At 40.0% G+C, this 144179-nt stretch overlaps 3 protein-coding genes and 1 long non-coding RNA gene across 9 annotated transcripts; 2 read left to right on the forward strand and 2 right to left on the reverse strand.

The window, feature by feature from the left end:
- The first annotated feature begins 596 nt into the window (after positions 1–596).
- On the forward strand, positions 597–47208 carry TMCO1 (transmembrane and coiled-coil domains 1). 3 transcript variants are annotated; one of them, XM_004282049.4, is made up of 7 exons: positions 597–867; positions 1275–1352; positions 10592–10651; positions 22259–22305; positions 23662–23729; positions 33577–33721; positions 46623–47208. In XM_004282049.4, the coding sequence occupies exons 1-7, from the start codon at positions 798–800 to the stop codon at positions 46719–46721; spliced, it is 567 nt and encodes a 188-aa protein (XP_004282097.1). In that variant the 5' UTR covers positions 597–797; the 3' UTR covers positions 46722–47208. The 3 variants fall into 3 exon arrangements, with proteins under 3 accessions (XP_004282097.1, XP_033265670.1, XP_049561506.1); XM_033409779.2 differs by lacking the exon at positions 1275–1352 and having other exon boundaries at positions 655–867; XM_049705549.1 differs by lacking the exons at positions 597–867; positions 1275–1352 and adding an exon at positions 1399–1572.
- Positions 47209–57599: 10391 nt separating this feature from the next.
- Positions 57600–85996, forward strand: ALDH9A1 (aldehyde dehydrogenase 9 family member A1). Of its 3 annotated transcripts, XM_033409743.2 has the most exons (12): positions 57600–57815; positions 59623–59768; positions 67753–67882; positions 68651–68785; positions 70059–70255; positions 70927–71067; positions 76188–76376; positions 76602–76689; positions 80447–80588; positions 83551–83663; positions 83858–83934; positions 85242–85996. In XM_033409743.2, exons 1-11 carry the CDS (start codon positions 57635–57637, stop codon positions 83914–83916), a joined length of 1521 nt encoding a protein of 506 aa, XP_033265634.1. In that variant the 5' UTR covers positions 57600–57634; the 3' UTR covers positions 83917–83934; positions 85242–85996. The 3 variants fall into 3 exon arrangements, with proteins under 3 accessions (XP_033265634.1, XP_004282095.1, XP_033265635.1); XM_004282047.4 differs by lacking the exon at positions 83858–83934 and having other exon boundaries at positions 57602–57815; XM_033409744.2 differs by lacking the exons at positions 57600–57815; positions 59623–59768; positions 83858–83934 and adding an exon at positions 57959–58103.
- LOC117197529 (uncharacterized) lies at positions 81403–100805 on the reverse strand. Its single transcript, XR_004478185.2, has 2 exons — positions 86391–100805; positions 81403–86277 (listed from the first exon to the last, which is right to left on the reverse strand). It is a non-coding gene; the product is annotated as an uncharacterized LOC117197529 (long non-coding RNA).
- Positions 100806–103100: 2295 nt separating this feature from the next.
- Positions 103101–121424, reverse strand: MGST3 (microsomal glutathione S-transferase 3). Of its 2 annotated transcripts, none has more exons than XM_004282046.4 (6): positions 121240–121424; positions 108481–108604; positions 107288–107361; positions 106377–106434; positions 104056–104128; positions 103101–103346 (listed from the first exon to the last, which is right to left on the reverse strand). In XM_004282046.4, the coding sequence occupies exons 2-6, from the start codon at positions 108595–108597 to the stop codon at positions 103210–103212; spliced, it is 459 nt and encodes a 152-aa protein (XP_004282094.1). In that variant the 5' UTR covers positions 108598–108604; positions 121240–121424; the 3' UTR covers positions 103101–103209. The 2 variants fall into 2 exon arrangements, with proteins under 2 accessions (XP_004282094.1, XP_033265645.1); XM_033409754.2 differs by having other exon boundaries at positions 121109–121249.
- Between the last annotated feature and the right edge of the window lie 22755 nt (positions 121425–144179).

Below are 144179 nucleotides of genomic sequence, written 5' to 3' on the forward strand. Positions count from 1 at the left end.
TCAAGACAAACCGCTCACTGCTCTATTACACACCGGGTATTTTCAAGCACCGTGTCTCTGCCTGGAAAGACTTTGCTTTCTACAAAAGCACTCAGACTTCTCTAAGCGACTGCTTCAATTCCTTCTACTAGCTTTCTCTGACCATCCCCTCAACCGGGTCACCGCAGCATTCTGGTCATACCTCTATTAAAACCCCAATCACACCGTACGTACAAGTTTTTCTCTTTTACTAGGATGTGAGTGCCTGGAAGCCAGCGGCCCACGATTCATTGACGTTCGCGCCCCAAATCCGTGGCCCGGCATCTAAACACAGGCATTCGCTACGTGTGTGCGGAAGTCAATCTCCCCACCTTACGCAAACCTAGGCTAAACTACCTACTCGACCTTAGATGTGGGACTGAGACAGCAACGCAGACGAGTCAAAACAAGTGGACTCTGGGCGAGAAGAAAGCACACTCCAGCACCACGGCGAGCAAACGCTACCGGACGGGGTTCCGCCTCCGTAACTCCGTTTCAGCGGCTCCAGTTCCAACTCTCGCGAGATTCGGCCTGAGCGCCAGCCCATAAGCCCCAGAGACACGCAGCTCGGTTTCCGCGGGATTCTCGCGGTAGCGCGACACGCCAGGAGGAGCACTTCCGGCGCTGCGCCCAGGAAGCGGAAGTGAGGCTTCCAGGCTGAGAGTGTCGGTGTGTTCCTCGGCTGTCCTGAAATCTAGGAAAGTCGTTTTCGTTTCACTTTCCCTGGCTTTCGAGCGCTTCCCCCCTGGCGGGTGGGAGTGCAGAGACTGAAGCGCAAGATGAGCACCATGTTCGCAGACACGCTGCTCATCGTGTTTATCTCCGTGTGTACGGCTCTGCTCGCCGAGGGTGAGAGCGGCTGCTTCTCTGACGTTTGATCAGTCCCCGAGGGAAGGATCCTAGGCCGTGGGTCCCTCGAGCCTAGGGAGAGGTCGCGAGCCTTGGCGGGGGTGGGAGTGTGTTTCATCTCCATTCCAAGGAATCTACCTCCAGGAGCGGGAGGGGTAGTGTGGAATCGATTGCCGAGGTTTCTTCGGTCTAGGGGAGGTTTCACTTGCGTGTTTGTGAAGACACCTTCGTATCGTGTCACAGTTTTGGTTGAAAATTCAGTTGTCTTAACGTTTGAAAAAAGTTAACTGTTGGTGAATACAAAGCAAAAAATTGAAATCCATTCTTATCCAACGGTAACCACTAATAAAGGCTGTTGTGACCGTTCCAAACATTTCACTATTAGCATGCTGCTTTTAATGTTTTAGGTATAACCTGGGTCCTGGTTTACAGGACAGACAAGTACAAGAGACTGAAGGCAGAAGTGGAAAAACAGAGTAAAAAATGTGAGTATGGGGCTTCCCTGGTGGCGCAGTGGTTGAGAGTCCGCCTGCCGATGCAGGGGACACGGGTTCGTGCCCCGGTCTGGGAAGATCCCACATGCCGCGGAGCGGCTGGGCCCGTGAGCCATGGCCGCTGGGCCTGCACGTCCGGAGCCTGTGCTCCGCTACGGGAGAGGCCACAACAGTGAGAGACCCGCGTACCGCAAAGAAAAAAAAAAAAAATGTGAGTATGGCAACATCCTTTAAAAACAGTTTCAATACATCAGGCTCACTGAGTGCATGTTCACAGTACATATTTTAGGAGCATCAACTGATGTAAAAACTTCATAGGAATACAAAGGTGAATCTGACTAGAATTGAAGTCTGTTTAGAAATATAAGATTTTCTTTTTTTTAAAGAAAACTTTTAAAAATAAATTTATTTATTTATTTTATTTTTGGCTGCATTGGGTCTTCGTTGCTGCGTGCAGGCTTTCTCTAGTTGCGGTGAGCGGGGACTACTCTTCGTTGCGGTGTGTAGGCTTCTCATTGTGGTGGCTTCTTGTTGTGGAGCACGGGCTCTAGGCACACAGGCTTCAGTAGCTGTGGCACGCAGGCTCAGTAGTTGTGGCTTGCGGGCTCTAGAGCACAGGCTCAGTAGTTGTGGCACACGGGCTTAGTTGCTCTGCGGCATGTGGGATCTTCCCGGACCAGGGCTTGAACCCGTGTCCCCTGCATTGGCAGGTGGAGTTTTAACCACTGCGCCACCAGGGAAGTCCCCAAATATAAGACTTTTATGCAGAATACGTAATACAAACCTCAGTGGAGTAACTGACAAGAGAGGTACTTATTATGTGCTGTGGTGGTTCTAAAGAAGAGACCCCATTCAGTTGTGAGGGGCCATGGAAGCCTTTGTGATGCAAATAGCCTTGCAGTCCTTCATGCGTAGTTAGAATTTGGACAGAGGATGAGATGAGGAAGGAGTTCCAGACAAAGGAAATAGCATATGTGCAAAAAGGGAAATTTTAACTAGTAAGGTGTGTTTGGAGAACAGCAGGTCATAATGATTGGTGTCAAGGTAAGTGGTGTCTTCAGGGATAAGCCAACTTTCATTTGGGTCTGATGGTTGAAGGAGTATTTGAGGAAAAGTTTAAGAACAAGTTGAGTTTGTTGTTTTTGAAATAAGACAAGAATTCCACAGGATACAGCTGAGGGAGCTGCTATAGGTATAATGTGAATGGTTCCTTACAAGCTTGATTTGGTTTTCAGTCTCCTTTTCTGCCTTATAAAGATTAACTCTAACTTTCACATCTTAAAATTCTTGTGACTTTCTGTATTCTATGACTTTTCTGTATGTCTTCATAAGAGTTTGAAGTTTTCTTTTTTACAACATCCCATTTCTAATATCCACATAGTAACAATTTGTGGTCAGTTGTGTAAAATTATTCTCCTTTTCTAGAAAAGGAGATTGAGACTCAGAAAGGTTAAATGATGTATTAATGTCTCAGAGCAAACAAAGAATTAGAAACCAAATTCAGGCCTTTTAAATTACGGTTTACTGTTCCTTCATTTATTCAGTGTTGTTAATGCACCTCAACATATTTAAAACCAAACTCATTATCTTTACCTTCACACATGTGATCCTTTTCCAGTATTACCCTATTCGGTGAATGGTACTTCCTTGCTTCCAATGGTGCAAGCCAGAAACCTTACTATACTTTCTTCATTTGGCTTTCAGGACACCACACTCTCTTGGGTTTGCACTTACCTTGTCAATTGGTCGTTCTTTTGCAGTTTCCTTTTTGGTTCCTCTTCTTGACCTCCTGTTGTTGGGAGTGACTCAAAATTTATTTTTTTTCCTCTATACTCCCTTAATGAACTCATTTATGTGCTCTATTTGCCAGTGACCCCCAAATTTATATCCTTAGCCCTCTCTACTAATGCAAGATTCAGATATCCAACTATCAACTTGTTAATTCCACTGGAATGTCTAATGTATATCTCAAACCCAACCTGTCCAAATTGAACACTGTTTCTCACTTCCAAGCCTGCTACATTAGTAGCCGTCACAGTGTCTTGGTCAGTGGTAATCCTGTCCTTGTGTAGGACATAAGGACATAATCCTTGTGTAGTTATCTTTGACTCTTCTCTCACAGCCCACATCCAGTACTGTTGGGCTGCCTTCAAATATATCCAGAATCTGCCCACTTTACATCACCTCCACTGCTAACTACCATAGTCCAAACCACCATCATCCTTTGCATGAATTATTGTGATAGCCTCCAGTAAGTGGTCTTGTTTCCCTGTAACCTGTTCCCAAGATAGCAGCCAGAATAATCTTTTTAAAAGTATATCGGGGCTCCCCTGGTGGCGCAGTGGTTGAGAGTCCGCCTGCCAATGCAGGGGACACGGGTTCGTGCCCCGGTCCGGGAAGATCCCACATGCCGCAGAGCAGCTGGGCCCGTGAGCCATGGCCGCTGAGCCTGCGTGTCCAGAGCCTGTGCTCCGCAACGGGAGAGGCCACAACAGTGAGAGGCCTGCATACCGCAAAAAAAAAAAAAAAAAAAAGTATATCAGATCATGTCCCTTCTCTGCTCATAACTCTTTGATGGTGTCCCATTTTGATTTGGAGGAAAAGCTAAAGTTTTTACAGTGGCCTACAGGGGTCCCCTGTTATGGCTCTGATCTTCTTTCCCTCTCATTCACTCTGCTCCACCCTCACTGACCTGTTTGCTGGTCAGCCTCGCTCCTGTGCTGGGACCTATCTAATGGCTGTTCCCTCTGCCTAGAATGTTCTTCTCTGTGATATCTGTCTACCTAACCCTTGTATCTTCTTCAAATCTTTGTTCACAGCTCACCTCAGTGAGTCTTAACTTGACCACCCTATTTAAAACTGCAGTCAGCCTACCTCCTGTACCACTGCCGCTCCTCATCTTCCTTATCCTGCTGTTTTGTTTTGTTTTCATTCATCTGCTACAATGAACACTTCACTAGGGCAGGGCTCTTTTTTTTTTTTTATCATTGTTGTTTACTGATGTATCCCATGCACCTAGAAAAGTGGCTGGCACATGGGAAATGTCTAATAAATATTTGTTGATTCAAATACTTCCTTCTGTCACCCTGTATGTGCAGTCCACTCTCAACCCCTGATCCTGTTGTCCTGAAGAGTTTTCAGTCTTTCCACATCTCTTCATTTCCACCACCATCACTTAGCCTAAACTTCTATCACATTTCATTTGATTTACTGTGATAGACGCCTCATTGCTCCACCTGCAGCCACTCAAATTTATTCTGTTCAGTAACACCTGGAGTAGTTTTTCAAAACACAAATCTGATTGTGTTATTTGCCCTTCTTAAAACACTCAATTTCTTCCCATTGCTTTGAGGACAAAGGTGTGTCCTACAAGGTCTAGCGTGGTCGGGTACCTCCCTCTCTCCCTCTCCGACCACATCTGCGTCATGTTTTTCCCTCCTTTCTATTCTCTAGCCATCCTCTGAACCAATCTTGCTTTTTCCTACTATGGAGCTGGGCTTTTGTATCTACTTTTTCCTCTGTCTGGAATAATTTTCCCTTCTCATTTGTCTAATAAACTCCTAGTCATTCTTCAGATCTCAAAGCCTTATTTAGTCTCCCCAGCAGGATCAAATCTTTGGATCATGGACCTTAATTTATCCAGATACTTCTCCTTAGAGAACTTATCATAATTACAATTTTTTCTATGTATGATTATTATTCAAATAATGTCCTCTCCCCAACTGAACTGTAATTTCTATGAGGGCAAAGGCCCTTGTGTCTCTAGCACTTAACACAGGTCCTGGCACAGATTCACTACTTGATAAAAGCATGTTGAAAAGCTTAAAGAATAAATGATCTCTATAACATAACATCACATGTATTCTTTGTGAGGAATTGTTCTGCTATGATCATAAACTAGTTAGCCAGCATGCAGAGGCATCCAAAGACAAATTTCTTCATATCACATGTATCATGGAGTAGTCTTATGAAATACAAAACACCTTTAGTTTCGAATTTGTTTTGATTAATATTCTCATACCTTAAATACTTACATGAATTTGCTCTGTAGATTTTGGGCTTCCTTAGTATCCACAACTAATTGCCTTGTCTCTAGTTATCTGTATTATAGAAGTTAAGTCTCCTTCACCTGACACCTAAATTCAAAGTAATAGTTGCCAGGCAAAGCTTCCATGGTTGTATTTTTTAATATAATTGACTAATGTGCTTGCTTTGAAGATAAGTATGAGGTAGGTTGGTGATGATTGGAATGTCTCATGGCATTTCTTATGGTCTTAAGTCCTCTATTTCAGGTAATCTATCAAAACTCAGTGAACATACACAGACATAGAAAACAGATTTATGATTATCAAAAGGGAAGGGTCGGGGAGGGATAAATTAGGAGTTTGGGATTAGAAGATACAAACTACTATACATAAAATACATAAACAGCGAGGTACTACTGTATAGCACAGGGAACTATATTCAATAGCTTGTAGTAAACTATAATGGAGAAGAATCTGCAAACGAACTTATGTATATATGTATAACTGAATCACTTTGCTGTACACCAGAAATTCACACAACATTGTAAATCAACTATACTTCAATTAAAAAAAAAAACCACAAGAACTCAGTGAGCATGTATTATTTTCATTTATATGATCAGTTGACACGTATGATTGCTTGCTCGCTGTAGAGGTCACCATGATGAGTGCAGTACGCAACGAACGGGCATAGATACTGTCTTCTAGATATTTGTAATCAAATGGATAACTATTATTTAGCATGGGATATTTAATAGGAAGAAATAAGGTAAATTCCCTCTTTGAACAAACGTCTTAATTGCAAACATAATCCCTTCTGACATTCTGTGTTCAAAATTTCGTATGGATCCAGGCAAGAAAAGTTTGTAGGGACCAAATTTATAGATGGCCCATGGGAATTCCCTGGTGGTCCAGTGGTTAGGACTCCACGCTTCCACTGCAGGGGGCACGGGTTCAATCCCTGGTTGGGGAGCTAAGATCCCGCAAGCTGTGCAGTGTGACCAAAGAAAAAAACAAAAAAAAAAAAAAGAGAGAGAGATGGCCCAGGCATAGAACTTGTACATAACTATGATTAACATGTTAAAGGATCTAGTGGAAAATGTAGACAATATGCATGAACAGATGGGGATTTTCAGAAGACGGAAACTATAAAAAAGTGTCACGTGGAAATGACAGAAATAAAAACATATCAGACATAAAGGATCCTTTGAGGAAATTATCCGATATGCAAGGCCTTAAAAAATTTTATCTCAGCCAACTATTGGAAAATACACTACACCAAGACAAATGAGTAAACCAAAAAAAAAAGGAAGATATGAACTCCAGGAAACAAGAGCTCCAACACAGGACTCAGGTGAAGGGAATCGCCCGGACGATGATGAAGGCAGATTTAGATCTGACATTCTTAGGAATGTCAGCTGTGCACCAGGCTGAGCTTGTAAGAGGGTGCTAGGAGAAACTTCTTCAGGAAAATCTATAATGCCTAATGATCTGACTTTGTACAGGAAAGATTTAGACAGCTAACTAAGAATTTGGGGCTGAATTAGTGATAAGTACGGAGACGACCAAACAAATTTTAAAATGCCATAAATCTAGGAAAAACTTGCAGGAAGTTAAATAGTTTGCTACATAAATTACCTGTGAACAGTATTTTCGTGATCATAATTTTGTAAATGTTGAACTCACATTTAACCAAAATTACAACTATAACAATGGATTTTATGATGTAACTAGCTTATTTCAAGATATAGGGGTTAAAAGAAAAAAAAAAAAACTTTATGGGAGTTCCTTGGTGGTCTAGTGGTTAGGATTCGGTGCTTTCACTGTCATGGCCTGGGTTCAGTCCCTGGTCGGGTAACTGAGATCCCACAAGCCACCGGTGCTACCAAAAAAAAAAGGATATAGGGGTAAATATCAAAATAATCAGCTAAAAGAGGTAAAAGTGGTTGCTCTTTGAAATGAAGGAAATAGGGAGTGGGGGTAAGCATAAGACCATCGCTTATCTTTAAAACTGACTCTTTAAAATAAATGAGTGTTTTACTTTGGTTATTTTTTTTTTTAACTATTTTGTATTGGAGTATAGTTGATTAACAACATTATGTTACTTTCAGGTGTACAGCAAAGTGTTTCAGTCATACATATACACGTATCTGTTCTTTAACATGTTTTCCAGTGACAACTCTCATTGGATGATCACCAACTTGTAGACTATTAAAATAGTTACTACCTGATATTTTAAACTTATATAAAAGTCTAATCTATTCACAACTTCAGGCAAACAAAAATTCTTTATGAGTATAAATAAGCAGGCAGCCGCAGTTGAAAAAGTAGAAATTTTCTGTCTATTGAAACAATTTTGAATCAATCAGTACATTTTGGACTTTGATAGCTAATAATGAATTTAAGGTGACTAAAGTGTATTTTCACACATTTCAGTGAACAAACCAATCAATAGTAATAAACCAAACTGAAAGGAAGCCTTGCTATTTCATCTACTCTTTGTTCTGTAATAAAGCGATGGGAAGCACAGGCTCAAAATGTAAAAGAATAAAATGAAATGAAAAAATTAAAATAATTAAAACCTCAAAAAAATTTGTAGGGTTTTTGAGGAATACAAAGAAATATAAATATATTTGAATCAGAATTAGGTGTAGATTTCGTATCTTGAGCAGATCTGATCAGAGGCATTATTTGGAGAATACTGGTGTTACCTACAAAGCTGTCCTATTGTGGTGGGGCCTTTGACAAAAGATGCTTTCATAAAGGTACCAAGCTGTTTGATTTAGGTGGTCACTAGACTTATGAGTGTGCTCTAAATGTCAGTAAGTCTTTTTTCGTTGTGTCACTTTAATAATGTAGACCAATGAAAGAACACTTCAGTAAATGAGAAAGATTTAAAGTACTATATGTAATTGGATTCTTGTAACAAAATTATTTATTTGAGAACATTTATTAAGTACAAATTATTGTAAAATATGAAGTATTTCTTTAGCTTACAGTGCAACAGGATAAAGCTTTTAGAGTAATTTATAAACTGTTTGACAACTCTAATTCAGAACGCAGCAATACCAGGTCATGGGCAAAAAATATGTTTCATAGTAGACGTCTTTTATTTTTGTCAACTCCGATATCTCCATTTCTTTTCTTTCTTTTTCTTTTTTAGAGGAGGATCTCCCTTTATTTTTTAAAATAAATTAATTAATTAATTTATTTTTGGCTGCCTTGGGTCTTCATTGCTGTGTGCGGGCTTTCTCTAGTTGCTGCGAGCAGGGGCTACTCTTAGTTGCGGTGCGCGTGCTTCTCATTGCGGTGGCTTCTCTTGTTGCAGAGCACGGGCTCTAGGTATGTGGGCTTCAGTAGTTGTGGCACGTGGGCTCAGTAGTTGTGGCTCGCGGGCTCTAGAGCGCAGTCTCGGTGGTTGTGGCGCACGGGCTTAGTTGCCCTGCAGCATGTGGGATCTTCCCGGACCAGGGCTCGAACCCATGTCCCCTGCATTGGCAGGCGGATTCTTAACCACTGCGCCACCAGGGAAGTCCAGTATCTCCATTTCTTGTTATGGGGTGAGGTTCTGGTGAATAAATATCAGCAAAAAGAGTTTCTTTGCAACTTCATGAGGTTAAAAAACCATTAGGTTAATTTATATTATCCCTAGAAAAGATTTATCTAGTCTTAATCCAGTGTGCTAGAAGATCAGGTTAATGTTCATTGTATTATCTTATGTTTCTATTCTCTAGCCTTCTGACTTTTTTTTTCCCCCCTTGTTTTTTATTCAGTCATGGTTAAATGCCAAGTAGCTGTGTTATAGTCCTTCTGAGGTGGGAAAGATATTTTTTGTTTCTTTGGTTAATAATAATGATAAAGAATAAAGCATCAATGTTTCTGTCCATTTTGTCTTTTAAAATGTTATTTCTGTAACATCTTGTAGAATTTGACTTAATTTCCTTTTATGATCTCATACCAGTAGTTCATTCTAAATCTCTGTCTTGGGACTTCCCTGGTGGTCCAGTGGTTAAGACTCCAAGCTCCCACTGCAGGGCACATGGGTTAGATCCCTGATCAGGGAACTATGATCCTACATGCCACCTGGTGCGGCCAAACAAACAAAAAAATCCCTCTTTTTTCCCCCTATATATGTCATGTTTTATCTTTTTATCTACCTAGAACAGTACCTGTCGCTTAGACACCCAATTCACACACACACATTTTATTATAGTCAGAACTTTACCATTTTATTTTAGTCAGAACTTTACCATTTTATTTGTAATAGTGGAGTTAAATTGAATTTTATATCTCTTTGATAAAGGAGTAACACCAATTTTCCTTTTAGAATTCAGCGTACTTAATATACTAAGGGAAAGATTCCTACCTGCTAATTCTCTTTAATGCAGCTTTTAGAAATAATACATGTACTGTACTATTTGCTAGTAAAGGAAGTATACTAAGATAATATAAGAAACAGATAATGTAAATAGAGTAAAGGTAATTTTTGGTGTATCTATTGCTAGTCCATTCATAGGTGATTAAAGATAGTAAATATTAAATATAAATACATTAACACTATTCTTCTTCAAAAGCTTACTGTTACTTTATTGTCATATTAATTGAAAAGCCTCAAAAAAATTTAGTCGTAGCTTTTTTGGCTCTCCTGATCTTCCTACCCTGTGCATGTGTTGCCATTTTTCTATACTATAATTGTTACTTGATTATGTGCCCTCACTAAATTGCTTTTTAGAGGGCAAGGATCATGTTTATCTTTTTATTTACCTAGAATGGTGCCTGTTAACTTAGGCAGCCAATAACTGAATGAATGAATGCCCACCTTCTATGGTGAATATGAGAATGGCACTACAATTAATCACCTGAGAGCAGAATTTTAAAATTGTGCTTAGACTCTACCTAAGGCAATCACCCACAGCTAATGGTCTGAAAATCATCTCAGTTTTGATTATGACTTTGTGTTTATAAAGTCCTTTATGGGTATTTAATTAATGATGCTTACAATATTGCTGTTTTATTTTTAGAATATTGTGTCTACCTTTTACTGTCAGCAGGTGTGGGAGCATACCAGTTAACCATGACCGTAATCAAAGGCAGCATGTAACTTTCTTGTAAGCTTCTTTCATTGGTTCAGCTGTGATAAAACATCCTTTGTTTCTTTTGTGTAATGCATAATTAATTTTTACTGTGTTACTATGTTGTTTACAGTGGAAAAGAAGAAGGAAACAATAACGGAGTCAGCTGGTCGACAACAAAAAAAGAAAATAGGTAAGATGAGTTATTGGTATACAAAATATTGAAGTTTCTTGGAAGAAATAAATTCTTAGATAATGAAAATGTAATAAAGTATTTAGTAGTGGTAACTTATGTTTGTATAGTTTTATGGTCTACAAAGCACTTGCATATGTTATCTTACTTGATTCTCTCTCTTGTTTTTGCTCTTAGGTTTGAAATTTCAGTTTAGTGAAATGGTGTTGACAGTCATGGCTTTTGAACTTGGCTGAAGGTTCTTGGCATAGTTTGTAAAAGGGTATTGTTTTTCTTATCTGAGATGATTATTTCCAGTTAAGTCTGAGTTACTTGTATTTATTGTTGCCATAACTTCCTTACTGAGAATTGACTGGTGATGGAGATCTACCAAGATGTAGGAAATTTTCTGCTGAGTAATTTTACCTAGTCTGCAAAATAATTATATGTTTTTGGTTTTCCAGTGTAATTTAGAATTTAATACAGAATGTAGTTCAGTTCCAAAAAGACAATTTATAAGTGACTGCCTGTGATTTGTATTTATACTTTATGATGCTTCCTGATTCTACAGTCAGAACAAAATGGTTGTGAAATTGTGTATTTGGCTCAGAAACTATGTCTCTGTGCCTAGGTCACTGCTGTTAAATCCTGGGAGATTACTCTACCAGGCTAGACTATACAAGTGTTCTGTTCTGGTTAAAGCTTTTCAGTTTAGTGTAGGGGTATCAGATGTGTTCTAAATGGCCTATTCATTTAGTTCCATGGCAAGATGCTACTGTACATCTGCTCTGTATGTGTCAGTCACTCTGGTGGGCATTGGAGAAACAAAGTAGGAAAAAATTCTGTCTTTTAAGACAGGGGTCCCCAACCCCTGGACCACGGACCATTATGGGGCCACACAGCAGGAGGTGAGTGGTGGGTGGGTGAGGGAGCGAAGCTTCATCTACCGCTCCCCATAACTCCTCATCGTATGCACTACCACCTGAACCATCCCCACACACACACACCCGCCCTCCTCGTCTGTGGAAAAATTGTCTTCCACGAGACGGGTCCCTGGTGCCCAAAAGGTTGGGGACTGCTGTTTTAAGAGGTCTAAAGAGGAAAAACAGATCAATGCAGTGTAATACTTACTTTTTAGAGAGATATTCTGAGTGTCATAAAAGTAAAGATGAAAGGATATCCAAACCAATCTAGAGGATCAGGTTTTCTTTAAGAGATAATGCTTAAGCTGAATCTTGAAGCTTTAGTGTGCATTAACTAAGTAAAAATATAAATAAATAAAATACTGGTCAGTTGAGTTCTTACCATCTGCAACACCCTGAAGTAAGCACTTGACATTTTTTAATTCTCTTAACAATGGTATGTGGTAGTGAACAGTGTTACCTCAATTTTAGAGATGAGAAAATTGAGGTTTAAGTAACTTGCTCTTGGTCATTCAGTGGTATGATGGATTAAGTCAGTGGTAGAGAAGGGGTTTGAACCTAGTCATTCATAACATTAAGAATCTGCAGCTTTTTAAAATAAATTTATTTATTCATTTATGTTTGGCTGCTGTGGGTCTTCGTTGCTGCGCATGGGCTTTCTCTAGTTGCAGCGAGCAGGGGCTACCCTTCTTTGCAGTGCGCGGGCTTCTCACTGCGGTGGCTTCTCTTGTTGTGGAGCACGGCTCTAGGCACATGGGTTCAGTGGCTTGCAGGCTCTAGAGCACAGGCTCAGTAGTTGTGGCACACGGGCTTAGTTGCTCCACAGCATCTGGGATCTTCCCAGACCAGGGCTCGAACCCGTGTCCCCTGCATTGGCAGGCAGATTCTTCACCACTGCGCCACCAAGGAAGTCCCAAGAATCTGCATTTTTAAGCCTTGTATATTCTCGGTAGAAGGATAGGCATATACAAAAGCATAGAGTGATCAAATAGCAAGGTATATACCTGGAACTATAAATAGTTTAGTATAACAACTAAAAAAGAAGGTATGTGTAAAGTACAAGCAGACAAGCCTAGAGAAATAAGTAGGGCCTAAACTAAGGTAAGGAGGTTAACGTATGCAGAAGTCTTCCCGTAACCATTAAGGGATTTAAACAGATTTGAAATCAGATTTTAAGGAAGACAACTCTGGCAATAGTTTGGAGGATAAATCAGAGAGGGGATCATTCTGGAGGCAGGGAAGTTATGAGGCTTTTTAAGTATCCTAGGCATGCAAATGGCAAGAACCTGAACCTAGGCATTGACAATGGGAATGGTGCAGATTCAATGGATATAGAGGAAGTAGATGTAACAGGACTTGAAGGCCTTTTTTTTTTCTTTCTTAGTTTTATTTATTTATTTGGCTGCATTGGGTCTTCATTGCTGCACACAGGCTTTCTGTAGCTGCGGCGAGCGGGAGCTACTCTTCATTGCGGTGCGTGGCCTTCACATTGCTTTGGCTTCTCTTCGTTGCGGAGCACAGGCTCTAGGTGCGGGGGCTTCAGTAGTTGTGGCACGTAGGCTCAGTAGTTGTGGCTCGTGGGCTCTAGAGCACAGGCTCAGTAGTTGTGGCACATGGGCCTAGTTGCTCCATAGCATGTGGGATCATCCCGGACCAGGGATTGAACCCGAGTCCCCTGCATTGGCAGGCAGATTCTTAACCACTGTGCCACCAAGGAAGTCCCAGGACTTGCAGACTTTTTAGATGTAGGGTATGTAGAGACGAATGAGTCTGGGAAACAGCCCAGATTTCTGATTAGGAGAGGAGATATCAGAGAAGTTGCAGATTGGGATGAGGAAGAGGAGAGGATGATTTCAGGTTTGAACATGTTAGATTTGCAGTGTCTGTGTGACAATAGGGCGGAAATACTTGGTACACTGTTGGATGTATGGTTTGGAGCTGACAGATAAAGGCTACAAATAGAATTTAGAATCATATGATTATAAATTATAATTGAGTCCACAAAGTAAATGAAATCACACAGGGAGACCATATAAAGTAAGAAAAGCTAAGAGCTAAGGATGGAGAGAGTCTTGAGACATAGAAATTTAAGGGGTACAAGAAGAAGTGGAGCTTGAAAAGGTATTGCCAGAGAAGTTGGAAAGGAGTTGTGTCACGGAAGTTGAGGGGAGAGTTTCAGAGGACAGGAAGGGTTAGAGGTTGGGTATTAAATATCTAAGAGGCAAAACAGAGATAATTAGTGATTTAGGAAGAATAATTTCTGTGGCATGATAAGGGATAGAAGCCAGATTGTATAGATTAGGGAGATAATGCATGGTGAAGAAGTAAAGACATTGAACATGGGTAATTCTTTGGAGTAGCTTTGCTATAAAGGATAGGCAAGATATAAAAATGGAAGGCACATTACCCACTACCCTTAAAATTGACAGCACAAACTATCTATACTCAAATTATTTTACCATGGAATGCTACCTTAAATTGTTTGCTCACCAAAATGTCATCAGAAGGTAAAAGAAATAATATTTATGAAGAGTTGCTTGTCAAAATCTAATAGGAGTTCCAAGACATAATATTTGTTAGGAGTTGCTTGAAGGACAAACATCCTATCCATTCTGTAGATTTATAAATTTTACTCCTAAATTAAACCAGACTATCAGAAATCTGTAAACCTAAACTTGTATATAGTTTTGGACTTTATAAAATTGCTTCTACTCTATTTCTCCTTGACATTTGCACTATTAGACATGTCATGAAAAACTCAGCCAGATAAAATTTACTGTAGTTGCTATGGACTATTTTTGAGAACATTATCTACAACATTGCACGATACCCCTTTGACGAGAAATTATGGAAACTTTCTAGTAGTTTTCAGTGTCAAGACAAGCAGTGATTCTCATAAATAATTGATTTATTTTTTATCTTATTGACCCTGTGCTTGAACTGATGGTTTTTCCCTCCACTTTGAGACTGGCTGCTAATAAGCATAGAGTCAGATTTGCTATTCATCTCCAGCAACTTTATAAGACCAGTTAAATGTATTTTTGTATACTGACCCTATCTACAATTTTGTTATTATGCAACCCTTACTTTCCCTTTGCTCAGATTTCCCACTTGGGTTTCTTTAAAATAAAATATATATATATATATATATATATATATATATATATATATATGACTTCCCTGGTGGCACAGAGGTTAAGAATCCACCTGCCAATGCAGGGGACACGGGTACAAGCCCTGATCCAGGAAGATCCCACATGCTGCGGAGCAGCTAAGCCTGTGCGCCACAACTACTGAGCCTGTGCTCTAGAGCCCGCGAGCCACAGCTACTGAAGCCCGCATACCTAGAGCCCGTGCTCCACAAGAGAAGCCACCGCAATGAGAAGCCCGTGCACCGCAACAAAGAGTAGCCCCTGCTCGCCACAACTAGAGAAAGCCCGCAAGCAGCAACGAAAACCCAATGCAGCCAAAAATAAATAAATAAATTTATTTTTTAAAAAGCAAACATATATATACAGTAATGGGGAGACTATAAAGAATGATATTGCTGCATTGAAAGAAGGGAGTTTTTAGTAAGAGGGATGTGGTCAGCAATATTCAGTGTTTTAGAGAAGGAAAATGTCATTGATATCACTAGGTGAAGCTCTTAGAGATAATGGTCTTGGATAGAGACCTTAATTTGAAACTGAGGTGTCGGAAGATTTTATGTTTCCCATTCTTAATTTCAGGAGCAGATGTTTTGGTTATTTTACGTTTCCGTCTCATAAAAGAGAAACTACTTTTGATGTATGAATTTTATTTAGATCTTTCGGCTGCAGTCAAGTTACCTCAAGTAATGAGGAATTTAAGGATATATGTGATCCAGAACTCAGGAAAAGCTGAACTAATTGGTTACAGGAAGGCAGGAACTGTGTTAAAGCAATTCCTGCAGGCAGAGCAAGCCCTGGGATAAAGCCAGACATTGGACTCCACTATTAATTTTTAGTACTTCTCTCTCTTCTGTTGTTCAACTTCCCCACTTTCTCTGCAGTGCTTCCCTAGCATTTAATTTTTGCCTGTGTCTAACTTTGGCTTGTCTCCTGTGGTTCTTTCTATATCGGTATTACTCATAATGTGCTCTCTAGACCACCTATATCAGTATTGCTTGAGATACTTGTTACAAATGAAGGGTTCTGAGTCTTACTCCCAGGCTTTACTGAATCAGCATTTCTGGACATGGGACACAGGAGCCTGCTTTTTTAACAAGCTTCCCAGATAATTTTTAGACGAACTAAAGTTCAAGAGCCAGTTCTACCTTACTATTTTGCTGTTTCTGCTCCCACAGTTAAATGGTTTACTTTCCCAATATTTTCCGGTTTAAATTCCTGCAAGAAGGAATCCAACTAGCTCAGCTCATCTTTTTATGCCGTAGGTCATGGGTAAGCCTATGGATTGGCCTCCTTTTTGGTCAGTAGTGGCAGGGCAGGGGATATTAGGAATCTTCATAAGGTTGAACCTCAACAGAGACTATGATGAGAGGGAGATATTCCCCAGAAGGTGGCCAGAGAAGGGAGAGCAGGCATTCTGAAGCTTTGCTGAATGGGGTGTGTATCTCCTTTCTTGGTGACTTGGAAATATGGGAGGACATTTTTGAAATTTATTTGGGGCCCTGAATTAATATATTTATTCTAGATGTTTATCTATGCTATTTGGATTTTCTATAAAAGAAGGCTGTATCAGGCATTTCATTTAAATTTTGCTTCTCCCAATCTACATGAAATTTTAAAGGCATGTTATTAATTGGTCTTCCATTCAAGACAACTCAGAATATAGAAATGTCATGGCATACCTAACTCTTTTAATCTATAGAGAAGCATCTGCTATTTTGATCATCTCTTCCTTATTTGAAAATGTTCCCCATTTCCCAAACTGTCGGTTTGATCAGACTACTCAGTTGCCCCGTGAGTACTTTAATTGATTTATATTCTTTGACAGAAAAGTCACTGCTTATTTATTTTTTATTTTTTTTATTTTTTTGGCTGCATTGGATCTTTGTTGCTGTGCGTGGGCTTTCTCTAGTTGTGGCAAGCAGGGGCTACTCTTCGTTGCAGTGCGTGGGCTTCTCATTGCGGTGGCTTCTCCTGTTGTGGAGCACGGGCTCTAGGTGCGCAGGCTTCAGTAGTTGTGGCACATCTGCTCAGTAGTTGTGGCTTGCGGGCTTTAGAGTGCAGGCTCAGTAGTTGTGGCGCCCGGGATTAGTTGCTCTGCGTCATGTGGGATCTTCCTGGATCAGGGCTCAAACCCATGTCCCCTGCATTGGCAGGCAGATTCTTAACCACTGTGCCACCAGGGAAGACCCGTCACTGGTTATTGACTAAGGTAAACGATGACGTGTTCCTTTCTTAGTTAAATTATATTATCTTATTGTACAAAGTCTAATGCTGTCAAATAAAAATGTGTGATAGATTGGCTTGAGTTCATTCTTTGGTCAGAATGGATGTCATCGTTGCTACTAGTGTATTCCAATAGCTACAAGAAATGTAGATTCTTTTTAATTGGAGTATTCCCTTTTAGAATTTTAATGTTTCCTTTTGTCTATCATCTTGGACAATAAATCATCCTAGAATATAAATATATCTCCTTTATACTTCCAGTTTTTTCTCTCCATGAAATTTCCTCAAATTTCATAGAGGGTGTATTCCAAAAGTTCCGTAGTAAAAGGGTGTATAGAATTCCTTTCAAATGGAGGAATTGAGGTATGATTCTCCTCTGTATTAAATCCTGAGGTTCTGAATGGCATAAAGAATAGTTCACACAGGACAAGTGAACACTGAATGACATAGAATATTTATTTCCAGCACTCGGCTTGGAACCTTTAAATTTTAGATCTTCAGGGGAGGTGTAGAAGGTTTTAGACATAGTTTTCTCCCTTCTTATGTCAACATAACAGTTGAAAGGTAGGTTGGGAAGTACAACCATCTTGGAAGCCTTGGGCTTCTAGATGTTGAGTTTTCTCAAAGGAGAAAACTAAGGGTGAGTGAACCTTAGGAGGAGGTTCACTAGCTATACTTTTTTTTTTTTTTTTTTTTTTTGCGGTACGCGGGCCTCTCACTGTTGTGGCCTCTCCCGTTGCGGAGCACAGGCTCCGGACGCGCAGGCTCAGCGCCCATGGCTCACGGGCCTAGCCACTCCTCGGCATGTGGGATCTTCCTGGACCGGGGCACGAACCCATGTCCCCTGCATTGGCAGGTGGACTCTCAACTATTGCGCCACCAGGGAAGCCCTAGCTATACTTCTTTTAAGTAACACACCACCAAGCTTAAAATAACATTAGACTGAGACAGTGACTTCCCTACCTTATTGGGGCCAAGAAACAACTTTTTGAGAGGAGTTATGCTAGTTAACTGACAACAGTTAAGGGCTAAGTTACACACAGAGCAATAGAGAACCAGTCAATCACTTTTACTTATTTCAGTATACTCTTAACTATTTGGGGTACTAGAAGTTAAGAGTTAACTAGCTAGCTTTTATTGCATCATCTCAGCCAAAACTGTTCTCATAATTACATGAAGCATTATGCTCAAATATTTGATTGCTGCTAATAAACAATATAAATCATCATTTCAAAATAAATTGTTTGCACTTATTTTTACTTACTAATGTGACTTTCCCAGAAATTATTCACTTGAGGAAACAAAGTTTCTTGATAAGGGAAAAGCAGGTTGTTTAAAAAAAGATACTTTTTTCAATACAGTTTATTAGAAGTTGGATTATTCTTATAAAACCATGTATTACATGGTGGTTATATTGACAGACCTGTCTTCATAAGCTTATGTAACCCATAATGTAATGTAAAACTTTATTTTTAGGGACAATAGTTGGTTTTGTTCCTCTTTTGTATTGCTGGTAATTAAAAGCAAAATTGGTTAGGAAATAACATTTAAAATTTACTTAAATCATTGAGGCTTAAAGAAAAGTAGATTTGATTACAGTATGAGAGATAGAAACTCTAAAAGGATGTTTTAAGTACTTTTAAGGACTTGAATGTTTCATTTCTCATTGTGTCTAACAGAATATCCTTGTAAAACTTGAATCTTACATTTTAAAATAATGAGAATGAATAGAATAAATCTTTGCCTAGCAGTTTTGTTAGAGTCAGGGTTTGGTAGTCATAATGGAAGAGAGATAGAGAAGGAGTTTAATACTTTTCTAAGACCGGAAAGAAAATAAAGAGGGTAAAAGAGAACGTGGGTATTGAGAGAGAGAGAGAGAGAGAGATTAGGCGGATCTGAGATACAATTAACTGAGCTGGGAATGGAGAAAACTGAAAATGGAAAAACTTTAGATTAGGCATTGGGGTTACTGGGGAGAGGGGAGGTATATAAACCTAACTGTGGCTTTTTGGAGATATTTACAAATTTATTGTTCGTAACTTGGGGAGTACCTGAAATTGCTTCCCTATTGGTAACATTTCTATTAGATAAGGTTTGCTGTTTCCCACATGGGCATTTCTGGATTTCTGAAAACTCTTTCATTGTCTAGGACTTTAAATGTTATAGTGCTTGTAGTGTTTATGCTTCTTGAGGCATCTTAGCATTTCCTACCAACTAAGCACATCAAGGTCATAAGAAACTTGTCTCTGTTTCTTTTATCCCCTCCAAAACCAGATGAATGTTAACTTATTTCTGAATTATTTGAAACCAACAAAACCTACTTTATTTGTATATGGTGGGCACCTAAAAACAATTTGAGTTGAAAAGTCTTCAGGAACCAAGCACAGTAGTGTTGGGATATATCATAAACCTGTACTGCTATATTCTTCTTGAGCCATGTATACATACAGTCTACCTTGACACTACATATGGTTAGAGCTTCTGTTTGGACATAATTGAAAAAAGTGGAATAGAACTTCATAAAAACTGTGTCACTTTAGTGTCCTCTCAGCCTTTCAGGCTTTAAGTGCCTCTTCAGCCTACCAGCTTTATCAAAGACTCCTGTCCCAGAAAAGGGATTTTTGGTGTAGGGTATCTTCAGATCAGCTTTTATTATATTGCTGATTCATTAAGCAATATTGAGCATATACTACAATACTGAACAACTAACTACTTGCCAATTACTGAGGATACAAAGATGAAGAAGTCCTCGTTCTCTAGGAGCCTGCCATCTAGTTGCATTGTTAAGTACATAAACAGATCATTATAACAAAATGTATAAACTCGGTGAGTATAATGATAGAGATGTGCTTGGAATATTCTGGAAGCATAAAGAAAGGACTTCTAATCCATTGTCTAAGACTGCATTGTCCAGTACAGCAGCCTGTAGCTACATTTGACTGTTCAGATTTTAAATTAATTAAAATTATTAAGAAATGAAGTTGAAATTTTAGTTCCTCAATCATACTGGTCACATTTCATTGCTCAGTAGCTACATGTAGCTAGTGACTACTGTATTGACAGCACAGATGTAGGATATTTTCATAATTGTAGAAAGCTTTTTAGAATAGTATTGTTTAAGGAATCAAGATTGTCAAAAGGAGGTGACACAAGAGCTGAGGCTTAAAAGTTGAGTACAGGCTAGCCAGGAAAGGGTTTGATGGGGTAGGATAAAACAGTCTCGGTGGAAGTAGGGTAGCCAACCATCCCAATTTGTCTAGTCCGAGGAGTTTGTTGGGATGTGAGATTTTCAGAGCTAAAACTGGAACAGTCCAGGGAAAACTGGGACACTTGGTCACCGAAGGTAGAAGAGACTTTATGAACAAACACACTGAATCAAGAGAAAAGCATCATATATACAGGAACTTAAAGTTGTTTGGTATTGTAAGAACATAAAAATTAATGGGAGTGGTTGGAAATGTGGCTGCAGAAGTAAGCAGGGGCCACATGCAGGACTTGCAGGTGATAGTGAAACATGATCTTGGGACTTCCCTGGCAGTTCAGTAGTTAAGGCTCCACGCTTCCACTGCAGGGGGTGCGTCCGATCCCTCATGGGGGAACTAAGATCCCACATGCTGCGTGGCGTGGCCAAAAAAAAAGAAACATGATCTTGTAGGGATGAAAAGCCATGGAAGGATTTTAAGCTGGGGAGTATCAAGATTTTGTTCAGTTTTGCCTTTTAAGTAGATCTGACTGCATTTATGTGGAAGATGGATTTGAGGGAACAAGTTTGGAGGCAGATCTGTTAGGAGACTTGAAAGTAATATAGGTAAGAGATGTTAGAAATCCTAACTAAGGAAGTATAGTAAGGAGGAGGGGAAGAGGTAGATTTCATAAGTATTTATGAGGTATAATTAATAGGACTTGGTGTTTGATTGAAGATAGAGTAGGGAGTCAAGGATGTGCCAAGGTTTCTAGCATAGATGCTTTTCTATACCTTTCTTTTCATGTCTCAGTGGTAGTCCTTTTCCCCCTCCACTTGGTTTTACGCCTGTTTACCTTCTAGTCATCCCAATCTTCAAACACCCAATTTTGAAGAGTCTTATTACATTTTAAGAGGGCTGCTCAGGTAGAAGAGCTCTAGCCCCCGAGATACACCCTAGTTCCACCCCATTTTGTTCATTTTCTTCCATATATCTTCATAATCCCCACTTTCTCCTGCCTGTATCCTTTCCTCCCAGGGAAAACAAACTGGATAGGAACGATTTAGGACAAGGAAGCATATATTCGTCTCACCATACATTGTTTGGAAACTACACTCCAGTCTGCGGTTCCTATAGGCCTGTTCTTCCTTCCTTTCCTTTAACTGCCTGAACTTGCAGCCCTCACACCAGTTTCATATATTCCGATTGTATATTTTTTATTTTAGAGGGTATTATATTTTAATTTCAAAATCTTCCTGTGAGGGTGAGGATTTGTGTGTGTTTTGTTCATTCATTTATCCCTAGTGCTCAGAAAAGTGCTCAGCATTTAGTAGGTAATCAATAAGTACTTGTTGAGTGAATTGATCCTGGTGATAAAAATGCATAATCAAAGAAAGCAGTAGCATAGTATATATAGAGATCATTGGGTTGGGAGTTGGGAAACTTGGATTCTCGTCCTGGCTTTGGCATAAAATACCTGTGTGGTCTCTGAGAAGTCACTTCTCCTTTGCTGGGCCTCAGTTTCTTCGTAAGTACAATAAAGTCCCTTACGTTGATGGAATACAGTAAATAAGGTCATTAATGTACAACTGAGACTTCTTTAGCGGTTTAGGTTCTGTGTATATAACAATTTTCTTGAAATATATGTCAAATTTCCTAGCTTTCCAAGTGACTTAACTATGAAACTATGCTTATTTTTAGATTGATTTGACTGTAATATGAAAGAACCTGAATCTTAAATTCATCTTAATTGGCTTTTAATTTTTAGACTCCATGCTCTCTTAAAGAAACTGAAAGAGGGGGAAGAAAATCATAACAGATGGGTAATTAATACTTGAAACCTAAGTACAGACATTATGGTTATACTTCCTTTTGATGTAATGTAAGAGTATATCTTAATATACAGAGTCCAGACACTTAAAGTTTAAATTAAACTTTAAATATTTTTATTTATTTAATTTGAACTATTTTGGTGCCCTGCTGCATTTGAATTTTCTGTTAGTACAAAGTATACAGTATTCCATGTATTCAGCTTATCTTATTAAGTGATACTGAGACAGAAGTGCTATTATAGTCATCAGGCAATGACAGTTTAACATCTGCTTTGCGCTCAGCGCTGTGTATATTAACCAGTTCATTAATTCTTTGCAGAGCGTCAAGAAGAGAAACTGAAGAATAATAACAGAGATCTATCAATGGTAAGAGTCCTAAATATAACTTCATGATAAACCACATGTTTTTCAGCAAAAGACCCTGATTTTCATCAAGTACACTGCACTTACCTTTTCAGAAATTTATAGTTATGCAGGCTATAAATAATATCATGGTTGTTCCTGGACCAAATAGAAGTGAAAATATGCTACTGGACTGAAGCTTCGTGTTAGTAATATGAATAGCTTTTTTTTTAGGCTCTCTCGAAGTCATAATTTGTCCCTTTCACACAGTTTTTATTAGCTTCCCCCTTACGTTTTCAAATGAAGTAGCTTATTTTCTTTTTCTTCCTCATGTTATTGCTGAATCTTTGGCTTTATGGTGACCTGGTAATCCCAAATAGGAGTTGGAGCATCATAGATGGCCTTTATTGTGGCCTTTATTCTTTAAGAGGCCTTTTGATCTGAGGATCAGGCATATCATAAAGTGTAAGGAAAAGTGATTTTATTAGCCATTTACTCATTATTTATAAAGAGTAGAGTTCAAGCATGTCTTTCTGAGGTGTAGGTAGGCTAATTATATGGCTTGACTTATTTTTCTACTTAATTTCTGTATATTCAACACAGGACATCTAAACTGCGCAACAGTTGTCTTTTGCTTACCAAGAGACCTTTGCTGTATTATTTTATCTTCTGTTTCTTGAAATTCTTATTAAGAAAGATCATAATTTAGAAGTGCATTTTTTTGAAAATAGCTTTTCTGTTGTTGCAATTATTACATGTTCATGAGACCAAATTTGGAAACTGCAGAAAGAAGAGATAAAAATTGCTGATAAACTGTTAATCTTATATCTTTATGATCTTTTATTTGTTTATACTTTTATGGCACATGTAATTAAGAAAGAAGTTAGCTGCAAGAAACAAAATGCTTAATAATGGCTTAAACATATAAAATTTTTTTCACTTGCTCAAGAGGTACAGAGGTTGGTAGTCCTGGGCTGCTGTGGCAGCACAGTATTGTCACTGAGGACTCAGGTTAACCTTCCTTAGCTTATGGTTGTTTGGTTGTTTGATGGTGCTTTACTGTCAGGCATTATGTTCTTCATTCCAGGCAAGAAGTATGGGCAAAAGGCCTAAAGGGATGCTAGCCAAGTTTGTCCCTTTTAAAAATTCTGGTTGGTACTTACATCTCATTGGCCAGAGTTGGGTCATATGACCACCCCAATACTATTCATCAGAAGCTGGCAAGGAGAAGAGGCCTTGGAGGTGGAGGGTGGGTTAGCCAATAAACAGCTTTTTGCCAAGGAGCATCTTTTAAAAATGATGTAAACCAAAACTTTTGGGGTGTGCTTTAGTGGTGGTTTTTCTCTAGTGTAAAATAACAATTCGTTGGTTTCCTTCCAGGTTCGAATGAAATCCATGTTTGCAATTGGCTTTTGTTTTACTGCCCTAATGGGAATGTTTAATTCTATGTGAGTAGCCTTTTATATGGTTTTATCTAAATATTGCTCTATGTGTGTGTATATGTGAACAATTAGCTTTTTTGGTAATATGTTGATATTTCAAATTTACAGAAGAGTTACAAGAATAGTACATTGATAACCAGATTCACAATTGTTAACATTTTGCCTCATTTGCTTTCCTTTTTTCTCTGTTTCTCCATATCATATATGTACTCATTCATACATTATTTGTATATTTTTTCTGAATCATTCAAGAATTTGTTGTAGGCTTCATGCACCTTTACCCATAACTACTAAAGTGTGTATTTCCTAAGAACATGGACATTCTCTTACTTGACCTCAATCCAGTTATCAAAATCAAGGGAAATTTAATTTTGATGGAATACAATTATATGATAACTTTTCACCCTCTTAATATTGAAGATATCTTATATGTAAGGCAAAGACTAAGGTTTTATGGGTCCTCTAAAAAGAATTTAATATGTCTCCTGGGTTTTTAAGTTCCTTACTAACAAACTTCTTCAAAATGAAGGTAGTCGTACAGAGATGTTTTGACTCTTAAAATAGAGTCTTAACAACTATAATCTTTTTTAATAATAAGGTAGGTTACTGTTGTCTAAACTAGCATATAGCAGGCCTGAGTAATTGTGGGACTGCTTTTGACAGAACCTGGAAAAATATCCAGAGATGACAAGCTGTCATTTCTTACCTTTCAGAGCTCTCCTGAACTATCCCACGCATTTTCCTCACTCACTCTTTTCCTTCCCTTTCTCCTACTCTTCCTCCCCTGCTTCATTTCTACCTGTCTGTCTCTCTCTCCTTGTACCCACACCCCGCCCCACCTCCAGTTGTTCTTCTCTTCCCACCTGTCAAGGGCCTACTTTGTGCCAGGCATTGTGCTAGGTATCAGAATATAACAAATAAGATGTGTTCCCTGCCCTCAGTAATATCAAAATTTTATAGAAAGAAAGGACAAACAAATCAATACATTGATGGATGTTACAATAGATGTGTGTGTGTGTGAAATATAGTAGGGGGGAAAAAGGGGAGTGGTTATTTTTACTTAGGTGAGGCACCAAAGGGAATGTCCAAAATGATTTTAATACAAAATTTCCACTTAACTAGTGATTACTAAAATCATAGACCTTTACTGCTGAAAAGGACCTTTGGAAGATTAAATAACTTGCCCAAGGTCTCTAGAAGTCTCATAATTTCTAACTTATAACTCTAAACTCAGTATCCTTTTTTCACTGCTATGCTTTCTCTCATTTCTTGGGTATATATCACCGTGGATTACCAGGCAAACCAAACACTGAAAGATTTTGTAGTTAACTAGTAAACTTCATTGGTACAACTCAAATACTCAAATATTCTTTAATTTGTCACATTCTGGACAGTATAGAGCTAGCTAAGTACTCATCTATATTTTAAAAATTTAATGCCTAACATCTTATTTTTCTCATACTTCTGATTCTTAAAATAATATTTTTATAGGTTAGTGGTGTGTGTATGTAGAGCTGTTCTTACTGGTCTTGGCTTTATTGTGTGATACCTACAATAAATTTGAATCACTGCTTTGCTTGAAGTTCAGCATTTGATTTTATTCCTTAGTCTTATGTACAGGTGGGTTCTATCGAAATAGGCTGATTAAGAAAGAACTGTGGGGAATATAGCCAATATTTTATAATAACTCTAAATGGAGTATAATCTTTAAAAACTGCGAATCACTATGTTATACACCAGGAACTTATCTAATATTGTAAAACTTACATATACCTGAATTTTTAAAAAAAGAAAAGGAAGAAAGAATGGTGGCCATTTCTACCAGTGGTAATGCTGCCTTATATTCATGTGGTTCCCTTTCTTAATGTTATTTGTGAACATATCGTGGTATGAACGGCTGCTCTATGGGAAGGGCATCTGATTCAAATATATTTTTCTCCCAATGCCATATTTTTCCCCTCAGGTGTAACCTTTTATTACATTTCTTTCTGTAATCATTGAAGTAATAAATTCTTACTGGAAAAATTCCAATAATATATAAATGTATAAAATGTAAAGATCACTCTGCCTTCCTCAAATGAGTACGTGTCCTTTCAAGATTTGTACTTCTTCTCTCCGTATACAAACATTTAGATATTTGTATGTATTAATTTTTATACCCCAAAATGGTTGTTTTGTAACCTGCTGTAGTTACCTGTGATAATTTTTTAAATGCAGTATGTGTAACTCTTGCATAATCATTTTTAAAGGATTTTTTTAAAATTTTTTTAAAATTTATTTTTTTGGCTGCATTGGGTCTTCATTGCTGCATGCAGGCTAGGATTTTTTAAATTATTTATTTATTTATTTGGTGGCACCAGGTCTTAGTTGTGGCTCATGGGCTCCTTGGTTGTGGCATGTGACTCTTAGTTGCAGCATGCATATGGGATCTAGTTCCCTGACCAGGGATCAAACCCGGACCCCCTGCATTGGGAGGGCAGAGTCTTAACCACTGTGCCACCAGGGAAGTCCCATCTTGCATAATCATTTTTAATGTCTGTCAATATTCCATTGAATGGATGTACCCTAACTTATATAATCTTCTATTAATCTTCACACAGAATTTTCACAGGTAGTATGAACACCAGTGTATACTTATTTTTTCCTCAGGCATATCCTAGAAGTATTGCTTAGGTGAAATTTTTCTTTTTGACCTTGCCGCACAGCAGGCGGGATCTTAGTTTCCCCGACCAGGGATCGAACCCGCGACCCCGTGCAGTGGAAGCGCGGAGTCTTAACCACTGGACTGTCAGGAATTCCCGTAGAAAGGTTTTTATTAATTTATATTTTTCGATTATTGCGCTCAGTACTTGTGAGTGGTTCTTTCTTCATATATTTGTCATCACTGGGAATTATGTATCTGTTTAATATTTGCAAATCTAATAGCTAAAAATAATATTTCTTTTAAAATTTGCATTTCTTGTGAGATGTAGCATCTTTTCATATACTTATTATGTTTATCTATTTCTAAATTTCTAGTTCATGTTCTTTCCCTTATTTTCTTTTTATAAGACTTTTTTATTTATTGAGACTATTAAGCTCTCTTTTTGAGATATATGGGCAATGTTAATTTTTATGTCAAATCTGTTACTCTTTTCTGTTATATAAGTAGTGCCTTTCTCATACCAGATTATATAAATTTGTTTCTACTTTTTATTTTTTATATTTAAATTTTGTTTCATCTGTAATTTTTTTTGGTGGTTAGTTTCCAACTTTACCAAGTACTTCCTATTGTTAATACCAGGTAGGGAACAAATAATATATTTTCCCTGATGATTTGAAATGACTAGTTTATGATATATCAGGTAGCTTCCCAAAGCTTATGTAGTAGATCTTTTTTTTTTTTTTTTTTTTTTTTTTTTTTTGCTGTACGCGGTCCTCTCGCTGTTGTGTCCTCTCCCGTTGCGGAGCACAGGCTCCTGATGCGCAGGCTCAGAGGCCATGACTCACAGGCCCAGCCGCTCCGCGGCATGTGGGATCTTAACGGACTGGGGCACGAACCCGTGTCCCCTGCATCGGCAGGCGGACTCTCAACCACTGCGCCACCAGGGAAGCCCTATGTAGTAGATCTTAACCAGGAGTGCGCATCAGAACCAAAGTTTAAAAAGAAAAAGATTTTCTTATACTAGTAATACACAAGTACTTCTAAAAAATTCAAACAGTATAATGTAGAATAAAAAGTGAAAGTGAAACCAAATGAGTTGAAAACTTATGTCCACACAGAAACCTGCACACAGATGTTTATTGCAGCTTGATAATTGCCAAAACTTGGAAGCAACCAAGATGTTCTTCAGTTGGTAAATGGATAAACTGTGGAACATCCAGACAGTGGAGTGTTATTCATTGCTAGAAAGAAATGGGCTATTGGCCATGCAAAGACTTGGAGAAACCTTAAATGCATATTACTAAGTGAAAGAAATCAACCTGAAAAGGCTACATACTATATGATTACAACTATATGACATTCTAGAAAGGGCAAGGCTCTGGAGACAGTAAAAAGGTCAGTGGTTGCCAGGCATTAGGTGTGAGGGAGGGATGAATAAGCAGAGCACAGAGGATTTTTTAGTGTAAAACTATTCTGTGTGATACTTAATGGTGATACATATTGCTATACATTTATTAAAACCCAAGAGTGAACCCTAATGTAAACTGTGGACTTTGGGTGATGATGAGGTACCATTGCAGGTTCATCAGTTGGCAATTATGAATAATGCTTCCATAAACATCTGTGTGCAGGTTTTTTTGTGAACATGTTTTTAACTCCTTTGGATAGATACCAAGGAGCATGGTTGCTGAATGGTATTCATGTTTTTTTTCTGGTCTTTGTGCTCAGACCAGAAATTTAAATATATATATATGTATGTGTATATATATATATATATATATATATATGTATATATGTATATATATTTCTTATGTCTAGGACTGTGAGCACCTAGAAGTTAAAGAATGTATCTCTATTTTTATAAGCTGGTATGTGACGTTAAAAGTCTAGTACATTTTTTTTTTGGTGAGCAAATTCCAAGTTTTATTTCACATATATTGAAAAGCAGACATTTCAGATCTGATGTTCAGAATATCCAATCTATAAGATTCAATGCTATCTTCATATCCTCAGATAAAACGTCATTGTTCATGTGACATGACAGTCCAGACAATAGCTGGGATTGAAACTGAATGCACCCCTTTCTTTTTCTTTTCATTAAAAATATTAGCAAATAATAATTTAATCATAATTTAATCATATTTGTATGTATGGATTTTAAATTTAAATGGGAAAAAAGGAAAAAAAGTATAGAAAAAAAAGCTCACCATCCCTTAGCAGTTCTAAACAAAAGTAATGTGGGTGTCAGTTATTACAGTCTAGTACATATTTTGATTGTATTGAACAATCACTATTCATTTTTCGCATAATTTCTCTTAGTTTCACCTTGATCATCTGTTTATTATAGAATGGAATACGTTATCTCTAATATCCATTTTAGTCTTACAATTGTTGATAAGAAAAAAGCCTCAAGTTAGACTAAGATGGGAAGGACTTGAGCTCCAGATTGCCAGAGTAGCAAAAAGAGGCACCAAATTCAGCTATTTATTTGTCTTTGGCTTCTCTTCTGGATCATTTCCATAAAGCTGAAACATTAAATCTTAGAAGTGATCTTAAAAGTCATTTTAACACATTACTTCTGTGTCAATACGGAAATCTCTCCAATAATACCTATAGCAGATAATTTTCCATTATTTTTAATCATTTTCAACGATGAGGAGCTTGATGTTTTCTGAGATAATATAGTTTTACCGAGTAGTATTTAGGGTTTGAAAGTGGTTCCTTTTACTGGACCAAAATATGCCTGCTTGTTCTGTTCATGAGCAGTGAGTGGTCCTGCCCTCTGGAACTGCAGAGAGTAAGTTCACTTAAAGAAATAATCTACCTATAAGCTATCTCTCTCTTTGCACCTTTTTCTTTCTCTCCCTAACTCTTTTCATTATTAGGCTACAGACTAGTAATGGTGTCTATTCTTAGCTATTCCTATGGAAAGCCTCTAATCTCCTGGAAAAATTAATTTGAAGGGGTTTTTTCCTTCATATTTGTGGCTGGTTTAAGGTCTCATTCGTACTAAATGTTCAGTTTCACATAAATGAATACCTCACTTATAGGACATGAAAGGTTTTCTCTCTCCTTTTTCTTTTAAAGCTTTTCTCCAGCTTTACTGAGATATATAATGACATATAGAACATTGTGTACATTTAAGGTGTACAGAGTGATAATTTGATACACATACATATTGCAAAATGATTACCACAATAAGGTCAGTTAGCAAATCCTTCATCTCACATAAATATCATTTTGTTGTGTTGACGGTGAGAACAATTAAGACTTACTCTCTTTAGCTTTCAAGCATATAATACAGTATTAAATATAATTACTATGCTGTACATTAGAAGCCCAGAGCTTATTCATCTTAAAACTGGAAGTTTGTACCCTTTGACCAGCATCTCCCCATTTCCCTCAACCCGCATCCTCTGGCAACCACCAATCTAATTTTGTTTCCATGAGTTCAGCTGTTTTAGATTCCACATATAAGTGATGTCATACAGTATTTGTCTTTCTCTGTCAGACTTGTATACAGTATATATATCACATTTTCTTTATCCGTTCATCTGTCGGTGGACACTTAGGTTGTTTCCGTATCTTGGTTATTATGAATAATACTACAATGACATGGGAGTACAGATCTCTTTGAGACAGTAGTTTATTTCAATTCCTTTGGCTAAATAGCTAGAAATGGGATTTCTGGATCATATGGTAGTTCTACTTTTAATTTTTTGAGGAATATCCATATTGTTTTTCATAGTAGCTGTACCAATTTACATTCCCAGCAATAGTGCCCAGGGGTTCCCTTTTCTCCACATCCTTGCCAGCATTTGTTATCTCTTGTCCTTTTGATAATAGTCATTCTAACAGGCATGAGGTGAAATCTCATTGTGGTTTTGATTTGTATTTCCCTGATGGTTAATAATGTTGACCACCTTTTCATGTACTTCTTGGCCATTTGTATGTCTTGTTTGGAAAAATATCTATTCAGATCCTCTGCCCACTTTTTAATTGGATTATTTGGTGTTTTTTGTTTTGCTATTGAGTTGTACAAATTCCTTATATATTTTGGATGTTAACCCCTTATCAGATATATAGTCTGCAAATATTTTCTCCCATTTCATAGTTTGCCTTTTCATTTTGTTTCTTTTGCTGTGCAGAAGCTTTTTAGTTTGATGTAGTCACGTTTGTTGATTTTTGTTGCTTGTGCTTTTGGTGTCATATCCAAAAAAATCATTGCCAAGACCAATGTCAAGGAGCTTTTTTCCCTATGTTTTCTTCTAGAAGTTTTACAGTTTCAGGTATCATGTTTAAGTCCTTAATCCATTATGAGTTAATTTTTGTGAGTAGTGTATGATAGGGGTCCAGTGTAATTCTTTTGCATGTGAATATCCAGTTTACCCAGCACCATTTATTGAAGAGACTGTCCTTTTCCCCACTGAGCATTTCTGGCTCTTGTCAGATATTAGTTGACTGGGTTTATTTCTGGGCTCTCTATTCTATTCTATTGGTCTGCATGTCTCTTTTTGTGCCAGTAATATATTAGTTTGATTACTATAGCTTTGTAACATAGTTTGAAATCAGGAAGTTTGATGCCTCCAGCTTTCTCAAGATTGCCTTGCCTATTCAAGATCTTTTGTGGTTCCATATGAGTTTTAGTATGGATGTTTCTATTTTTGTGAAAAGTAGAGTTTTGATTAGAGATTGTATTGGGTCTATAGATGACTTTGTTGTTGTTGTTTTTAATAAATCTATTTATTTTATTTATTTATTTTTGGCTGCATTGGGTCTTCGTTCCTGCGCACGGGCTTCCTCCAGTTGCAAGGAGCGGGGGCTACTCTTCGTTGCGATGCACGGGCTTCTCATTGTGGTGGCTTCTCTTGTTGCGGAGCACAGGCTTTAGGCATGCGGGCCTCAGTAGTTGTGGCATGCAGGCTCAGTAGTTGTGGCTCGTTGGCTCTAGAGCGCAGGCTCAGTAGTTGTGGCACACGGGCTTAGTTGCTCCATGGCATGTGGGATCTTCCCGGACCAGGGCTTGTACCTGTGTCCCCTGCATTGGCAGGTGGATTCGTAACCATTGTGCCACCAGGGAAGCCCTGTAGATGACTTTGGATAGTATGGACATTTTAACAGTATTAACTCTTCCAGTCTATAAACATGGATATCTTTCCATATATTTGTTTCTTCTTCAGTTCCTTTATCAATGTCTTATAGTTTTCAGTGTATGTATCTTTCACCTCCTTGATTAAATTTATTCCTAAGTATTTTATTGTTTTTGATGTAGATGGGATTGTTTTATTCTTTTTTTCATATAGTTCATTGTTGGTGTATAGAAATGCAACTGATTTTTGTATGTTGATTTCCATCCTGAAACTTTGCTGAATTCATTTATTAGTTGTAAAAGATTTTCTTTTTGGTTACAATTTCAAGTCAAAAATGTCAAGGAATAAAATGACTGTATAAGATGAATTTGTTGGGTGTGTATGTTAGCAGCAAGAGGGGTAAACATTTTGGGCTATATTTATTTCAGCCCTACTCCTCACAGTTTAACTCTACAGATGGAGAGTAGAGTGGCATATGTAGAACAGTATACTGCATATAGCATATAACCAGGAAATATTGGAACAACTGTGTATAATACTTCCTGTGAGTGAATGGGAATACCTCCTCCTGGAAAAGTTATTACAATACTTCGTTTTGCTTTTGTGAGGTTAGTAGATAAGAATAACTACTTCAAGCAGATCTTTAAATATTTTCATCATATCCAAGTAACAACAGTTCATGATAGAACCCTTACCCTGTGCAAACTATATACTAGGAAAGCAGTTGGGCATAGTAAGTGGACAATCATACATATGTACAGAATATGTCAAATTCATTCTATTTATATTCTTTGGAGTTCAGCTGTATAAGAAGCTCTTTATAACCACAATAGTTAATATGGATATTTAGGTATTTTTTTCCCCAGCGAAAAAGATGGTAATACTACCTCTCTTTTCCCTCTCCCTCTATAGAAACATTCTAAATACCAAATGTTTTTCTAAGAGGGAATGTTCTAGATATTTTAACTAGAGTTAAAGACTTTATTTGGATAAAGTAACTGATGCTGTCATATATTTTTCTAATATTATGAAGTATCACTGTCCTTAATCACATTAATTTATAATTCTCAATATTGTCTGACTGTACAGCTTATTCATAGAAAAGTGTAAAAGAAGTTTATATCCCCAGCATCTCAAAATAAACACTGATACATATTTTCTTCTAGTTTTTTTCTAAGATTTTCTCTTTTCGAAACATTTTTCTATTTTAGAAAAAGTAAAAAGAATTACTTTCAAACATTAGAAGTATGTTAAAAGTTATCTCAGAGTATTATGTATGCCATTTTTCATTCACCACTATGTATATTCCATGAATTTCTCTCCAGAAGTGTTTATCCTGTTTAATGTGTATATACTGGGAATCTTTGAGTCTTGGAAAAGAGGGTTCTTAAAATCTTATTGGTGTCATTGTTTAGAACCGTGGTTCTCAAAGTGTGGTCTGGGGATCCCTGGAGGTGTCTGAGACTTTTAGGAGGTCCTTGAGGTGAAAATTATTGTTGTAATAATTCTAAGATGTTATTTGCCTTCTTCACTCTCCTTCTCTCATGAATGTACAATGGAATTTTCCAGAGGCTTCATAGGGTGTGTAATATTGCAACAGCCTGAGTAATGAAGCAGCTATGAGAATCCAACATTTTTCTATTAAATAAAACATTAAAGAGATTGGGGGTAAAAAAGCCTTTCTTCTCACTAAATTCTTTTTCTGTATGGAACATATATTTTCCATAAAAATATTTGTGTTAACATACTGAATATTGCTACCTTTTAAATGATTTGATAAATGGTTTAAATTTTCTGTTTTAATTTATAAAACAGTAATATTGATAGATATAACCTCTAAATAAAACCTCTTTAGGGTCCTCAATAATTTTTCAGAGTGTTAAAGGATCCTGATACTGAAAAAATTAAGAATCACTAGTTTAGAAAAAGATTGATGGGAAAAATCTAGGCGCCCTTCCTTACATCCTTATATTTCAAGTCTCTTTTTAGAATATCATCCTTCCTTTGTTTTTTAGAGATCAAGGGACTTAGAGTTCTATTTCTGTCCCAGATTCTTCTCTGGAACTAAGAAGCTTGTCAGTCTTCCAAAAATAACAGTTCTTTGTTTTGTCCTTTTTAGATTTGATGGTAGAGTGGTGGCAAAGCTCCCTTTCACCCCCCTTTCCTACATCCAAGGACTGTCTCATCGAAATCTGCTGGGGGATGATACCACAGACTGTTCCTTCATCTTCCTGTATATTCTCTGTACCATGTCAATTCGACAGGTAAGTGACAACATCCACTATTTAATATGTATATCCTTCCTTGCTGTCACACCCTAAATTAGTGTCTACTTCTGTAATACTGGAAGTGTCTACCTGTTGCTACTGAGATCTTTCAGTTGCTTGTTTTAGAATTCAAGTATCATCTAAAACTGTTTTAAATGTATGTAGGTCTAGATTACTGATCCTTAGGGATGGGAAGTAGCCATAAAATCAAACATGGTTTCCACATCCCATTTTTAGAGCTCTCAAGTTTCTTCTTTATTGCAACTATCTAAAGGTAGGAAAGTAAAGAGTGGGTTTTGTCTTCCCACTATCATTTCTTCTTTATTATACACCAGTGCCTTTTGGCACTTCAGAAACACAAATAAACAAATAATTTGGTGACTTGAAGTTAGTCACAGTTGAGATAAAGTCTGGCTTGTAGAATTTACATTCAAGCAACATGATGGTCAGACATTCATAGTGAAAAAGAGTGAGAGCTAAGAGATACATATAAGGTTGTGAGAGCCTGGAAGAGAGACATAACATTCAATTAGTGGCAGACGATTCAGGCAGAAAGGTTGAAAGAATGAAGCGGCTTTTGAGATGGGACTTTAAAAAGTAAGAGAGGTTAATTAAAGTCTCTGGCTCCAGAACTCTTCATATTTCAAGGCATTATTCAGTTTTTGAACATACTGCCACTCAGCAGGCATTATAGTGGGGAGGTTGGCACATGCAATAAGTATGAACATGATTCTTTCAATGATTGTTACATAAATGATTCAGAGTTATTTTTCTTCTTCTTCCTCTGAATATTGTCTGTGGCAGCAGGTTTTTTGATTTGTCTGGCATGTGGGAATCAATAGGAAATGGAATAATAGTTTGAAGGTCACAAAGATCTTCATGATCTTACCACTTAATACTTTCCTTCCCTCATCTCTCACCTCATCCAACACTCCAGCCATTCTGACTTGCCTGACAGTTTCCATGTTCCACTTACCCAGACTCATTTTTTGTGAATGCTCTTCCTTCTATCTGGATGTCTCCCACCTTTTTCTGTTGCATATTAAATGCAACCAAGTTTCCAGGCTTCCTGGAATCATTTTCTGACACTTGCTGCATTCTGAAGGGTAGATATATGACCAGATGCAGAAATCTCAGAAGATTATCACAGTAGTCTAGCAAAAAATCACTATGTTCTAAACTTACAGTGATGGGAGGGTTGAAAAGGAGAGGACAAAGTTGAAAAATATATAGAGGTAAACTAGCAGAACTTAGTGATTGATTTAATGTGAGAAAGGAGAAACTAAGGTAACTTCAACATTATGGCTTTGGTGACCAAATGGAGGATGGGAGTAGAAGAAAGAGAAGTAGGTTGGTTAGAAAACATGCTGTTTGAGGTGTTTGTGAGGCACTTAAGTGGGTATGTCCACCAGGAAGTTGTATTCTTGTGTAGCCGAGGTGTATACTACATCTTTTGACATGCTTTAGCATTTTGGCTTATCCGAGGTGAAAGCCAAGACAGCGACAACATGGATCTCTTTGTTGGTTTAACAGAGGTCATTGATAACTAGAATATTGCTCTTAAATTTGATTATTTAAGTATGAAATATTAAAATTATAGCTAAGGTCAAAATATTAATAAAAAATGATGTATACATGCTACTTTAAGCAACAAAGAACAATTCTGTTTTAATTACATGCAGATGTTACTACTTTATTTGTGATGGCTCACGACAGTTTTGTGGTTTTTTTGTGTTTGGGGGTTTGTTTTTTTTGGGCCAGCCTCGCGGCTTTGCAGGATCTCAGTTCTCTGACCAAGGATTGAACCCAGGTCATGGCAGTGAAAACCCGGAATCCTAACCACTAGGCCACCAGGGAACTCCCTCACAATAGTTATTTTAGATGCACCATTTGCACTGCTACCTGGACATTGTTACCTAGAAATCACCATCTGAACTGTAAAGGTTTTTTTTAGTGAAATAAATGTTAAGAATGATCATTGAGAAAGTTCAGCTCAAGCTGGTCTTTAAACTCCTTTCAGTTATTTCAGAAAGTCTGGTGAGGTATATGTGTAGCAATTAATTTTATCAGGAATGCCATGGTCATTTACCATGGTGGTCAGCAAACTTCTTCTGTTTGCTGACCACCATGTAATGGTCTAGATCAGGGGTCCCCAACCCCCGGGCTGCGGACTGGTACGGCATGTTAGGAACTGGGCCGCGCAGCAGGAAGTGAGCTGCGGGCAAGCGAGCGAAGCTTCATCTGCTGCTCCCCATCGCTCACATTACTGCTTGAACCATCTCCCCGCTGCCCGTCCATGGAAAAATTTGTATTCCATGAAACCAGTCCTTGGTGCCGGAAAGGTTGGGGACTGCTGGTCTAGATGATAAATACTTTTGTATTTACTTTTCAGACCATACAGTCTCTGTCACAACAACTTAACTCTGCCATTATAGTATGAAAACAGTCCTAGACAATATGTAAATGAATGAATGTGGCTGTGTTCCATCAAAACTTTATTTATAAAAACAGGGGCTTCCCTGGTGGCGCAGTGGTTAGGAATCTGCCTGCCGATGCAGGGGACACGGGTTCGAGCCCTGGTCCGGGAAGATCCCACATGCCGCGGAGCAACTAAGCCCATGTGCCACAACTACTGAGCCTGCGCTCTACAGCCCACGAGCCACAACTGCTGAAGCCCATGCGCCTAGAGCCTGTGCTCCGCAACAAGAGAAGCCACCACAGTGAGAAGCCTGCGCGCCACAATGAAGAGTAGCCCCCGCTAGCCGCAACTAGAGAAAGCCCGTGCGCAGCAATGAGGACCTAATGCAGCCATTAATTAATTAATTAATTAATTAATTTTTAAAAAACGGACAGTAGACCAGCCATGCTAACTCCTGAGAATACAAAAAAAAAGGTGAAAGGTGATGGGTGGGGAGAGAAGGAGCAGCAAAAAAAACACACAAAAATTCAGTGTGTTTGTTTTCAGCCAAGGAAGATATATATTCATACTTTTAATTTCCGCTTGTCCGAGTCTATGCACTGATATTAATAAGAGAAAAGTATATAGAGCTCTAGTATAGGTATTCTGAGATATTAAAAATCTTTGAAAAATCACTAAAATGACCTACTTTTATCATTTTTATTAGCTGCCAATAGTTTCTTATTCTGTTCCCCGTTGGTTGTTAGGATGTGTACTAACAGGAGGATTATGAACTTATATCCAGTCTGAAATACTTTAGCATTTGAAGTGTTACTATGGAATATATGCTTCTTTCTTTGAATTAAAATTCCTTTCTCTTATTCCCTTTCTCTTTCTATGTTTTGTTTTGTTGTTGTATTTGTTTTTTAAGATCTTACATTGCATAATAGTTGACTCTGTAGATGCATGTGAAATGATCCGTCATAAAATATGAGGCTTTCAGATTAGAGACTGTATTATGATTCCCTCAATGAAGCCATTCTTTTTTTAAAATTAATTAATTAATAAATATATATATTAAAAAAATTTTTTTTGGCTGTGTTGGGTCTTTGTTGCTGCGCATGGGCTTTCTCTAGTTGCACCGAGCGGGGGCTACTGTTCATTGTGGTGCGCGGGCTTCTAGTGATTTCTGAATTTCCTGTATATACCTTAAAGTGTAGTGTGCACCTAAAAGGCAGGTGTGAAACAAACAGTAGATACTACACCCAAATATAAACTTGGAAAATTGGAGTTATACCACTTTTTACTCCCTAAAACAATGTGGGAAAATTCATGTTGCCCCCAACCTCCAGTAGGAATTGTCCAACTTTGGGGTTTTTACCAATCTAACAGATAAGAATTGCTCTCTCATCGTAGTTTTAATTTGCTTATTTGGATTGAGCATCTCTGTTTGTCTAAGAGCTATTCATGTATTTTTTTTCTTTCTTTGGTAGGCGAGATACCGTGTATGCTTTTTGCCTATTTCGCTATTGGGTTGTTGGTCTTTTTCTTAATTTTTAGCTCTTAGGGAGATTAGCCCTCTCTGTGATCTAAGTTACTAATAATTTTTACAAATTGTCATTCGTGTTTGTTTTACTTAATATGGTTTTTGCCATGCAAAATTTTGTTTGCTGGAGGTCTTTAGTTGTGTTTTTTTTTGTTTTTCTTTTCCTTTTTTGGTTTACTAGTCTAACTAAAGTTATAAAGAAATTCATCCTTGTTTTCTTCTAGTACATTTTGGTTTCATTAAGTCATGGTTCGATGCATTTGGAGTTGACACTGGTGTACCTTATTTATTCTTTGCTCTTGTACTTTGCCAACTATTATGTGATTTTTATTAGGGAAAACATGGATTCATTTGAGATCAAAGGTTGCCTATCCCTTGTTTTCAAAGACTGAGGAGCCGGAGGGTCAAAAGAATGCAGTAACGTTAATGATTATTCTTGAATCTAGTGTGTATTTGAATAGGACGAAGCCCTGTCAGCAGCCTACTATTAATATTTTCTCTGGAGTGCCTGTCTAAATTCCTCTTTGAAATTTGAAAGTCTGTTCAGATCCCAGTGCAAGTGTTTGGCTGGGGACACTCCTCCTTTCTTCACACCTTGTGTAGATAATTAGGGTTTTGGAATGCACAGGTGTCATAGAGTGGGCTAAGCATTGTGATCTGAACCCCTAGAGTAAAAGAATATGGAGGAGTGGGTCAAAATATATGTGTCATACCTATAGAGTGTCAAGGTTTAAACTTGTTAGTGTGACTGCCCCTGGTAGCAGTTTTCCTGAGGAATCCTCAAGGCAATGCTCTCTTATGTCCAGAAGCTACTTTTTGGTTTCCTATATTCAGTAATTCCAGTGCTTTTAATCTTTCTTGTTTATTGTGGTAAAATAGACATAACATAAAATATGCTGCTTTAACCATTTTTAACTTTACAGTTCTGTGACATTAAGTACATTTTACGTTGTCATATGACTATCACCACTATCCATCTCTAGAACTTTTTCATATTCCCAAACCGAAAATCTCTGCCCATTAAACACTAAATCTCCATTACCCTGTCCCCTCAGTCCCTGGCAACAACCATTCTACTTTCTGTCTTTGTGAATTTGACCTCATATAAGTAGAATCATACTATATGTCCTTTTGTAACTGGCATGTTTTAAAGGTTCATCCATGTTGTAGCATGTGTCAGAATTTCTTTCCTTTTTAAGGGTGAATAGACATTCAATTGTATGTATATACCACATTTTGTTTATTCATCTGTCAAAGGACAATTGGATTGCTTCTACCTTTTGGCTGTTGTGAGTAATGCTGCTGTGGACACAGGTGTATAAATGTCTGAATTCCTGTTTTCCCTTCTTTTTGCATATATACCCAGAAGTAGAATTGCTGGTCATACTGCAATTCTATGTTTAATTTTTTGAGGAGTCAACATACTGTTTTCCACAGCTACTCATCATTTTACCCAGTACTGTTATCTTAAGGCTTCAGTTTGCCACCAGTTTGAGACCATTTTTAAAAGAATACAGGTAATTTCTCATGCTTTTGTTTCAGTGAGTGAAAACCATAATTTCATTCACTGAGGGTTAATGTTTATGCTGAATGTGTAAAAAGAAAATGTATTTTATTCGTTACCTCCAGCAATGGTAGGGTGGCCTTGCTTGTTTTAATGGGGAAGTCTTCTTGTAGTAAATTAGAATATAGCATCTACGGGAATGAGAAACATTTCTGTTATTCATGTCCTTAAAGTGTCAACAGTTTTAATTGCTGAAGTGAGTAGATAGTTCTATCACCAGGTTTCTGGAATTTGTTTTAAACACCTTATATTTGTGAAAGATTATGATATTTACATATGTCAGTTAATAACATCTCTACGGTATTAACCAGAATCCACTTCCTTTACTGAGAGTGGTAGTGTGATTAAATCAGCTAGCTCCAGTCCCTTCGTGACAATACCCCAAGGGTAGGAGTGTGCTAACTGGTTTAAAAAAAAGTGTCACCTTAAGAACAACTGCTAAAAACAAAAAAGAAAACTGCTAACTTTCTATATCATGCCCCCTTATTATGATGGAGGTATAATATTAGGTTGAATTAAGGGTATCTATCTGCTTCAATATTTTTTTCCCCTATCTGTAAGAGAACTTACTATCACATTAATAATAATCCCTTGATAGAGTCCTCTGTTCATTTATTCATTCAACAAAAGTGAACACATATGTGTATCAGGCTCTGTGCTGGATGCTTAGTATACAGTTACAAAAAAAAAAACTGACATATAATTATGGTCCTTGCCCTCATGGAACTTACGTTTCTTTTGAAATAAAAAGGTTAATTTTCCCCACCTGCAACTTCACTTCTAAAGAAATCATTATCAAATATGAGGGTATAGAAGTACATTTAAAATTATTTCTGTTATACTAGTCATTCAGAGTGGAGGCAGATTAAACAAAGATTAAATTTTAAACCTAAACTAAGGCAATTTTATGACATTACTAATTCACGTAAGTATTTGTGAGTCTGGTTTTTATCTATTACTTATTTTTTTCATGTTCTGGTATGTTAGTGATTATATGATTCACCACTGACTTAAGAGTTTTCAAGGAGGCACTTCCCTGGTGGCACAGTGGTTAAGAATCCACCTGCCAATGCAGGGGACATGGGTTCGAGCCCTGGTCTGGGGAAATCCCACATGCTGTGGAGCAACTAAACCTGTGTGCCGCAAATACTGAGCCTGCGCTCGGAGAAGCCCGCACACCGCAATGAAGACTAACCCCTGCTCTTCGCAACTAAAGAAAGCCCCACACAGCAACAAAGACCCAATGCAGCCAATAAATAAATAAATATATTTTTTAAATAAATAAATAAAAGAAGTTGGAAATTTAGTGACATTCTATCATTTGGTCTTATTGCTTTGTGTAGTGGATTTTTAGAGGGGGGCATGAAGGAGCTATTTTTATTATGAAAGAAATACAGACATTCTCCAGCTTTACTAAGGGGAAATAACCTACTAATGATTGATTTTTCTTCATAACCTGTTTTTAGATTTCTTTTTAAAGTACAGCATGGTCTATAGTATTGTGAGTGATTGAATGAATGAATGAAGTATTTTATGGCAAATATAATTTAAATGAGTTCTTGAAGTTGTGTCTTCATATTTAAATATTATGTGATATTCTGACAGTGTTATCTCAGAAATATAAACACATCAGTAACAGTTATTCTTTTTTTTGAATATTTAAATTTTATTTTATTTATTTTTTAATACAGCAGGTTCTTATTAGTTATCTATTTTATACATATTAGTGTATATATGTCAATACCAATCTCCCTACTCATCACACCACCACCACCCCCCGCCGCTTTCCCCGCTTGGTGTCCATACGTTTGTCCCCTACATCTCTGTCTCTATTTCTGCCCTGCAGACTGGTTCATCTGTACCATTTTTCTAGGTTCCACATATATGCGTTAATATATGGTATTTGTTTTTCTCTTTCTGACTTACTTCACTCTGTATGACAGTCTCTAGATCCATCCATGTCTCTACAAATGACCCAATTTAATTCCTTTTTATGGCTGAGTAATATTCCATTGTGTATATGTACCACATCTTCTTTATCCATTTGTCTGTCAGTGGGCATTTAGGTTGCTTCCATGACCTGGCTATTGGAAATAGTGCTGCAGTGAACACTGGGGTGCATGTGTCTTTTTGAATTATGGTTTCCTCTGGGTATATGCCCAGTAGTGGGATTGCTGGGTCCTATGGTAGTTCTACTTTCAGTTTTTTAAGGAACCTCCATACTGTTTGCCATAGTGACTATATCGATTTACATTCCCACCAACAGTGCAAGAGGGTTCCCTTTTCTCCACACCCTCTCCAGCATTTGTTGTTTGTAGATTTTCTGATGATGCCCATTCTAACTGGTGTGAGGTGATACCTCATTGTAGTTTTGATTTGTATTGCTCTAATAATTAGTGAGGTTGAGCAGCTTTTCATGTGCTTCTTAGCCATCTGTATGTCTTCTTTGGAGAAATGTCTATTTAGGTCTTTTGCCCATTTTTGGATTGGGTTCTTTGTTTTTTTAATATTGAGCTGCATGAGCTGTTTATATATTTTGGAGATTAATTCTTTGTCTGTTGCTTTGTTTGAAAATATTTTCTCCCATCCTGAGGGTTGTCTTTCCATCTTGTTTGTAGTTTCCTTTGCTGTGCAAAAGCTTTGAAGTTTCATTAGCTCCCATTTGTTTATTTTTGTTTTTATTTCCATTACTCTAGGAGGTGGATCAAAAAAGATCTTGCTGTGATTTATGTCAAAGAGTGTTCTTCTTATATTTTCCTCTGAGAGTTTTATAGTGTCCAGTCTTACATTTAGGTCTCTAATCCATTTTGAGTTTATTTTTGTGTATGGTGTTAGGGAGTGTTCTAATTTCATTCTTTTCCATGTAGCTGTCCAGGTTTCCCAGCACCACTTATTGTAGAGACTGTCTTTCTCCATTGTATATCCTTTGGTTTGTCCTATATGGCCTTTATTATGTTGAAGTAAGTTCCCTCTATGCCCACTTTCTGGAGAATTTTTATCATAAATGGGTGTTGAATTTTGTCAAAAGCTTTTTCTGCATCTATTGAGATGATCACATGGTTTTTATTCTTCAGTTTGTTAATGTGTATCGCATTGATTGATCTGCATATATTGAAGAATCCTTGCATCCCTGGGATAAATCCCACTTTATCATGGTGTATGATCCTTTTAATGTGTTGTTGGATTCTGTTTGCTAGTATTTTGTTGAGGATTTTTCATCATGGATTATCATCAGTGATACTGGATTTATCATCAGTGATAATTGGATTTATCATCAGTGATATTGGTCTGTAATTTTCTTTTTTTGTAGTATCTTTGTCTGGTTTTGGTATCAGGGTGATGGTGGCCTCATAGAATGAGTTTGGGAGTGTTCCTTCCTCCGCAATATTGTGGAGGAGTTTGAGAAGGATAGGTGTTAGCTCTTCTCTAAATGTTTGATAGAATTCATCTGTGAAGTCATCTGGTCCTGGACTTTGTTGGAATATTTTTTTTTTTTTTTTTTTTTTTGCGGTACGCAGGCCCCTCACTGCTGTGGCTTCTCCCGCTGCGGAGCACAGGCTCCGGACGCGCAGGCTCAGTGGCCATGGCTCACGGGCCAAGCCGCTCCGCGGCATGTGGGATCCTCCCGGACCGGGGCACGAACCCGTGTCCCCTGCATTGCCAGGCGGACTCCCAACCACTGCGCCACCAAGGAAGCCCTGGAATATTTTTAATCACAGTTTCAGTTTCATTACTTGTGATTGGTCTGTTCATATTTTCTATTTCTTCCTGGTTCAGTCTTGGAAGGTTATACCTTTCTAAGAATTTCTCCATTTCTTCCAGGTTGTCCATTTTATTGGCATAGAGTTGCTTGTAGTAGTCTCTCATGATGCTTTGTTTTTCTGCGGTGTCCGTTGTAACTTCTCCTTTTTCATTTCTAATTTTATTGATTTGAGTCCTCTCCCTCTTTTTCTTGATGAGTCTGGCTAAAGGTTTATCAATTTTGTTTATCTTCTCAAAGAACCAGCTTTTAGTTTTATTGACCTTTGCTATTGTTTTCTTTGTTTCTATTTCATTTATTTCTGCTCTCATCTTTATGAATTCTTTCCTTCTACTAACATTGGGTTTTGTTTGTTCTTCTTTCTCTAGTTCCTTTAGGTGTAAGGTTAGATTGTTTATTTGAGATTTTTCTTGTTTCTTGAGGAAGGCTTGTATTGCTATAAACTTCCCTCTTAGAACTGCTTTTGCTGCATCCCATAGGTTTTGGATCGTTGTGTATTCATTGTCATTTGTCTCTAGGTGTTTTTTGATTTCCTCTTTGATTTCCTCAGTGATCTCTTGCTTATTTAGTAACATATTGTTTAGCCTCCCTGTGTTTGTGTTTTTTATGTTTTTTTCCCTGTAATTGATTTCTAGTCTCATAGTACTGTGGTCAGAAAAGATGCTTCATGTGATTTCAGTTTTCTTAAATTTACTGAGGCTTGATTTGTGACCCAAGTTGTGATCTCTCCTGGAGAAGAACTGTTCCATGTGCCCTTGAGAAGAAAGTGTAATCTGCTGTTTCTGGATGGAATGTCTTATAAATATCAATTAAATCTATCAGGTCTATTGTGTCATTTAAAGCTTGTGTTTCCTTATTAATTTTCTGTCTGGATGATCTGTCCATTGGTGAAGTGAGGTGTTAAAGTCCCCCGCTATTATTGTGTTACTGTCAATTTCCTCTTTTATAGCTGTTAGCAGTTGCCTTATGTATTGAGATGCCCCTATGTTGGGTGCATATATATTTATAATTGTTATATCTTCTTGGATTGATCCCTTGATCATTATGTTGTGTCCTTCCTTGTCTCTTGTAGCATTCTTTATTTTAAAGTCTATTTTATCTGATATGTGTATTTCTACTCCAGCTTTCTTTTGATTTCCATTTGCATGGAATATCTTTTTCCATTCCGTCACTTTCAGTCTGTATGTGTCCCTAGGTCTGAAGTGGGTCTGTTGTAGGCAGCATATATATGGGTCTTGTTTTTGTATCCATTCAGCGAGCCTGTGTCTTTTGGTTGGAGCATTTAATCCGTTCACGTTTAAGGTAATTATTGATATGTATGTTCCTATTACCATTTTCTTAATTGTTATGGGTTTGTTTTTGTAGGTCCTTTTCCTCTCTTGTGTTTCCTACCTAAAGAAGTTCCTTTAACATTTGTTGTAGGGCTGGTTTCATGTTGCTGAATTCTCTTAGCTTTTTCTTGCCTGTAAAGCTTTTGATTTCTCTGTAGAATCTGAATGAGATCCTTGCTGGGTAGAGTAATCTTGGTTGTAGGTTCTTCCCTTTCATCACGTTAAATATATCATGCCACTCCCTTCTGGCTTGTAGAGTTTGTGCTGAGAAATCAGCTGTTAACGTTATGGGAGTTCCCTTGTATGTTATTTGTTGTTTTTCCCTTGTTGCTTTCAGTAATTTTTCTTTGTCTTTAATTTTTGTCAGTATTATTACTATGTGTCTCAGCGTGTTTCTCCTTGGGTTTATCCTGCCTGGGGCTCTTTGCGCTTCCTGAACTTGGGTGGCTATTTCCTTTCCCATGTTAGGGAAGTTTTCAACTATATCTCTTCAGATATTTTCTTGGGTCCTTTCTCTCTCTCTTCTCCTTCTGGGACCCCTATAATGCGAATGTTGCGTTTAATGTTGTCCCAGAGGTCTCTTAGGCTGTCTTCATTTCTTTCCATTCTTTTTTCTTTATTCTGTTCTGTGGCAGTGAATTCCACCATTCTGTCTTCCAGGTCACTTATCCATTCTTCTGCCTCAGTTATTCTGCTATTGATTCCTTCTAGTGTATTTTTCATTTCAGTTATTTATTGTTCATCTCTGTTTTTTTGTTTTTAATTCTTCTAGGTGTTTGTTCTTTAATCCTTCTAGGTCTTTGTTAAACATTTCTTGCATCTTCTCGATCTTTGCCTCCATTCTTTTTCCAAGGTCCTGGATCATCTTCACTATCATTATTCTGAATTCTTTTTCTGGAAGGTTGCCTATCTCCACTTCATTTAGTTGTTTTTCTGGGGTTTTATCTTGTTCCTTCATCTGGTACAAAGTCCTCTGCCTTTTCATTTTGTCTATCTTTTTGTGAATGTGGTTTTCCTTCCACAGGCTGCAGAACTGTAGTTCTTCTTGCTTCTGCTGTCTGCCCTCTCAGTAACAATTATTCTTAATGATAAAGTATTGGAGAGTGTATACTTCAGAGGAGCCTAGATATAGATATTCTCATAGTGCCTTATGCACATTAGGTACTCAGTAACTGTTGAATGAATGAATGCATACAAGCTAACCTGCCTACCCTGGGTTAGAGTTTGTTCTGAAGAACAGAACTTTAATAGAGGAGGTACTATGTAAGAGAACCCATTAGATTAAGAATCCAAAAACATGGGTTTTAATTCTAACTCTGTTCTTCATTTAACTTTGTAATTTTGGACAGGCCATCCTACTCTTCCAAGTTTTAATTGGAATTTCTCAAATATAAAATGAAAGACTTGAGCAAAAATAATTAGACGATCTTTAAGGTTTTTCCCACTTACAGGTGCTGTACAATATCTTAACTGACCTTATTTACCCTCTCCACATTCATGAACCCCTTCCCTCCCTCTTTAAAGCAAACCACCTTATCCCCACATCACACTGTCCACTCCTGTGCTCTTTAGAACTCCTCCACCTGTCTGCTCCCACCAGTTGAGTCATTGCCTTCCAAGAGCCAATTGTGTTTATGCTAGTTTTACTCATTGTTGCATTTATGTTATTTAATTTAATGTTATATTAACCGATGAAATCTGAGTATAAAATATTCTTTTCTATGAGAACTAGTTTCATAAAGTTGAGTTTCTAAAAAAAAAACTACTGAATTAGATTTAAGTGAGACAGCTGAAAAGATGAGGGGTTGTGTAGAAACCTAGGAGGATTCTGAACTTAGATTACTTTGCAAAATTCTGATTTCTCTCACTTCTTTGAAGACATTGATACCGAATATTTCAGTTTCAGCTGAAACTGAATATTTCAGTTTCAGCTTCAGATGGTGCAATAATGACTAAATCCAGCTATAAGCCCCATACTCAGAGAAAAAGCCTTCCTACACGAAATAGCTAATGAATGTACTTTGTGTTGAAATAAAAGATTACCTCTTTTTATGATTCTCCACTTGAAAAAATCAGCTTCTTTGGTTAGTAGACCAAGATCCTATGAGGGAAGAGGCCTTTTACTGTTCTGTGATCTCTATAACATTGTAGGCCTTTTACAAAATAAGTAGTAATCATCCTGTTTTAGGTCATATTAGTACTTTTTATTTGTAAGGTCTCTCTTTATATGAGATCTATGTTAAATACTTTTTTCTCTATATCTCATTAAAACCCAATTTTTATTCTGTTTCCTTCACAGAACATCCAGAAGATCCTTGGCCTTGCCCCTTCACGAGCCGCCACCAAGCAGGCAGGTGGATTTCTTGGCCCTCCACCTCCTTCTGGGAAGTTCTCTTGAATTTAAGAAGAACCCTATAATTCCTGTCATTCTTTTTAGACACTCAAATAAGACCGGCAACTATTTTGTAGCAAGAGCCATAGGCAGCCTTAGCACTTGGGCCACTTTCTAATTTTGAGTTATTTCTAGGTTTTTTTGGATATGATTCGAATGAGAATGGCACTCAACAAACATGATAGTGCTTTTGGTCACAGATTAATTTTTCTTTAAACAAGTGTTTTGATTAGATAAGCACAGGTGATGTTTATGTAATGAGAAACAAATTCTTATTTTGCTTACACAAATATTTCTGTGGGATCAACTTTCAAGTATGTGCTGTGTGCCATGTACCATGGAAGTTGGCTCTCTATGAGCATTTAGAGATCTGGAAGAAAAATTTAGTTTATGTAACTCTTATTTGGAACAATTTGTTGTGTGTTTTTTTCAACCCAAATATATGACCTGAGATCAATAAAAGAGGCCAAAATTTTAGCTATTTCATCTACAAGGAGAGACGTGTTTTGTTTTGCCATATTTCTAGATACATATTTTTAGTAATCTGAACATAAGGGAAAACATTGGCGAGGAAGGGGCAATGCTGTTTTTGTTTTTTCTCGCCCGTCCCCCCTACCCTGGGGCAATGTTTAAATGTAATATTTTATCATACTTGCTTCATATGCTCAAAATACAGAGCTGCCCTGTTATAGGAATTCTAAAGCATGAGAGGAAAGGAAGGTAATAACTCACGGGAGTATAAAAATGAGGGTCCTCAGCAGTTTCATTCATAACCTAGTACAATCTGTTGGATTCTTGGGAAGGCACTCAGTCCTCCCCTGGAGGCAAGGTTATGGTTATTTGTGGTTAATCTTGCAGAGCTTCCTTGTAGTCACAGTGGCCTTCGGTTCCTGCCCTGCTCCTTTGTAAAGGATGAGGGGATGTTTATACCATGACCTTCCCCCCTCCCCGAATCCATGGAATTAGAAATCTTATGTGGAGTGATAACTCTAGTACTAAATGTTTACTTTTATCAGTAGTGTCCTTAGATGCATGTATTCTACCAGTGAGAAAGGTACATTATTTGCAAAGTAACAACTGTTAAACCAACAGCAAACTTTTCAATGGCATCAAGTCCAGAAGACAGTGGGATAATATTTTGAAAGCTGGGGATAATAATGATCAACCTAGAATTTTATGTACAGCTAAACCAGAAGTTTGGGAGCAAAACTGGGGAAAATATTTTCAGAGCTACAAAATCCAAGATAGTTGAATTATTAAAGGATATATTTCAGGGACGGGGAAGAATACCAGGGGGAAGGTGTGGGATCGAAGAATCGATGGTCAACACAGAAATTGATAAAATATATGGATAAATTTAAATATTTTATGGATTATCTAGTTTAAGGATTATCTCGAGACAACCCCACAAAGTAATTACTGTTCTTGCCCTCATTTAATAGATGAAGAAACTGAGGCAAGAGAGGTTAAGTAACTTGCTCAGCATCCCTTAGCTAGTGAGTGGCAGAGTTAGGATTCGAACCCAGGCAGTTTAAAGCCATGTAGTCCAGGCTCTCAAATGCTATGTTGTATTATAACATCCCAATATAGCATGTGGTGAGTCTCTTCCCATCTCTTTCCCTTATCTCCTCAGCTAGAGTATATGAGCTCTAAAGTTGAGGCTTTGTCTTTTTTGGTTGTTGTTCTTGTTTCCTCAAAGCCATCACATGGGTGGGAGGGAGCACAGCAGGAGCTCATTGAAAGCAGATGAAATGGAACAGAAACCTCTATTGCAAGGTTACCTTTATCAGAAAAGATGCCTGATAATGGATAGTGATAACTTCTAATGGTCTTTTCTCCATGTCATTAACTGTTCCAGGCAAAATAATAATTAAAAGGGTGATAAAGAAGGAAATGATGATCACGATAACAATGATGAGAAAATGATGGAATATCTAAAATAAAGCATAAAAAGAGAAGAAACCACACTCAAAATTCTGCTTTTACCTTGTAAAGTGAAAATATATAGTTCATCCTCCCATCAGCCCTCTTAGGTTTTGAAGCTGGTGCTTTCTAATCAGATTTCTAATGGATGTTGAGGTTTTCATAAAGTATATTTCAGTGGAAGAGGGTAAATAAGAGGGAGAAGTAAAAAAGGAGAAGGAAGGAGGAGAGAGAACATCTATTCACACTATTCCTAAAAGGACACAATAGCAGGGATGTATGCAGAGGAAACAGAGCTATCACATCACAAGAATGTAAATTCAAGGAGATACTAAGGGCTACTGTAGCCTCACAGTTAGCTTTTTAATTTACTTGCCCTGAAAAATTTTCAAGACTAGTCATTTGGATGACTCTAAATCCAGACCATCACTGAATTAGTGGAGATGACATTTCAAGCCAGAGAAGCCTCTGAACAGCTCTCAAAACACGTGATTTGGCTACTTTGCTTATGTAAAGGGTAGATTGTCCCCTTCCTAGTTAAAAAAAAAAATCAAGCATTATTAATATTTACATTAGGCTACTCAGGTTGTGCTCATAATATACTTAGTAGTAAACTTTTTAAAAATGCAGGTAAACCTAAATTTATTAACAGATTTCAAAATCTAAGCCAGTTTGAAACCTGGAAAGCAAACGAGTGTACTCATATGCCTTTGACCAGATTGTGATTCCTCTTCTCTCATTTGAAAATTATTCTCTTCAGTTTGTTTAGTAATTTAAAATGACATCAGTGGGTTGATGAGCATCCAGAATTTTCCCTTACATCCAAATCAAAATCATTTTGTCACAGGCTAGTGTGTAGTAGGATTTTTTCAACATAACTTAAACTTATATTGTGTATTTCAGTCCTGCCCTTCAGTACAAGTAAAAGCACCATATACTTTCTCCTTTTTTGGATTAATTCTGCTTAAGTTACAGTCTTTTATTTTCTTTGAATTTACTTCTTACTTTGAGTTTTAAAGCTTTTTAGAATGGGGAAAAACCTCAAAAATAAATGAAAGTTAAAAAAATGTATAAAGAACACCCAGATACTGATTATTCATCTTCAGCAATTAATTAATGGCCAATCTTATGTCTACCAGTTCTTGCTTCTATTCCTCTTATATTATTCTAAAGCAAATCCTAGGCATTGTATCTTTTACTCATAAACGTTTCAGGGCTTTAAAGAATATCTATATCTCTATATATGTCTCAATACCATTTTCACACTTTAAAAAACTGACAATTCCTTGATAGGATAATTGTCTATAGATGTCAAAATTTTTTACAGTTTTTTTGAATCAGTTGGTTGACAAGCATTGTAAATCTCTTCTAAACTATTATCGTGGTTCTCAAACTAGAATACATCAGAATCACCTAGAAGCCTTAAAACACAGACTGCTGGGCCCTACTGCAGAGTTTCTGATAAGACTGCAGTGTAGCTTGAGAACTTGCACTTCTAACAAATTCCAGGGTGACGCTGATGTTGGCTGGTTTGCAGTCCACTCACATTTTAGTTCCGCACTATCTCTCTTTCATTTCCCCCCTTGTAATTTATTTGTTGAAGAAACTGCATTGTTTCCCCTGTAGGGTTTCCCTCAGTTTGAAATTTGCTGATTGCATGCCTGTTTTACACACTGTTGGTTGTCTCTTTTTGTAATGTTAGCTTTTGCTAATCACTAATTACTAATAATTAGGGATTGAAAAATTATGATACTCTACTATCTCTTCATTTATTAGGTAAAAATGCCTCTATAGGTAGAAGCATCCCTTCATATACCGTTTGGTTACTCAGTGTTAAATTTTATAGGAAAGGCAGACTAAATGCGTGATTATCTGGTTTTCAAAATAATGAGCTGTTCACTCTAATGCTCCAGGGGTGAACAATGTGTGTGATTAGCAGTTCATAGGTTTAAACATACTTGATTCATTTCAGTTCACTTAAGTTATTTTTCTTGCGGATGCTCAAATTGTCCTATTTTTGGCCAGTGAGAGGCTCTTTAAGCTGGCTCCTGGGACTGTTTGACATGACCCTAGTTTTCATTGGTGGCATCCTTGCTAAGTGATATGACAAGATGTTCCAGGGCCACCTCATATTTCCTGCCTGAGCAGAAGGCAACACTTTCTTCAAGGAGGCCTGATTATTTTTACTGGGGAGTGGTATTTGGAGACTGCAGTCAGAGCATAAAGATGCTCGTTGAGACTGGGTTAGTAGGTTTCTAGGCCCTTTTTGTGGACTAAGATAGGTAATACATTTTGTTGTTGTTTTAAGATAAAATGCATCATGCGTTTATACCAGTACTCTATGCCCCTCTTAAATTCCGAGCTACAGAGTTTTTCCTTAATTTCTTTAACCTGTGTCTCTTTTAATTCTTATGCTAAGAATTGCAGTTTTCATTGCCAGAAATGATGGAATATCATATACTTAGTCTTTAGCATAATCCCACAATATCCACCCAAAAGTCCCAGAATATCAATACCAACATTACTACCAACAATATAATTACTGAAAATAATTGAAGTTATTTTGGGGGGAGAGTGGGGGGAGGTTCTTTAAAATACATCCCACTCCAGGTATACAGTCAGATTACTGAAATTTCAGATTATCTGGAATAGTTTCTTTTTTGAGTTTCTCATTCATGTCCTCATCTCTGTCCCCTAAATTTCCCTGAAGTAGCCTCCCACGTAGTCTCCTTTACTCTGGTCTCTCCTGGCTCATCATCCATCCTGTAAAGTCAATAATCTTTCTAAAATATAAATCTACTTGTGTTGCTCCTCCAAGGAAAGTTGTCCACCGGCTCCCAGTAACCTGTAAGTAAATGTAGACTATTTAGCATAGAAAATCATCCTAGTCTGGATCTCCAGCCTCTCCCACCCCTAGGATCTACCCTTCTCCCATCCCTGTCTCGCATACATCCTAGGATCTAGTCAAGCAAATTTGTTTTTTAAATTCTGCATTTTTCACATTTTTAGACTTTATTACCTTTGTTTTCTCTGCCTGAAATATTCTTCCTCTTATTTGCCTGATTTTCTCATGTTTCCTTCTCAACTCAACTCAAGCATCTCCTCCTCCTAAAGGTTTTCTCTGACCTTTATGTGTTAGGTTTCTTTTCCCTGTATCTGTTTGAGCTTTTCATATGAGTCATTTATTAAAAATGGGCAAATCTCTTAACTGTCTAAGCCTCAATGGCCTCGTCTGGAAAATGGGATGAACACTCCAGTTAAAACTGTCATATCCAACATCACTCATCTGAGTCTTCAGCTAGATTCTCTTAGTTCCCTCTGAAAACCCTGCTGCCTGCTGCCCACAGCACACTGGACACTCTCAGCCGCACGTATGCACTTTAGCGCTTACCAGGGAATTGTATAACGTTACTTGTTTTACTTGTTAATTTTAATTATGTACACTAAGTATTGTGTAAATTAATGAAATATGAATGCAAAAAAGAGAATTGTGTCCATGAAAACTAATTTGAATGGTTTGGGATGACTCAGTAAAAGCAAATTGCTAAAAATAATTGCTTTGACTTACATATGGGTAAAATAACAGAGACAAAAAAGTAATAAAAGTTTAGAAAGATTCAGTACTCATATTCATTCTTAGTGTTTTAGTTCATACTTCACTTTAAAGAAAGGAAAACTGGAAATCAGAGGTGATACATTTTCGTCTTAAAAACATTTTATTTTAGGGCTTCCCTGGTGGCACAGTGGTTGAGAGTCCGCCTGTCGATGCAGGGTACGCGGGTTAGTGCCCTAGTCCGGGAGGATCCCACATACCGCGGAGCGGCTGGGCCCGTGAGCCATGGCCGCTGAGCCTGTGCGTCCGGAGCCTGTGCTCCGCAACGGGAGAGGCCACAACAGTGAGAAGCTGCATACCACAAAAAAAACCCCACAACATTTTACTTTAGGAAAGCATTGCCACAAAACATGGAATTTTCATCATCACAAGTTCTGTTTAGGGACTTCCCTGGCGGTCCAGTGGTTAAGACTCCATGCTTGCACTACAGGGCACGCGGGTTCAATCCCTGGTTGTGGAACTGTGATCCCACATGCTGCGCGGCATGGCCAAAAAATAAGATTAAATAAATAAATTTTTAAAACTCTGTTTAAATTCTTGCAGTCTTTGAAATCTTTGAGTTGCACATGTTTGATTCTGTTGTTTTATTGCTATAAACTATGCATGGAAAACAAAATAAAGGGTTCTTTGAACACTTATTATGGGTTTAGTGTATACAAAAAAAGAAAAAAGGGACTTCGCTGGTGGCGCAGTGGTTAAGAATCCGCCTGCCAACGTAGGGGACACGGGTTTGAGCCCTGGTCTGGGAAGATCCCACGTGCCGCGGAGCAACTAAGCCCGTGCGCCACAACTACTGAGCCTGAGCCCTAGAGCCCACAAGCCACAACTACTGAAGCCCGCATGCCTGGGGCCCATGGTCTGCAACAAGAGAAGCCACCGCAACGAGAAGCCCACGCACCACAACGAAGAGTAACCCCCGCTCGCCGCAACTAGAGAAAGCCTGCGCGCAGCAACGAAGACCCAAAGCAGCCAAAAATAAATAAATTTATTAAAAGAAAAACGAGACTCAAAAAAATAGGCTCATATTCAGGGAAAAAGCCTTGACCCTACATCAGAAGTGAATAGGTATATATTTGTTATAAGTTAGAAGTGTCTGAAGTACATACAAAATTTTTTCATGATTCTGTAATTAACTTTTTAGATTAACCTACAAATTACATCAGCGACAACCTACATCACATCAGCGACATGGATTTTTCCCTCATAGTGTTTTGGATGGATTATATAAAGCAATTGACATTATGCCTCGCATATTGAGAGCATTTGATCTTCAAACACAGCAGTCCTATAAGGTAGATAGGATATCTTTTTATTGTCCTGATTTTCTATGTGACAGATCAGGTTCTGAAATGTTGTGATGTGTCCAAGATCACAGCAAGTGGCAGAACCAGGAAGAGCCTTAGGCCCCAGGGTCCATGCTCTTTCCACTAGAGCATCCGGCAGGCTGACTCCATTGGGTCTACAGTATAAGACTGCTGAGCTGGAATCCTGTCTGGACTTGTTACCCTTTATGCAAAATGTCTTCATGTAAGGCAAGCTGGGGTTCCCAGGGAGTATCATTTAAGTGACTATCACTGTCTCTTTTCCCTCTCTTTAAAAAACTTCCCCACATTCCTGTTTCACCATCTGAATGGTACATATTAATGTGACTTTGTGAATCTTAGCAGAAAATTTTAAATTATTAAATCAGGAAATTGTTCACCTGTCACAAATGAATATGGAAGAGGATAAACGTAAGTCTACTAAGAGATGATGTTTTTTAATTTCAAAATTACTTTTTTTAATTTTTATTTTTCAAACTTATTTTACTGAAGTATAGTTGATTTACAATGTGTTAATTTCTGCTGTACAGCAAAGTGATTCAGTTATACAAATATATGTTCTTTTTCATATTTTCCATTATGGCTTATCACAGAGAGAACTTTTTTTTTAAATCTTTGAGTCTTTAATTTCTTTTAATTTCTTTATTTTTGGCTGCGTTGGGTCTTCGTTGCAATGCATGATCTTATCATTGTGGTGGCTTCTCTTGTTGCGGAGCACCGGCTCTAGGCGCGCGGGCTTCAGTAGTTGTGGCACGCGGGCTCAGTAGTTGTGGCTCACGGGCCCTAGAGCACAGGCTCAGTAGTTGTGGCGCACGGGCTTAGTTGCTACGTGGCATGTGGGATCTTCTCGGACCAGGGCTCGAACCTGTGTCTCCTGCATTGGCAGGTGGATTCTTAACCACTGTGCCACCAGGGAAGTCCCAAGACAATTATATTCTATATGTGAAGAATGTGTGCATTCTCAAGGCTTAAAATGGAATTCAATCTGTAAACTATTATAAGAGAAAGTCCCTGTAAATATGGGCAGGAAAAGGATTCTGAATAATTTTTTTCCTCTTTTTGTGTGGATGGTTTTCTGGTTCCTCATTGAAAGAAAAGTGTAATAGATGTATTATTGTATCCAGGAAAAAAGTTGTATGACTGTTTATTTTTAATGTAGTTCTAGAAGATGGAGTAAGAGCTGGCTACTCCCTAAAGACATTTTCTTTTCCTCCTGGTGGATGTATCAAAGCATGGAGTACCGCTAATGATGAAACTAAGCCAAAGCAACAGCCTGGCAGCTGGATGACATGGAGGTGAGAGGGGAGTGAGGGACCCCAAATGGGTTCCCAAGGGCTCCCTCTTTTGGGAATCCTGGAGATGGGGGAAGAGGATCTAGTTGCTTTTCTTCTTCACCTCCAGTTCTCTGGGGAAGGAAATTTGGATATGGAGGTGGCTTTAGTGGCACCCAGGCTTGGCTTTAAGCAAATTGTGAGGTAGGCAGTTTCTCTCAGCTTCTCCTCCTCCTTCAGCAACGATTCCACTCCTCCCACTCCTCTTTATCCCTTCACCTGTGCCATCCCTCGTGCATCCATCTCAGGAGGTGCACTCGTCTCACTCGGTGTGTGCCTGTCTCTTTAAATTTTCACCCCGATCACAACTGGCCAACACCCTCTGTGGCTTCTCAGCTGCTTTGGGAGTATTGCTAAGAAGCTCCTCCCAGGAAATTTACAGGTTCTTTAAATCTTTTCCCCAGGGCCAGCTTCCTGGGTTTCAAAATCCCCCTTTTCTTTGATAAATGACTACCCAATTAAGAGAGAATTTTGATGGCAACCTTCATGGGGACAACATCTGGACCTGGTGTAGTGAGAAGAAATGTGCTTTGGATTTGCACAGACCTGGATTCCCATCCCAGGTCCTCCAGGCGGGGAGATCTACAACCTTTCTGAGCTAGTTGCCTCATCTACACAAAGGATGATAAAACCTGACTTGCTGAATTACCACTAAGATATTTATGAGAGTGCCCTACATGAGCTCCTCACTCAATCTGTACTAGTCTCCTTTTCTTTTACAGGGTTATTATGAGCATTATGTGAGGAGATAAATGTGAAAGGGCTTTGCAACCTATAAAGCTCTCTCTACATGTTGGGTTTTTCAAATAATAATATGTTAATAACACTAATAATAAAAGCACCAGTAGGTAAGGGGAAGAGCTAAATATTTTGGTGGAGATTTGTCATTTTTATAATCTATGAATTATAGCAACAGACATCACGACCATATGTCTAAAACAAACATCAGGACCCATGATCTGACAGGTCAAAATGCATTTGTTGGGGCAGAACATTATAAGTAGGAATTGCACCCCCCAAGTAAAAACCTTCAGATGTGTGGTCTCTGTACATGCAAATGACCATCTTTGATCCAGTGATCCTGGAAATCTACATTGCTGGTTATCAACTCATGATATTTTTCAATTCTGTTTCCAATGGCCAATAATAACAAAGGTAGTAGCGGAGTTTGGCCCCAGGTGTTCTAAGTTTGAATGTTGCTGTTTCCACTTGAGGACCAAGACCTACAAATCTCAGAAGCATTGCAGGGGTTAACAAACTGGCATAGAGTTCTGGAAAAGTTGACCAGTGTAGTTTATTTCTGTTTCAAACGTGAAAATCACCCTCCCTAATATTGTGCTGGTAGGTAAAGGAAAGAATATTGAGCAAGACTGCAGCCCCTAGAAGAGTAACAAGCCTGCCGGAAATAATGGAATGTGCATATTGGCAATTAATTTCTGTTCATGAAACTCTCTGCTGCAGATGCATGGGAGTTCAGTATGAAGAATGAACAAGACTGCTTTTGTGTAAGATCCCTTAGCTGCTGGGACCTTGGGAGTGCCTTTTTTCCACAGGCCTTTTCATGAGGATTTTGCTCTTTATAACCTGTTATTAGGTTTCCGTTTGTGCTGCTGTCATTAATAGAATTTACATAGATCTTTCGGAATTTAAAAAGAAGTTTCAGATCAGCTTGGTGCTTTGTGACCACCTAGAGGGGTGGGATAGGGAGGGTGGGAGGGAGACGCAAGAGGGAGGGGATATGGGGTTATATGTATATGTGTAGCTGATTCACTTTGTTATACAGCAGAAACAAACACAACATTGTAAAGCAATTATACTCCAATAAAGATGTTTAAAAAAAAAGCAGCTTCACATCAAAATATCTTGTTTTTTTACTTGTATTAATTTATTCACAATTATTTACTGCATTTGTTTTTGAATTTTATTTATTTTTTATACAGCAGGTTCTTATTAGTTGTCTATTTTATACATATTAGTGTATATATGTCAATCCCAATCTCCCAATTCATCCCACCACCACCCCCACTCCCAGCACTTTCCAAAATATCATGTTTCCTTGATAGTCCTCCCGTTGGTCTTTACAATAACATTTAAACATTTTTTAATTTAATTTTTATTTTATATTGGAGTATAGTTGATTTACAATGTTGTGTTAGTGTCAGGTGTACAACAAAGGCAATAACTTTTTAAAAGTATTATTACACAAATAAAGAAATGGTGGCTTAATAGTGAAGTAATCCCCAAAGTAAAATTACTAGCACTCCAATCCTCCGCTTTCTTCAGACAGAAAAATCGAGAGTAGGATCCTGGGATGATTACATGCAGTGATGTACCTGATAACTCTTGTTTCAAATATTGATCTGGAAGAAGAAAGCAAAAATGAGAGAGAGAGACGGAGGGAGGGAGGGAGAGAGAGAGAGAGAAAGCCTGCATGCGTGTGCGTGTGTTTAAGTCTCTGGTGTTTCGCCCATCCTTTCAGCTAAGCGAGGGCCAGACCTGGACCGCGGAGGAGCCTAGCGAGGGCGCCCAAAGGTCTCGCAAACTCCGCCCCGGAAGGCCCGGCTCTTCCTGGAGGCCCCTTAACTCTAGTCCAGCGGCGCCACGCCCCTCAGCCCGTAGCTAGCTCTGCCTCCCCGCGGCCCCGCCCCTCCCGCGGCCCCCGCCCCTTCAGCGGACCCCGCCCCTCCCCGCCTCCCCTTAACCTAGGGCACGACAGTGCGCCCGTGCCCCATGTTCCTCCGAGCGGGTACGGCCGGGCTCTCTCCGCTTCGCCACACTCTCCGGCCTGTTCTGGTCGCCGCCATGAGCACTGGCACCTTCATCGTGTCTCAGCCGCTCAATTACCGCGGCGGGGCCCGCGTGGATCCGGTGGACGCCTCCGGCACCGAGAAGGCGTTAGAGCCAGCAACCGGTAACGGGACGGAGACCGGGCGGCAGGGCCGGGGCGGCGGGGCGGGGAACGAGGCGGAGACCGGGGTAGGGGCGAGGGTCGGGCGCGGATTGACTCTCCCCCGCCCCAGGGGTGAGCCTAGTCTACCTCCCTGAACCTTCATGTAGTGCATTCAGCAGACGTTTACTGAGCACAGGTAAGTGACAGTGTAGAGTATAAAGTTGTATGTGTAGGCAGCTAACGGTGCTGTGCAAACTCGAAAGCATGTGGACCGGACACGAAGGGGGTCGTAGGAAACTGGACAGGCTGGTGAGTTGCTCGATGGGGTCATGGGTAGTTTTACAACCGCCTGAACAGAGAGTCCACAAAGTCCCCGGTGGGTGAGGTGGAGTCTTCGTTAATTATTAAATTTTAAGGTTAGGACTGCAGTAATGTCTTCAACCGTGCACGTAGCAGAGGAGTTCTAGAAGGACGGGGTGAAAAGAAACACTTGTGCCAAAATGGAGGAACGCGCACAGAGGTTTCTAGTTAGCGTGAATGAGGACCTTGTTGCCGTCCCCTAGTGTTAAAATATTTCCGAACATGAACCAGAACTGGGAAAGGGAAAAAAAAATCCTGCGTTTATCCCGTGTTTAATGTGTGCCCAGCACTGTGCCAGGCCCTCAGTTTGCCCTGGGAGCTCCATAGATCACAAAGCAAATGAGGAACAGGTTTTTAGTTTTGGTTTTGCTTTGTGTTTGTTTTGCTGGGTGTTATGGAATATTTGTGAGGAGAGAAGTGTAAATGTTTGTGCAAACCAAGTGGTATGTAGCCAGAGGGATAAAACTGGATTTCAAGAGACTGGAGAATTTACATTTGACCAATAACACCAAACCACAGAGCAGCGACTTGTCAGAGCAGGAAGGGGCCACAGACACCATCAGGCTCTTCCTTAGGTAGGAGGAAACAGCCTCTTGACCCCCACCCCCATAATGATACAAAAGAAAGAAAAATTGCTCTTTATTTTAATTGCCTACAGTGTGTGTGATCCGTAAGCACTGCCTTTACCAGTTGGCTACTTAAATTTGTAACAAATAGCAGGTTTGTGAAATCTCTGGAAAAAGCAGGAGTCCCAGGTGTTCTTGTGGGAGGGGAAAAGAAACTGCTGACTTGACATTTTAGAGAATTCTTTTTAGTAGAGTCAGTCACAACCCTTGGGATTTGGGTCTAGAAAAACTGATCATTTCATATTTTGCCCAGGATAGGGAATAAGACTGAGATAAGAAAATGAGGGACTGTTTGTTTGTCTTTTCCCCATATTTGAGAAAAAATTTTTCTTGCTTTTAGGAATATCTTTTCTTGATATTCTGTTTATTAACCATATTCATCAAGTATCAGTATTATATGACTTGTATAGAACATAAACCAGTGATTTAAAGTCAGAGTTCATACCCCAGGAGACGGAGTACTTTGATTTTGTAAGACCTCTGGGATTCTCAAACATTGTTAAGGAGCATTGTGAAATAATTGATTGGAGGTTAATGTTAGTAAACCCAAATGTAAAATAGAGGAGGGCAGGGGTTCTTACCCTGAAGTTCATGGTGTGCTAGGCAAGGGACATGTTCTCTCTATAATTCTGTGATACGGTTCAGTAGATTTTTCTGGACAGAAGTCTGCAATTTTTATTAGATTCTTAAAAAGGTCAGCTGCTGGTATAAGGGTAGTCACTAAATCAAACCATACTTTAAAACAAGAAGAGGATCAATAAAAGGAAAATTGGATACACAATACTTTATTTAAAATGTGTGGCAACCAATTGAGATAAAACTGACTTTCCCTGTATTTATAGGGCGAGTGATAGCTACTTTCACGTGTTCAGGAGAAAAGGAAGTAAATTTAGCTGTTCAAGATGCAAAGGCTGCCTTTAAAATATGGAGTCAAAAATCTGGCATGGAACGTTGCCGAATCCTTTTGGAGGCTGCCAGGATAATAAGGGTATGTTTTAATTTAATGTCTTCCAGAAAAGTCCTCTTGCACTGTTCTGTGAGTTCTTTATGATGATTTGCAGTTAGACCTTGATGCGCTATTAGGTGATACCTTTTTGATGAAGTAGGAAGACATTTCCATATGCTCACCTTGGTATGTACAACAAGCTTTCCATCAGTGATTTCATTCTGGCTCTTGGCTCCTTGTGACATCTCCCTCGGCAGGTTTTCTTTTCCGTCTTTTTTTTTTTTTTTTTTTCTTTTTGGCGGTACGCGGGCCTCTCACTGCTGTGGCCTCTCCCGTTGCGGAGCACAGGCTCCGGACGCGCAGGCTCAGCGGCCATGGCTCACGGGCCCAGCCGCTCTGTGGCATGTGGGATCTTCCCGGACCGGGGCACGAACCCGTGTCCCCTGCATCGGCAGGCGGACTCTCAACCACTGCGCCACCAGGGAAGCCCTTCTTTTCTTTCTTTGTTGGAGTGATAATGTATCCTTTGTAGCTTGTCTCCTTTTCATTTTACTATGTATACTTGTTTCCTTTTTACTTTTTCCTCTGATGACTCTTAAGTTCACTTTTCGTTTTCAGGTTTATTTTCTACCTTAGCTGCCTGGAAGATTTCATAGATTCATCAGTGTTCCCCTCTTAAGAAATAAAGTTTAGCTTTTTACAGTCTTAAAGAGCAAAAGTACTAGATTGTCATTACAGAAAATTAGAAAATTCAGAGGATATACACCAAAATATAAGTCAAGGCTATCTCTCAGTGTAGGACTGTGATGATTTTCTTTTTTCCTCATCAGTGTGTTATTGTCAGAAACTGAGGGTCTAAGAGTTACCCTACTTGCAAGGTTATATGTGTATTCTGACAAGAGACATGAAGCTTTCTGGATTAGGGAAAGGGTTTATTACAGCACCCAGATGCTGTACCCAGAGCAATACTTTAGCACTAGTTTTCTGAGTCCCAGTCCCCATGGGGTGATGCAGTGAGAGGCAGGTGTTAACCCTGTTGCATGCAGTGGTTGCACCACAGGAGAGGAACCCTAAAATTATGAGACTCAGCTTATATGGGGGCTGCACATCTGCCCATTCTCTTCTCTGGAGAGAGGTTACTCATTAAGCAGATCTCATAAGGGGGGAAGGTGTCATTAGGTTTACTACCCTGGAATAGAAGCAGATGTCTCCAGGAACAGGAAGTAGAGAGCTGTATATCTCCACATCGCTCCAGTGACCTCTATCTTTTGGGAGACCCCGTCTCTGCCTTCTAAGGCCTTTGTTTTTCAGTCAGCTTGCCAGTGTCCTTTGCTCAGAAAGCCTGGACCATGCAGTAGTGTCAAAATATTCCTGGAGAATTTTCTCCCAACAAGGTATTTTCTGCTATTAAAATTTATTTTTTATTTGATAGATTAAAAGTGGTAACTCAAAGCTGATAATTTATTATTCTGATTTGTCTCTCACGTTTTCCTTGTTCATAAGCATTTGGGCTGTAATATCTTCTTAAGAACTGGCTCCTTTATAAAATTACTTTTTAAATCCTGAATAATATCTAATTTTTTTTTTTGCTCTGAAATGGACTATCTGATATTAATTTTCTTTTCCTTTAAACTCCCCATTCCATTTTCTTTAATATCTTATGTAATATTTTTACATATTACAGTCAAAAATATATTACTATATTTCTCTAAAGCTCTTGTCTGATGATCATACTCTGGATTTGCCTTTACCCAAAACTATTCCATAACTAAACAAATCCCACCTTCTGACCACAGCCTACAGTTATAGCTCTCAGTTGTTTCTCGTAGTGATTTTTCTAGTTAATCGTGATCTGCAGTTCTTTGCCCCTTCCATTTTTAAACTATGCACAATTATCTTTTATAAGATAAAAATATTTGATATTTTCCTACATTTTTAGCATTTCTAGTGCTTTTCATTCCTTTGGGTAGGCCCAAATTTCCATCTGTTACCATATTTTTTTTTCTGCTTGAAGAAATTTCTTTAGCATTTTTTATAGTGCAGGTTTGCTGGAGATGTTCTTTCAGGTTTTGTATGTCTGAAAGTCTTTATTTTGCTTTCCTTTTTAAAAGAATTCTAGGTAGATAATTCTAGGTTGACAGTTTTTTCTTTCAGTACTTTAAAGATGTTGTACCGCTGTTGTCTGGCTTGTGTTGTTTCAGAAAAGATGTCTGCTTTCATTCTTATTTTTGTTCCTCTGTTTTTAATGTTTTTTCCCCCTTTGGCTGCTTTTAAGATTTTTCTTCTTATCACTAGTTTTAAGCAATTTCATTATATCTTCCTTTTTTTTAAATTTAATTTTATTTTTTTATGCAGGAGGTTCTTATTAGTTATCTATTTTATACATATTAGTGTATATATGTTAATCCCAGTCTCCCAGTTCATTCCACCACCCCCCGCTTGCCCGCTTGGTGTCCGTATGTTTGTTCTCTACATCTGTGTCTCTATTTCTGCCTTGCAGACTGGTTCATCTGTACCAATTTTCTAGATTCCACATATATGTGTTAATATATGATATTTATTTTTCTCTTTCTGACTTCATTCAGTATGACAGTCTACGTCCATCCACATCTCTACAGTGACCCAATTTCATTCCTTTTTATGGCTGAGTAATATTCCACTGTATATATGTACTACATCTTCTTTATCCATTCATCTGTCGATGGGCATTTAGGTTGCTTCCATGACCTGGCTATTGTAAATAGTGCTGCAATGAACATTGGGGTGCATCATTATGGCTTTTGATGCCATATATGTTGGGCTGCTTGAAACTATTCTACAGTTCACTGATGCTCTGTTGATTTTTTCCACAGTTTTTTTCCTCTGTGTGTTTTATTTTGGGTAATTTCCGTTGTTATGCCTAAAGTTCATCTATCTTTTCTTCTATAGTGTCTAATCTGCTATTAATCCCATCCAGTGTATTTTTCATCTCTAGAAGTTCAACATGAATCTTTTTTGTTGTTGCTCCACGTTGCTCCCTAACATACTCATGTTTTCCTCTGCCTTCTTGAGCACATGGAATATAGTTATAATAACATTTAATATCCCTGTCTACTAATTCTGTCATCTCTCAATTCTGGTTCTGTTTCTATTGATTGTTTTTTTTCCTCCTGGTTAGGCGTTATATAACATTCCTACCTTTTGCATGTCTGGTAATTTATTACCAGTAGACATTGTGAATTATATGTTGTTGGATGTCGAATATTCTTGTACTTTAAAAAATATTAATGAACTTTGTTCTGGGACACAGTGAAGTTACTTGGAATCAATTTGATCCTTGCAAGGCTTGCTTCTGTGCTTTGTTAGGTATGACCAGAGAAGCTAATTTTGCCCCACTAGTGAATACCCTTTTGAATACCTAGCTTGATGCTCTGTGTATTAGTGAGGTTTTTCTCACTGTGGCTGGTGGGACCATGAACTATTCCTGGCTCTGTGTGAGTTTGGGGGATTTTTTTCACCTTTTTGGTTAGTTTTTTTCCTGGCCTTGGGTAGTGTCCTCACAACTGACCAGTTCTCAGGTGAAGACTTAAGGGGGATCTCTGGGGTTCTCCTATGCAGCTCTCTTCTGTCCCATACTCAGCCTGCAGACTGTAGCCATCACATACTCCCTGAACTCCCAACCTGTTTCCTCAACTCAGAGTATCTGTTGGGCCCCACCTAAGTTCCTCCTCCCTGCTCTGTGATGAACTCTTTCCAGGCAGTAGGCAAGAATACGTGTAGGGCTCACCTCATTTGTTCCCCTCTCTCAGGGATCACTGTCCTGAGCTGTCTGTCCAGTGTCTGAAAATTGTTGTTTCATGTATTTTACCTGGTCTTTTTAGTTGCTTAAGGTGGAGGCTAAATCTGGTCCCTGTAATTCCACCTTAGCTGGGAGCCCATTGACTCCTAGTAAAGTGGATGGTTTTTGGTATATTTATTGGTCTTATGTTTCCTTTTTCACTTTGAATCTTTTGATGCTTTTTATCAGATTATAAAGATCTTAATGGTAGGCCCCAATCATTTCTTAGTTGGAGTGTTCTTATGAAAGTAGCTATCGTTTGGCTTTAAAAGGAGAGAGAAAATGTGTTTTAAAACTGTGATAACACATTTACATATAAAAAGATTGTGTATATAGATTATGCACTTGCCTTCAGTGACTGCTTTGCTCAGCTCTGCCTCTTAAAGCAAGCAGGGGCTCACGCTTGTCAAGGTTTAGTGGGCATGTCTTTGCTCAGGTGGTTCTCTTATAAAAGCTAAACACTGAGCTTGCTGGGGGGTTTGAAGTGAAGGAGAGAGGTGAGTCTCCTGCCCTTTGCTTCTTCTCTTTCATCCCAGAGGACCCCTGGTCAGGTCACATGTGAAGCAGGGTGGTGGAGAGGATGACAGGGGTAGATAGGAAGTACATGTTTCCCAAGAAATACTTAACAGCAGTACATTGTCATGGTGGACAGTTTTGTTTTGTGATGGCTCTTGTACTAGTAGGGGCAGGAAACTTATATTGTTTTCCCCTTCTCCCTCTGCTCTCCTTATTCTGGGAGGGTAAGCGAATACCGTTTCCCTGAAAGCAATATTAAGTGTCAGTAGAGATCCACTTGGACTCTTTGATAGTTTTCGTCAGGGACTTTTTTGGATGATCCTTGAAGGTATGTTAAAAGATCTCATAATGGCTTTTTATTTTATTTTTTAAATTTTTGGCTGCGTTGAGTCTGCATTGGTGTGCGCGGGCTTTCTCTAGTTGTGGCGAGTGGGGGCTACTCTTTGTTGCGGTGCATGGGCTTCTCATTGAGGTGGCTTCTCTTGTTGCAGAGCATGGACTCTAGGTGCACGGGCTTCAGTAGCTATGGCACGTGGGCTCGGTAGTTGTCACTCATGGGCTTAGTTGCTCGGCGGCATGTGGGATCTTCCTGGACCAGGGCTCAAACCCATGTCCCCTGCATTGGCAGGCAGATTCTTAACCACTGAACCACCAGGGAAGTCCCTCATAATGGCTTTTTAGAAATAACCTTTTTTGTGAGGGTAGAGAATGCTGGAATAAGACAAGAAAAATCTCAGAAGGCCAGCCAATAACTTGAATTTTCTCTTTGAGTTCAAACCTTGAAACAGTCCTCAAAGCTAATTGCCTGTCCATTGTTTACCAAAAAAAAAATAATAATAATAATAAAACTTCCTTTCTTAGTAAATATTCCAAGGCTTTTCAGCGATAGTCACAGATTACTTCCTGTCTGTCCACTCTGGTATTAATGTGGAAGACAACAGCATTTCACTTTTGCCAGTTTAATATTTCTTCATGTGTTTGATTCATCAGTGTATTCATGCTGATTAGTGAACCAGTACCTACTTCCTTTTTAGGGATTAGTTGCCCTGTTGCATTCTAGAAATGTAGTTTAAGTCACTTACGGTTGATCGTGCCTTTTGAAAATGTGTTTCATGTTGATCATACTCAACAGATCCAAGAAGGGGAATAACTTACACCTAGTTAAAGAACTGTTACATCAGAACTGATGCTTGTTGTCCTTCTAGGTACCCTCTTTCCAGTATTCAGTAACTGGGAAACAAGTTAATTGTTAAAAAGTCGTTTTGGTGAGTATAGAATCAGAGAAAGAGAAGGTAAATTGCTGGTTTAAAAGGCAGTTTATTTTAGACTGTGTTGAATGTAAACAAATCATCCTTTCTGAAGGAACATGTCTATTCAGTAATTGCAGAATTTATTTAGAAGTTACTAACTTCCTTTTTTATGCTTTTTGTTTTTTATTTTGTTTTTTCTTGGTTTTTTGGCTGTGAGGCATGTGGGATCTTAGCTCCCTGACCAGGGATCAAACCTGCACCCCCTGCATTGGAAGGCAAAATCTTAACCACTGGACCACCAGGGAAGTCCCACTAAGTGAGACTCCTTGAAGTGAGCTCCTTGAAGGCAGAGACTGGATCTATCCTTTTTTTCTTAGGCAGTCATTCCGCATTTGTTACTATCTCCACTTCACTTAGTTGTTGTTCTGGGGTTTTATCCTGTTCCTTCATCTGGAATGTATTTCTCTGCCATCTCATTTTGTCTAACTTTCTGTGTTTGTGGTCTCTGTTCTGCAGGCTTCAGGGTTGTAGTTACTCTTGCTTCTGGTGTTGTCCCCTCGTGTAGGAGGCTGGTCTAGAGGCTTGTGCAGGCTTCCTGGTGGGAGGGACTGGTGCCTGCCCACTGGTGGGTGGATCTGGGCTTTGTCCCTCTGGTGGGCAGGGCCATGTCAAGGGGTGTGTTTCGAGGTTGTTGTGGGCTCAGGAAGACTTTAGGTAGCCTGTCTGCTGCTGCGTGGGGCTGTGTGCCCACCCTGTTGGTTGTTTGGCCTGAGGCATCCCAGCACTGGAGCCTATAGGCTCTTGGGTGGGGCCAGGTCTTGGTGTCGAAATGGCGGCCTACAGGAGAGTTCATGCCAATGAGCACTCCCCAGTACGTCTTCCACTAGTGTCCTTGTCCCCACAGTGAGCCACAGCCACCCTCCGCCTCCCCAGGAGACCCTCCAAGACCAGCAGGTAGGTCTGGCCCAGGGTCCTATGAAGTCTCGGCTTTTTCCCTGGGTCCTGGTGCGCATGAGACCTTGCGTCTGCCCTCCAAGAGTGGAGTTTCTATTTCTCCCAGTCCTGTGGAGTTCCTGCAATCAAGCCCTGCTGGTATTCAAAGCCAAGTGCTTTGGGGCTCCTCCTCCCGATGCCAGACCTCCAGGCTGAGGAGCCTGACATGGGGCTCAGAACTCTCACTCCTCTGGGAGAACCTCTGCCATATAATTATCTTCCAGTTTGTGGGTCTCCCACCTGGCGGGCGTGGGATTTGATTAGATTGCGAATGCCCCCCTTCTACCATCTTATTGTGGCTTCTTCTTTGTCTTTGGATGTAGGATATCTTTTTTGGTAGGTTCCAGTCTTTTTTGTCAATGGTTATTCAGTAGTTAGTTGTGATTTTGGTGTTTTCATGAGAGGAGGTGAGCTCAAGTCCTTCTACTCTGCCATGTCTGGAATTCGACAAATATGGAATGAATGAATCAAAGCACTTTATACCTCTGGTCTTTGTAGAAACAGAACATGTCCAAATATCATTATCAAACTGTCCTTTTATGTATTTCATACTGATTTTCATATTCCTCCTTCCATCTTTTCTGAGATTTGTACTCAATCTTGATAGAGTTTGTGTTAATTAGATGCTTGTGTTAATTTCTGTTGCTATTTCATTTTGCTTCTGGTAAGCCTTACTGATTATCAGTTTTAATAAGATAATGCATCTTCTTGTCAATTATTTGATTCATCTTTTATGTATGTTTAGATTTTGACCACAATGTTTATTTTAAATTGGATCCATAATAGCAAATATCTATTTCTTACATATTCAATTTTTTGATCTCCTTTAGGGGCATTATTTAGCTTTTCTTTTTAGGTCTAATTTCCCAAACTTTTTCCTTCATCCCTGGACTCTCTTACCTCTAAGTTGTATAAACTACATCTGGAAACAGTATTAGAAAAGAGAATTGATGAGTACTAAGCATTAGAAAATAATTGTCTTGTGATTATCTTATGATTTTAACATGCTGCATTTCTTTGGGTGAATTAAAGCCGTGGGTATATAACCTTTTAAATGCCGATTGTGTGTTTGGCTGTTTTGTACAGTTTTCCTAAGTAAGGACTGTTTGCTCTTACTCTATACATGCAAACACATGCACATGTATCTATACATATTTATACAGATGTACATATATAATATTTATTTCTCAAAACATTCCTTTTCTAATTGATCTTGAAATGAGGTGTTGGTCTTGTATCTGTGACAGTTATTTGATGGGGAGAACAGGGTACTGTTTAGCAATAAGTTTTATTTCTCTTCCAAATGTCCCATTGACATTCCTTCTGTTTTCATTGAAAGTGAAAGCTGTTTCTATTTTTAAAAGTTGGGCAATGTATTCTGGTTTGACTGTTGAATGTGTTGAGGTGTATGGTAATTTGTCTTAAATCTGGTCTTCTGTTTCACCCAAAGGATCGGAAGGATGAAATCGCCACTGTGGAGACCATCAACAACGGCAAGGCCATCTTTGAGGCCCGCTGGGACATTGACACTTCCTGGCAGTGCCTGGAGTACTATGCAGGCTTAGCGGGATCCATGGCCGGTAAGCCCTCACCTGGCCTTCTGTGACCAGCTGACAAGGAGGCAGGAGAGCAGAGCCTGGGGGGTCAGGGTACAGATTTTGGAATTAAGACAGGCCTGGGTTAAAATCCTGGGCTTATCACTCTCTACTTCGGTGACACTGAGAACTACTTTATCTCTTTATTTAAACTGGAGATGGTAATCTCCATCTTCTTGGTTATTATAAGGATTAAATGAGATGTGTATGTAAAGCACCTAGCCTCATACCTGAGCTGTAGAACAGGTTGTGGAAAAACCAGTTCTTGCAAGAGTCAGTAAGTACATCATATTTATTAGTTTTACCTACTTAGCAGAAAATTTTCTTTGTCTAGGAAGTGTACAAAGAAACAGTTTACAGTTTACGTGTCAGCTGGTTTAGCAGGGCCCATGAGGGCTGTGGGGAGCCGGAAGTCTGAGGTTTCAGGGTCCTCAGACTCTTCAGCTGCTGAGTCTTTCCCCATTTCTGTTTCATTTCATCTAAGTTATGTAGTGGATGCTTGGTTAATTTTTAGAGGGTTATATTGAGTTGAATGAACATGGTTTTGAAGGATAGAAAGGACTATTTACGTGAAGAGAACATGCGGAAGCAGTGTAAGAATGACTAGAATGAACAAAAGAACAGAGGTGTTGTGAGCCCAGTGGCTGGGGCCTGGGAGGGGGCTGGTCTGACAAGTCCAGAGTGAGTCCAGGTGCTGGTGGAGTCTTGGGACAAGCGGTAGTGCACTCTTCTCTACCCTCTTTTTCCCCTTAGGCGAACACATCCAGCTCCCCGGCGGATCCTTTGGTTACACCAGAAGGGAACCACTAGGGGTGTGTGTCGGAATAGGAGCGTGGAACTACCCCTTTCAGATCGCCTGCTGGAAGTCGGCTCCAGCTCTGGCTTGTGGTAAGAATGAATTATTCCTCTACATGTGAGCCACCCTTTCTCCCAGGACACGGTTTCACCCCTGCCCTACCCCTTAGGGAGCTTTGAGGTTATACACACAGACCGTGTCTACATTATTCCCATTTTTATTTAATTTATTTTTGTTTATGGGAAGGAAGAAAGTTAATTTTGGTCTTGGAGGTCTTCCTTTTTTAAACTGTCAAATGAATTAGATTTGTGCTACTTGTAAGTTCTCTTCCTTTATGGACAAGAATTCTGGGCATGAATTTCTGTGTAGGGGGTAGCACTTAGGAGTTTTGACTTCATTTAGGAAGCAGAAGATAAACTTCCTCCTTCATTTGTGTCTTAAGAGAAGTGATAAACAAGGCTTCCATCAGAGAAGCTTTGGCTGATTAGCAAAAAGTTTTCTCATGCTATTTAAAGAGAAGAATCTGTCGGAAAAGAAGACATTGTACCTTAGAAAAGCTGTCAGGTTAAAAAAGCTTTACTATTAGGACACTCTATTGAAATGCAGCTGTTTTCTTTTTGCTGCTTCACGTTCTTTTTGCACATTTCTCTGTGATAGAGGAGAGATAGAATTAAGTTACTAGCTTTGGGTACTTGCATCAAATTAATTAACCTTTCTGGTCTTCAGTTTCAACTCTTATAAAATGGGTCTGATCATACCTACTTCTTACTACTGTTGCAAATGTTGAGATTAATATATGCAAAAAGGCCTAGATATGCAAGTGTAAGGTATTATTGGCTGAGACACTGCAAGTGTGTGGCTTGGGGTCTGTTTAATGAGAGAAACCAAAGTGGGAAGAGCAAGATATATTTACTTATTAATAACATTTTTGACCTAGCATTTGATGGGGAACAGGAAACAATTGGAGGGGCTTCCCTGGTGGTGCAGTGATTAAGAATCCAACTGCCAATGCAGGGGGGACACAGGTTTGAGCTCTGGTCCTGGAAGATCCCACAGGCCACAGAGCAACTAAGACCGTGTGCCACAGGTACTGAACCTGTGCGCCTAGAGCCCGTGCTCCGCAACAAAAGCCACCGCAATGAGAAGCCTGCACACTGCAACAAAGAGTAGCCGCCGCTCACTGCAACTAGAAAAAGCCTGCTTGCAGCAACGAAGACCCAACACAGCCAAAAATAAATAAATAAATTAATTAATTAAAATTTTAAAAAAGGAAACAATTGGAGTTGTTCTTGATGTGTCTTCTTGTCCTGTCTTCAAAGGATCCTGTCTTAAAAGTCTTCCTGTGTTTGTGTCTCGGTAATGCAGGTAACGCCATGGTCTTTAAGCCTTCTCCCTTCACACCTGTGTCCACACTGCTGCTGGCTGAAATCTATACTGAGGCCGGCGTGCCTCCTGGGCTCTTCAACGTGGTGCAAGGAGGGGCTGCCACAGGCCAGTTTCTGTGTCAGCATCGTGATGTGGCCAAAGTCTCCTTCACTGGAAGTGTGCCCACTGGCTCAAAGGTAAAGACAAGACCAGTATAGGAGAACATAAATGGCATGTAGATCCGGCTGTGTCAAGCCTCCCCAGAATATATGTTGGAGGCTTATCCTCTGATTTTACCCAGCTTGTATTGGCAGGGAGTCTGTAGGTATTATTGGGCAGAAGTCTGAAGTGTGCTTTAAAAGTATGAAGGATAATTAGAACAGCCCACTTGTGTTAGGCTCATTGGGGATGGGAGTCATCTTCTCCTGCCTGTGTCTGAGAGGGCAGGCCCTGAGCTGTCACTTGTATTGTTTGGTGACTTACCTCATCTATAGCAGCCACCTCGGAAGAAAGGGTATTTTCTCAGTTTATTTCAGATTCATTGTTTTGACCTTAGTTTGTGCTCTGAACTGTGTCCGCCTTGAACATAGTAACAGTAATACAAAAGGGTTTCTGCCCATGACAGTCAGGGGAATTGATAGTATTTTTTAAATGAACTCCCTATTCAGACTATCAAGTGCAATTCTGAGGATTCTCTTCAGTGTTCTGGAAAAGAATATTTCAAGTAGACAGAGTACAAAGTATACTAAGAACAAGGCTGCAGGTCATGCATAGTTCAAGATGACTTTGGAGGGTCAGGATCTTGTTAACGTAGCATGTAATCTCATTGGTGTTAGACTTCTGAATGCTTTTGTTCTTGTTCTGTAAGATCATGGAGATGTCAGCTAAAGGAATTAAACCTGTTACCTTGGAACTTGGAGGCAAGTCTCCACTGATCATCTTCTCAGATTGTGATATGAAGAATGCTGTGAAGGGGGCACTGATGGCCAACTTCCTCACGCAAGGCGAGGTGTGTACCTGACCCTGGAAGAGGTTTAATAAGAATCTCGACCCCTTCATCTCACAGCGTGTTTTCTTTTTCTTTTTTTTTTGCGGTACGTGGGCCTCCCACTTTTTTTTTTTTTTTGCGGTACGCGGGCCTTTCACTGTTGAGGCTTCTCCCGTTGCGGAGCACAGGCTCCGGACGCGCAGGCTCAGCGGCCATGGCTCACGGGCCCAGCCGCTCTGTGGCATGTGGGATCCTCCCGGACCGGGACACGAACCCGTGTTCCCTGCATCAGCAGGCGGACTCTCAACCACTGTGCCACCAGGGAAGCCCTCAAAACGTGTTTTAAAGCTTATTTTGAAATAATTTCAGACTTACAGAAAAGTTGCACAAATAGTACAAAGAATTCCAATCTATCTTTGAACCAGGTCCCTCAGTGTTAACATTTTATCACATTTACCATTCTGTTGGTATGTCTGTACCTACATATGCATATTATTACTGTTTTTTTTTCTGATCTGTTTGAAAGTTGCAGACAGAAGATCCCTAACCTCTACATTCCTATGTGTATTTCCTAAAAACAAGTGCATTCTTTTAAATAAGTACAAAATACTTAGTAAAATATATAACTTGATATTAATGTAGTACTGTTACTCAATCTATAGCCCTTATTCAGATTTCTCCATTTGTTTGACTAATGTCCTTTTAGAAACAATTTTTTTTTTTGCTGGTCCAAGATCTAATCCAGGAAGATGCATTGCATTTACTTGTTGTGTCTCTTTACTCTCACTTAATCTGGAACAGTTTTGAAGTCATTCTTATCTTTCAGGACCTTGACATTTGTGAAGAATACAGGCCATTTATTTTGTGGAATGTCCCTCATTTTGGGTCTGTCTAGGTTTTGTCTGTTTTTTTTTTTTTAATTGGATTCAGGTTATGCATTTTTGGCAAAACACCACAAAAAAAGATGTTTTATATTTCACAGTGGTGTTGCTGACTTTGATCACTTGCTTAAAGTGGGTCTTTACTGTAAAGTTACTGTTTTTTCCTTTGTGGTTAATAAGTATATTGTAGGAGATAAAGGGAGACTATCTTGTTCCTTATCAAACTTTGACCTACTAGTGTTAGCACCCTTTGTTGATGTTTGCTGGAAACATTTTTTTCTGGTGGTCACCAAGAAAAATTGGTGTATTTCCAATTCTGTTACTCCTTCTACATTTATATAGTTCACTGTCTATTACAAGAAAGAACTTTTTTCCCTTTTCCCTAGTTTGTTTTTCATTCATTATATCAGCATGCACCAATGGATTCTTATTTCATTCTGCAAGTTATAACCCATTACTAGTATTATTTATTTTGATGCTCAAATAATTGCAGATTCAGATAGTGGGAGCCTCTTTCTGTGACTTTTTGATATGTTCTCATTATTCTTTGAGCACTTCTTTACTTCCTGGCACAGCAAGGCGTTCTAGACACGTCTTGTGCTTTCTCTGGTGGAGCTCTGTAATGAGCCATTTCGCTAAGGAGGCTTGGTTCCATTTAGTGGTAGATGGTATTTAGAAACCAAGATCTGGGTGCCAGCTGTACTCGTTTCTACTGGAGTATCATTGCTCATATGTCTTCTCAGAGGCCAGAGCCAGGAAATATATATTTGGCATATGTGTATGTATGTATACACACATCTATTTATGTATCCATCTATATTAATAACTACAAGTTTATACAGATATTTCCAGTCATTCCAAAACTGCAAGGTTTATCTTAGCCTCCTCCCTTTCATATTTATAATTTCCTTCTCTGACAGTGAGACATTTAGCTTCCATTACTCACAATATATGTAATTACTCTGTCCTACAATATGTTTATAATAGTTTCAGATTTGTGAAAGTACACTACTGTGAAAAATAAACCTAACTAGAGTGCAACATTTTTTTTTTACAGCTCTTTTTGTCTTTAGCCTGGGGTACAGTTAAAATTCTGTGTTCAGAAGTTAATGAGTCAGTTCTTCCTTCACCACCCCCTTCAGTATGGTTATGATATTCATTTTAAATAATGAGTTTATTCATTTCTGTTTTTATTTCATTTGGGGTTTATTTTCACCCATCCTTGCTTTAGGCGAAATACTAACATGGTTCTAAATGTCAGAATTTTACCAAAAAAGGAAACAAATGGCACTCCTCCTGTCCCTTCTACTCATTCCCGTTCCCTCCTGCTTCCAATCCATCCCTATCCAACCAAACCTGGTTCTCATTTTTCCTTCCTATTTCTTTTTACACAAATGACCAGGTACTTGTATATTTCTTATTTTCTCTTCTTTCTTCAACACAGAAGATAGCAGAATTACTGTTTTGCTTTTTTCACTTGGAAATCACTTCATTTCATAGAAATCTTCTTTCTTCTTTATAGCTGTGTAGTATAATTCCTTGTATAGCTGTTAGTTTATTCAACTACTCTCTTTTGGATGGGATTTAGTTTCCAGTATTTTGTGATTACAAACAGTTCTGCCGTGAATAACCTCGTGCACGTGTGTGTTCACATTGTTGGAGATACATTTTCAGAGTAAGTTCCTAGCAGTGGTAAATGTAATTTTTTGTACGTATTTTTTTGTGGTAAAATATATATAATATAAAATTGACCGTGTTAATCATTTTTGAGTGTACAGTCCAGTGGCATTAAGTACATTCACACTGTTATGCAGCCATCACCACCATCCACCTCTAGAACTCTTTTCATCTTATAGGACTGAAACTCTACACATTAAACAGTAACTTCATATATCCTTTTCTTCCCAGTCCCCGTTAACCACTATTCTGCTTTCTATCTATATGGATTTGACTATTCTAGGTATCTCATATAAGTGTTAGTCCTTTTGTGTCTGGCTTATTTCACTTAACTTAAGGTCTTTAAGGTTCATCTATGTTGTAGCATGTGTCAGATTTTTCTTCCTTTACAAGATTGCATAATATCCCGTTGTATATGTATGCCACATTTTCTTTATCCATTCATCTACTGGTGGACATTTAGGTTACTGCTACCTTTGGCTATTGTGACTGGTACTGCTGTGAACATTGATGTGCAAATATCTATTCAAGTCCTCGCTTTCACTTCTTTTGGGTATATACCCAGAAGTGGAATTTCTAGATCATATAGTAATTCTGTGTTTAATTTTTCAAGGAATTGCCATACTGTTTTCTACAGCAGCTGCACCATTATACGTTCTCACCAACAATGCACAAAGGCTCTAATTTCTCCACATCCTTGCCAATACTTGTTATTTTCTGGTTTTTTTGGTCGCAGCCATCAGAGTAGATGTGAAGTAGTATCTCACTGTAGGTTTTTATTTATATTTCCCTTATGATTAGTGATGTTGAGCGCATATATAATTTTGTAAGATAGTGCCATATTCCCCTCCAAATGGGTTGGACCAACTTGCATTCCTACCAACAATATATGTGTGCCTGTTTCCTCACGAGGTAAGGGGTGATACTTCATTGTAGTTTTAATTTCAATTATCTAATTATGAACGATATTGAACATCTTTTCTAGGCTTAAGGACCATTTATATGTGTGTGTGTGAATTGTGCATAACTTTTATCCAATTTTATATTGAACATCTAGTCATTTCCTTCAATTCTTTTTGTAGAGATTTTTTTCTTATTCACACATAGTGAAGTTCACTTTTTTTCTTTTTGGCCGTGCTGCAACACTTGCAGGATCTCAGTTCCCCAACCAGGGATCAAACCCGGGCCCTTGGCAGTGAAAGCGCCAAGTCCTAACCGCTGGGCTGCCAGAGAATTCCCAAGTTCACTTTTTTTGGTGTATTATACTATTAGTTTTGATTTTCCCTCAGTTTTTATAAGTTATTTAAATATTGGTGATAGTACCCTTTATCTGTGATGTACGTTGTAAATGTTTTCTTCCAGTTTGTTGTCTTGGCTTTGTTTAGGATGTTTTTGCCATGCAAAAGATTATTGATTTTATGTAGTCAAATTTATCATTTTTTTCTTTCATTGCACCTAGATTTTGAATACTAGTTAGAAAACCTTTTCCTTCACCTAGGTTATAGTAGAATTCACCTATATTTTCTCTTGGTAATTGGTTTTTTATTCTATATTTAGATTCCTTATACATTTGGGGTTTACTCCTGTGTACAGTATGAGATTGTATCTTTTTTTCCACATGGCTAACCAGTGGAACCATTTGTTACTAATTCATCTTTACTCTAGTGGTTTTAGATTCCACCTTTATCGTAAACTAAATTTCCTTGAGTACTTGGATCTATTTTTGGACTTTCTTTTCTGTTCTACTGTTCTGATATCATTTGAGTAGTATTTATGTTCATGTCTGTGGGAGGGTCTAAATAGTCATTACTTGTGTGTGTGTTTTCTTTTTAAATTTTGGTTGCGTTGGGTCTTTGGCACTGCGTGCGGGCTTTCTCTAGTTGCAGCGAGCAGGGGCTACTCTTCATAGCGCTGTGTGGGCTTCTCATTGTGGTGGCTTCTCTTGTTGCGAAGCACGGGCTCTAGGCGCACAGGCTTCAGTAGTTGTGGCACGCAGGCTCAGTAGCTGTGGCTCGCAGGCTCTGGAGTGCAGGCTCACTAGTTGTGACGCATGGGCTTAGTTGCTCTGTGGCATGTGGGATCTTCCTGGACCAGGGATCGAACCCATGTCCCCTGCATTGGCAGGGGGATTCTTAACCACTGCACCACCAGGGAAGTCCCATTACTTGTGTTTTTAGAGACAAACATTGACTCTGAACCGCCCTAGGTTTTTATTAGACTGAAGGCCTCAGTTCTTGATCTGTTTTTACTCTTCAGTCCCTTCCACCCTTACTTCCTGCTCTCAAAATATACAGCCGAATTGAGGATCTGAGATGAAGAAACAGAAGTCCTATGGGTCATATGGATCTACTCATTGCTTTAAGGAAATTTATACAAAAACAAAGGCAGAGAGTTTGTGTGTGGGGTACTATGTCCACAATTACATGTGTGATCCTATTCAGTATGGTGATAATTTTTAGAAGTGGAACTAACCTTTAAAGAAAGTATACTGTCTCTTTTAAATTTAAAGCTGTTGAACTTTTTATCCTTTTCCTTTTTTTCCCCTCTCATCTACATATAAATTTTTATGTGTCTGTCCTTTAGGTTTGTTGTAATGGTACAAGGGTATTTGTGCAAAAGGAAATTCTTGATCAATTTTCAGAGGAAGTGGTGAAACAGACCCAAAGGATAAAAATTGGAGATCCCCTTCTGGAAGATACAAGGATGGGTCCCCTGATCAACCGACCACATCTGGAGCGAGTCCTTGGGTTTGTTAAAGTGGCAAAGGAGCAGGTGAGAAACAAGTGGAGGTGAGATGAGAGGAGGGGGAGGGGTAGTTACTCCTAGGTTACTTGCTCTATGCTTCTTTCCTATGGTCATATCCATTTGGGAGCTGTATTCTGCATTGTACTTGCAGTGGAGTGACTAAGTATGCATTTGTTCAGGACACAAGTGGCATTTCGGGAATGCATACTGGGGTTTTATGTTTAACATAAAATATGCGTTCTTTTTTGGCAGGGTGCTAAAGTATTATGTGGTGGAGACCTCTACGTACCTGAAGATCCCAAATTAAAGGATGGGTATTACATGAGACCTTGTGTGTTAAGTATGTCCTCTTCTTGTTTGCTTTTAAACAGTTTGAATTAAATGTCAGACAAGAATATTTATAAACTGTGTATATGGTATAACGCAAGTGTTGGTAAACTGTGTGTCCCTGCTACTCAGATTTAAGGAGTAGAAGTTCTCCCTTACCTTGGAAGCCTCATGTGTGCCCCTTCTCTTCTTGGACAATGATATCAGTTACATGGGACTTAACTGGGTGTACAGCTGTTGTTCTAGAATCAAGGCACTCCAAAAAAATGAAAGGCATGTTTGTTAAAAATTCAGTAATGAATTTCTTTTCTCAAGAAAGTTGGTAAAGAATGTGCTTTTCTTTGAACTTTAGGTCATCAGTATAATAAAACCAATTTGTTGGACAATATATTAATATTTTCAAAAATTATATGATATAATAATTTTAGCACTTCCTTTCAATCTGAAAAATCTCCTGGTTTGGACAGTCAAGTATGTGGTCATCCTACTGTCCTCACACCCATCTCCTTCTCTTCTACTGGGGGTGACACCGTTCTAGATGTTGTTGTTGTCATTTACTTTTCTCTGTCATTTTATATTGTATCTCCTATAAAAATATTGCTAGTTTCCTTGACTTTAAAAACCTATATATAGATGGAATTATGTTGTATAATTCCTTACACCTTATCCTGAAGATAGATTCAGCTGATTTTTGTCCCTGAGGTTGATAGTGGTGTCACACTTTTCAACCCTTGATATTTGGTGCAGTTTAACCTTTTAGGTCTTGCTAAAAAGCTAAAGATCTGCTGAGGTTTAAGGGCTGTGAATTTAGCATCCATGCCATGGATTAGCTTGTAGCTATTAAGGAAGAGGGAAAACTTACTATATGTTTTTACATAGAAAATACAGGTTAAACAGTAGTGTATATGGTATTATCCCAAATCTATTAAAAATCAAATATGTGCATGGGAAAAAGAAGGAACAGAGAATATGCATCATATTTTTTTAAAAGGAATCAGGTTTTTTGTTTTTAAATAAATTCATTTTATTTATTTATTTTTGGCTGTGTTGGGTCTTCGTTGCTGCACATGCGCTTTCTCTAGTTGTGGTGAGTGGGGGATACTCTTCGTTGTGGTGTGTGGTCTTCTCATTGCACTGGCTTCTCTTGTTGTGGAGCATGGGCTCTAGGTGCATGGGCTTCAGTAGTTGTGGCGCGGGGGCTCAGTAGTTGTGGCCCACGGGCTCTAGAGCACAGGCTCAGTAGTTGTGGTGCACAGGCTTAGTTGCTCCGTGGCCTGTGGGATCTTCCCAGACCAGGGCTCGAACCCGTGTCCCCTGCATTGGCAGGCAGATTCTTAACCACTGTGCCACCAGGGAAGTCTGCATCATAATATTGATAGTGGATTTCTCTAGATGCTGGGATTAAAGGTGATTTTTTATTATACTTTGTGCATTTCTGAATATTACAGATTTTCTACAGAGAACATGTATTTTACAATTAGGAAAAAAAAATGTTTTTAAACAAACTGTGAACCTATGCAAAGGACAGGGAGCTAACTACCTTAACTTCATTCTAGTGATTCTGAAAGCCTTGTTTGTCATCTACAGTGTCAGTATCACTTGGAAAACTTGTTAAAAATGCAGATTTCTCATCCCTGCCCTAGACCCCCAAATGTCACTTTCAGGGCCCAGGACCTTGAGATCTGCATGTTAATAAGTCCTCAGTACATTTTTACGCATATAAAATGACTGGAGAATGACTCCAGAACCTCAATCTTTAGATTCATTTACTTGAGATTTGGGGCTAAAGTATAATGAGTGTTATGTGTGGGGCAGGAACCTTTTCTTTTCTCGTAACATCAGCTGCCGCTTTATCCCCTCATCTCTTTTGACTCTCCAATATAGAATGCATTGCACACAGAGCCATACTGTGTTATCAACCTGTGTAAGACAAACTGTATTCTGGGACTGTTGGGTAATGAATTATCTTGAGTAATTTAATATTCTGGCTAACAATTTCCCTAAAAATTGTATGTGGATTAGTAATTTTCAAAGATTTAGATTATAATACACTATCCTTAAACACAACCTAATATTATTTAATATACCTTTGAAGGTAGTTTAGGTGTCCCCAGAGTACAGTGTAACATACACACGACCAGAGCGCTGTTCTTACTTTGTATGCACAAGCTCTGATTCATCTCTTATGAGATTTTAGAGTCCTCCTCTTTGTAGATACGTGAGCAGTTGGTTTTTAGCTTTGGCTAGTGTAAAGCTGGTGTTTAAAGTAGGGTTCTCAAGCTGCTTTTCTGTCTCCACATTGTTTACATGTGTCACACAACCTTACAAACAACATATCTCACTCCATGCGTGGTTTCCAGCATTGAGGTGAGCTGTTCTTCAGCCAAAGTGTGGATAAAAGCACCATTGTCTTGAGGATCAGTGAGGTTCAGTATTTCACATCTAAATATATGAGCTTCTTTAGACATATATGCATATTTTAAAATGTCAAGTGTGAATTTAATCTTTTTAGGGATTTAGCCACTTAAAAACTTAAGTATATTTTCATATAAAATGAACACTCCTTCAGTTATTTCTAAGTTATTATTTTTACATTGTATTTTCTTTTTTAAAAATATTGTTTCTCATTCTAATCATATCAGTCATTAAGAAAATGTGAAAAAATATAAAAAATGTTAGTCATGTGTAACATTTTAACAGAAATCGGGAGGATATATACTGTTTGTACCTTTTTCAGTGAATGTTAATCATGAGCATTTACTTATTAAGTTTTCTTCAAAAACATTACTTCTTTTTTTTAGTAATCATTTTAATTCATTTGGAGTGCATCCTATACACACACACGCACACACACACACACACACCATCGTTTTTGTTTGTTTGGTTTTTTTTGGCTGCGCTGAGTCTCTGTTGTGGTGCATGGGCTTCTTAGTTGTGGCACGTGGGCTTCTGTAGTTGTGGCACGTGGGCTCCAGGGCATGCAGGCTCAGTAGTTGGGGCACGTGGGCTCTCTAGTTGTGGCGCACGGGCTTAGCTGCCCTGCGGTATGTGGGATCTTAGTTCCCCAACCTGGGATCGAACCCGCGTCCTCTGCATTGGAAGGCGGATTCTTAACACTGGACCACCAGGGAAGTCTCCAAAACATTACTTTTTTTTTTTTTTTTTTTTTTGCGATATGCGGGCCTCTCACTGTTGTGGCCTCTCCTGTTGCGGAGCACAGGCTCTGGACGCGCAGGCTCAGCGGCCGTGGCTCACAGGCCCAGCCACTCCGCGGCATGTGGGATCCTCCCGGACTGGGGCACGAACCCGTGTTGCCTGCATTGGCAGGCGGACTCCCAACCACTGCGCCACCAGGGAAGCCCCAAAACATTACTTTTTGATGCTTCATAGAAGTTCATCATTGGGTTGTGTACCATTCACGTGATCATCCCATCTATTTTGGATGTCTAGTGTGTTGCTTCTAGTTTTGACTGTCACAGGAATGTTGTGATGGAAGTCCTTGTGTGTACATCCTTGTACACCTCATTAGCTATTTCCTTATGATGAATTCAAAAAATTAGATTTAGAATGAACACAGAGGCCATGGCTCCTTAATACATAGTGTTGAATCGTCCTGCAGAAAGGATGCTCGGATTTATATTCACACTGAAAATGTCACCTTGAAATTTCTCTAAAGCCGTGTATTCACTGTTTACTATGAACAGGAAATTTTAACGTGCCAGAAATAATCATTCCTTTGCTGATGTTTGGTTTTTTAATAATGTTTGCAGCTAATTGTAGAGATGACATGACCTGTGTAAAAGAAGAGATTTTTGGACCGGTTATGTCCATTTTATCATTTGACACTGAAGCTGAGGTTCTGGAAAGAGCCAATGATACCACTTTCGGACTAGCAGCTGGTGTCTTCACCAGGTAGGTGGGGAAGGACACCCCAAGTGGCTTTGAAGAAATGGGGCTGCAGTGTCTTCTTAGATATTTAATTGATCTTGTTCCCTCACTGGAGTTTGCCCTCACTGCGTTTTCATCAGCACTTTCTATTTGCTTCAGTTAAAGTCAAAAGATGGCAAAGTAGCATTTCACAGTTAGCCCTGAATAGCTAGAGAACCCTAGTGTTGAGTTGAAATTAAGCTATTAGCTTTATTGATGAAAATTCTATCCTTTTTTCATTCATACATTGAATAAATATTTAAGTTTCTGATCTATGTAAAGCATCATGTTAGGTGCCTATTAAAAACATGTATGTCAAGGAATTTAGAAATCCATAAGCATATAAATACTGGGCAGTATCCTTCAAAGCCATGATTTTTAGCTTTATAGAAGTCCCTAAATTGGAATGCATTGTAACACATGTGGGCCTTTTTTCTATTGTTGTGTATTTAGGGTGCTATTTCCAATTTTAACTGTTGTAAGTAATGTTGGGATTAATATCTTTGTACATAAACTTTAACCACTATAAGAAAAACAAAAAGTGATTTCGGAGAAAAATTTCTTAGAAAATTCTTGCAGGTTGCTTGTTTATGTACAAATTCTGATTAGTCTTTGGCAGTAGTAGGCAGTTTTCTAAGATTGTTTACACTTGGGATTATGCTGTTTCTTTAATGACATACAAGGTTATTATTTTTTGTAGATTTGTGGTCAGGAACGTGGGATGGAAGACCCAAGTCTCCCTTGAGGACCTGATGTAGTAGCTTCTTTTTGAGTTCTGAAGAAAAAAGTGAGGAGCTACTTTTTTTTTTTTTTAATAGACTTTATTTTTAAGAGCACTTTTAGGTTCACTGCAAAACTGTGTGGAAGTACAGAGATTTCCCAGCTCCTCCTGCCCCACACATGCATAGTCTCCCCCGTGATCCACATCCCCCACCAGAGTGGAACAGTTGTTAGAACTGATGAAGCTACGTGAACACATCTTTATCACCCAAAGACTACAGTCCACATTAGGGTTCACTCTTGGTGTGCATTCTATGGGTTTGGACAAATGTATAATAACTTGTACTCACTGTTGTAATATCATACAGAGTAGTTTCACTACCCTAAAAGTCCTCTCTGAGGAGCTGCTTTTTTGTTTGTTTGTTTTGTTTTGTTTTGCTTTGTTTTTTTGGGCTGTGCCTCACAGCTTACGGGATCTTATTTCCCCGACCAGGGATTGAACCCAGGCCCTTGGCAGTGAAAGCACAGAGTCTTAACCACTGGACCGCCAGGGAATTCCCAGGAGCTGCTTTTTTTTTTTTTTGTATATATATGTATATTTTAAAATATTTATTTATTTGGTTGCGCCGGGTCTTAATTGTGCACGTGGGCTCCTTAGTTGCGGCAGGCGGGCTCTTTAGTTGTGACATGTGAACTCTTAGTTGCAGCATGCGTGTGGGATCTAGTTTCCTGACCAGGGATCGAACCCAGGGCCCCTGCATTGGGAGTGTGGAGTCTTAACCACTGCACCACCAGGGAAGTCCCAGGAGCTGCTTTTTTTGATTTGAGGATTGAGTGGGATAAGTCTCTCCTCTTGCTTTGCTTCGCCACCAAAATACAGACAAAGGCCAGTTACAAAGGAGGGTAACTCCCTTTTTTATTTTAAAACAGCTTTGTTGGGATAATTCATGTACCAAACAATCCACCTATTTAAATTGTACAATTCAATCGTTTTTAGTATATTTACAGATTGTACAACTGTCATAATCTAATTTTAGAACATTTTCTTCATTCTAAGAACAATAACAGTTACTCTGCATTCCCCCCCCCCCCAGTCCCTGGCAACCACTGATCTACTTTGTCTTTATAGATTTGCATATTTTGAATATTTTACGTAGATGAAATCATACAGTATGTGACCCTTCACGACTGGCTTCTTTCACTTAGTTCACCCACTGGCTTCTTCTCAAAGTTCATTTACTGTTATAGTATGTATCACTACTTTATTCCTTTCTACTACTGAGTAATATTCTGTTGTATGGATATATCACATTTTGTTTATTCATTGACCCATTGGTAGACATTTGGGCTGTTTCTACTTTTTGGCTATTATGAATAATGCTCCTATGAGCATTCATATATGAGTCTTTGTGTGGATATTTGTATATTTCATTTCTGGTATATACCCAGGAGTGGAATTGCTGGATCCTATGGTGACTCTGTGTTTAACTATTTGAGGAACTGCTAAACTGTTTTCCAAAGTACCATTTTACCATTTTACATTCCCATCAGCAATGTATAAGGGTTGCAGTTTCTCCACATCCTAGTCAGCAATTGTTATTGTCGGTTCTCTTGATTTTAGCCATCCTAGAGGTCGTGCAGTGGTGTCTTGTATCAGTTTTGATTTGCATTTCTGTGAGTTGTCTTTTTACTTTCCTGATAGTCTCGTTTGCAGCACAGAATTTTAAAATTTTGTCAGTGTAATTATTCTATTTTTTCTGTATCTGTTACTTTTGGTGTCATGTCTAAGAAGATTGTATCTAACCGAAGGTCATGAAGATTTATTCCTGTTTGCTTCAAAGAGTTCTGTGGTTTTCACTCTGACATTTTAGGTCAGTGACCCATTTGAGTTAATTTTTGTGTGTAGTGTAAGAAAGGGATCTTCCTTCATTCTTCTGCATATGTATATCCAGTTGTTCTAGCACTATTTGTTGAAAAGACTATTTTCCCCCATTGAATTGTTTTGGCACCCTTGTTGCTGCTGCTTATTTTATACATGCGTTTGGATGAGACTGTAAAATTCAAATCCTTATCTATTTTGCATGGATGGTATAAGATTTTAAAACACAGTTTGAAGAAACAAGAATTTGGCAATGTTTTGAGACCCTTAGAAGTGACCGTCTAACTTTTCCTGGTAAGGTTGTAGCAAAAGAAACTGTGAATAACCAATGCATTTTTTTCTTCATAGGGACATCCAGCGTGCCCACAGAGTGGTGGCTGAGCTTCAGGCTGGAATGTGCTTCATTAACAACTATAATGTCAGCCCAGTGGAGTTGCCCTTTGGTGGATATAAGAAGTCAGGTGAGGATCTGGGAACTGTGAAAGCAAACCCCCGTCTCTAGAAACACTGGTCATAATTCGGTCCTTATGGAACAGGTTCCTAAACCCGTCTGTGTATCAGAATCACCTGGAAAAGTATATGAATTCCTGGTCCTCCCCAGGCCCACTGTATCCGTCTCTGGGAATGGAAGCTGAGTGTCTTTATTTTTTTCCAGAAGCTCTCCAGAAGGCTTTGATGTGTAGACTGGATTGTGAACAGCTGACATATATCTGAAAAAGGTTTATCTCATGGGTAGGATTACTTTTTCCTCACAGTCTGTGATAGCCATTAAGTGTGAAACCACCCGTAGGCGTTCTAACCGTGGCAAGTTTGTAAATCTAGTCTGTTAGGAGATTTGAGGCATCAGGCACATAGCCATTACTTTGAGGTTCTTTCTTTGGAGTTTGTTGCTAATTTCACCAATTCTGTATGAAAATTGGTTTGGACTTCGTGGGTGCACCATTCTAAGAGTCCGACCCCTACTCTCCTGGCAGATATTTATGGCCATCACCGTGTTGGCAAACATATAAACACGGATGAATGATGATGAGATGGTGGGTGTTAATTTGACAGTTTTATTTGGTATTGCGTTTGGTATCATTCTGGCATTCTCTAGTCATACTTCACTAGTCCTTCTTGTCCCTATGGGGTACCTGGAGGAGCTGTAACACAGACCTAAATGCAGGGTAGGAACCAAGGCTCTGTTTTATTAATTCATAACCCTCAGTTTGTTTGCAATCTGCAGCTTTGGCCTCAGTGGGGCCTCTGAGGCCAGCTTTCCCTTCCCTAAACCTGAATCTTTGGATCAGTGCCCATGGATATGCCTATATGAGATGAGAGGGACAGAAAGCTGGCCTAACATGCCCAGTGGGCTCCATGCTGAGAGGATTTGGAAAGGAACAAAAGGCAGAGTGAGGCCTTAGCAGGGCCATTGTGTATGTCCCATTTGGAATGATGCCCCCTGGAGATGTGCATTTTTGGAGACTGGGCCTTGCTCTTAGGATGCAGAGCCTGCCTCGGTCTGGGGTAGGGGACACAAGGCTGTCCTGTAACCTCATCTACTATTGATTGGGCAGTGTCTTGGCTTTGAGTAACCTGAGAGCCTAAAGGGTCCACTCCCCACGTGAGTGGACAGAGTATAAATAGTAGGTGCTCTTACAGATTTAGTGTAAGAGAAGGTTAATAAGCCTATTATGTAGAGTTAAGTTTTAAGTTAGCACTGACTTTCAAAGGCATCAGGTTGATTGATAATTGTAGAGAATGCTCTAATGCTTGATAAGAAAGTCTGAACATTTTTTAGACCTTAGCCTAGAAGAGTAGATACTAGAAGTTAAGAGTCGTACTGGTAAGAAATGAAACCTAAATATTTCCCCATCCCCGAAGGCTAGTGTGTTACTTTTCCCACGTCTAGCTCCACAGTTAATACATGCAGTTGAGGACTTGATCCCAGAACTTCTTGGCTCTGCACTCTTCTCCAGCCCTGGGAGCAGTGCCTGTTTCTGCAGGTCACTGGCTGGATTACCGCAATGGCTCACCCTCACCCCTTCTCTTCCTTTCAGGGTTTGGCAGAGAGAATGGCCGTGTGACAATTGAATATTATTCACAACTAAAGACTGTGTGTGTGGAGATGGGTGACGTGGAGTCTGCTTTTTGAAAACGTGCAGAGAAGCCAGTGAACACGGCCGGGCCTGGGAATAATGAGAAGCGGCTCTCTTGACCGCGGCGGTGCAGCCACCTACCAGTTTAGATCCAGAATGTTGGCCATTCAGGATAAGAGAATGGTTCAGTGTTACTCTTCATCGCTCAATCAATTTCCTAAGTGAAAATATGCGTAAGTGCCTTTTAGATGCTAATCAAGAAAGCTGTGATTTTCCTTAAAGCAAATTTCTGGGAAATCTTTGAGAGCCACTAGCACACTACTGGAAAACAGGGGGAGGGACCAGGATTGTTCTTCCACAGAGCCGACCCACTGACAGGTTCATTCTCTAGCTTGCTTTAAAGAACCCATGCCTTTATAGAGGTTCCTGGGGGAATCAGCAGAGATTTCTGCTCCTTGACGTTTTTAAAGACATGGCCCCTTGTCATTCCATTCAGAAGGCTGGCAGTCGGGAGAGAGGGCTTGGCTAATTAATAGACGGGTCTGTTTGGTGTGAATGCTGACTGGCCAGAGCCAGCGCTGCGGGGATGGGGGAAACCGGCTCCAGTCCTTGAGTTACAGCTTGCTCTCTTACGACAGAAGAGTTTCCTTTTAAACGTACAGATTATTTGTAATCCACTGCAGTATACTGAAACTAAATAAATCACACCGTCAGTCCTTTCAGTGTCATGTTTTGAAGCTATACACATCTCAGGGTTATAGGAGGACACAGGATAGGGCTAAAGTTAAACGTTTAAGGCAGAGGATTTGACCTTCTTTGCAGTGAGTACACATGGGCAGGCTTCTGTTGCTGTAATGAACTTTCAGTGGCCCATTCAGACTTCTGGGCTCCATGTTCTTCCCAGCCCAGATAAACTGGGCCTGTCCTTAAAGGGCTGTCAGATCATGGTGGCTTCTCAGACTGTTGCAGTGATCCTCATCCTGCCCTCTTATCTTCCCTTCAGGGGAATAATTTAGATTTAATAGTGGTATTAGGGTTCTCCAGAGAAACAGAACCAATAGAATAGAACAGATACGTATAAGAGAAGATTTCTTATAGGAATTGGCTTACGTGATTATGGCGGCTGCGAAGGCCCACAGTCTGCTCTCCATAAGCTGGAGATCCAGGAAAGCTGGTGGTGTAAAACCAGGAGTGCTGCTGTCTGAGGGAAGAAGATGGATGTCTCAGCTCAAGCAGAGAGAGTGAGTTTGCCCTTCTTCTGCCTTTTTGTTCTATTTGGGCCCTGAATGGATTGGATGATTCCCACCACATGGGGAGGGCCGTCTGCGTTACTCAGTTCACCAGTTCAAATGCTGATCTCTTCTGGAAACACCCTCATAGACATACCCAGGCATCCCATCGCCCAGTCAGGTTGACATGTAAAATTAATCATCACGGTAGCTAAGAGGTAAGGGATGATTCTTGTTACTGGGCCTGCATCTGATTATCTATTATGATGGGCAGAAACTGTAGTTAGAGGATGAGAACAATTGAATCAGCCTCTCTCGATGGATATTCGCACAGCGCGCACATACATGATACCGAGCAAGGCCAACAATGATCTCACCCTGGGTCTTCGGGGGTCACCCTGGGTCCTTGTGTGACTTCCACAGTAGGAGCCGCCTGGGAGAAGACAAGTTTCTGGCAGTTCCTCTGAAGAGAAAACAGCCAGGGAAAGGGAACCAACATTTGAATACTCCCTGCGATCCATCTGCTACTTCCCTTCTCATTGAATACTCACACTAAACATGAGGAAGTCGTTAGCCCCAATTTTCAGGTGAAGAAGCTGAGAATTGGAGAAGGCTGGACCACAGCCAAGTCAGTAAGTTGAAGAGTAGAGTTCCAATCCAGCTATGTGGGACTTTAACTCTTACGCTTCCTGCTCTCCTTCCCCGATTCCTAGACCTTAACTCATTGTATTCATTCCGTATGACTGCTGTAACGAATTACCACGAATGTGGGGACTTTAAAACAACACATTTATTACCTTGTAGTTCTGGAGGTCAGAAGTCCAAAATGGTTTCACTGGGCCAAAACCAGGGTGTTGGCAGCGCATGCTCCCTCTGTAGGCTCTAGGAGAGAATCTTTCCCCTCCTTTTCCAGTCTCTAGAGCTGCATTCTGTGGCTCATGGCTCCTCCTCTTTGTTTAGCAGCAGCAGCTTAGCATCAAGTCTCTGCTTCCATTGCCTTGTTTCTCTGTGTGGTCAGATCCCCCTCTGCTTCCCTCTTATATGGACACTTACGATAGCATTGAGGGCCCACCAGATGGTCCATAATAATCTCTTATCTCAAGATCCTTAACATAATCATATCTGCAAAGTGTCCTTTTGCCATAAAATATTCACAGGTCCCGAAACTTAAGATGTGACATAGCTGGTGGGGGGCATTATGCAGCCTACCGCGCCCAGCGTGGTCCAAAGTGTGTTCCAGGATGTCATCAGCTATCGTACTTCACAAATTTACCTGAACAAAGATTCTTGTTTGTTAATGAAGCATCTTAGAGTAATAATATGTACAAAATGCACTTAAGGAAACATGATTTAACCAAGAGGCCAGGCCTTCCTTTGATGTAGAAGAAGCTGTATCATCTAGTTAAATGCTCCTGGAGTCTCCTTTTTCTCTACTAGTATTTTTTTTTTTAATATTTATTTATTTGGCTCCACCAGGTCTTTAGTTGCGGCACACAGGATCTTTGTTGTGGTGTGCAGGATCTTTAGTTGTGGCGTGCAAAGTCTTAGTTGTGGCATGTAGGCTCTTAGTTGTGGCATGCGGGATCTAGATCCCTGACGAGGGATCGAACCCGCGCCCCCTGCATTGGGAGCATGGAGTCTTACCCACTGGACCACCCAGGAAGTACCTCTACTAATATTTTGATTAACTTTTGAAAGTTAAGCAGAAGGTACCTTTCTTTTTCCTTCTGCCATCTAATATTATCTCCTAGAGGTAACTACTGTTAACATTTGGGTGCATATCTTTCCTAGGATTTTCTTGAAGGTAATAACTGCCAACTAACCCTGTATCCTCATGAGGCCACGTGTAAATTTATTCAACTCATGTCCTTTTATATGCATTTTAAGATTTATTTGGTTGACAGCTTCCTGTGCTACAGTGTCATTTAACTGCTACTGATAGAAATGGTTTTGGAATTGTATTAATGAGAGAAAGAAGAAAACCAAGACCCATGTTGGCTTACTCCTTTGCAATAGCTCAGAGTCCTGATCTCTGGCTTGGCTTTTCTGTGACTCCAAACAGAGGCAGTCTCTCACTTCGGCAGGTTTTTTTTCACACAAAAGGTGGCCACTGGGTCCCTTCTTTCCTCCTGCTGCTCTTTATTTCTTACACCTTCAATCCTCTTGCTGCCTAAGGCAAGAATCTGGCAGAAGGAAGGTGGGCTACAGTTTACTGACACCATCCACGGAGGTCATCCACCAGGAGCTTCCGGAGAAGGGGGGCAACCCTGAGTTCCTTGCCTGCTTCTTCCAGTGGCAGAGTCTCCACCCTAGCTTCTCTGAAATGTGTAGTTCTGAGTTTGGCTTTCCTCAGAAGTAAAAATGATTCCTTGGTTTTTCTTATACCTAGAGACCTATCTTTGCATGTCTTTTTACAGTGTGAGGGGGAAAAAAATCAGCAAAGGGGAAAGAGGAGACCAAGTCTTAGCAGTTAAATGATGCTGTGAAAAACTATCAGAAAGTCAGATCAGCAGTGAGCAGATCTCTTCAGAGTAAATCAGCATTCCTCATGCTCTTGCTTAAGGCCCTGCTGCGGCTTTTAGTTCAGTTAGAACACAGTCCAAACTCCTCACCGTGACCACCACTGCCCTTCTCTGATTCCCACCTCTGTCACTCTCCCCGTTCACCTGTGCGTTACTCTGCCAGGCCTTTTCTTGCCTCAGGAGCCTCACACTCACTGTCGCTCTTCCCCAGAGAGCATGTTTTTCTAGATCTTCACCTGTAGGCTCCTGAAAGCCAAAAACTAAACATTCACCTCCTTAAATCTGCAGTTGGCCGCACACATCCTTATCCCACTACACTGTTTTATTTACTTCAAAGCATTTACCACTGTTTGAGATTACAAGCTTATTATTTCTCCGATCAGAATGGAAACTCTAAAAGCCAGAACTGTCATGCCACTGGGCTCAGAAAGTACCTAATGTTTGCGTGAGTGAAAGGATTCGAAGGGCTGGGGTAGAGCCTTGGTACTCGGTGTGGCCCAGGGGCAGCAGCCTGTGCTTGTTTGACCTGTGGAATCTCAGTTCTCACCTCAGGCCTCTGAATCAGAATCTGCATTTTAACAAGACCCCCAGGAAGTTCTTACGCAGTATAGTTTGCCAAACACTGGTTTTAGAGCAACGGTTCTCAACTTTGGACACATGTTTGAAATACCCAGAAAGAACTTAAAAAATACCGAGATTCTAATTTAATTGATTTGGGGTGTGGTCTGCTCATCTGGATTCTTAAAAGGTCCCTGCTGGGGTGAATTTAGGGGACAGACAAGGTTGAGAACCACTGCTTTACTGCTGTGCTATCCAAGTACAGTAGCCACTAGCCACATTTAGCTATTTAAATACAATTAAAACTAAATAAAAACTCAGGTTTTTAGTTGCTCTCATCACATTTCAAGTACTCGATGCCACACATGGGTTGTGGTAACTACAGTGGACAGTGCAGTTGAATAATACTTCCATCATGTCAGAAAGTTCTATTGGACAGTGCTGCTTAAGAGAGGGAACTGAGAGAGCTGTTTTCGATTGAGTTAGGAGAGCATCTTTGGAGGCAAGTGATATAGGGATGAAAGGAAAGTGGGGCAAACTCTGGGGGTGTCCTTGGAACATAAGAAGATAACCTGGTTGCTGATTTTGATGGATGAAGTTTCACCAGCAGGTGGCTCTCCTGCTTCCTACCACGTCTTGTGCTGGAAACTGAGCTGGCCCTTGGCCACGGGAGCACCGCGCTAGGTTTGATCCTCAAGAACCTTATACAGTAAGGACAGGTGGAGGTCAAGATGGCGGGATAGAAGGACGTGGAACTCACCTCCTCCCACAAATACATCAAAAATACATCTACATGTGGAACAGTTCTCACAGAATACCTGCTGAACTCTGGCATAAGATCTCATACAACCAAAGCTGTAAGAAAGATCACCGGGTAGGACAAAAGAAAAAAAAAGAAGTAATTAGGACAGCACCTGTCCCAAAGTAAAAAAAAAAAAAAAAAGTAATTAGGACAGCACCTCCCCTGGGAGGGAGCTGTGAAAGAGGAGAAGTTCCCTCACTCTGGGAAGCCCCTTCAGTGGCTGGGAGATCAGCTGGGACAGAAAGGGAGCTTCAGAGGCTCGGAGGGCAGTGCAGTAGCTGCATTGTGGTAGGCAGAAAACAGACCTACACAGACGGTCCTGGCCATGGGCAAACTAAATGATGCAGAAGAATGAATAAGTGATCTGGAAGATAAAATAACTGAAATCACCCAGTCAGAACAGCAGACAGACTAATGAAAAAAAATGAAAGCAATATATGAAACCTATGGGATAATGTAAAGTGAGCCGATCTACACATAATAGGGATCCCAGAAGGAGAAAAAGGGGATCAAAAATGAACTTGAAGAGATTTTGGTGGAAAACTTCCCAAACCTAAAGAAGGAAACAGATATCCAGGTACAGGAAGCACAGAAGGTCCCAAACAAGATGAACCCAAACTGACCTACACCAAGACATCTAATAATTAAAATGGGAAAAGTTAAAGCAGGCATCCTGAAGGCAGCGAGAGAAAAACAGAGGGAACCTCCATAAGGCTATCAGCTGGTTTCTCTACAGAAACGTTGCAGGCCAGAGGGAGTGGCAAGATGCCTTCCAAGTCCTGAAAGGGAAATATCTGCAACCTAGGATACTCTACCCAGGGAGAGTATCATTTACAATAGAAGGAGTGTTGGGCTGCACCCTGCAGGCCTACAAGCCTTGTACTTGCCCATCCTTGAGACCAAAGAAAGATCCTGGAGTCAGTGATAGAGACCTCAGTGGTTTAAAGGGTGGTGGATCTTTTATGTCTGAAGCAAGATCCTGGGACGACACCCCACCATGTGTGGCAGACAGTGGGTAGGACATGGCAGCAGTCTTTGTTCCTGGGGCGAGGGCGAGGTTACCAGTTATAGGGGGAATTGAGGTCAGGATGGCTTATCAGTTACCAGGGAAACTAGCAGAGGGGCATGCTCTTCACCACCCCATTAATAAGTTATCATGGTGGAGATATTCTGATCTGAAGATTAGAACAATCACTAGCTGGGTTGGGGGCAAGTATGTAGGAAGGTCAGTCATGTGAGTAGGGTGTAGGTGAAGCAGGCACTGGTTGAGCAGGGGATGTGCAGAGAGCAGCCATCTTGGTGGCCTGATCATACACTCCACCCCTACGTACGCTGCACGACCCTCACAATCTTGGTCTGCCCTTCTTCTGTGATATCCCTGGGGTCAGGTGTGTAGGGGGGCACTGCAGCCAGATGCCACAAATACAGATGGCAGCAGCCAAAGAGCATCAAGAGTAAGATACCTAGTAGGCTAAGAACAGTCATTTGCCAGAATGTGGGCAAATTTTGGAGCCAAGCACTTACTGGGGTAATGGAGAGGGAGTCAATAGCAGCAGTGCCCTGTCTGGTTATAAAGAAGGTAAGGCCAACCCTGTTTTTCACAAATCCCGAGCAACCCCCATGGGGAGGAGAAGGCCTCGGCTCTAAAAAATACATTCTGGTGGAGTCAGCAGTTACCCCATGTTTTGTTAGGGGTGGACGCATTAGGTCTTTCCAAACAAAAAAACAGTTAATCACACTAGTTGGACATGTGTGTCCAGAAGCCAGCCTATTCCACTCCACACAGCATAGCCTGGGTGGGGGGGGCTCATGGGCAGTCAAAGTGTATGATGTGTTACATGGTAATGTTTACCGACAGGGTCCTTCTGACGTACTGGCATGTGGGACAGGACGATGGTAAGGGTCTTCCCCTGCCCCTCCCCCACCCCGCCACTGTCAGTCGTCTCCACATGGTCACATTAGCCAGGTCGATTTTTCATGGAAATCCAGAGGAAGACAAAAACGGCATCTTGGCTGTTGCCATTAACCCAGCAATTAGACTCTTTTCTCAGTGAGGTTATTGTTGCTGCTCAGTCCTCAAATAGATTTCCTCCACTCAGGCTAGGAACAAAATGTAAGACACCTGACAGGCACAACACAGGGAAGATCATGACCATTAAGCAAAATACAAGCCGTATCCGTATTCTGAGATAATATCAACCACAGCTGCCTGTCGTTTTTGTGCAGGTCTGTAATATAGTTCAGAAAACAAGTTTTCAGTAATACAGGAATATGTCCAAAATCACACCTACAGTGGCCACCTAGGCTCCTCCAAACTGGCTGTTGTGGAATTCCTCAGAAGTCTCAGACTGAGTTCCCAAAAGGCCTCTCAAGGCCAGGAAAGCCATACCAAGGCCTGCCATCAACTCTGCCTTGGTGGAGTCCCCTCTTGTAGAAGTCCCCCAAATATTGAGATTCCTGCACATGCCAGGAGACAGTCTTTCCCATTCACCTGCTTGGAACCCAAGAGTCTTCAATTTCTGGAGGGACCAGGTAGAGAGAAAAGAAAAATGTTTCAATTCTACCCAAAGGTATAGTTTAACAAATTGCTGGAAGTCATAACTAACTTGAAGGGAAGGGCTTCCCTATATCTGGAAAACATAGATCAAAACCAGTAATACTCCAGACAAAAACCATAAAAATTATAACCATATATACCAGTTCACTCAGTAACCAATCCTTTTAACTTTTTATGAGATCATCAGGTTTTCCATTAGCATTGTTTGATTTCTTACCCAGTTCAGCACTGTGAGCTGAAACTTCTGAGACTTGTGCTTGTCAAAAAGTCCTTCCTATGAATCTTCTTGAAGATGGAGCACTTTTTGCAAGAGCATCAGAGTACAACAATAATTGTCTATAAATGACAGAAGACTTAAAAAGGTATAGTTAAACATCTGATTACAATGTAATCAATAAAGAAACTTGGTTATAATAACTAAAATTATGACATTATAATCTTAACCCTTAAAAACCTCAATCTCTGGCAAAAACCAAGGAGTAAGTAATTGTGAACTTTTTTTATACCAGCATTTCCTGATTGGAAAACTTACGCTTTAGTCTTCCTCTCCTAAGAAGGCAAAGGTAGGTAAACTTAGACCCACCTGGCAATTAATGTTCCAATATTTTATCCTATTTGAAATGACCCAGATAGTCAGTGAATTCTCTTCATTTAGTTTCAAGTTGCCAAAATCTGGAGAGACTATTTTAGATAGACATTCCCAAAACATAGTAATTCCTAGAGAGTTTGTCCCAAATCTCTTATCTCATTTACATTTCCTTAAAGTTTCATTATATCAAGTTCTTTTCTTTTTTTAATTAGTTAATTTTTGGCTGCGTTGGGTCTTCGCTGCTGTGTGCAGGCTTTCTCTAGTTGTGGTGAGCGAGGGCTACTCTTCGTTGTGGTGCATGGGCTTCTCATTGTGGTGGCTTCTCTTGTTGTGGAGATGGGCTCTAGGCGCACGGGCTTCAGCAGTTGTGGCATGTGGGCTCCAGAGGGCAGGCTTAGGAGTTGTGGCACACTGGCTTAGTTGCTCCACAGCACGTGGGATCTTCCCGGACCAGGGCTCGATCCTGTGTCCCCTGCATTGGCAGGCGAATTCTTAACCACTGCGCCACCAGGGAAGTCCCCAAGTTATTTTCCTTGCTGACAGATTTGCAACAGATATATTAAGGTCTTATTTTACCTCTTGTAAACTTAGGTACAACAGAAGTATTATACTTAACACTGATGACTCTAAAGACATATCTATATTAATCAAACCAACAAGCTTAAGTAGTTTCAATAGCAGATATCAGTTCAGTACTGAATATTTCCCAGATCATGTGAACCTGAAATTCATTCTGGACAGTTTATCTTTCTGAGAATTTATGTAAGTGCTTAATTTCTTTTAAGCCAATTAAACAGAGCTCATCCACAAACCAATCTTCACCGTGCCATTTGGAGACAGAGACACATCATATTTATAAGGTACACATAGACATACATATATCTATATAGACACAGAGACCTCACAGTTTTCCTAGAGTTTAAGAGGGTCTCTTTTTCCCCCTTCACTCACAGGTAGATTATTTACATCTCAAAGGCACAGGAAGAGAAATACCATTTCCTTCTAGAAAGCTAATTTCCTCTAATGGCATATGCAGAAACCAGTTTTAGAATGTCAAGAGTCCCATCTTGGACATTTTCATGGAATTTTTTCAATTTCTGAATAGCTAATTCAGTTTAAACAAATAATAGTGATAGACAGTAGTACATATCATTCACTCACATTCATATCCATCACTTTCAGAGGAACATGCATCAGCACTCAAGTTACCAGGACTCCCTAACAAGGGTCAAAACCAAGGAGAGACAACAGGATTTGGACTCATATACTGGGGCACTCATGCACACACCCAAGATTAAAGCCAAACCAATTACAAAAGGCTCATTTTAATACAGTAGCAGAGCCATTAGGCCATTGTTCTCCATACTCTCTTGTCAGCCCTCATTCATCAAGGACAGCCACCACAGGGCCCCACATACTAGTGGATAGCCACCCCAGGATTTCCCCTGCAACTTATGGGCCCCATGTGTAGTGGACGGCCACACTGGGATTTCTCCCACAACTTTTGTACCCCATGTGTTAGTGGACAGTCCCTGCAACTTTCCATTCCCTGTCCTTATTTCCTGATATCTCTGTGCTCACAGGAGTTTCCTGGGTCTACTTGCTGGCTTTGTCAATTGTTGGGCTGCACCCTGCAGGCCTACAAGCTCTGTACTTGTCCATCCTTGAGACCAAAGAAAGAGCCCCGAGTCAGTGACAGAGACATTAATGGTTTAACGGATGGGGGAATCTTACATGACTGAAGCAGGGTCCTGGAGCAACACCCCACTGTGTGTGGCAGATGGGCAGGACATGGTGGCAATCTTTGTTCCTGGGGTGAGGGCAAGGTTACCCGTTATAGGGAGAATTGAGGTCAGGTTGGCTTATTGGTTACCAGGGAAACTAGCAGAGGGGAACACCCCCTCACTGCCCCTTTGATAAGCTATCAATCATGGTGGAGATATTCTGATCTAAAGGTTAGAACAGTCATTAGCTAGGGGCAAATATGTAGGAAGAACTAGCTGAGGTGGGGGCAAGTATGTGTAGGAAGGTCAGTCATGTGAGTAGGGTATAGGTGAAGCAGGCACTGGTTGAGAAGGGGATGTACAGAGCAGGAGAAAAACCGTCTTGGGTGGCCTGATCATACAAGGAGAGAGAAAGAATTTCTCAGACATGCAAAAATTTAAAAGTACAGCAAGACTAAATCTATCCTGAAAGAAAGATTGAGAATCTTCTCTAAATAGAAAAGAAGCAAGAATCTATAAAGGAAAGAGAAAATCACAATAGGAAAGTAAAACACTAAAATAAGCCAGTATATAGATTTTAAAAAAATCAAAAATTTTTTGTGGAAGTGATTATAACTACAATGAACAGCAAAAGGATAAGCATGAAGATGTAAAAGAGGATATCAGAATCATAAAATGTGGGGGATGGGAGTAAGAAAAATATAGATTTTTTTCTTAGAATGTGTTTGAGCTTATATGACTACCAATCTAAAGCAAATAGATATAGTAATGGTTTAACATACTTGAAAACCAGGGTAACCACAAACAAAAACATACAATAGATTCACAAAAAGAAGAGAACGCAAGCATAATACGAAAATAACCATCAAACCACAAAAGGAAAAACAAAAAGAAAGGAACAAAGAAGAAATACAAAATCAACTGGGAAACAAGGTTTAAAATGGCAAAAAAAAATACATATCTATTAATTACCTTAAATGTTAATGGACTAAATGCTCTGATTAAAAGACATAGAGTGGCAGATTGGATAATAAAACAAGAGCCTACAATATGTTGCCTATAAGAGATCCACTTTAGGACGAAGGACACACAGATTGAAAGTGAGGGGATGGAAAAAGATTTCTTGCAAATGGGAATAACAGGAGAACGAGGGTGTAGCAAGATCCATATCAGAAAAAAATAGACTTTAAAACAAGACTATAAAGAAAGATTAAAAAAAGGACACTATATAATGATAAAAGGATCAATAAAAGAAGAGGATATTATACTTCTTAACATATATGCTCCCAATATAGGAGCACCTAAATACATAAAACAAATACTAACAGACATAAAGGGAGAAATTGATGGGAATACAATAATAGTAGGAGACGTTAACACCCCACTGACATCAAGGGACAGATCTTCCAGACAGAAAATCAATAAGGCAAAAGAGATCCTAAATGACACAATAGAACAGTTAGACTTAACTGATATTTTCAGGACATTACATCCAAAAAAAAACAATACACATTCTTTTCAAGCACACATGGAACATTCTCTAGGATAGACCACATACTAATACACAAAACAAACCTCAACAAATTTAAGAGGGTAGAAATGATTTCAATCATCTTTTCTGACCACAACAGCATGAAACTAAAAATCAACCACAGGGACTTCCCTGGTGGCGCAGTGGTTAAGAATCCACCTGCCAATGCAGGGGACCCAGGTTCGATCCCTGGTCTGGGAAGATCCCACATGCCACGGAGCAGCTAAGCCCGCGATTCACAACTACTGAGCCTGTGTGCTGCAACTACTGAAGCCTGCACGCCTAGAGCCCATGCTCCGCAAGAACAGAAGCCACCACAATGAGAAGCCTGCACACCACAAGAAAGAGTAGCCCCCATTTGCCGCAACTAGAGAAAGCCTGTGCAGCAGTGAAGACCCAACGCAGACCAAAAAAAAAAAAAAAAAAACACAGAAAGAGAAACGAGGAAAAAAAATGATTACACAGAGACTAAACAACACGCTCCAAAAAAACCCAATGGGTCAACAATGAAATCAAAGAAGAAATTTAAAAAATACCTTGAGACAACTGACAATGAAAACACAACTAAACAAAATCTATGGGATGCAGCAAAAGCAGTCCTAAGAGGGAAGTTCATAGCAATACAGGCCTTAATCAAAAAACAGAAAAATCTCAAACAACCTAACCTACCACCTAAAAGAATTAGAAAAGGAACAAACAAAACCTAAAGTCAGCAGAATGAAGGAAATAATAAAGATCAAAGAGTAAATAAATAAAATAGAGAGTAAAAAACAATAGAAAAAAATCAAATCAAGAGCATGTTGCTTTTTTTTTTGGCTGAGTTGGGTCTTCATTGCTGCACACAGACTTTCTCTAGTTGTGGTGAGCAGGGGCTACTCTTCGTTGCGGTGCACAGGTTTCTCATTGCAGTGGTACCTCTTGTTGTGGAGCATGGGCTCAGTAGTTGCAGCATGTGGGCTCTAGGGTGCACAGGCTTCAGTAGTTGTGGTGTGGGGGCTGCAGAGTGCAGGCTCAGTAGTTGTGGCACATGGGCTTAGTTGCTCCGCGGCATGTGGGATCTTCCCGGACCAGGGATCGAACCCATGTCCCCTGCATTGGCAGGCAGATTCTTAACCACTGCATCACCAGGGAAGTCCCAAGAGCATGTTTTTTGAAAAAATAAAATTGATAAACCTCTGGGCAGGCTCACCAAGATGAAAAGAAAGAAGATCCAAATAAAATAAATGAAAGAAGAGAAATAACAACTGATACCACAGAAATATTAAAAACCATAAGAGAATACTATGAACAATTATATGTCAACAAATTGTACAACCTAGAAGAAATAGACAAGTTTCTAGAAACATACAGCCCACCAAAACTGAATCAAGAAGGAGTAGATAATTTGCACAGACCAATCACTAATCTGCAATTTAAAAAACTCCCTGCAAAGAAAAGTCCAGGACCAGATGGCTTCACTGGAAAATTCTACCAAACATACAAAGAAGAACTTATACCAATCCTTCTCAAACTCTTCCAAAAGACTGAAGAGGAGGGAACACTCCCAAAGTCATTCTATGAAGCCATCATCACCCTGATACCAAAACCAAGGACACTAACAAAAAAGAAAACTACAGGCCAATATCTCTGATGAATATAGATGCAAAAATTCTCAACAAAAATATTAGAAAACCAAATCCTACAAAACATTAAAATGATCATACACCATGATCCCAGGGTCACAAGGATGGCTCAACATATGCAAATCAAAACAAAACAAAACTGCTTAGTTTACTTGGAAAAAGTATGCAGCTTATAGCTATCTAATCAAAAGTCAGAAGTCTTTTCTATTGGCATAGAGAAACCAGGTGAACTATTAATTTATAGTCCAGTTACAAGCATAATTTATCCTTCAGTGTTGGTCACATGAAAATATTAACATCATAGTAATACTTCTTTGTTTATTCAAAGTATATGTAATCTAATATGTACATATATTTCCCATTACCTGTTGGAGCTCATGCAATATAATCTATTGTAAAGTTTTCTTTGGTTCAACTTTTCCTTTGTTTCAATGGGATAAGCCTTAAAACTTTTCCATAAAATAAATTACTTCTCCCGATACGATTTGATTTTAAAAAATACACAAGTCAATTGATGTGACACACCACATCAACAAAAGAAAAGACAAAAACCACATGATCATTTCAATAGACACAGAAAAAGCACTTGATAAAATTCAACATCCATTCATGATAAAAACTCTTACCAAAGTGGGTATAGAGGGAACATATCTCAACACAATTAACAGTGAACATAATACTCAGTGGTGAAAAGCTGAAAGCCTTCCTGCTAAAATCTGGAACAAGAGAAGGATGCCCACTTCTGTTCAACATAGTACTGGAAATCCTTGCCACAGCAATCAGAAAAGAAAATGATATAAAAGGTATCCAAATTGGAAGGGAAGAGGTAAAATTGTCATTACATGCAGATAACATGATACTATATTTAGAAAATCCTAAAGATGCCACATAAAAACTACTAGAACTGATAAAACGAATTCAGCAAGGTAGCAGGATACAAGATTAACATACAGAAATTGGTTGCATTTCTTTACGCTAACAGTGAAATATCAGAAAAGGAAAGTAAGAAAAAAGTCCCTTTTAAAATCACATTTAAAAAATACATAGGAATAAACCTGACCAAGGAGGTGAAAGATTTATATCTGAGAACTGTAAAACCTTGATAAAGGAAACTGAAGATGATTCAAAGAAATGGAAAGTTATCCCATGCTCTTGGATTGGAAGAATCTGTATTGTTAAAGTGGCTACACTACCCAAAGCAATCTACAGATTTAATGTGATCCCTATCAAATTACCCATGATATTTTTCACAGAACTAGAACAAATTATCCTAAAATTTATATGGAACCATGAAAGACCCAGATTGCCAAAGCCATCCTGAGGAAAAAGAACAAAGCTGGAGGCATGACCCTCTCAGACTTCAGACAATACTACAAAGCTACAGTAATCAGAACAGCATGGTATTGGCACAAAAACAAACATGGATCAGTGGAACAGAACAGAGAGACCAGAAATAAACCCACACACCCACAGTCAATTAGCCTTTGACAAAGGAGGCAAGAATATACAGTGGAGAAAAGACAGTCTCTTCAGCAAATGGTGTTGGGAAAGTTGGAAAGCTGCATGTAAATCAATGAAGTTAGAACACTCCCTCACACCATACACAAAAATAAACTCAAAAGGGCTTAAAGACTTAAATATAAGACATTACACCATAAAACTCCTAGAAGAGAACATAGGCAAAACACTCTCTGATATAAATCATAGCAATGTTTTCTTAGGTCAGTCTGCCAAGGCAATAGAAATAAAAGCAAAATAAACAAATGGGACCTAATCAAACTTATCAGCTTTTGCACAGCAAAGGAAACCATAAAGTGACAAGACAACCTATAGACGGGGAGAAAATATTTGCAAACGATGCGACCCACAAGGGCTTAATTTCCAAAATATACAAACAGCTCATACAGCTCAATAACCAGAAAAACAAAACCCAATCAGAAAATGGGCAGAAGACATAAACAGACATTTCTCCAAAGAAGACATACAGATGGCTAACAGACACATAAAAAAAAGCTCAACATTGCTAATTAGCAATGGATTAGAAAAATGCAAATCAAAATTACAGTGAGGTATCACCTCACACTGGTCAGAATGGCCATCATCGAAAAGTCTACAAATAATAAATGCTGGAGAGGGTGTGAAGAAATGGGAACCCTCCTACACTGTTGGTGGGAATGTAAATTGGTGCAGCCACTATGGGGAACAGTATGGAGGCTCCTTAAACAACTAAAAATAGAGTTGCCATGTGATCCAGCAGTCCCACTCCTGAGCATATATTTGGAGAAAACCATACTTCGAAAAGATACATGCACCCCAATGTTCATAGAAGCACTATTTACAATAGCCAAGACATGGAAGCAATCTAAATGTCCATTGACAGATGAGTGGATAAAGAAGATGTGGTGTGTGTGTGTGTATAATGGAATATTACTCAGGTATGAAAAAAATGAAATAATGCCATTTGCAGCAACATGGATGGATCTAGAGATTATCATACTAAGTGAAATAAGTCAGACAAAGACGTATCAAATAATATCACCTATATGTGGAATCTAAAAAATGATACAAATGAACTTATTTATAAAACAAATACACTCACAGACATAGAAAACAAACTTATGGTTACCAAAGGGGAAAGGGGATGGGGGAGGGATAAGTTAGGAATTTGGGCTTAGCAGATACAAACTATATGTAAAATAGATAAGCAACAAGGACCTACTGTATAGCACAGGGAACTGTATTCAATACCTTGTAATAAACTATAATGGAAAAGAATCTGAAAAGAATATATATATATATATATATATATATATATGAAACTGAATTACTTTGCTGTATACCAGAAACTAACACAACATTGTAAATCAACTATACTTCAATTTTTAAAAAAGAACCTTATACAGTAAGTATTATCATTATCCTCAACCTACAGCTGAGCAAATGGAGGCTTAGGGAGGCTAATAAACTCAAGGGCATATACCTACCTGCGAGGGGGGGACACTTGAGGTTCAGTATGGAGCAACGGTAGACTGGTATGGTTCTCTAATTTCCACCTGTAACAGAACTCAGAATGTGTTTTTCCATAGAAATAAACTGACTCTTCGGAATGTACCCTGTGGAACAGCAGTGAGTGGAAGCAGTACTTATGCCCCTTTTTTTTTTCTCCACGAGACCAGGGAATTTAATAGAAACTAGCTTGCCAGTCAGGGTTATTCTCTATGGCATTGATACAAACTGGATTCTGCCCAGCCCTTGCGTGCCCTGGAAGTGTGTTGGTGGAGGAAACAGGGAAATGAAAAGGCAGAGCTCTGGGTTCCCCACTTCAACCACGGCACCCTTTCATGTGTTGGGTTCCTTATAAAACTTCTTTGGGCCCATTCTATAATAGCAAAATGACAAAGATGGATGATATTACTTTGAAAAGCATACCCTGTTAAGACTTCCAACAAAGGTGAAAACCCAACTTTGTCTCCATGTCTCCCCTGCCCTGCTTCACTGATGCCTCCTATACTCTGATGAGAAAAGAAACCTTAACAAGTTCTCCAGTCTCTTTAGGTGCATTTCTTATCAAACAAAAACCAAAAAGGCAAAAATCAAAATAAAATCAACCCAAACCACAACCCTAGCTTATTACAAATTTTTAATTATATTATCTTTTTAAGTCAGGAACAAAAAAACCATACTATTCATCACCACCATCATTTCATAAGGGACATTTTAATGTAAAAAAGAATACAAGTTAAAGCTTTATGAAAACAGTCCTCATTTTTCTTATTTTGCTCTCCACTGGTGAAAATTTCTCATGAACCAACACTGATCTAGTCCAGCTTTTTCATCCAATGCCCTGAGGACTCCAGGCAGTCACCTGGCCAAAGCTGACCATCTTCAATTGCTGACCAGGGCATTCTATCCTTAAATGTTTTAGCTCCTCAAAGTGGTAGTGGGGTACAATGGAAAAAGCATGGATTTGAGAGTCAGGCCTGGGTTCAAATCCTATCTAATCCTCAAAGGCTACTGAACACTTGAAATGTGGTTAGAGCAACTAAAGAGCTGATATTTTTGTTTGTTTTATTTATATAGTATAGCATAAATTTAAATGTAAATAGTCCTATGTGGCTAGTGGCTGTATTGGAAAGCACAGATCTAGACACTATTACGGTCAAGTAGTTTAGGGCCACATTCATTTCTGGAACAGCCATCTCATTCTGCCAACTCGCATTGTTCTCCAAGTCAGCTAAAACCTTTTAAGTCTTCCATATTTTGTTGCTAAGGGTGTCCTTCCCCATTTGTACCTATGCAATCAGATCTTTGCATCCAAATGCAGGAAATTAGATTCATCTCTATTAAGTTTCATAACCTTAAATTTAGTCTATCATTTCAGTTTTTAAGCATTAGAAGCAATCTTCAATCGAGATTTTTTAAAAATCCTATTGTTATCCTATGTATTAGCAGTAAAAGACTGCTAGCAGTAAAAGACTTTCTTCGAGCCCCAGTTTTTCACTGCTGTGGCCTGACTATGAACATATTTCCACAATTAGACCTTTTTCTAGCTCACACATTAAGTAAACATCCTCTGGCAGGGTGAGAAGGGGTGCTTAATACCTGTGGCCCCTCTCTCATCTACTAGGAACAGGCTACTTATATTTTAGATAAAGACTCAAAAAAAAATAAGTGATAGAGTCAGGGTTAGGTATGAGGCTGACGCCAGGTAAGTTTTTATTTAGGGGAAAAAAAAAGTCACTGAAAATAAAGGTCACTCAAAATGAATGAGAGTTTCAAAACACCCTATAACTCTTTAATGGCAGCTTTTGCACCCACTGCTCAAGCCAGTTCTAACCCAACCAAGATGCTGGAAAGCAGAGCACACAGAGGTGCCCATCAGGCCAATGAGGGCGATGAAGCTCAGGGCTCCCCGTTTCCGCTTTCTAGGTTCTAAAAAAGAGGAAAGAGCAGAAGTTACTGGGGGTGTTCCACAGTGACAATGCTGTCAACATCCACCAGCCATTCTGTCAAGGCACCTGGAGCTGTACGTTAGACCATCTAGTCTTAGGAGGTCAACCAGCTCTTCAGCCTAAGCTGTCAGTATGGCAGATACTGCACGCAAAGTCGTGTGCCACAACAGTACTGAACTTTAAAACACATTATGGGATAATAATTAGAGCACCTTTGCTCCAGGATCTTTTGGAGTTTTCCCTCTCCCAAGAGGTAAGGACAGCCAGAAGAATCTCTTCCCCCTTCTCTCAGGCACACCATTTATAGCACTGATTAGGAGCAGGGCATCTGGGCTCAGACTGCCTGGGTTTGAATCCTGACTTTCCAGTTTACACTTAGTAGCTCTGTGATCTAGAGTCTTAATCTTTCTCAGCCTCAGTTTCCTCATCTATAAAATAATATTATCTATGTCATAGAATTGTTGTAAGGCTAAACAGCATATGCAAAGTTCTTAGAACAGCAATTGACACACTGAAAATGCAAAATGCGCTTTGTTACTATTCAAAGGTTAATAAAAAGAAAGAAGACAACAGATCTTTCACCTAAATATCAAGTTACTTTCCCTTTTCTTAAAGCCCTGCTAAACAGGATAATATAGTAGTATAAGATTCTAAATTTGTTTCCTTGACGGATGTCAATATGTCCTTACCTCCTGTGTAATAGCCATAAGCATAAAGAACTCGTCCAACAATCCAGGCCAAGCCCAAGCCAGAAACTACACGCTAAAATAAAAGGGCTCCGTTAGTTATTTGCATGAAAGAAACAGGCAGAATTTTATTAACATCTAGGATTGATTACACAATGTTTTAACAAAAAGTTAACAGTTTCATGGATATAGTAAAATACTCCCTACCAAAGTTAGGGTAGAATGAAGTTGTTTCAGTCAGGAAAATCAAAGCGCTGTGATCCTTCTATGAACTGCTCAGAGACCTGGGAGGTGATTGCTGGCCTTCTCCTAGGTAGGTGGGATGGGAGGAACCTCCCGGCCTGCCCCAGGGGACTCAGTGTGCTAGAGCGCAGGGGAAGGAGAGGCAGGCCTGGGGGTCACAGTAAGCCTGGAGAGGAAACCGACTGAAAGGCAGGACTAGGGGAGGAGCCCTGTGGACAGGAGATGGACTGCGCACTCCACAGCTGTGTGCTGCTTCGTCTCAGCCAGGTCCCCCCTGGGAGGGCTCTGAGGGGCTGTGCTGCGGCCCACGCATAGGCATGGGGCTCCACTAGAAAAAGTCGGGGGAGTGTGTCATGTTGTGAATCCCAGAACATGTGGTGTTGGAGGGGAAAGTCTCCCCATTCCCAACACCCTTGAGAAGAGAGAGTGAAAACTCATGCGAGATGGGAAATCCTTCCATTTGGACACCCTGCTGGGGTGACGAACCCATTTGGTCTAAAGGAGACAGGGGAGAGGAAGAGAGAGGGTGTGTGAGGACGTGAGTCACTGTGCGTCACTGTCCCCAACTGTCTTTTCAGTTTAGCAGTGGCATCAGTGGGGGTGAGGTTCCTACTTTATGATTTTTATTTGTTTTTTTTGATGATTTAATGGAAGTTAAGTATCAGTAGGAGAATGAAACAACTATAAATAAACCCCCAGGCACACAAGTCACTATCTAGAAGCTCTGTAGTTTCTGCCTGGTCTCTCTTTAAAGTCGCGTAATTACCGTCAACCCGGGAACAATATCAGGTGCTTGCCTTCAGAGTAGTCTTAGAGTATTTCCAAGAACTAAGCACAAGGAATGGGATCTAGGGGAGTGGGACAGCAATGGGGCTGGGGTGGACATCAGGTGACACCTAGAGAGACCAGCTAGTCTGTTTAGACCAGCTAGCCTAGTTACTTGCTAGGATTGGGGCTCTCTAGAGGCACAAGAAAGAAATATCTTCTCTAAGAGAGTAGCAGACTTTTCTTTGAAACAAATACAAGACTTTGAGGTCATGAACTATAGATGTGCCATTCTGGCAGCTGACAAAGAAAGCACAAGGCCATTCAGGTACAGACCAGAGGCTTATGAAAGTCTCAGAACCAGAAATGTGGGGTGCCAGCACTCCGGTCTGAACTCAGTGGAGGGGAAACCTGGGCCCTGGAAAGGAAACACTTTCTGTGTAAGGCAAGACCCCAATGGCAACTAATCAGGCTCAGATAAACTTGCTTTATTTAGATAAGGTGTAGTGCAGACCAAACCTAAGGCTCACAAGGGCCTTAGCGGCCCACAAGGCCCCGAGGTCCACCCTCACCTCCAGCCCTCACCTCCTGCTCACCACTGAAGCCGCCCTACTCACTGTGCACCACACAGACCGGCCAGGCTCCTGCCCCAGGGCCTCGCCCTTGCTCGTCTCCTGCCTGGAGGTGTCTGGAGACATCTGCAGCACCTGCTCCCTCACCTACTGCTTAAGTGTCACCTTCGCAACAAGGCGCTCCTCCTGACTGTCCCACTCAGCACTGTCCCCCCCAGTCCCCAGGCACTCCCTTTCCACCATCCCTGCTTTTGCTTCCTCTGTGGGGCGCATCACCTTCTAACATGCTACGCGATGTCCTTGAATTGCTTTTTGTCTGCGACCCCCAACTAAGAGTCAGCTCCACGAAACCAGGAGTCTTTGCCTGTTTTGTTCACTGCAGTAACTTCCAGTGTCCAGGAAATGTTCATTGCATGAATAATGTGGCAAAGGAAAACTCAATGGACGTGAACCTCCTAGGATCAGAGAGACCTGGGTTCAAATTCTGATTCATCTACTCTGTAGCTATTTGATCTTGAGAAAGTTACATAGTATCCAAGAGGTTTCTCCTTATCTGTAAAAAACGGGAAAAATGCTACCTACTTTAAGGAACTTTGTAAGAAGTAACTGAAATTCTTTTAAATACATGGTGCCTAGACATTGAAGATGTTCATTAAATTTTCATTTCCTCTTCCCTCCTGAATGGCTCAGTGAATTAAATCTATTCAATCTAATTAGATGAACCCCCTCCCCGGAAAAACTTACTGGGTGGTAAACACCTCCGACAGCTAGAAAAAATAAGAAGGGAGGGTACACTTCCAACCTGGAATAGATAAAAAAAAAAGTTTTTTTTTTTCCTTTTAAGTGCTCTATATAAGTATGTCTACGTAAAACTAAGAACCCTTTACATTCTTACTTGCCAAGTTAGAAACTTGAGAATAAAAATAAACATTGACCAGAGGCGGAAGGCCTGACCACTAAGATCCACCTTCTTTTGCTCTGCTTGGGATTAGATTAGAGGTAACTCAGAACACAGTGAGTCAAAGACCTCCAATCTAACAAACTGATGAGGCGAATTAGAGTAGATTTCCTTGCAGAGCTCAAAGCCTCTCACCCCCTAGGCTGAGAGATTCAGTATCAGTTTAGAGTGAACTTGCTGCAAATACCGCAGAAGAGTAATGCAGCATTAAATTCATATTTGAAAAGGGCACTGGGGGAGGGATGAAGTGGGAGTTTGGGTTTAGCAGGTGCAAGCTATTATATATAGAATGGATAAACAACAAGGTTCTACTGTATAGCACAGGGAACTATATTCAATATCCTGTAATAAACTATAATGGAAAAGAATATCAAAAAAGAATATATATATTTATAACTGAATCATTTGGCTGTACAGCAGAAATTAACAACATTGTAAATCAATTTTACTTCAATTAAAAATAAAAGAAATGGAAGAAAAAAAGAAAAGGTTATCTAGAATCCCACCATCCTAACAACTCTTAATTTTGCTTAATATTTAATCTGTTCACTTATACATTTTTAATGATACTTTTAATGAGTATTCATGATCATCATCGTTGCTATTACTCAGCAAACAGAGTACCAAGGGTTGAGGTGTTGTACAGAAAACACCCGCTCTGCAGATGTCTTGGGGGCCGGGCAGGGCCAGCACTCACGTGTTCTGGTGGGCCCGCTGAATGCAGTTGAAGAGGTGTCCGTTTTCAGGGTCAGTGCTATACATTGTAGGATACTGTTAAAACAAAGTGTGTGTGATCAAATGGTCAAGTGTAGCATTCAGTGTTGAGAGTTAAAATCAACCTTAAAGATAATGTATCCCAAAGCATCTTCTGCCATAACCTTGGTAAGATGATCATTCAGTTTCTGCTTACATGCATGTGGTGACAGAGGCCTCATTCTCAGAGGCAGATTCAATCTGTGTCTATTAATATCCAGTGACGAGAATATATGTCTGTGCCATTCAAGGGATAGAGGCAGCTTGTGCCAAATTCAGGGTTTTTGTTAACGTTATGCCATCACTGGTGGCTTTGGGATGTATTACAAGGATGCCATTGGGAAATAGCTCCTTCCCAAGAGTCAGCAAATACCACATCCTTTTAAGGTTCCCCTTAATGGGGGAACAGAAACTGAGTGTGTGAGAGTTTTAATGTGTCCATCAAAATAATAAACTAGACATGAAAACTTTAAAAGGAGCTCTAATTAGAAATTGCTCAAAAGAAGTAGACATTTAAAATTGCTCACCAGGGACAGCTTCAGTAATTATCCCTTCTAGATCAGCTAGAGCTAAAGGAAGCATTCAATAGACCTCCTCCCTATGTCTGATGTCCAGACACAGGCTAACTCAGCACCATGTGCTTCGTTTCTACTTGGGAAACAGGAAAATCACCAGAAGACATCATTTTAAAGTGGCACACCAGGAAACAACTGCTATTTAACCCCCTCCAACCCCCGTTTTTTTTTTTGGCCTCGCTGTGCAGCTTGTGGGATCTTAGTTCCCTAAACAGGGATCGAACCTGGGCCCTTGGCAGTGAAAACGCAGAGTCCTAACCACAGCCCGGGAATTTCCTATTTAACCCCCTTTAGAAAATAACTGTCTTCCTAGCAAAGAGCTCCAGCCAAAAGCACACCTGGTCTTTTTACAGAAGAGACAAAAGTAAAACAAGATGGAAATGACTCTCCAGAAGGGCCCCATATTTCTCGGCTTCCTCCTGCCAGACAGGTGCAGAATTTCTAATAGGAACAGGCCAGAAACTGCTACCGCTGACCACTAGCACCTCACCTTTCCCTCCACAACTGAAAACAAGTTCTTGCCGCGACGAACCCACAGAGGCACCACTGTGTTCCCACTCACCTCCACTTTGTACTTCTTGCGGGCCTTGGAAACGTTGATGGCTAGATGAGTTACCATTAGGAAGCTGGCAGCACCAGTTAGAATCACGAAACCATATTCCTTAGAGAGGACGGCCATCCTGACTCTGTGGGAGAAAGAACACATTAGGCCACCACCTGGCACTGTGGGCTCCAAGCTGCAGGAGGCCTCAAGAGTGGAATGTTTTGTTACCAGCAAACATATCCCTACAGATCAAAAAGAGGCGTGAGCGATCTGGTGGTTCTAAGAGGTAGAGATATTACTGTATACCAATATTACTGTATACCACCCAACAGAATTAAAAAATGATTCAAGTCTGCAATATACACACAGAAAAGTTCACGATCACATTGTATATTCTCTTTTGCGCCTGAGTTCTTTTGATCAACATTGCATGTATGAGATTTATCTAAACCACTGCAGTAGTCATTGCTATTGGATGGTCTGGCCACTAAAAACCACAATTTAAAAAAATATTTAGCAAGGCAAAATGCTAAAAGATATACTAAGTTACACAGAGAGAGAGAGAGACAGAGAGAGAGAGAGAGAAAGAAAGAGAGAAAGAGAGAGAGAAAGAGAAAGAAACAGGATATAGTCAGTAAGTACACAGTGATTCCAAGTTTTTCGCTTGTATGTCTGTTGGCATCGGAGACACTCAGGGCAGGAACCCTAGGGCCTCCCTTGGATCCTGAGACACGTGCTGGTACAGCAGCAGAAATATCACACTGGTAGGGAAGGGATCAGTTATAGTTCTTTGAAAGCCAGAGCAAGGCTCTGGGCAGCTCTTGGAGAACCCAGATTCTTCATCAAATTAACACTTCAAAACTAACCCCATGATGTGGTCTAGTGTCTGCAATGCAGCTTATTTTGAAATGCATCAGAAAATGATGATGCAAGCTAATATAGCAAAATATTAATGCTAGAACCTGGGTGGTAGCTATATGGATGTTCACTATACAATTCTTCCAACTTTTCTGCATGTTTGAAAAATTTCATATGAAATGTTTGGAGAAAAAGCTCATATCAGCATTTTTCAGTGTTCAGCAATTTCAGCTCTTTTAGCTCTTGTCCTGCTCCAGGAGGAAAGAAGAAAGAAGGAAAGAAACAGACTGGAGATCAAGGAGAGGAAAACCTGCTGGGTGGGAAGAAGCCCTAATAAATTCAGAGTAAGTTAGTGCTGCCCTCCAGTCTCTCTGAGCACTGATCACCAGATGTCTGAAGGGTCAGAGCATGGCAGGACACAGAGAAATAGCTACAATGCTTCCAGAGATCCTTAGCTGCTGTCCCATCACGTGCATGGCTGCCACAGGCCAACAGCTCCTGTGTGTATTCTGTCTTCAGTTTAAAATTTCCATCCCTGGGAATTCCCTGGAGGTCCAGTAGTTAGGACTCCGCGATCCCACTGCAGGGGACACAGGTTCGATCCCTGGTCAGGGAACTAAGATCCCGCATGCCACATGGTGTGGCCAAAGAAAAAAAAATTCCACCCCTAAAACCGTTTGGCTGCAATCTCTCCTGAAAGCCTGGGAAGGTTACCCTGCTCCAAAATGTTTTAGCCATCCTCACAAACAACCCAACAAGATGCTAATATCCCTATTTTCCAAAGAGCCCCCAGAGGTTAAGTAATATTCGCAAGGTCTAAAAGAGAAAGTATCCGATTTGGGATTCAAATTTAGGTTCCAATTCAGTTCCAATGTCCCCTTTCAATCCCACTTGATGATTTAGAGCTGAACTGACATTGGGATCACAGAATCTTTCTCAGTGTGGAATTTGGGGCCAGCAAACAGGTCAGTTCTTTAAAAGTAAGCTTCCCTTAGGTCTGCAAAATAACATTTGGAACCAAAATCCTAAAACCTGCCCATCCCCAACCATGTTTCACAATAATTCCCGTTAGTTTCCCCTGCTATATTCTTTCTTTACCTGGAGCTGCTTGTGGAGGGGCACCCGGCATTCCCTCCTCCGGGACAGGGGACACACACACTGGAAAGGGGCATCCCCAGGACTCAGCATGGGAATCACCTCCAGGTCAGCCTCTCCTGGGCCATCTTGTGTGGCTGTGGAGAGCAAGGAGTCTTTGGCTGCCTTCCAAGCTTTCCTGCCCTCATTCTCTTTTAGAATTAGTCCTTTCCAGAGTTTAGAAAATCAGCTTGGGGAGGAAGCTTTGGTAGTCGTTATTAAAACAAAAATATGGGGTGAATACTGAACACCTCTTTGAAAATAAATAAATATGACTACCTGATATCCCTGGAGTTCAACCCATCTGGGCCAAACAGGCAACTGAAAATGGAGCTGTCTCTAACTTTGTCAAAAGCCGCCTGTTTAAGAACGATACAATTAAGCATATCTGGTTTAGGTCAAAGTGTGCAAGTTGAAAGTCTGTTCAGACCTCACCTTTAGACAGGCGACTAGGCTCTCACACAGCCTGGGGTCACCTTGTGTTGGTGCAGACTTTTCAGCTCATTTTTCATCTCCCCCCAAATCCCATAAGCTCCATTTTACAGAAAAGGAAATGGAGGCTCAGGTAGAGAGATGAGGGCAGAGCTAAGACCAGAGCAGGTTTTAGAATTCTTCCCCAAATACTCCAGCTAGCCCAGGCAAAACATATTCGGTGGCTCGGTCACTGGCCTGTGTTTTTCTGGCCTGTAAGGATTTGGGTAGGAGAAGCTAGGTGGCAGGACAGAGAAGTATCTTTGGAGTAGGTGTTTCTGTTGCAGGCAATGAACACTCAGAAAGGCAACCGCTTAAAAACCTGCAATTAGAAATTAATGTTTACTACTGACCTCCTCTTCCAAAGTATAAATGCAACCTGGGAGGTTACACTCTTAGGCAGTCACACCCTAGTGAAAGTGACTCTCTTGACACTTTGCTATGGTGATAGGTACTGAGGGGAAAAGAATCTAGGTGAGGGCAAGCAGAGCCAGGAACAAGACCTTTGAAGGACAGAGAATTTACAGTAAGGGAGACCCAGAGTCTGATGCTAAAATGGGTAGTGTGCAAAGGACAGTGTAATTGGTCAGGAAACAGTGAGCGTACTAGGGGTGGGAGGAGAGAGGCAGCCCTACCCAAGGCTCTCCCTGCAGGAGCCCTGGACACACCTGCATAGGTGCCAGAGCCAAGCCTGTTCAGCGCCCCCCCCACACACACCTCCTTGCACTTTCACCACGTGAGGAGCCCTGCTTCACAGGCCATTGTAGCCAGCACTTCCCAGCTGGTGTGATCAGGGCTAGAACAGAGAGAGCAGCCAATTGCATCAGATACTAAGCTCCCGTGAGGGAGGGACCGTGTGTGTCCGGCATCCCCCGTGCCAAGCACAGAGTGTGTGCTTATAGAAAGCTGTGGAATAAACGAAGCAAGCTGTAAGTCCAGGTTGCTTTCAGAATGCCTCCTCTGCTCTGCACAGTGCCTGGCATAAAGTGTGTGCCTAACCCATGTCAGTTTCCTTTTTCCCTCTCAAAGCCTCTACTGAAACAATGGAAGCAACTGGATGTATGAATTCCTGGAGAAAGAGGAGATCAGAACACAGAGAAAAGCTCTGTCGCTACAGCTGCTGAAAACATAAATCCAGTAGGGACTGCAAAACGCTTAAGTCTTGTCCTTTAAGGAAAGAATCAGTTTAATTCACTTAGGGTTCAAAAAAAACTTTGTCATTTGCTGAATTCTTATTTTCTGAGGGCAAAGAGATGAACGCTCCCGCCCCGTCGTGGGTATGGGTGCGTACACTGGCGAAAGGGGAGGCACCTCGGCTCACAGCAGCCACGTTCCAGGCAGCTCCAGCCACGCCCGAGGTTGGGCCGGTCCCGCAGCTAGCCGATAGCTCCCAGAGCACAGGCTTGAGAAGCTGATACGTGCAACACAACCTCTTTCTGACATGAGCACGCATTCGGACTGCACACTATAGTTTGTTGATTACATACCTGCTCTGTGTCCCTGGCAACCCCTATATCCACCCAACAAGATAAGGTTCTTGGGGGTGGGAACTCTGCCCTAGAGTTTGCCTTCTACATGGTGATAGACACACAGCAGTCCAGTGGTCCTTTTGGAGCTGAACTTTCATGACTGGTATAGATTACTTTGTAACTCACTTGGTTGTATAAGAGCACTTGTTAATTATCACGCAGTTTCCGAGGTTAGTTGCACACCAGCTGTAAAGATTAAAATTTATGATTTGTACAAATAAAAATTTATTTAGTTACTTGGTAGTATTACACGCTGCTGGGAGAAGTGTAAAACAGAACCACCTGGAGGACAGCCTGGCGGCAGGCAATATGCTTTACATTGTTCATAACCTTTTGCTCATTAATTCTACTGGGAATCTATCCTGGGGTAATAATCAGGAAGGCAAACAGATTTGGTTCAAAGACATTCACTTCAGCACTATTTATAACAGCAAAAACAGAAATGGTATAGATGTCCAAACAAAGAGGACTAATTAAATAATATATCTGTAAAACAGAATAGTATATAACCATTAAAAATGGTGAAACATTAAAGATGGTGAAACAGACTTAATATACAGCATGTTAAATTAAAAAAAAGAAAACAAAAAGAGTATATCTAGTTTTCTCAATAATAGAAAAAAATTAAAGAAGAAAATATCAAAATCATAAGCATAGCTATTTCCAGATGGCTGAATTATAGATTTTCCTTTGTACCTTTCTATGTGCAAAATGAGCAAATATATACCAAAAAAGTTATGTAAAAAAATGGCCTGACAATAATTAGTAATTGAGGAGACAGGAGGAATAGACAGTATGTTACAAAGGAACCAAAGAATCGGACCTGATTTTTAGCTTGAATCCTGTCACTTATCCACTATGTGCACTATAGAGACAGCCTTGCAGGTAAGTTTTGGAATCACATTGTCTGGGTTTAGAACCTGGATCTCATATTCCTAGCTGTGTGTCCTCGGGAAAATTACTCAACGTCTTTCAAGCATCCTTGGTTTCCTCACTTGTTAATTGGAGATAATCACGGCACCTACCCCATACCATATAGTTGTTGTAAAGATTAAATGGGGACACTGTCTCTAAACACCCATCAGGATGCCTGTCACATAGTAAGTACTCAATAAATGTTATATATCAGGTTATACTATGTGTGCTAATGTTCTGTTAACTGTCTCTGCCCTGATTCAGTGATAAAAGCGGATGTTCGAATACATGATGATGAGATACATTTAAGAATTTATAATTATCATTTTAAAATAGCAAACAAAGCTTAGAACTACATATATTCCCCTCCTTTTTGAACTCTTAATAGCCAGCCATGTTACAATCTATTATCTGAAGGGCAGGAGTATTCAGAAGGAAGCAGTCTTCTAGTACAGACTATGGAAATCAGCAAACTGCAGTCATGCAGACCCTCCCTGTAGCCAGACATGCTTATCCCCGCATGGGGCTGAGCATCCATTCATTTACTTGTTCAAGTTTATTGAGTGCCTACTATGTGCTACTCAGTGGGCCCATGCTGGGGATGAGGTGAACAAGCCAGACTTTGGTCCCTGCCCTCAGGAAGCTCATGTTTTACTGGGGGAAGAAGGCAAATAAGTAAACAAATACCCAATTCCAGATTTTTCCTTCATACCAACGATCAGAAACTGTGTACAAATCCCCCCAACCCCCCCAAAAAAATGAAACTAAAAGGGTTGGGGAGAGGCAGAGATAGGACAGAAGTGTTTCTGTTCTGTCTTCACTTATTAGTAACTACAGAGGTGTATGTTCCTAGTTAACTGTTTCCTGGCAGGCTTGAGTCAAAATAGTTCAGTTGAGAGAACATTAAGTCGAAGGTTTAAAAGGAATTAGTTTTTCTTTTTATTTAGGAAATTCGTGTCACTTATTTAATGATAGAGATCCTTTTGGGAATGTTTTGTTTGTTTGTTTATTTTGCGGTACGCGGGCCTCTCACTGCTGTGGCCTCTCCGGTTGCGGAGCACAAGCTCCGGATGCGCAGGCTCAGCGGCCATGGCTCACGGGCCCAGCCGCTCCGCGGCATATGGGATCTTCCCAGACCGGGGCACAAACCCGTGTCCCCTGCATCGGCAGGTGGACTCTCAACCACTGTGCCACCAGGGAAGCCCCCCAGTGGATTTTTAAAAAGCTACAAGGCACCATTGTAAAGTCTTACTTTAGAGTGATCAAGCTTGGACTTCAAATGAGGCAGTGTTGGTCTCACCCCTAGAAGGTATGCTCTATTCCAGTGCCTGAGTTAGCAACATGGAGTTTCATTATGATATTTGGCTAAGGTACTCTCCTATAGGAATGTGACTGACAGATTCACCTGGAAGCATAACTACTCCAGCGCTTATACTTCGCTCAACTTTTCCTCCAATTCCTGCTTCTGCCACCACTTGCCTTATCTCACTGGGGCAGGGGTTCCTTCAGTTACAAAAGGGTTACTCAGAGAACCTCCTGAACTACATTCAACGGAATACTCCTGGGGTAAAGCTCTCCTTCACTTATTTACTCCACTCCATCTTAGCTGCCAATAGAAATTCCCCAGGGCACAATCAACACTGCACAAATGGAGCAAAAGGTAGGCTTTATCAGTTGGGCACTGGCCTCAAATAATTTATGACTTCTGAGCCATGAAGTTACAACTTATCTTCTCCTAAATGAAAATCTATCAAATGTCTTAAGGGAGAGAGGATTTCAACTTTCAGCTCTCTCTTTGCCCTCAAACAAATAAAAACCAGTGTGGACAATGGTAACCCTTACTTCCATTTGCAAGATTGCTCCCCTCCAACTGTACTGCAATTTCTCAGCAGTCTTTTTTTTTTTTTTTTAATGCATCAGGAATGGGACAATGCTAAAGCACTTATAGACTGACTTGGAGCCGTTCCCCAATGTTTCATTAAAATACTTATTTGGCTGCTGTATTATTAATCCAATCTTCCTTATATATGGTCCTTCATTTTATTTTATTTTTAAAATTTAGCTATTTTATTTATTTATTTTTGACTGTGTTGGGTCTTCATTGCTGCGTGAGGCTTTCTCTAGTTGCGGCGAGCGGGTGCTACTCTCCCTTGCAGTGCGCAGGCTTCTCATTGCTGTGGCTTCTCCTGTTGCAGAGCACGGGCTCTAGGTGTGCAGGCTTCAGTAGTTGTGCCACGTGGGCTCAGTAGTTGTAGCTCGCGGGCTCTAGAGCGCAGGCTCAGTAGTTGTGGCGCACAGGCTTAGTGGCTCCAGGGCATGTGGGATCTTCCCAGACAGGGCTCGAACCCATGTCCCCTGCATTGGCAGGCGGATTCTTAACCACTTTGCCACCAGGGAAGCCCTGGTCCTTTCTTTTACATGGCATTTTCATGAGAATAATACAAGGATGGTAACTTAAAGGGCTTCATCTGATCACATCAAATGGACCACCATGAGTCCCCAACACTGGGAGGTGGTTCCAAAAACTCTGAGGTTGTGCTAGGGGTCTACTCAGCCTGTATTCTTTTAATGAGGTAGCTGTCCAGCCTCGTTTCTGCCTCCAAATGTATCTACAAAGGAACAGTCCTCAAAATTATTTCTAGGCAAGGCAGCTGAGCCCATATAAAGCTAAATGGAAGAGATATGGGAACATTATATGTATAACTGATTCACTTTGTTATAAAGCAGAAACTAACACACCATTGTAAAGCAATTATACTCTAATAAAGATGTAAAAAAAAAGCTAAATGGAGAAACTTGAGATCCTAGAGGCAAGCAGCACAAAAGTAATTCCCTGTTTCCATGATGGGAGAGAAAAAAAGGAGAGTCACAGAATTTCTTTGGGTCCATCCTACATTTTCAGAACACCAGTCTGGTCACTTCTACAGTACACAGATGATAAAATCTGTTTGAGTGTCAAAGTCTCAAATGGCAGTGAGATTTTAAAAAGAGTACACGGGGGCTACCCTGGTGGCACAGTGGTTAAGAATCCACCTGCCAATGCAGGGGACATGGGTTCGAGCCCTGGTCCGGGAAGATCCCACATGCCGCAGGGCAACTAAGCTTGTGCGCCACAACTACTGAGCCTGCGCTCTAGAGCCTGTGAGCCACAACTACTGAGCCTGCGCTCTAGAGCCCACGAGCCACAACTACCGAGGCCCGCGCACCTGGAGCCCGTGCCCCGCAACAAGAGAAGCCACCGCAACGAGAAGACCACGCACCACAACGAAGAGTAGCCCCTGCTCGCCGCAACTAGAGAAAGCCTGCGCGCAGCAAGGAAGACCCAATGCAGTCAAAAACAAATAAATAAAATAAATAAATTTATTTTAAAAAATTAGAAAAAGAGTACATGGACAGTTGAGAGAAGGAATAATAACCATGTGAAGAAAAATAACTATTCCCCACAATTGTTTTGCATATTCAGTAAATATCACTCCAAGGGCTAAAAATGAAAAGTTAGTTGAATAGGCAGGCCATTATTTGTCCAGCCTTGAATATTAACTCAAGTGAGGCAAACAACACAGGCAGGTAATAAAGTGGGTCTTTCCCGGTTTCTCATATTCTTTAATTCCTCATCAGTGTTGCTGGCAGAACACTTGGAAAGTGGAAGCACACTACAAGTTAGGGGGATGGAAGATCTGTCTTCTTAAGAGATAAATGTCCTATAAATTCAAATATATTCAATTTTATAGTTAAGTGGCCACAGCTTGGAATATAAAATATTCAAGTTCCACATGTCATTTTAATTCCAACACTCTCGTGAACTGTCAGTGCTGAGGACAACTACATTACTGCACTGGCTGAGAGCGGGAGCGGGGAGGGAAGGACCAGCTTGATGCTCAAGTCCAAGTGAACGTTTCCTGGTTACGTGGGATGAGCCTGCACTGACACAAATAAACTTTGTTAAGGCCAAATAAGCAAATAACCTGCTCTTTTCTTCTCTGGAGTCTGACTTCTGTGCGAAAAGGTACTAGACACATATGCTTAACTGAGTCTCCCCTGGGAAAAACTAGTAATTCAGCTCTTCAGGAATCTAAGAATAGTAGATTGTAAGACAGAACAAATCCTAGGTTCCCCTGTTTGTAGGATGACAAACTTTCCCAAACAGACTCTTGACCCAAAAGGCCCTATGGGCTAGAGTTCCTTGATGTGCTGACCTAAAAGCCCTGAGCCACGCTGGACCATCTGGAGCCCAGCCTCCAGGGAGGTGTGATCCCAGGGACAGGCTGCAGGACATTTCCTATAGTCTGAAGGCACCAATCTCAGAGGACAGGGAAGAGAATGGGGAGAAGTTATGGGATGCAGAAGAAAATAAAAATCTTGTACCAATTCATTCAAGGGAGCTGATCTGACAAAGTCAATGCAGGACAAAGTGTTTCACCTAAATGGAATGCTCACTTTAAGTCCACATCTACCACCTTCCTCAGTAGTGCCTTAGAATGATTCCTTTCCTGATGTATCCCCTACTGAATGCTGGGTACCACGTGCAGTGCAGGGCTACAATAGTGAACAAGACTGAGAAAGAAGGTCCTGACCTTCCAGAATACAGAGTCAAATGGAGGGAGACAACTTAGGAGGATCATGAAACAGGAAGGTAACAGATTGAGCTAAGGGCTCTGAAGGAGTAACAGTGATGTGAGAGTGAGCACACAGGTAGAGAAAACAGCAAGTACACAGGCACGGAGACAGGAAAGGGGTTTACTTGTATAAGGATGAAAAGGAGACCAGTGTTGGCTGAAGGGTAGTGATATAACCTAGAGGAAGAGTGGTAGGAGAAATCAATGATTATTAATAACACATTATTAGCACATATATTACTTAATATGTGTCAAACACTAAGTAGTTCATCAATATTAACTCATTTAAACCCTCACAGCATCCCTATGATATATTATTACTCCATTTTACAGATGAAGAAACTGAACATCAGAGAGGTTTAGTAATCTGCCCAGGGACACGCAGCTATAACAGAGAAAGCCTGGATTCACACACAGCCAGGCAGTCTGGCTCCACAGTTATGCTCTCAACCCTTGGCTATATTGTCTCTCAATGAGGTTGGGGAGCAAGTTTGACCACACTTGACCTCTTTTGAAACTTTTCTACCTCTCCGGACCCTCTCCTGAGCATAAAATATATTAACGAGAACAGAAAGCTAACAATTAACTCCAAGTCTGTGACTGATTAAAGCCTGAGAGCTTTCTAATTGGAAGAAGAAAAAAACTTGGAAAAGGTCCAAAAAGGAACTTTTTTTCCTTTTTAATGAGTGTCAGCACTGCAGTATGACAGGAGGAGAGATTACAGGGGAAAAAAATCCTCCAAACTTTCGGGCATTCGGGTTTGCAAAGGGCAAAGCAACACAAAAATTGGCACTTCATTTTTACATCACGATTTCCATACAACCTGTCCCTTAACTGGCATTATATAGGAACTGAGGGCCAGAGTGAAACTAAGCCCTGACTTCCCAAAGAGGAAAAGAAAAATCTCTAATGAGTCACATGGACACCATTTGGATTTTCCATCACAAGAAGTGTGGGTGGACTGTATGCAGTGAATTCTTAGCAGCTGCTGAACAAGTCCCACCAGGCTACCAGCCATTCTGAATGAAGGAACTGCATAGGCTGCAGGCTCCTGCCTGAAACAGGGGTCTAACTCTTCAGGCCTGTCTGTACTTAGAATGAAGTTGTGTCACAATCATTCACATTTCTTAGGCTGGAGAAATAAAATAACACTATTAAATAAAAAAGAGTGAACTAAGTCACCAAAATATTAGAACACATGTTCCAGTTAATAAATGGGTCGACTCTAGAAGGAACTCATAGCGTAACATGGGACGGATGATTCTAAATGCTGAACTCCTTAAAGGTATTTGCAAATGTATTTGGAAGGTAGTACAACTTCCCCATAGGAAGATAGGCACATAGACAGTGTAAGAGATAGCGAGGGAAACGCAAAAATTCTATTTTACATAGCAGTAAACTACCTGGTAACTGCGAATTCTTCTTTTTCAGAAGGATGGTATACTCATAAGTAGTATTAATGAAACCAGTTGTAAAAACCGTAGCAGTATATTCTTTTAAACACATATTGCTTTAAAAAACGCTAAATGGTTCATGGTCAATTGTGGTTGGCAAGGGTGATCTGAATACAGATTCAGAATATTTAAATAGAAATATAGGGAAGAATATATTTAAATATTGCTAGCTGTGCAGTAGGCACTAAATTACTCTTTGACACATTGATTTGTCATTCACTTCATTCCAGATTTCTCCACATAGGTTCAGTGTCTTTGCTATCCTCCAGGTTAAGAGGCTCCCCTTCATGGATTGTGTCTCTGCAGAACTCTAAACTGGCAGGATTAAGTCTAAATAAGGGGGAAGGCTGCCCTTCTCCAGTTTTGTTCCTTAATCTAAGGAGGCCCCTGCAGTGCTGTTTCTATGACTGGGCACAGTACCTCTACACAGTACCTCTGTTTTATATGTAGTAACATCATTTGCAGGGGGATTCACTTGACAAAGTTTTCTATTTCTGTAACATTGTCAGGAGGGAAGCTTTACAGAACGTCTTCCCCAGCTGAAAGTATTTGTTTGGGTTTTTAGATGTAAACTTATTTAACTCTGTTAAATTTAACTCCCGTGAGAATAAACGTTCTTGATCGCCTGACTCAGATACTATGCTCTCAACACTGAATTCGTTGACCTAAACATAGTCTGTAATTTTGACCAGTAACCTTGGGTGCTTCCCAGAAACTGTAGGCTCCCAGCGATCTACAGATCTCACAAGAGATGCCCTTGCTTCCACCGACAGAGGAATCGAAGATCTGCGGCAATTCCACATGACCACGCCCAGGTCTACAGCACCTGCAAAGAGCCATATATCTGCAGAGCAGTAACTGTCCTTCCCTCCAGATCTCCCTTTCTCCAGTTAGCGGATTAAAGCCGCAAGCCCGTAGTTCTTTTCCTACCCACCCTCCTGTCTCTGCTTTCCTTTTACCTCCCTTTCCACACTCACTTGTCCCCTAAGCTACAATGTAGTGGTAAACTCGTGACTCCCAAGGAAAGTGACAGCAGAAGCCAGAACTTCGGAGAATGACTTACCAACCAGCCTCCAGCCCCTTCCACCGCCCCGCAGCTGCCCCACCGCTGTGGCCGTAGCGCTCCCTGCAGCAACACCAGATGAGGGAAATTCTCTGAAATCAACCTCAACGAAGATTCCGCCTCCTCTCCTGCTCTAAGGCAGCCGTAGGAAATGACCCACTCGTAGGTTCCAATTCAAACATACGACAAACGTTTCTATGAAACCGGAGGAAAACAAACACAATTCCCTGGGAGGCCCTCCCGGAATGTCCCTAGCAACACATGCACATCCGCAGCTGGCGCAGCGCTCGCAGGCCACTTTAAAAACCTGTGTTACCGATCAGGCCTGCACTGCCAGCTGTCCCTGCAATGCCCTGCCCGCCCCTCCTGTGCACCAGAGATGCAGTTGGCAAGGTCAGGTGGGCTCTGGGAGGCAGAAAGAAGGAGCCCGGCGTCCGCACAGCCCAGGGAGCGGAGGAGAGAAAAGGAAGTAACTGAGGAAGGGTTGACCTTGAGAATTTCCCTGAGTTTTAGATAGCGTGGCCGGCCCAGCTTAGACGCTCCAAACCCACTACATCATGGGGAGGATGGAGGGCAAAGGGGATGGGAAGGTAGAAAGAAACCTACAGACAAGAAGGGAGAGAGAGAGCGAGTCCCTATTCAGCTTGGGATGGCCGAGATATGGGCGGTGCCCAGCTCAGGAGCTGAAATGCCTCCGAGGCCCACGCTCCTCGCTGCCCGCAGGTGCGGAGACTCACCTGGATCACCTTCGCTCGGCTGGTGCACAACGCAGTGCGCAGCGGAACTGTAAGTGCGGCACCCTTGGCCTCCTGAAGAGTGGGGCGTGGCCCGGAGTAGTCCCCGCCCTCTCCCGGGGCAGCGCGAGGCCACGCCCTGGAGGCGGGGCTCTGGGTGTCAGAGCTGAGTATTGCTTCTGGGCCGCTGGTCTTGAGGCAGAGACTGCATTTTCTTCCTCCTCACCGTGGTCCACAGATTTACCCCTCCTACTCCCAAATGCATTTATCCGTTCCTTTCTGCAAAGGCCCTCGTGGCCGCCTTCCTAAACTGTCCCAGCCAGTTCATACTTCTCGGGCTGAGTTTGCAGCACGGTAGCACGGTAATAATTTATCCCCAGCAGAGCCACCGTAGCTTGCTTCTAGGGGCTCTGGGGTGAGGGCGGGGACACGGGTTTGCAGGGCGCGTGCAGACAGGGGGGGCAGGTCACCAGAGCCGGGCTGCAAGGCTGGGATGGGTGCGTTCTGGCTGCGTCTAGGGTGTGCGGGGCGCTCAGTGTCTCAGATTGCTACAGTCGCCAAGTGAAGGGATTTAGGGATGTTAGAGCCTATTTCCCTAACTAATGTTGTTAGTTTTGCGAAGATCCGGAAGCGAGCCCTGCCCGTGTGGTGGCCGCACCCATCCTCGCCCACGCCGCCCGCTCGCCGGGGTCCAGCTCTTCGGGAACTAGACCGCACCGCTTCGGGGATCTACAGATCTTCGATAGCGAATACAGGCCTCAGTTAGGCCCTCTAGTCCAAGTCCGATGAGGTCTTGAGTGAGGCCTGCAGGCAGGGTCGAGCCGGAGGGAGTAGAGCTTACATCTAAGTGCCGCTAACTCAGCCTTGGAACCGCCGACGGCAGAAGGCACCAAACTTTACAGTTTTCACGTGCCTTAAGTGCGCCCGTCACCCCTTTCCTCTGGATACCCCACATCCTACTAGGGATTGCCACGTCTGGGCCACCCCTAGTGTCTCTTATGTGGGAGTACTTCCCCTCTCTACGAGAGCCTGTGCTTCCAGGTTGAGGTGTAGAAAGGCTGGAATCTATATCTTACAAGGCTGTAGGCTGGGTGTTGGTTCCTTTTTGTTGATTTGTCATATCCACACATCCGGAAGTATTTTGAGGTCTCGTAAAATCTTTACTATTGTTGTTTAAACAACTTCCAACCATTCTCACGCTTTTAACTTTTTCAGTACAAGAAGGCCTTACATGGTAGGGTTTCTGGCATGTTGATTGTAAAGGGCTTGTTTTCACTGAACACTGCAAGTAGAAAAAGTAGGAAAGCATTTTTACATTATTGAGGGACATTTTTCCCCCCTTGTGTCTATAGACTGACGGTGTTCTCTGTTGTACTCTTTGTCTACCTCCCCCCACCCCTCCCCACGCAAACCTCATTTCATATGTTGAAACCTAATCCCCTCTGCCCTGGTATTCATGGCTTGGGCCTTTGCCAGGTATTAGTTCGTGAGGGTAGAGCCCTCATCAATGGGATTAGTGTCCCTATAAAAGAGACCCCAGAGAGCTCCCTTGGCCCTTCTGTTGTGTGAGGACACAGGCAAGACAGCCATTTATGAACCACGAAGTAGGCTTTCATCAGACACTGAATCTGCCAGCACCTTGATCTTTGCCTTCCCAGGCTCCCGAATTTGGAGAAATAAATGTTTGCTGTTTAAGTAACCTATCCTATGGCATTTTTGTTATAGCAACAAGTCAGAAGACACTTACTGACTGTTCTATATAAGAAGACGTGGCCTGAGGTGGTAGAAGGAATGAATGAAAAGTCAAGAGCATAATTCTGGCCCCTCCTTTCCCAGTTATCCCTGTTTGACACAGACAAGTACTTAACCACACAGGACCTTACTTTCTAAAAATCTCACTGTAAGAGTAATATTTGTTTATTGCAGACATTTTGGAAAATATGGGGAAAAATCCACAAGAAGCAAAAATGGAATCATACTGTATATACTTTTTGTTGTCTGCTTTTTCCATTTCATAAATTATAAACCATTTTCCTTTTTCTTTCTTGAACAGCTTATTCTGCAGCATTATTTGGTACTGATTGCACATCGTTTCACAGCATGTACATACCAATCCCCTCTTGTTGGAACTAGCTTGTTTTCAATTCTTTACTATTACAAGCAACATATAACCTTGTAGATAAATCTGTATGCGTGCTCTTATTTCTTTTGGCTAAATACCCTTAAAGAGGAATTTCTGGTTCAGAGAATACATACATTTTAAGGTCTTTTGATATCTATTAACAAGATGCACTCCAGGAAAAGATTTATAATCTCCAACACTGAATATTAGATATCATTTTCCTCCATCTCACAGTGAGGATAAGACCTGTCTCACAAGGTTATTGTGAAGTTCAAATGAAATGAGGACAGGAGTCCTACATTCCTTTTGACACAGGATAATATATTTTGCAAGTTCCTTTATAACAACATGAATTATGATGTAGAACACTTTGGCTCAGAGGTTACTCTGTCCCTACTTCACTCACCATTGGTTCTTTCTCCATTTACAATGTCTTCTTCCAAGCCTCTTCATAAAGTCACCATTGACCTTGTAAGCTCTCTCTATCCTTGGATTCTCAAACATTGCTCTCTCCAGATTCTTTTCTTTCTGCTCTCCTTTACTAGTTCCTCTTCATCAACCTGCATCTTCAGACGTATTCAAAATTCTCCGAAGTGCTATCCTTTATTTTTTCTTCTCACTCTTCTCTTTGATGAGTCTCTTCTTTGACTCTCTTATTGGTTGCATCCACTCCTGTGGTTATTTGGGTTTTTAGAGGCCAAACGCTCATCTCTTTTGGGAAAATCCCTCATTTTATGTATGTTCTTTGTAGGTAGTGCTTATCAAAATATACAAGTTGAAAGGCAATTCTTCCTCTCCCTCATTTCAGAAGAGATAAGGGGGTGAGCACATGCCTTCATCTTTGCCAATCAGATGTTACTTCCAAGAGAATGAACAGCAACAAGGGGACATTTGGAGTTCTCATTCATTCACGTGGCTGCAGCAGTGGATGGACCAGGACTCTCCGAGGGGCTTTTCTGACCACTCCATTGAAAATTGCAACTTCTCTCTCCTCAAGGCACTCTTTATCCCCTTTCCTTGTTTTATTTTCTACCATCTGACATATTTTTGGATTTAATTAACTGATTTGTTTATGACCTGGGTGCCCCATTTGAATGTAAGTTGCATGAAGGTGGCGGTATTGACTCTTCACTGCTGTGTCCCCAGTGCTCTGAGGTGCCTGGCATGGAGTATGCACTCAATAACTCTCTGTTCAATGAATACACATATGGCTAGTTCTTGTTGTCTCACTGTCTGGAACTCCCTGGGTTTGTGACCTTTTCATGAAGCCTGTCCCTCCAGCCTACCAATGATTCTGGGAGTCCCCATAGCCTTCCAAGAAATACCCTATTTGGCGAGTTAACCAGAGTCGGTTTCTGTTTCAGGCAGAACCACCTACTGTATTACAGGCTTCTAACCCACAGGGTAACTAAAACCACATTCATTACCTTTCCCAGCAAACCTGTATGTATTTCAGCAAAGGACATCCTAAGTAATTACCTTAGCTGGAAACTTAGCACCACTCCTTGTCTTTCACTCCCTGGGCTTGGGAATCAGATAGTCCTGCAATGGAATTCCAGAATAGTCATTTATTTAGCTGTGAGATTCTGGGGGGAAATTATATAAGTTCTCTGAAAATTTTTTTTTAATCTGCAAAGTTAGTATACCAATTCCCATTTTGCTTGGCTTTTGTAAAGATAGCATAAAGTCTGGGCCTACTCTAGGCACTTAATAAATGCTGTTGTTATTAACCGATTCTTGTTGATGACACCTCAAAGCAGTCTCCCTTCTAGTCCCTCTGCCCTAGTTTATGCCTCAAGTCTCCTCTAACCTAGACAATTACAGTAACCTTTTAACTGCTTCTCTTTAGACATTCATCACCCAGCTACCATCATAGTTACCCTTCTAAAGCAGATCTCTCCTTTGGTGACTGACTAATGCCTTTAGGATGGAGTCCAGACTCTCCTACATGATATTTCAAGATCCTTTAGCAGTGTAGCCTCAAACTGCTTTTCCAGAATCCTCTCATTTAACATCAATTTCATAAACATTTGTTGAATGCCTACTAGACGCCAGGCAGGAACAGAACCTGCATTTTCATAGGGGAAATTGCCAGTAAAAACAAGATAATTACGAATCGTGACTGAGATTTCAACCTGAAGCTTTAGGAGGCATGGACAACTTCTGTCGTCTCTTTTGTGCTCTGCCACCCATGTGAAAAGAGCATGTTTCAGGAAGCCATTGCTTCTTCACTCTGAGTCCCAGAATGGGACACATGGCTTGCAGACCCAAACCTGATTTGCAATCTGGAGCCAAACTAGGCTGAACACAAACAAGGTCAGTCAAGCCTAGCACAAGCACAGCCAGCCTGCAGACTTGTATGTGAGGCATAAATATTTCCTGTAACTTACTGTGAGTTTGTTAGTTATTTTAGCAAAACTGGAATAATACAGAGATAGAACCAAGAGAGCTTGTTTGTGGGCTGGATGTGTGGATAAGGAAAAGAAAGATATCAAGGCTTCTGTCTTGAGTAATATAATGGAGAAAGGCATCAGTAACCAAGGAATTACCAAGGTAGAGAAGATTGGTGGGGGAAGGAATTTAGGCTGGGGAGTCAAGTTCAGTTTTTGACATCTGTAATAGTCTGTGTAGGCTAACTGTTGTTGAACAAATAACCTCAAAATAGCAATGGCAGAACACAATAGATTTTTCTTTTCTTGTTCATAAAACAGTTCAATGTGAGTATTCAGTGAGTGATGTTTTGTTCATTGATTCATGAATCCAAGCTCTTTCTGTCTTGTGACTCTGCCCTGCTCTAGAGCTACATCCAGCTTCATGGGAAGCTAGGAAATGCTTGACTGGGAGCTCAAGGTAATAAGGATTTGGTGAACAACTAGCTAGTCTCTGCCACTGCATCTTATTTTGAGATACCTCTTAGATATCCAGGAGAAGACTGAGAGTTACTATAAGAGTCTGGCTCTCAGGTCTGAGCTTGAGATACACTTTTGGAAATGAAAGACATGTGGATGGTATTTAAGATCACATGTAGATGGAATAGAATGAGGTCAGGCTAGAGATCCCAACTGTTGGGCTCTTCAACATTTGGAGGTTGGTAAAGGAGGAGGAGCTGGCAAAGGAAAACAAGAAGAAGGTAAGAATTCATTACCAGTGAGGTAAGAGGGAAACCAAGAGAGAGTGATTTACAAAGGCCAGAGAGGAAGAAGGAGTGGTCAACTGGCAAACGTTGCTGAAAGGTCAACTAAGATTTGGAAAGAGAAAGGACATGAATACGAGCAGCTTCAGAGGAGCCCCGGGGAAGGAAGAATGGTTGATTGAAGGGGGGTTGAAGAAAGAATTGCAGGAAGTATGAATATGAGGAAGTAGAGACATAAGAGTGTGTAGACAACTCTTTGATATGCTTGGCTGTAAAGGAAGTAGAAAAATAAAGGGTCAACAGGAAGATGATGAGTGGCCTAAATAAGGCAATAAGGAGAGAGTTTGATGACGTAAGAAATGGTATAACTAAAGGAGGCAAATCCTTGGACAGCCAAGAGTAGATGGAAGAAGTGGAGAGACTGTACTGATAAGAGAGCTACTTTATAGTAGCAGGAGGGGAGAAAAAAAGATAAAACGGATGTATTTTTACTAGGGAGATAGTATTAGGGAAGGACAGGTATCCCCATGCTTCCCTTCCTTCCAGGTGGAGGGAGCTCAGCTATTGTGGCTCTTAGTTTCCCTCTTTGTCCCTGCCCATGCTGTCCCCGGGAAGGTGAAATGACTTACTTGATTGGTGACTCTGGGAAGAATAAACTGAATATAGTTGGCTCAAGTTCACTCTTCTTACTCTTGGGAAGAGAAGATAAACACACATTTATCAGTCATACAAATAAATGTGAACACACACATATATATATATACACACACATGTTCTGTTTGGGCTGCTATAGCAAAATACCACAGACTGGGTGGCTTACAAAAACAATAGAAATTTAGTTCTCATGGTTTTGGAGGCTGGAAGTCCAAGATCAGGGTGCCAGCATGGTCAGGGGAGGGCCCTCTTCTGTGTCTTAGATTTCTCACTGTATCCTCTTCACCCTCATGACCTAATCACTCCCCAAAGGCCCCATCACCTAATACCATCGTCTTGGAGGTTAGGATTTCAACATATGGATTTGCAAGGGGGACACAGATATTCATATCATAGAATATGTGTGTGTATATACAAACATATATATATTTATAGCTTTGTCTGCTGAAAGGGTAATGACATCCAAGTAGCAAAGAACACACCTAGGACCCACATCCTGATTGTTTGATTTCTAAATACCATTCTCCACTAGGAGAAACCAGGGATTCTTGGGAAAATGGCTGAAACCTAGGTCAGCCTGGAAAATTTTGTTGTACTAAAAAGTAAAGGTGTGCTAAAAAATATTTGATATTTAATATAAATAAGGATAGTATGAAATTATAGTTATTTAAATAAAAATCTGTGAGCCATATTGATAATGTATAGGTAATATGTAAATGCACACATATATATATATATATGTATGTACATAGGAGGTATATGGGAGTTCTCTGTAATGTATAACTTTTCTATAAGTTTGGAATTGTTATAAATTTAAAGTTAAAAATATTACAACTCCAAAAAAAAATATTACAACTCCCATTGTCCTTACCCTGATAAAAATATTTTTAAAAATATAAAATTTATATATGTATTGTACATTTAAATATATTTAACTCCCATCTTATCCAGCTTCTCATTCTCCCAATAGCACTTTTCAGTATCTATCACATTCTGTAATTTACATATTTATTACATCATTTATTATTGTTTGTCTTCCCTCCCTCACTGCTTCTTTAAAGGATGCAAGCTCCACAGTAGTTCACTGACATATGCTAGAGGGCCTAGAACATCATCTGGCATGTAGTAGGTGCTCAATAAATATTTGTTGTTGAATGGATGAATGGACTAGAACTTTCTGGGTCTCATAGGTCATTATGGCTGACTCTCTGTGGGCCTTTCTCCTGGTTTCTTCAGAGTCACCGCTGCTGGCACTTCTCACGGTACAGGTGATGTATATCATCCCCTCAGCCTCTGGTTTTCCTGTGGTGTCTTTTGGTCAGATTTTCAGTAGGGTTCCCATCGTCCTTCTAGGAGATCCTCTTTGGTCAGAATTTAGAAGGGCTCCAGGCCTGATCCCTCTCCATGTTGTGACCTACATGTGGTCTTTGGCAGCACTCATACATCATTTACCCTCATTAGGGAGGTAAGCAGGCTTCCAGTACAGTCTGGTCTTTCACCCATTCGATTTATCATTCTCCACACCAATCAACACATACCCCTCCAACTAGGGAACACCTGTTTAGCTCTTAAAGCAGTCTACTTAAAGGTCTTCACACCATGCTTGAGGTGTGAAGGAAGCACCACTCACCTATACCCCTTGGGGATAGATGGGAACTTCAATACAGAAACCTTTTCCGAAGCCCTTTCTAATCTTCAACCTCCCAAACCCTTTTGTACTTTTGATAGGCATTACTCATTTAACTGGGTTTTGTAAACCTGCTTATACCTTCCTGCATGGTATTCTGTCTCTCCATTTACTTTGGTATCTGATACCTGGTGTCTCGGTCAAAACTTCAGGTTTAACATCTTGTTGCACATGTAAATCCATGACCCACTGTGGCTCAAAGATATATTGCTACCAAATAAATAACTCATTAATCAAAAAGCAATTTCAAAATAATTCAGGTGCTTTTTTGCATTTCTCCCCCAAATACCATGAAGGGGATTTAAGATTACAGTGATATATCTAAAAGCTTCCTTTCTCACTTCTGTTTATATTCCTCATACATCACAGCTGTTCTCATTCCTCTGTCTTCCAGATTTTCCCTAAATTCTTCCCCTGGCCTTAATAGGGACCATTTTTTCCCCTCCCTTTCCATTCCTGCCATATTTTGTAACCCTAAAAATCCCAAAGAGAGCTTTCCTGGTGGCGCAGTAGTTGAGAGTCCGCCTGCCAATGCAGGGGACATGGGTTTGTGCCCCAGTCCGGGAAGATCCCACATGCCATGGAGCAGCTGGGCCCATGAGCCATGGCCGCTGAGCCTGCGCGTCCGGAGCCTGTGCTCCACAACAGGAGAGGCCACAACAGTGAGAGGCCCATGTACCGCAAAAAAACAAAACAAAACAAAACAAAAAGCATATGTATCAATAATCAAACACAAATGGATTAAATGCTCCAAGGAAAAGACACAGACTGGATGAATGGATACAAAAGCAAGACCCTTATATATGCTGTCTACGAGAGACTCACTTCAGATCTAGAGACACATACAGACTGAAAGTGAGGGACGGAAAAAGGTACTCCACATAAATGGAAATCAAAACAAAGCTGGAGTAGCAATACTTATATCAGACAAAATAGACTTTAAAATAAAGACTGTTACAAGAGATAAAGGACATTACATAATGATCAAGGGATCAATCCAAGAAGATATAACAATTGTAAATATATATGCACCCAACATAGGAACATCTCAATATATAAGGCAAATATTAACAGACATAAAAGGAGAAATTGAAAATAACATAATAATAGAAGGAGGTTTTAACACTGTACTTACATTTACATTGATGGACAGATTATCCAGAAAGAAAATCAATAAGGAAACACAGGTCTTAAATGACACATTAGATCAGATGGACTTAATTAATATTTGTAGAGCATTCCATCTGAAAGCTGCAGAATACACATTCTTTTCAAGTGCACATGGAACATTATCAAGGATAGATCACATGCTGGGCCACAAGGCAAGCCTTGGTAAATTTAAGAAAATTGAAATCTTATTAAACATCTTTTCTGACCACAACACTATGAGATTTGAAATCAACTGCAAAAAACACAAACACATGGAGGCTAAACAATATGCTACTAAACAACCAATGGATCACTGAAAAAATCAAAAAGGAAATTAAAAAAAATACTTAGAGACAATTAAAATGAAAACACAATGATCCAAAACCTGTGGGATGCAGCAAAAGCAGTTCTAAGAGGGAAGTTCATAGTGATACAAGCTTACATCAGGAATCAAGAAAAATCTCAAACAAACAACCTAACCTTACACCTACAGGAACTAGAGAAAGAAGAACAAACAAAACCTGTAGTTAGTAGAAGGAAAGAAATCATAAAGATCAGAGCAGAAATAAATGAAATAGAGACTAAGAAGGCAATAGAAAAGATCAATAAGACTAAAAGCTGGTTCTATGAAAAGATAAACAAAACTGATAAAACTTTAGCCAGACTCATCAAGAAGAAAAGGAAAAGGGCCCAAATCAATAAAATTAGAAATGAAAAAGGAGAAGTTACAACCAACACCACAGAAATACAAAGGACCATAAGCGACTACTACAAGCAACTAAATGTCAATAAAATGTACAACATAGAAGAAATGGACAAATTCTTACAAAGGTACAATCTCCCAAGACCGAACCGGGAAGAAAGAAAATATGATCAGACCAATTACAAGTACTGAAATTGAATTTGTGATTATAAAAAGCTCCCAACAAACAAAAGTCCAGGACCAGATGACTTAAAAAGCAAATTCTACCAAACATTTAGAGAAGAGTTAACACCTATCCTTCTGAAACTATTCCAAAAAATTGCAGAGGAAGGAACACTCCCAAACTCATTCTATGAGGTCACCATCACACTGATACCAAATCAAAGAAACCACAAAAAAGAAAAATTACAGGCCAATATCACTCATGAACATAGATGCAAAAATCCTCAACAAAATACAATCAAACCAAATCCAATAATACATTAAAAGGATGATACACCATGATCAAGTGTGACTTATCCCAGGGATGCAAGGATTCTTCAATATCTGCAAATCAATTGGTGTGATACACTACATTAACAAATTGAAGATTAAAAAACATGTGATCATCTCAACAGATGCAGAAAAAGTTTTTGATAAAATTCCACATCCATTTATGATAAAAAACTCTCCAGAAAGTGGGCATAGAGGGTACACACCTCAACATAATAAAGGTCATATGTGACAAATCTAAAGCTAACCTCTCACTCAACGGTGAAAAGTTGAAAGCATTTTCTCTAACATCAGGAAGAAGACAAGAATGCCCACTCTTGCCACTTTTACTCAACATAGTTTTGGAAGTCCTAGCCACAGTAATCAAAGAAGAAAAAGAAATAAAAGGAATCCAAATTGGAAAAAAAGAAGTAAAACTCACACCGTTTGCAGACAACATGATACTATACATAGAAAATCCTAAAGACGCTACCAGAAAATTTCTAAAGCTCATCAATGAAATTGGTAAAGTTGCAGGATACAAAATGAATACACAGAAATCTGTTGCATTTCTATACACTAACAACAAGAGATGAGAAAGAGAAATTAAGGAAACAAGCCCATTCACCATCACATCAAAAAGAATAATATACCTAAGAATAAACCTACCTAAGGAGGTAAAAAACCTGTACTCTGAAAACTATAAGACACTGATGAAACAAATTGAAGAAGACACAAACAGATGGAAAGATATACCATGTTCTTGGATTGGAAGAATCAATATCATTAAAATGGCTATACTACCCAAGGCAATCTACAAATTCAATATAATTCCTATCAAATTACCAATGGCATTTTTCACATAACTAGAACTAAAAAATTTTTTAATTTGTATGGAAACACAAAAGACCCCAAATAGCCAAATTAATCTTGAGAAAGAAAAACAGAGCTGGAGGAATCAGGCTGTCTGACTTCAGGCTATACTACAAAGCTACACTAATCAAAAGTATGATACTGGCATCAAAACAGATATATAGATCAATAGAACAGGATAGAAAGCCCAGAAATAAACCCACGCACATATGGTCAACTAATCTATGATAAAGGAAGCAAGAATATACAATGGAGAAAAGACAGTCTATTCAGTAAGTCTGGGGAAAACTGGACAGCTACATATAAAAGAATGGAAATTAGAACATTCTCTAACACCATATACAAAAATAAACTCAAATGGATTAAAACTTAAGTGTAAGACTGGATACTATAAAATTCCTAGAAGAAAACACAGACAGAACACTCTGACATAAATCACAGTCATATTTTTGGGCCCGTCTGCTAGAGTAATGGAAATAAAAAGAAAAATAAACAAATGGTACCTAATTAAACTTAAAACCTTTTGCACAGCAAAGGAAACAATAAACAAAATAAAAAGGCAACCTACAGAATGGAAGAAAATATTTGCAAATGATGTGACTGACAAGGGTTTAATTTCTAAAATATACAAACCACTTTACAGCTCAATATCAAAACAATAAACAATTCAATCAAAAAATGGGCAGAAGATCTAAATGGACATTTCTCCAAAGAAGACATACAGTTGGCCAACAGGTATGTGAAAAATTGCTCAACATCACTAATTAATAGAGAAATTAAAATCAATACTGCAATGAGGTATCACCTCACACCAGTCTGAATGGCCATTGTCAAAATGTTTACACATAATAAATGCTGGAGAGGATGTGGAGAAAAGGGAACCCTCCTACACTGTTGGTGGGAATGTAAATTGATGCACCTACTATGTAGAACAGTATGGAGGTTCCTTAAAATAGTAAAAATAAAGTTACCATATGATTCAGCAATGCCACACCTGGGCATATATCCAGAGAAAAATCTATTTTGAAAAGATGCATGCACTGCAATGTTCATAGCAGCACTATTTATAATAGCCAAGACATGGAAGTAAACTAAATGCCCATCAACAGATGAATGGATAAAGAAGGTGTGGTATATATATACAATGGAATATTCCTTAGCCATAAAAAAGAATAAATAATGCCACTTGCAGCAACATGGATGAACCTAGAGATTATCAGACAAAGTTATGTCTGGATATAATCCAGACAGAGAAAGACAAATATCATATGATATTTCTTATATACGGAATCTAAAAAAAGATACAAGTGAACTTATTTACAAAACAGAAATAGACCCACAGTCATAGAAAACAAATTTTTGGTTACCAAAGGGGAAAGCGGGGGAGGGATAAATTAGGAGTTTGGGATTAACAGATACACACTAATATATATAAAATAGATAACCCACAAGGACCTACTGAATAACGCAGGGAGCTATACTCAATATTTTGTAATAGCCTATAAGGGAAAAGAATCTGAAAAAAAAAATATCTGAATCACTTTGCCATATACCTGAAACTAACACAACATTGTAAATCAACTATACTTCAATTTAAAAAATTAAAAAATAAAACTATCTGTTTATATTCTTAAAAAAATTATGAGAGAGATGAGTCCAGGCAAGAACTGACCTGTTTTCAAGCAGAAAAAGACCAGATAGAGTAGACAGAGTCCAGAATTTGGGGCATTTCTCGAATGTATCTCAAACTGTAAGAAATCAAACTGTCCTTGCTCAGACACTTCCTGTTAGGCTTTCTCAGTCAAAAAGAGTCCAGCTCTGAGGTCAACATTAGAATAAGGCTATTGCTTTCCTGCTATGCCTTTGTTTCAGATGGCCTTGAAAAAAATCTTTTCATAGCTGCATATCTGTATTCATCTCTTTGTATAAAATAGTTTGTACAAAAAGGTTTCTACTAAAAATTTTGTTTTATTTTTTTTTACATAATAGAAAAATTTTAGAAATCTTTTCATATCAGCACTTAGAACACATTCTATTTAATTATGGCATTTTAATATAGCAGTTGAATGTACCTATACTTTGTTTAACAAACCCCTTATGGCAGACAATTTAGTTAGTTCCATTTTTTCTCTCTCTCACTATTATGAAAAAGACTGCAGTGAGTATCCCTGAAGAACTGAAGAGATACTCTGGCATATTTTGCCAGTATATCCTTAGGGTAAATAACTAGCAGTGGGATTGTTGGGTTAATGAGTCTTTATATTTTAAATATTGAAATCAATTGTCAAATTTTTCTCCAGGAGGAGTCGACAAATTTACCCTTTGGCAACATTCCAGAACAATGTATGAGAATGATTGTATCTCATGCTCAACAACTCAGGCTTAGGGCTGCTGTGCCACACAACTCCAGAGGAAGTTATGGGTGTTCACAGCCTCGTGGATCCATGAAGCCACCCTACATTCTTGCCAGTCTCACGGGAGAAACATTGCATTCCATCATCTTTGTTCTCATTTCGTTACCTTTGTGTAAGGCTGAAAATCATTGTTCATCTACACTTTTATTTATTAACTACTTGTTTATCCTTTGCTTATTTTTCTATTTAGCTTTTTTATTTGAATTTATTTTGTCTACTTATATAAAGTTTTGTGAAAATTAAGAATATCAGCTATTTGCTTTCCTATACTGCAAATATCTTTCCCCAGTTTGTCAATGATTTTTAGGATTTATTTATTTATGTATTTATTTATTTGTCAAGGAGAAATTTATAAATTTGGTGTGGTTAAGTTTATCAAAGTTTTGCCTTATAACTCACTGCTTTGATATCTTTCTTGGAAAGGTCTTTTTCTACTCCAGGATCTAATATAAATTCATTCATTCTTTATTCAGGAATTGTATAGATTTATTTTATACAAAATCTTTGATACATCTGTAATTAATTTTGGTATATACAGTGAGATTTGAATCCAGTCTTATTTTTCATAACATTCTTCAATTCCCCTAACACTATTTTATTTATCCCACTGACTAGATTGCATATAAATTCACTGATCAGAAATGACATCTTTATTATGAACAAAAACACTATGCATATTTAGGTTTATTTCTGGATTCTCTCTTCTGTTCCACCGATATCTTTTAAACAATTTTAAGCATGGCAGCACTATCTAGGTTTTTAAAATATTTAATCTTTTTGATTGGTGTAGTCAACATGGTTGGCAGAGCTAGGGATGAGGAATTAGCTGATGATTGGTGGTGGCAGTACTAAAGAATTAGGCAGTGTGTCCAGGATGGCGAGGGCTGAGTATTTGACCTTTGTGGTTGGTGTGTTTGTCACTGGGGCCAATGGCTCAGCCAGAGAGGCTGGGGCTGCCAAGGCCAGGGCTAAGAAAACAGTCTGAATGGTCAGAATATTGCTTACATACTGGGGCATTGACTGAAGAAGGAAATATATTGAGAATAATGGAATCCAAATTTCTCACAATGTGAGAAGGGAATTACAAGTATGGAAAAGCAGAGGCTGGAAAAAACCATGTGGTGTTGGTTTGGAATTGGAAATATTGGTGTGAACCCATGTTTTTGAATCTGTACAAGTAGATTGATATAAAAATAGATTTATAAGTTGTATGCATGTATTCATATACTTCTAGTTCTAGTTCCTGTGAGGACCTAAAAGCTATAATATCCCATTAACAATGAGTATAACCAGTGCCCAGATCTTGGTTTCCAAATACTATCTTCTACTAAAAGAAATGATCCTTGGATAAATAGCTAATTCCAGATATGGGAAAAAACAACAAGTACAAAATGAACCTGGAAGATATTTTTTTTGTTCCAGACAGTTAAAATTGCTCAAAGAATAGTAAGGGATGTGTCATAAGGACATAAGAATCTGCTTAAAGGAGATTCTTCTTGTTAAATCTGGGACAATTCAAGCATCAAAACAAATAATAATAGTGACATATGCAATCCACTCAATAAAATAGAAATCCATGAGTTCTTACTGGTATAAATAAATGCATAAATAAGAAAGAAAAAATTGGGGGAGAAGGGAAAACTGCCTCACAGTAAGATGCCAACTAAGTGTAGAGGGAATGAGGAACTAGAAGCATTTTGCAATCATTATAGTAATAATTCATTCAGGGAAGATTCATCAGTGGATGATAAAACCAGTGAATGGGGACTTTCCTGGTGGCGCAGTGGTTAAGAATCTGCCTGCCAATGCAGGGGACACGGTTTTGAGCCCTGGTCCGGGAAGATCCCACATGCCACAGAGCAACTAAGCCCATGCACCACAACTACTGAACCTGCACTCTGAGAAGCCCGTGAGCCACAACTACTGACCCATGTGCCACAACTACTGAATCCTGTGCTCCTAGAACCCGTGCTCCACAGCAAGAGAAGCCACCAGAATGAGAAGCCCATGCACCACAACGAAGAGTAGCCCCCGCTCACCGCAACTAGAGAAAACCTGTGTGCAGCAAAAAAGACCCATTGCAGCCAAAGATAAATAAATAAATAAATAAAAATAAAACCAGTGAATGAATGCTTGATGAGGAACAGATATTTACATATTTTCAGAATTATCTCCACACAGACTACATGTTAATTGTTTATTAATTAATATCAAATACTTGTCAGTTAATTTTATGGCAGAGAAATCTGATACACTCTCTTATAAACATCTCCAGTATTGGGACAAATTGACATTGTGTACTTCCTGAAAGGATGCCATTAGAAGAACATAGCATCACTTTTGGGGTATTTCTGCCAAAATATAAAACTTGTACGTAATTATGAGGAAATATCAGATAAACCCAAATTGAGGGACCCTCTTAGTCAGCTCTGGCTGTGATAACAAAATACCATAGTGTGGTTGGCTTGAGCAACAGAAATTTATTTCTCACAGTTCTAGAGGCTGAGGTCAAGTGGCCAGCATGATCAGGTTTTGGTGAAAGCTCTCTTCCTTGGTTGCAGACAGCCACCTTCTCAGTGTATCCTCATGGCAGGGGGAGGGAGGGAGGGGGAGAGAGAGAGAGAGAGAGAGAGACGATGCTATGGTCTCTTCCTCTTCTTATAAGGACACTAATCTCATCATGAGGGTCCCAATCTCACAACATCATCTAAACCTATTTAGCTTCCAAAGGCCCCATCTCCAAATACCATCACGTTGAAGATTAGGGCTTTAATATACAAATTTGTAGGGGGTGGGTGCAAACATTCAATGCATTATAGGGATTTTCTAGAAAGTAACTGGCTTGTTCTCTTTAAAAAATGTCAAGTTCGGGGCTTTCCTGGTGGCGCAGTGGTTAAGAATCCGCCTGCCAATGCAGTGGACACAGGTTCAAGTCCTGGTCCGGGAAGATCCCACATGCTGCAGAGCAACTAAGCCCGTGTGCCACAACTACTGAGCCTGCACTCCAGAGTGCATGAGCCCCAACTCCTGAAGCCCGTGCACCTAGAGCCCGTGCTCTGCAACAAGGGAAGCCACCGCAATGAGAAGCCCGTGCTTCTGCAACAAAGAGTAGCCCCCGCTCGCCGCAACTAGAGAAAGCCTGCACGCAGCAACAAAGACCCAACTCAGCCAAAAATAAATAAATAAAATACATTAATTTAAAAAACATGTCACAGTCATAAAATTTGGGAAAGACTGAGGAACTTGAGATAAAAGAGACATGACAATTAAATACTATGTATGATCCTGGACCTATAATAGACATTGTTGGGATAATTGACAAAATTTGAATGTGATCTGTGGATTAGATTAGAATGAGCCCTTTAAAAGGTGAAACATCAGGGAGACATTTTCCTGTTAGCCTGGAAGAAGACAAACAGCCATGTGGTGAACTGTTAATGGAGGGGCCACGTGGCTAAAACCTGAGTGTGGCCTGTAAGAGCAGAGGGTGACACCCAGCTGACCGCCAACAGGAACCTCAGTCCTACAACCAAAAGGAACTGAATTCCACCAAAACCTGGATGAACTTGAAGAGGACCCCAAACTCCAATAAGACCACAGCCCGGTAGACAGCTTGGTGCAGCCTCATGAGACCCTGAACAGAGAACCAAGTTATGTTGTGCCAGACTTCTAACATATGGGAACTGTGAGACTCTAAATGCATGTTGTTTTATCATAAATTTATGATAATTTGTTACACAGCAATGGAAAACAAATACAGATACTCAGAATGCAAATGAGCTGCTGGGAAAGTTTCTTGACCAATGGGAGAACTGTTAACCCTCTGAAACCTGGTACAGATGCTACTACACTACCTGTGTGTTTTGAAGTTTCTGCCAAATCCAAATTGAAAAGGAACACTTTGCATACCAGATAATGTACAACATCGAAATTTAGGCAGCCGGTATGTTAGAACTGTTATCCTGAGGGGAAGGTTTGATTTCTTTAAAAATGGTGGTTTTCATAAAACTCCTGGAAGAGAAAATAGGCAAAACATTCTCTAACATAAATCATACCAATGTTTTCTTAGGTCAGTCTCCCAAGGCAATAGAAATAAAAGTAAAAATAAACAAATGGGATCTAATCAAACTTACAAGCTTTTGTATGCAAAGAAAACCATAAACAAAATGAAAAGACAATGTATAGACTGGGAGAAAATCTTTGCAAATGACGTGACTGATAAGTGATTAATTTCCAAAATATACAAACAACTCATACAACTCAACAACAAAGAAACAAACAACCCAATAGAAAAATGGGCCAAAGGCCTAAATAGACTTTTCTCCAAAGAAGTCATACAGATGGCCAACAGGCACATGAAAAGATGCCCAACATTGCAAAGAGGCCTCACCAGAAACCAATCCTGACAGCACTTCATCTTGGACTTCTAGCCTCCAGAATTGTGAGAAAATAAATTTCTGTCGTTTATGCCACTCAGTCTGTGATATTTTCTTAAAAGCAGCCCAAGCCAACTAATATAGTGGCTGGTTGATTAGTCAGTCTTATCTAAATAAAGTGCAATCAAGATATGAGAATATGATTTTCAGCAGCCATATTGATAGTGACCCAGTTTCTGAATGGAGGAGGAACTGGGTGGAGTAAAAGTTTGGTTTTCTTACATACTCAAAGAATGAGTCACTACAAATAGCTCAGTTTTCTGAAGTGCTAAATGCCTTTAAGCACTCAGATATCCTTTGAAAAAGTATTCTGAATGGACAGCCAATTTTATATGCTTCTTCCTCTTTTTAATTTTAAAACCTCTTTCATAAATATAATCAATGCAAACTATTAAAATCAGATGGGGGGAGAGAGAAAGAGGCTTATCATGAAAATACTGATTCATGTATTTTCTGTATGAGGCTGTCTCCTGCCTCCACTCCAATCCTGTTCCCAGATACTATTTTAATCATTTCTATAATTTTTTCTTGTGGTGGTTAACTCCATACTTCCCAACAATAACATTACACCGTTTAAAAAATTTATCAACTTTACACCTTGTCATTTTATGATGAGTGAGGATTTAGTTCACTTCCATCAATCCCAATTTCTCCACCCTTTGAAAAGGTTCTATCACTAGTCTCAGTTCCTCCACTTGTATTCAGGCATCTTTAAACAATACGTTTAAATCTCTGCTTTGTTTTCCACAAACAAGACATAGTATTTAATTTCACACTTTGGATCTTGATAATTCCACTGCCTGTCTTTACCCCATTTCCACTCTTCTTTTGATAGCTATAGATCTACTTTGACAATATTCAGATTAATAGCATTTATACTTTGTTCTGAAACTATGGTTAATTTCCCCATAATTTTTCTATAGTTTAATTCTATAAGTTACAAGTCAATAGCCAATGTTAATATTATTATGATGGTGTAAATACTGTTTATGATAGAACCAAATATTGTGTTGGGCTTCCTCTTATTTCATGTCATGATCCCTATACCTCTCAATGGATAATGGTGCTAAACAGAAATATAATGAACATAATTAATGTTCCTTTGTAACTCTGGATCATAACTGTGAACACCAAATAATTCGCTTGCCATAATCTAGTGGTGTCCTTAGAGTTTACCGAGGTACACAAGGCAGTTTTCTCCTAATATTAATAATAGTTATCATTTATTGAGTACCTACTAAACATCAGGCATTCTGATATATAATATTCCTGTTTTACCTTAATAACAATCCTGTATTACTCCTGTTTTTACAGATGAGAAACCATAAGGTATTAGCTGGGAAGACTGGATGCAAATAAAAGACTGACACCATGTTGGGTTGACCAACTCATCTGCCTGGGACTTTCCCACTTTTAGCATGAAAATCCTACATCCTGGGAATTGCCTCAGTATCAGGGAAACTGGGATTGTTGGACATCCTACAAGTCCAGACTCTATTTCTCTCTTTCTTCTTTTTAAATTATTAACAACAACAATAATAATAATTATCCATTTCCATGGCTTGAGATTCATTGCTCTTCTGCTAGTCAGTTATATCCATTTGCTAGTGGACCATCTAAATTGGGAGCTCTTACTAAAGCCTGGACTGATGTCAAAAACTGTGTATATCTGCAGTACTGAATGCCACTGTTTTTTCCAGTATATTAAGAGATATTCTTCTCATTCAGTTTTTATTGGATGGTAATTTTTCTATATGCAGTGTACTTTAGGAGCCTTCCTTTTGCTGGTTCCCCCTCATGTTCTGCCTCTACCATGGAGCACCTCAGAACTCAGACCTTGAACTTTTCTCTCTGTACACTTGCATGCTGATTCATCTTCTCCCATGGCTTTAAATGTCATCCATTTGAGCTAATAATTTCTAAATATATATTGTCAATGTAGTTTCTCCCCTGAACTCCCAAGACAGATACTCAATTACCTATTGGACATCTCCTTTTAGAGGTGAAATAACTTAAGCTTAAAATGTCTAAAAGTGAATTCCTCTTATTCCCTGGAAAACTTGCTTCTGCCACAGCCTTCTACATTCCCAAAATGGCGACTCCATCCTTCTAGTTGCTCAGGCCAACTTTAGAGCCATCCACAACTCTTCTTTCAATCTCTGACCCTATATAAAATCTGAAAAATCCTCCAAAACACATCCAGAATCTGACCATCTCTCACTACCTTCACTCTAACAACATGTCCAAGCCATGTCTCACTTGGATTATTGCAATAGCCTCTTAATGGTATCTTCAATTCTGTTCTTGCCCATCTATAGTCTATTCTCAATAAAAATCCAGAGCTAGTCTTTTAAAACACATGTTGAGTCACTCCACTGCTCAAACCCCACAAACTGTTCTCCATCCCACCTAGAGGATGATCTCACATTATGTGGCACATCATCACCCCATCACTGTCCTGACTCCATCTCCACTCTCCTTGGCCTCCTTGCTCCTTGTAAACTCCAGATATGCTCTTTGCTATTCCCCTTTCCTACAAAGCTCATTCCCAATTATCTGAAAGCAGGATCCTCTACCTAATATGCAGGACCAATATAAAATGAAAATGTGGGAGTTCTTGTTAAAAATTTATTAAGTTTTTCAAGACAATGAGGTAGTGTGTCAAACCAAGTATGGGGCCCTTCTGAGCATGTGGCCCTGTGTGAAAGACTGAAAGTCTTCCCCCTCCCCCAAGTCATCTTCTCATTGAATCCTCCTTCCCTGACCATCCTATTTAAAACTTCAGTATGCACCTCTCCACCTGTAACTCCTTTTTTATCCTCTACAATTTTCTTTTTCTCTTTAGCACTTCCCACCCTCTACTATACTGTATAATTTACTTACCTTTATTTTACACTTTCTGACCTCTCCCTGCATTAGAATATATGAGGCCTGGGGTTTTGTTCTGGTCAATCCTTTATGCTCAGCACTTAGAAGAGTGGCTGGCACATAACAGGTACCCAAGTATTTGTTGAAATAAAGGATGAACGAATACGTTGATTTTGTAGTCTTCTGGTGGAATCCATCCTTTAGAGGGAAAATCCTGTGAACTTGCAATATTTGTAGAAAAATTGCACAAATTGCTTTCATTTACTTCATTTTAACCCCAGAGCATGCTTGGACCACAGAACAGTTGGGCTATTTTGCCTTCCCAGAATTTAGCCTCTCCACATGTGCTTTTCCTTATGCAATCCTGTCTCTCCTTATAAGGTTCTAAAAATCTTTTTTTAATTCTCGGCTCTTTTTCCTTTTCAAAAGTAACTTTATAAATAATAATATGGTTTAGAATTCAAAAGTTATAAAAGTGAAAACCTTCTCTCTTTGCTTGTCCCATCACCTAGTTCCTTTCCTCAGAAAAAACAAATATTATCTTTTAACTCTCTTGTGAACCTTCCCAGAGATATTCTATGCAGGGAACATACTAGTAAATATGAGTGTGATGCAGATGTATGCTCTTTTTTCCTCCAAAAAATGATTTGACAATAGGATATGAGAATAGGACTCTGCTGTCTCAGTTTTGACTAAGGTTCCAGGACTCTGGGTTTCAAATATTCCCATGTTTCTAAGGGAGATGCCAGTGGACCTTTGTAGTACTTGGAAAAGTACTGAAAACTGGTGTTGCAAGCCTTGAGCCCTCACCAGTTAGGGTATGAAAGAGTCTGGGAAGGCCTAGGTGGAGTTTGAATTGACAATACTATTGCATTGGCGGTTAGGGTTTGAACATATAGATTTTGTGGGGAATACTATTGAATTGACAATACTATTGCATTGGCGGTTAGGGTTTGAACATATAGATTTTGTGGGGAACACAAACATTCAGTCCATAGCTCTCCATGAGACTACATTTCCCATCTTTCCTTGTAGGTGGTGTGTCTATGTGACTGAGTTATATCTTTGTTGAAAGACAGAGTCCACCCAAGCTTCCCTGCATGTCTTTGGTGAGTGTGCTGGACTTACTTGTCCACTTTGTAGGTCAAGGTGACTGGCTTTTTTTATCCCCATTTCTGTGATAATCCCACACACAGGCTCAGGTTACATCCCTCACAGTCTCAGAGAACTCTTCCATCCACTCAGATGTGTTAGGATGATATTAGGATTGAAAACACTTACCCAGATACTCCGTTGTCTCTGCTAGAAGTCAAATCTACTGGGATCATGCATGGGAATCCTAGGATGTTACAAATGCTTATTAAGCCTTCTACCACTGTATGAGCATCAGAGGCGCCAACGTTGAAGCTTCAGTACACCCAGTGACAAACAATTCTCTCCCAGTAGCAGGGAGATTTTTCTCCACTGCACATGCAGTTCTCAGCAAGTAGCTCCATCTCCGCTTCCCACACCCTTGGCTGGGACTCCTTGGGCTCTTTGCTGTCCTGCCACTTCACGAATCCTGGCTTTCCATGACCTTCCCCGCCAGGGCTTAGCCCTGCTGGTCCTGGCGCATTCCTGGAAATTCAGCCATGGTCAGCTTGCAGACCCTTCTGCCTCCCGGATGCTCTGCTGGGTGTTCCATGGCTTTGGGGTCTGCCCTTGCTTCACCAGTGAGCTTCCTTCCACAGCAGCTACTCGCTCAGGCTTTGGACCACAGCTATTTTTCTAACCTCTGCCCCCAAAGCTCTGCGTTTGGCTTTAAGATCCATTTTGGACATACACAGTCTCTCATGGTGGTCAGAGCCTGGGTAGTGATCTCAGCTTGCCCGTGGGTGTGAGGTGTGTCAGGAAGAAGAACCCCAGGTGATCCTAGTGATACTGGACTGGCCATCAATCTCATGGAAACACCTGTGGAAAGGAGGGAAGTGGATTGTTTTGAGAAAGCAGCCTAATGGGCAGATAACTGATCACACCAAGCTGCTGTTCCTCAGAGGAGTGAATGTTGTGTGAGATCCTAAGTCGAAAGCAGGAGGGGCACCGAGAGGGGTGCACAAGGGGAGCTCCCAGGGCACACCTCCTTCCTAGGCACTGGAATGTCCATGATAAGGCCATGGTGATTCATTCCCAGAGGTATGGAAGGATCAGAAGAAGGTGGTGCTGTCATAGGGCCAGAGGTGGACCAAAACTGCTCCAACAGGCTTACAGTTTAGGAGTGCAGGTGTGGGACCCTAGCAGTTCTCTCCTATATCTATGAATCTTCAACTCTCTCTCCCAACTTTTTCACCCCTCAGGTGGTAGAAGCCCAAAGGTTGCAAAACCAGTTTCCAGGAACCTCCTTCCCAGCCCAGCTTTAAATGTGAGAGTGGTTGTTACTCAGCAAAAAAATCTAGT

The sequence above is a fragment of the Orcinus orca genome, chromosome 1 (genome assembly GCF_937001465.1).
Source record: "Orcinus orca chromosome 1, mOrcOrc1.1, whole genome shotgun sequence".
Lineage (NCBI taxonomy): Eukaryota > Metazoa > Chordata > Mammalia > Artiodactyla > Delphinidae > Orcinus > Orcinus orca.

Excerpts from the sequence above, each read along its gene's own strand:
- TMCO1 (XM_004282049.4), top strand. The coding sequence starts at position 798 with ATGAGCACCATGTTCGCAGACACGCTGCTCATCGTGTTTATCTCCGTG. Across the intron at positions 10,652-22,258 it reads ACAACAAAAAAAGAAAATAG|AGCGTCAAGAAGAGAAACTG; the intron begins GTAAGATGAGTT and ends AATTCTTTGCAG. Across the intron at positions 33,722-46,622 it reads GTACCATGTCAATTCGACAG|AACATCCAGAAGATCCTTGG; the intron begins GTAAGTGACAAC and ends TTTCCTTCACAG.
- MGST3 (XM_004282046.4), bottom strand. The coding sequence starts at position 108,597 with ATGGCCGTCCTCTCTAAGGAATATGGTTTCGTGATTCTAACTGGTGCT. Across the intron at positions 104,129-106,376 it reads TCGGAGGTGTTTACCACCCA|CGTGTAGTTTCTGGCTTGGG; the intron begins GTAAGTTTTTCC and ends CTTTTATTTTAG. Across the intron at positions 103,347-104,055 it reads TTATGGCTATTACACAGGAG|AACCTAGAAAGCGGAAACGG; the intron begins GTAAGGACATAT and ends CCTCTTTTTTAG.
- ALDH9A1 (XM_004282047.4), top strand. The coding sequence starts at position 57,635 with ATGTTCCTCCGAGCGGGTACGGCCGGGCTCTCTCCGCTTCGCCACACT. Across the intron at positions 68,786-70,058 it reads GGCTCCAGCTCTGGCTTGTG|GTAACGCCATGGTCTTTAAG; the intron begins GTAAGAATGAAT and ends TCGGTAATGCAG. Across the intron at positions 83,664-85,241 it reads TGGTGGATATAAGAAGTCAG|GGTTTGGCAGAGAGAATGGC; the intron begins GTGAGGATCTGG and ends TCTTCCTTTCAG.